Here is a 126,887-nt window from a genome sequence, read left to right as displayed (position 1 = left end):
GTATCCAAGTTGATGCAGCCAGATGGGACTGTGTTTCAGAATTTATACCCAGTGTTTATTCCAAGTACAAACAATGGTGATAAACTTTATGAATCTCATTAAAAGTATCGTATGCCATATATTCTGGTGCAGTGTGTCTCTTTTGGTTCTGTCCATATCGATTTCAGAGAGGACAGACATTCAATACAAGTTCAGCGTGATCAGCCGTTCAGTCGGTTCAGTGAGCTAATCACATGTTTCCTGTTTTGTAGCAAGAAAACTAAAATATTCCACTGACCCGTGTGTCTTCCTCCCTCCTAAAATAACTTGATAAGCTACTGTGTATGCACATGTATGTGCAAAGTTACAGGAAATGTTTGATTGGTGAACTTGGTCTATCATAATGCCAAGTTCAGCCATCTGTGTAATCCAAACCGGCATTCAATTAACAGGCTATTCCACCCAGTGTCCTCCTACCTCTCTGGACCACTTCCACTTCCCCGACGAGACAAAATGACCCTCGCTCCTGAAAAACAGTGGCCTTGAAAGCTCAAAAAGCCCACCAGTCAGGTCAGTAGGGTCAAAGTGCATCTTAAAAGTGACATTGGATTAGTTTTTTCATTCACTAGAAGACAAAAATGAACAGCTGGAAGCTATCAGAGGTCAATTAGCAGTTTACTGTTCCTCAAATGAGAGAAAACCGCAGTAGAAATAGATAAGGTCATGCCTCCATTTTATACATTGATGACTCTGCTTAAATTAGAAGCTGCAGGTTGCCTGAGGGTGGGTACAGAACTATACTTTCTCACACGTGGTGCACAAATGCAGCACTTCCAGTGTTTATAATTAGAACATCTACCCAGCAGCGTTTACATAACCAACGACTAACCTGCTGCAGAACATTATAGAGTTACTGTAATGGAAAACTCCATCCACTGATACCAACAACTGATGATATCTGCAAGTACAGAACACAGATTGTAACGAAATACAGAATCCAATGAGGTTAACAAAATGAAGTTTGTCATGCAGGCTTTCTGCTTAACATCTGAAGTCTGGAGCCAAATCTGAGATAACCCTGATGACATCACTATGACATCATTTTGGTTATTTTCTCAGACTTCTCAGGAAGCTCCCCCCAGAGCCACAGAAGAGATTATACAGCTGTTTTCTGCTGGTTCCCCTTTAAAAACACACCACTGAGCTTTGGAAAATCCAAATCAACAAAAATAAGACAGTTAATCAAGAAAGGAACTTTTTACAAAATACATGTTTGGGCTTGAAATCGTCTGGCAAATCTGAGCATGCTGGGATATCACACTGAGATAATTCTGCTGCATCATTAGTTCCCCTCACTAATGAGCTGGGACCTTCCCCAAATGATACCTGATATCTTTGTATTCCCTTCTGTTGTTCTTTCTCATAAAAGGCAAAGAGAAAGCAGCAGGAGCGATGCCAACACTGCTCGAACCGAAATGAAGATAAACAAAATGGGCTTGTAAAAAATGGGAATTTATTTCAGTTCTAAAGGGACATGTGTGGGAGGATGATTCCACAGGCTTTGGTAAGCCAAATATGTGGTCAAATATATCATTTTGGGAGTCACTGGCAATGTAGACGTGTAGATGTGACCACGTATTAGAGATGTAAGTCAAGAAGTACGCTAACTGAACGTATACTAGGGTTACTTTGCTGTGATGACCCTCTGGACAGGTTTCTCTTGCATGGGGGGTGGAGTCGGGTAATCAGGGAGATTCAGCTCACCTGGACTCACTGCCTCGTGACTCTATATAAGCTGGCTGCAGTCGCTCCCTTCATTTGGCTTCATTTGCTTTGCTTGAAGCTGCTTTTGTTTTTCAGTTTAGTGAAATAGACTCATGACTGCAGCTCATGTTGTCTCTTTGTCTCTTTGTCCAACCTTGAGTTCGGTCGTGACAACACCTTGACTGTGTTTTGTACTGTTTAACGTGTGGAAGTGGAAAGAGAAAGTAAAGCAGAACAAAACAAAAACAATCCACCTAAATTCATCTTTAAACTCTCAACATTTTCTCATGGCTTAAAATAGCAGATTGTTAAAATACTGATTTAGAGCCTGGTTGCATCACATTATCGGATCATTGATTGACAAAAATAACATAAAATAAAGTTTAAAGCAGAAACATCCCATGGTTGCATCACGTATGTATCTGATTGTATAATGTAAATTTTACTGTGGGATGCAGTTGTGTAGGTATTTCCTGTGTGTGGACTGCTATAAAGCTTTGTAATTCAAGAAATGTTTTAGTTTTAGTGCCCGTTCCTCTTTTTTCTCTTTTGTTAATGAGCTTATAATATCACATAAAATTGTCACTGGCTCTCTGTCTCCAGGATCAGATGATGGATTTTTTTATGGGCAATGTGATATTATCATTGGCTCATTACTAGCTGGGCTGAATAATTATCTTGTCAGGTAATTATTGATGTCTTAACCAGACCGTTAATTTTATACTATACGGTTGATTAAAGGGAATGTTCCGCGTATGTACGCGTTATCAGATTTAAAAGAGTCAGGTAAAAACACTAACGACACTCTTGAGTCGTTAAAGTAGATTTCTTCACTTAGCTCCCCTAAAATCAGGTCATAGGTTAAGGTCACCACCAATACCGCCTTAATTTGTGCTCATATCTGCTTTAGAGCAATTATCTTTTTCAGTGAAAACAATGTGGAGCTTTTCTGTTGTAAACAGTTAAGCCTGAAACAATGGAAACGGAAAGGTTGGGGTTATTACGAGGCTGGTGTCCTTACCTGTCCACATGTGATAAGACTGCTCCCGCTGCATGGTTGCAGTTGCTTTTATCGATACTAGTGCTTTTCCACCTGAGCCAAGCGTATTGTTTTTTTTGCAGTATCTCACCTGTTTTTGAACTTGCAGCAGTTACACTGTTTTTTCACAAATTGTAAATGTGCGTAAAAACAGGTGAACACGCGGCAGGGCATGCATCCTACATTCAGTCCCAGTCTGTGTATCTTCATCAGCGTTTAATGAAGCTTTTGATTGTTTGCTGCGCTCAGCAACAATTCCCACAGAGCAAGAGGTGAGAAAAGGAAAAATGTGCCACCTAATCGCTCGGTCGACCATTTGATCAAAATCACTGAGATAAAGGCAAAGCTGAATGCGTCACAGTGACAGCTTGTATTCTGCTTGATTGCTTCTTTGGGGCTTTTATGATGACAGTGTCTGTACTTTATTGAGGGGCATATAAGGACAGTGACTCTGCATATAACAAGGTCACAGGTGTTTGAGACATTTACAGTGATAAAACATGACTCAGGGGTTATGGTGGGAGTAGCAGAATGAAATAGAGAATGAGGTGGTTGATGGATCTCCAGGGAGGAATCACACACTCTGCAGCGATGCCAATGAAACGCTCCTGGATTCATGTATCAAGCAAACTGTAAATGAAGACATTTCAATGCCCCCTGTCACTTCTTTTATCTGATGTTCTCCCTCTTTCAGCATTTCTATCTCCAGTGATGGAACAATCTTCTGTGGTGTCTTGCAGTCATTTTCCAGTTTCTGTGTATCTTTTCATCTCATTCCCCTCTTATCTACCCAGAAACTACTGCAACATATCAACTTTTCCCATTTTTATCTCCCAATCTTTTCATTCTGCCACCCAACTCATATCTCTACCTTTTTCCCTCCTTCCTTTCAGTGATTTCTCTGCCCCTGCCTCCCCCATCATCTTTCATCTTCTCACTTTTTCCCTCTCTTTAACACAATCATGCTCTCTCTGATGGACGCCTCGCCCTGCGTTTGTCCTTAACCTGTGGAAATTTATGCGGCATGCATCGTCCTACTGCATTACCGGATGAAAATGTTGGTAATATTAGCCTCCTATCTATGCATGCCAATCGCCTCTGGGTGTTCCTTGCTTTATAATAACCCCCGCATTGATTCACAGACTGTGACACGTGTTGTGAATTAAAGGCAGCTCACAAGGAGGCCTCAAAGGCGCAGGTTTCTTCCAAATATTGGCCCATTTCTGCTGCTGAGGAGCAGTTTTTCAAAAAGAGTACAAATCTCCCACTTTTATGATGTATGGACTCAAAACTCAAGTTGTACTGTTTGAAATTATTACGACGTGCACTTTCCATTCACTTGAAAGATTCTAGTAACTGCATGAGTTTTAGTCTGTCTCGACTTTTGCTCAGCACTTTAATCGAGGCCTTGTCACTCTGTGAAGTCAACATGCTAATGTCCACATGCTAACAAGTTCACATTGACAATGCTAACATAACGATGGCCAGCAGGCATAACATTGACCATGTACAACATCTTATTTGAGTGATAGCCACAGAGTCATGTCACTAGCAAGGCTAGAAATCCTCTAATGCTAACATTTAGATAGATGATCTATTCTGTACATTGTGTGCTAGCCATTACTCAGGCTTTTATGCAACTTCTAGGACAGTATTGCTTATTCTGTGGCAAAACAACATCTGGATTTGCTGCGTCGTTAATCATATGTACCATAAGGCAGTGCAGCTCTTGAATGTGATGAATGAAATCCCTCAAAGTCTTCGTTGCCAGGGACTTTTCCCATTTAACATCTGCCAACGTCAACTTCAGCTTGCAGCATTTATGTATTGTTGACACTAAGTAGAATATATGAGACTCACCTTTTGTGTTGAACACAATAGATTTACAGAAACTTAAGTTATTATTTTAACATTTGTACAAAGAAATATTGAGAACTCACAGAATTTAACATTTTCAAAAACTGCACACATGATTTATTTTGAATATGGTACACAAGCCATTGCTCTGATTTTTTTGAGGAATTGTTTGGAAGTTGCTGCAGGCAATCATTACACAGTGACAGGGCCAGAGCTCATGCATACAAATGACTGTGCTGCTGAAGTTTATTTGTGGCTTTGCAGACTCAGCAAATTTCAAAGGTTTCCACACCAAGTTAAGGTGCTGTTACAAAGTGAAGAAAACAAGATGTCACAATGGATTTAATGGTGGCCTTTGCGCAACATTCCTCAAAAATGGAAAAACAAAAGTGTACATGCAGTACATGACGTGTCAAAATAGGACTGATTTTACAGTAAGTCAGGGTGATGGAATGTGTAATGAAACATGGCTTTGTTTGTCCTGTCCTATCTTTTAAATTTCACACTACATTTGTTGTATGAAAGCCTGAACTGCTCCGTATTAAGAAACCTGCAGGAGAATTAAGTCTGCAACAAAGAAGATCTTAAATTCACACCGTGTTTTGGAAAGCCAACAAACATTATTTTTTAGCATTTTTAGCATCATATTTACTTTCTGTTCTTTCCATTTTCTATACCCATTTCAACATAAACGATCAAACAAGTAAATACGACCAATCAAATTGTTACATAATCTTCAAAACTCTGGCAAACTTAACTTTTCTTTATAACACTCAATCTCTCTGTCATTCTGCGTCTGTCACCTACATAATCGCTCTCTATTATTCTTGTCTGTGGACACTCTGGAATCATAATTAGGCTGCATTGATCGGGGGACGCTGTAAACAGATTGATGAAAACCAGCTTTGACAACTACAATCCAGCCAGCTTTCATCATTTGGGTCCACATAGACAATGAACCTCACCAGAGATTATGCTGAATCTGTTCTTGATAGGAGCGGCTGGCTATGGGTGTAATTAAGCTTCTAATATCATTTAATATCTCACTTTTGAAACCCCATATCTATCAAATGTCCCCACCCACCAGCACGCCAATGGACATTGGATATGGTGCTGCCAAGGCCTTTGTGGGAATGTTCATTAGTCTTTCTAATTGGCTGTTGATAAAGTATCGGGAGCAGATATTAACGTTTGGCGGCTACCTGTCAGGAGAGACAACAGGGGTTCGTGCCTCATATCTAATCTCATTAATATTAATGAAGACATTGTTTCACTGTCATGAGAGTAATTAAAAAGCCAATATACATAACATCACTTTATCATCATGGGTGTAGCAAGTGCGCTTGTTTTTATATTAAGAACATGGCTTTATGGTGGCTGGATTAACCATACATAACCATAAAATATACTCAGTGAAATACTGTACAATAAGGGCTTTACCACCACATGTCTATTTAACAGTTGTTGCCCAGTTTCAGTTTCACTCAACTGACTTGAAATGAAATGAAGGGAGATTTAATGTGCCATTAATTGCCACTTGTGGCCAAGTTAAAGTAAGTCAAAGACTTGCTTGGATGTCCCTTAGATTTAGCAACTGGGACTATTTGTCACTAATTGCTTTAAAGCAGAGCTGGAGTTTATTGAAATAAAGTGAGGTATAACATGGCAGATAGTTCAGATAAAGTGGCTCTTTTCTCTCTGGATGACAGTCTTTGAATTTCCTTTCTCTCTGTCTGTGCGTGTTCGTCTGCATTATGTGATGGGACAAAGGTCCGTTGGGCAGATGTTTGTAGAACCTAGCAGAAAGACTTGCTGAGTGCATGCAGGCCAAATGGCCCTATGTCATGGGTCAGTCATATACAGCCTATCACTTGTACACATCTGCATATCACAAAAGAATTGATTGTATTCAAAGTTTGAAGAGAAATGAAAATTATTTTGCAGTCTGTCCTTCATTTCCTTCCAATCATTTTAGTGGTGACACTGACGATGAATATTGGGTCACTTTATGTGTCGATTGTTGAGTCTGACACTGGCATGACCGCATTTGTGGTCATACATTTCCAGGGTCTTTGCCAGCAGGCATCCCTCGTTTCATTTTCCAAAACTCCACAAGCGCCTTCACTGATCCGGCCCTTCTCAATTGGGAAACACCATGGTAACAGCGCTGGCAAGAGCCGACCTCGGCTATCGCAGCAAACACATATGCAGAATGCACAAACACACACTGCTGCTGCCGCTAGAGTTCCCCACCAGAGTTGGGCGATTGACATATCCCCCATGGCCTCGGGGCCCACTAGTGAGAGCTGAGCAGTAATCAAAGCAGACACACAGGTCGAAGTTTATTATCAAGCACTCGATACCAGCTGCAGGAACAGCCACAGGTCCTCCAAAAAGACAGCATACAGGAAAGAGCTGCAAAATCAGAAACGGCTTTTCAGGCAGCAGATACACTGTGGCTTCCCTCGGGCCTGGAGAGCCAGCTTGAAGCTTTTCACAGCTGACTCAAAGATGTTAATTCTTCCTTTGGATGTTAAGTTCCAGGACTTTTGTGGTGTCGAGAACTGAAGCTGATGACCTGACGAAGGGCTTGGAAAATCTCTTAGGTAGGACTGACCTCATTTCCCCTCCTCCTTTTTCTCTAATTTTAAACTGTCTGTCATCAAGGAAGTTATTAAATTGAATTGTTCAGTGACAGAATAGTTTGTCCACAACAAAGATACCAGAGTCAGATTTAGTTCAATGGACTTGCACAGGCCATTCAGATTCATTAACTGGATGAAACTCTTGGTTAATAGTTTTTGCTGTGATTGTCAAGAGAGACAGGCAAAATAAAAAGTGGCGTCTTAAAAGTCTCTACAGTCATAAACAGCACAATCTACTTTGATTCTAAATGGATGAAATCCTCAAAGGGAATCTTTGATGTGTTTTGTATTATTGGTAAGCTTTTGAAGCAGATAGCCGTCTTCACCTAGACAACAATTTCAAAGTATATTGAAGCTGATTGCTTTTTACACAGTGTCGAACATAACTCATTTTCCAGCAGGGGAGACGTTGTTTGATTGATAATGATCACTCACTCACGTCACTTTTTTAAACTATTCAGACTGAGTTTTTCCATTACATTGCACTTTTCTTGTGTTTTGAATGAGGATCATCTGTGTCCATTGCATGTCTGAAGTACATCTTTCCAATACGCCTTTTCATAAACATCAAAGGCCAGTATGCATAAATGATGCATCTTTTAAATCATGCAAAGGCGTTTTATCCTTAGAAATAGCTACTGAACATAAATGTACATTTGAATTCTTTGACAGTGAGCACATTGAATCAGACAGATAATGAAATACAGCAGGCTTTTCAAATCGCTGTAACATGTTGATGATTAAGTACGCAGGAGAATAAGCTCATCATGATCCTGCTGTTTCAAAGCTCCTCCGCGTGTGAAAATAAACAGTGAAATTTCCTTGAAATTTTCAGGGTTGAGCAGAGAACATCTTTGTTGATTGTATCTGCAAACAGTCTCCAGCGATGCCATGAAGGGATGTAGATCATTTCTGGGTCAATCAATATTTACTAATCATGAACAACTTCCTCCCAGTTGAATTTCTGACCATGTGATGTCATCTAGGGGTGAGATCAGGGATTATTCAACAGACAGAGAATGACTTAATATTTATTAATATGAATTTACCATTTAATTCAGCAGTTAAATTAACATTACAGCTACTATAGAGGCCTGTTTATTCTCAGAGTGAGCAGAGCCATGCAAGACATTGAACCCCTAATTAGCACAGTGGAATGTGGTAGTATGTGGTATTTTTGTCAAGGTTTTTCCTCATCTTTTCCCATCTTTTGGGTAACTGTGATGACTCACCATGAACTTCACTGTGGTGGACTGGAAAGAAAGGTGAGGTAGGGGGTGTGTCAGCAGTGATTAAGAAGCACACTGCAACGTTCTCAAGGACGATGCCACCTGCCTGCTCATATCAGCCAAAGGTGCCTTTTCTGTGCTATTTTTTGGCTTGACTTGGCACACCCACAAAGATGACCTTAAGTCCGATGAGTGTAATTATGCCTTCCTGATTTATTATAACTTTGACCTGTGAGAAATACACAGAACCTGCTCAGCAAAAACTCGATTTTAAAGGGCAGTCATACCAACTATCCTAGTGTCATACCTGCATTTGAAGAAGCAAAAATACTCCAAGTTAATCAATCAATTTATTAGTTAATCGACAGGATTTGCGGCTTTTCTCCATTTTGTATTATTTGATTTTTGGTTGAACAAAAGAAGACATTTGAACACATCAGCCTGGGCTACGGGAAGTTGTGATCAGCATTGTTTTTACTATTTTTGGACGTGTCTTACACTAAATAGCTAATCAATTAATCAGGAAAAAAAAAAACAGTAGATTAATCAATAATGAACATACATTATTATGTTATTAGTTGCAGCCTTTCTCTCAGTAGGGGTTGGGGAAAAACACTTATTTTATGATTACAACACTGTATTCAACACTTTCTTCATCATGAGCCATCCAGATATTATGCCTTGCTAGCATAATAGTTCTATAATAGTTTGGGAAATATCTGAATACAACAACCAAAGACGATGTTTGTGCTATTGTATTAGCTCTGGTAGCTATCAGCTGTGGTAACAGTTACCATTATGCTAACTAGCTAGGGTAGAGACACAATCACCAAGCAAGACCAACAATGAAAACATCAAGGCACATCACACTCTTCATGGGCAGAAATGTCAGTCTGTACAGTACAGTACAAACGTCAGTAGCTAGTCAATTGTTTGTGCAGGAAGGCTAGTTTCATATCCCCGCATTGATTTATGTGGTAGCTGTTAGCTTTTGTTTTGGGAGCTATGTACTGTAGTTGTTCAAGTTAATAAAATGCCCGTAAAAGATCATAAAAATACCTCATCGTCATTAAATTGTAATTTGAGATGTGTTCTCCTCCACTACAACACTGCCAAACACTACAAAAAAGCTTTCAGTATTCAGTTGTTATCACAGCTCTGCCAAAACTGTTGCATTCTCTCTCTATCTCCAGATTTTCTGCACATTCAGTGTCTACACATTGTCCTGAATCTGTCAAATCAAGAACCAAACTCAGTGTGTGAGACTCAGCCAGACACGAACAGAGACATCAATCCGTCACCATTACAGGCTGTGAGGACCAAGTGGCTTCCTGACCCCACTGGTCTGTAGTGATTCCACCATGGGGAAGACTGGGCAGAGTACAGTGGACTTAAACTCCCCAACAGAGGTGAAACAAGCAGTTCCCTTTGAGGAACTGGATCACGTGGTGCCCCCTGCAGGTGAAAAGAAGCAAACGGAGGAGCCACCAGACAGAGGAAGCTGGAAGGGAAAGTTTGATTTCCTGCTGTCGTGTGTCGGATACGCCATTGGCCTCGGAAACGTCTGGAGGTTCCCGTATCTGTGCGGCAAGAATGGTGGAGGTAATTGCTACCATGAGACAGCACCAAAAGTCATCAGCTGGGCACCTTCTCAAGTGATTTAGGCCCATATAGCATCAAGAAGGCTCAACAGCGTGTTCTAGCATCACACAACCCCCCTCTTTCCTTGTACCCACACAGTGAACAGGCTAGCATAGCAGGCTATATTCACTTTTGTCTACAGTATCACCAGCTAACACCATGCTAATCAGCTACATAACATCATGTAAAGTGAGCCTGCATGCTGCTATCGCTGGCAGCATGATGCTCAATCCACCAAGCAACAGCCAAATAATCTTCCTCAGCTACCTCACCTTAGCGAGCAACAAAATACACTTCAATCTACCATGTTACGTGAAGCTAACAATATGTCAGGCTAACTAGCATGCCTATTAAACCATCAAATGAACCAAACAACCTCTTCAATTAGCTAGCCTGCCAAGCCAAGTAGCATACTAGCAGTATAACCAAACAATCTTCTACAGCTTTCCCAACCTTGGCAGCAGTCACCTTCTTGCCTCTACAACCAGCTGTCTTCTGCCAACTGCTGTTGCTTTGCTCCATGATGGCTGTGTCATGCTTAGTCCAGATACCCCCAGGCCCATGCTGTACCTGGCCTACAATATCTCCATGTCTAAGTGCTGCCTGAGTCTGTAAAAGTGCCTCCCTTGGGTTTCGCTTCCTCCCTGCTGAGACTGTTGGCACTGTACTCATTATTGCTCTTGCTATCACTACACTCGTCATCTCCAGCCTTGCTTTGCACATTTAGATTCCTCTGTCAAATTGGTTACAGGGAGCTCCAACGTTCCTTTCTTATACAGGGTTACGCTACCCTAGTGGTGTGGGGCTCCCAGCATTTCTAATGTAAGAGCTAATCATTCACTCTACCAATGACCTAGATACACTATAAGGGGCTACAACAAAGATGGCTGCAGAAAAAAAACTGCAGGAACGACAATTTGAGTTTGCCTGTAAGGCCTGATGTCTCCATACTTCCATTATCTACTGTCTCAAACCTGGATCTGCCCCTTATCTCTAAGCATCATTCTCCCACCCTAAACTTTTAACTGGCCTCTGTTAGAAATGCTTCCTCATATATATAAAACTTCTAACTTGAAAGCGTGCCCTTTACAATTGACAAATTGCCTTCCCTCATTTTCAAAGTGGAGGCTTTAACATCCATTGGGTGGTCTATTGCTCCATTGGAGGGCATGGTTGAACCTTTTCCTATCTTTATTTGTATGCAGCTTTTCTAAGTCAGCCTGTGATTCCCTCCTAGTCCTTTTAGTGAGACACTGTACTCCCTCCAAACCTCAAAGTATAATAAATAGTGGACAGAGCCACTGTGACGTCACCCATTGGTTTGTTTTGAAACCTTGAGTTTTGCATTTTGGCTGTCACCATGCTGGTTTTTTGGAAGCAAAACTGACCATATTTGTATGAAAGGGTGGAGCTGGGGAGGATATGCATTGTTACGTCTCTGATTACATCTGACTCAGAAGTGGAGAACATGCGACTTACAAGGTAGCCACGCCAAGGTAGCGTCTATTTTACTCTAAATGAGACCGTAATTTACAAAATGAACGTCATGCTCTGTTGAAGAAGACATGACACTAGTGAATGAGACCATAAACTCGTTAGGAAAAATGTTTACTAAGGTAATAAATCAGGGTAGGGTAATTTTCTCATCAGACTTCATTTTGCAAGCTGTGGCCTCCTGCTGGCCATTAGAAAGAATGCAGGTCCAAGCCACTTCTGCATTGGCTTCACTTTTCCGTCCACTTAATATTCCATCTATCCTCCAAACTTATTCATAAATATCTGCCCTAACTTGTTCTGTTTGATATTTTTTCAGCACATCAATGGCCTCTTTCTCATTATCTACAGTTGCCGTTGCTCTCAGACGGCCTGCCAATCTCCTGAATTTACTCCCACTAAAGCTAACCTTTCACCAGTCTCACAAACCCCCTTTCAGCCCTTCCAGTGCACCAAACATATCTGAATTAGCAACTGCCCATATGCCCTTCTCACAAGCTTTATTAATCACTAAAACTAATATAGGAACATATTTCAAAAGTTATTTGACTTAGGTCGCCCCTTAAGAATATGTTTTATAATAATAAAGTCCTTAGCAACAAATCAACATCTACGGAAACTTTTTTTAATCAGTTGTAAAACGTTCTCTCTGGGCAAATGCATATTTTCTGGAAGATGTATGTCTCCTGGATCATTTCCATAAAATGTTAATAATAAAACACATCTTCAGGCAAGAGTCATGGTTTATCAAATTAAAGAAAGGGATATGCCATTCAGACCACAACGTTACTGCCATAATTAATTTAATCTAAAGTGAATGAAAAGAAACTTAATTTGTTCAAATCAAACATTTAGGTTTCACATGGGTTTCTAAACGATATTATGAGCTGTCAATCTCTGTGTTAAGCATCAGTGTGTTAAAATACATTTTGTGTATTACTCTGACATATTTTGTGGTATTGTAGATAAAACCTGTTGAAAACTTTCAGCAGTCTTTTAGTTTATGTGATTACTTCCAACGCTAAATTCCTTTTAATTACTATCTGAATAATCTTACCAAATGAAACCAAAGCTTATTTTGTTTATCTGCTTTCTGGTGATGTATCAGGGGCCTTTCTGATCCCGTACTTTATGACCCTGGTGTTTGCTGGGATCCCTCTCTTCTTCCTGGAGACATCTCTGGGACAGTTCACCTCAGTGGGAGGGCTGGGGGTGTGGAGGCTCATGCCTATGATGAAAGGTACTATATGGATGTATATCTGTTGTTATATCATTTGAATTCACTTGTAGAATTTGAGATGGAAGTCCTTAGCTTAAAATCTACCTTGACAGCTTGAGCTGTTGTTTTTCAGTGCATTTTTTTTTTTTTTACTCCACTTGACATCAGGACACGTACTTGTCCTTGCCATCACAGTTGTTGCAGATATTCAAATGCAGATGCATACAAAGCTACCAGAGAGATACAGAAACAATAGTTTGTAGACAACTTTTTTCATTTAAGATTCTTTTGCAGCCAGTGCTTGTTGGTGGTAATTATGCCACTGCCTCCAAGCTCTAAGAGCTCGAGTGAAGCACATTTTATCTTCTGCCAGCACAGACGGTAACACTGATAGCGAGTGTGCTGCTGTGCCAAATGATTCTCAAAGCCAAGGGCAAATAAACAACAAGGAATGGAAAAATAACAATAAGGATGATGAAGATTACAACTAACATACTGTGTAACATTTTTTTCTCTGTCTACCATCTGCTCTGGTGTTCTCTCTGCTGCCCCTTACATGTTAATTTACATTTTACTTGCATGTTTTTCTGACCTGTAGAGTAATTGTTCTGTAAAATGCTGATGTCTGTGCCTCTACCTTCCTCAGGTGTTGGTATAGCTGCAGTGGTCCTGTCTTTCTGGCTCAACATCTACTATATTATCATCATTGCATGGGCGCTCTACTACTTATTCAACTCCTTTGGTTCGGTATGTGATAGAATTAATAAGTTTGATGACGGATTAATTGTGTTGATCAGGCAGCCACACTAAGCGGTGCTTCTATGTTAGCAATGAGGCAAATGACGATGTGTGATGTGAAAATTATCATTTGTAATGATGAACCCACACTGAATTATCACCAAGCTCTGCAATTCCCCTTAAGTCTCAGGAGCGTTTTGTGTCTTTCAGCTTGTTGTTTTGGTTATCTGGTAGTTTCACTGTTTTAGTTCACTCTCACAGCTCTCATCAGTTCGGTTTCTGGCAGCGGCTGTGAAAAAGCTCTGAAAACTCACTCTATGCTGCTACTCAGCATTAAACAGCAACCTGAATTAGCAACTAGCTGGTGAATGTAGCATAGCATTTAGGTGAAGACTAAAACAGAGCTAGCAGAGACTACTTTATAGATATATCTATACAGAACAGCTTCTTCTTCTTCTTCTTCTTCTTCTTCTTCTTCTTCTTCTTCTTCTTCTTCTTCTTCTTCTCTCCAGGCAGAAAAAGCTGATCAGTAGTGAGTTTGTTAAGTTTGAGCACATTCTGAACAGTTTCCATCTCCCATTAAGCGCTAAACTCTTTTTCAAAAAAGGCAAAAACCACCTGAAGCAACTGTAGAAGCTATTTTGCAAAACTGAGGAAGTTTTTTTTGAATTTTTTAGTTTCCATCAACCCTTTCAAATGCCATACATCAAAATGCTCATAAAAATACGTTACTGGAAACATGTCTAGTTTCGTGTTTTCAGCTGGTTTCTGCTGGCCCCGAGTGGCCAAAAGATCAGCTATTACAGATTCTATTTACTAGTATTTTAAAAAGGGATGGTAGCCGGTGTAATCTAAATTCTGTTTTTATAGCTGATTACTGTCAGCCATGCCTTCCTCACCTCACATAAACCAAGAAAAGCTACTCAGGTCTTGTTTATCACCTCTGCAATGCCTTTCTTTCTTTGTCTCAGCCCTTCTCACTGTGCTTTTGAACATCTCTGCATGACTGCCTGGCTTGAAGAAGCCTGGAGGAAGAAATTTAAAGACATTGCAGGCACTGTGCTTGAGGCTCTCGTGGTGGGAATTTGGAGGACTTGAGAATCAGGGATGAAAATTAGATATTGTTCATTGCTGTGTTTTTGTGTGAAGGCTGAAAAGCATGGTTGGCTCATTAAAATTAGGTACTATGGAGAGTCAAGGATACACATGATGGGAGTTAATTTTTTCCATTTTCTTTATTAAAATGCTACATCTGGTTAATCCCCCATATTGTTTGGAGGCAGAATATAGAATGAAAACTGAGAAATATTTCATCATATTTTTGTGCTACTGACGCCAAGCACATGTTTTTGTGATGCAGGAGCTGCCTTGGCAGAGCTGCGATAACCCCTGGAACACAGAGAAATGTTTCTCCAACTACAGTCTGACAGACACCACCAACCTGACGAGCGCCGTCACCGAGTTCTGGGAGTAAGTCAGTGAGATATGTCCCTGTCCTACAGTATGTGAATGTGTGCCCGAGACGCTCTGTACAAGTATGTCTAAGTGCTGAAGCTATTCCTGGAAGCTGTTTGTGCTTATCTGTGTCTGTGTGTTTCCTGTAGGCGGAACATGCACCAGATGTCTAGTGGTCTGGAGGAGCCAGGAGAGCTACGCTGGCCCTTAGTGGGCACTCTGGCGCTGGCCTGGGTCCTCGTCTATTTCTCCATCTGGAAAGGAGTGGAGTGGACCGGGAAGGTCAGAGTCTGCTCAAGCTTCTCTTTGAGCTTAGAGTACTCTCTCTGGCTGCTTCTGCTACATCACACAGTCTGCTTTATCTGAGAAGCTTCCTCTCCCTTTTGCATATTTTAAGTTTTAATCACGCACACATGACGACGTGGGGCTGCTCAGGATCTACAACTGATGTTGTTGGCTGAGTCCTGTCTTCATTGATGGAGCCGATTACGGAGAAACATGCTTCCCAATTTCCCTAAAAATTTGCAGTTCATGCAGCCCAAAGGATGAACCCTAATGACATCGCCTGACATTTCCTCTGGCATCACCAGCTTTTTTGTTTTCTTGTAACTTGTGTACATGTTAGCATGTTGATGTTAGCATTTAGCTCAAAGCACCACAGTGCTTATGTAGTTGATCTAACTCTGCTCTTGGGTGTGGGGTGTGTTTATGTCTGAGGAATTTAATGTCATGTATTTGCTCTCAGCACGTAACAAAGAGGAAGTGAATCTAGCAGACGTGCAACAAATGCAGTTTGTAAAATAAATTGCTCCTGATGCTGTCAGCGATAATCTCTAATATTTCCTGAGAGATATCTAACCTTAACATAAAACCCAATATCAGCACCAGTTAAAGAACATGGGAAACGTGATAGCAGAAGTATTAACAGAGAGACTAACATAGCTGCAGACTCTAGTCCTGTTGTTTCTATGATCAGGAGATAGTAGAGGTTTATTGGACCATTAAACACAAGAACTGGCTTATTTTAGCATTTAAGTGTCCCCTCCTGTTTGGAAAAGTGATCTCAGGCTTTGACGAGTTACGTGCAATTGGTTACTGGATCATTTATGCTCCTTGATTGTCTGCGTGTTTATTATTCACAAAGCACACTGGCATGAGTCATAGCTCTGTTGGATATCATTCATCATTGCTCGGGCTATTGATCTGCCCCCGAATGTGCGAAACAAAGGATTTCATACATTGATCGTAAAAATTCGCACTGGCATAAATTATTGTCTGTTAGACTTTGGGAAGAGCTTCAAATCCTGTGGTGGTGACATTTAAGCCCATTGTCTACTAAAATGTTCTAAACTTTATTAGAATTTCACTGCTGCTCTGGTGTGAGTGCTAATTAGTCCTTTGTGTGGTATCGTTAATGCCCATTTTCCTACTTTGCTATTTGCTTATTAGAATTTATTTACACTAATGTTATACCGACAATTCCCCCATCATTTATTTGCATTGCTGAGCAAAAACACTGAAATACCTGATGGCTCTTTTTTTTCTAATTTTCTCCATGACTTATTGGTTTTATTTAAGCCCAAGTGCCCTCCTGATTAGAAGACTTTGATTGATTCTGATCCCTCAAACCTAACATATATATGAATGATTATTTTTTACTTGATAGAGATAGTAAGCTAGTATTTAGTCATTCCACTCTGCATATTGTATCCTTCTCTCCACATTTCAGGAACAGTTTCAAAAAGTTCTTATTTAATCCAAACTGCTGGATGATTGGGAGGTGATAGGAAAGGAGTTAGAAAAAGAAGGAAAAAGAATCACTCTGCAGACTGCCTGGGATTTTTAAATTACAGCAAGTCGAAGCGATGTATGCGAGCAGAAACACATTTACACATTCACGGCTAGGGATAATTGGATTTTAATGTGTGTGAGAAAAATGAATTCCCCCAAGGCCCTGGCCTTGACGGACATTACCAATTAAGCATAATCATTATGCTACAGAACTGCTCGCCATGTCCTGCGGCAAGAGAAGCCATGGAAATATTCTTGTAGCATTTTTCACTCTGTCTACTGTGGAAACAAGGGTTTGACTTTTATTTATTTAAGAAAAATGGCTTGTTTGTCATTGTGATTAACTTGAAAAAAGTCCCATCTTAACACAAACTTTCTTCCATTTTTAATTATACCTCAATCAAGTGTGTGTTTTCGGCTTAGACGGAACAGATATCCATGCTAATTTGAACCCTAAAAAGAAGTTATCCCCCCTCTCTTCCTCTCAGGTGGTGTATTTCTCAGCCACCTATCCCTACTTCATGTTGTTCATCCTGTTCTTTCGTGGGGTCACTCTGCCCGGAGCCATAGATGGGATCCTCTTCTACATCACTCCAGACTTTAATAAGCTTATCCGCTCTGAGGTTTGCACACATCCAATCACACAAAAACATGTTCATAGACAAACGGGTGAATTTGGGCACATACTGTACCTGCTGTCTTGACAGGTGTGGCTGGACGCAGCAACTCAAATCTTCTTCTCCTACGGACTCGGCCTGGGCTCGCTCATCGCGCTGGGCAGCTACAACACTTACCACAACGATGTGTACAAGTAGGGACACGCAGACAAAGCTTTGCACATCCTCTCTGATCGCTGAGGTTTTTTATAATTTAACGGTTCATTCCTTTCTCTTCAGAGACTCCATCATCGTGTGCTGCATCAACTCCTGCACCAGCATGTTTGCTGGCTTCGTCATTTTCTCCATCGTAGGATTCATGTCCTATATCACCAAGAAACCTGTGCAGGAATTAGCCGCATCAGGTGCAGTACTGTGCTGACAGCAGAGCATCTTAAAATGTCACATAATTATCCTCCAAATCCCAAACTACTGAGGTATAAAATATACTTTGAAGGAAGTATTCAGACCCCTTACTCATGTAAAAGTACTACTTCAATTCAATTCAAAAAGAAAAACAAGGTAACGAAGCAAATATGATGCTGTTTTTGTCCTGTTTCTAATGTTTTTCAGATATTTAAATATGACCATGCTCATGACTCTCAGTGAGCTTCAGTATAATGTGATAAGATGTCTCCTCTGTGTGGCGTTTAGGGCCAGGTCTGGCATTTTTAGCGTATCCTCAGGCCGTCACCCAGCTGCCCATGTCCTCTCTGTGGGCCATCCTCTTCTTCTCCATGCTCATGATGCTGGGCCTGGACAGTCAGGTACACACAGCACACACTTTACCTGTTGCTCAACAGATGGTCCATTCGTCTTAATTGACTAAGTGGGTATTCATTACTGTGAAACTCCACCAGAAGCCGCTGTATAAATGAAGGAAATTATTCATTAAGAATGATTTAGATCAGTGTGCTGTTCACGAAAATACCAAAAGCCTTCTGAGTAACACAGAGGAGTGTCTAGTATTGAGAGCTTAAGAGACAATAATGGCCAAAATGCAGTTGTGTTCTAAAAAATACTCACGTCCTCTTTCGTTGGAAGAGATTCTCAAAATAAAGAATGAATGCTTGTCATTGGTAATAATATGTGGATGCGAGATGCAAAAATTACCAAAACCCTTGTAGCAACTTATATACAGTAATATTTTGTAAATACTGCATAGAAGTATTTTGTACTGGCACTAAACTGCATACAATCACTAGGATACAATAAGGCTAGCATGTGATGCAGCGAGTGAATTTGTGAATGACTGATGAAGGTTGTTGGGGCTGCATTCAGCCTGAAATGAACACCTGAAGACACTACTCATTAATTTTTATTTACAGTCAGTATTACCTAAAACAATGCTTTAATTGAATTGGATTGCTCATGGCTAGCAGCACAAGGCTACATTAGTCGCTACTAGCATATCACACCTGAATACCTGACTGACCTGTCAGTGCACTGTGGCTAATGTAGGCACCAGGTGTGGACAGTCCTTTCTGACCCAGGTCTCTTAACAATGTCATGTATTAGTTCTGCACAGTGGAGGGCTTCATCACAGCTCTGATGGATGAATACCCCCTGCTGCTGAGGAAGAGGAAGAAGGTGTTCATCCTCATCGTCTGCCTCGTCTCCTTCGTCATCGGCTTCTCCAACATCACACAGGTATAGCTGTGTTCATCTCTGCATATTCAGTGCCCTCAGTCCATGCTGAGTCTGCGCTCTAAAAAATATTAGAGGATCTGTTAAGTTCAGGTTTGAATTGTGCTGCAGGATGTCTGCACATATAACTAAGACATAACAGCTGGTTGTCTTAAAGCCCAGTACCCAGACACAAGTGAATATTTGCACTTTTTTTCCAACACCAGGGAATAAAGCCCCCTCCTGCATTATACATAATGACAAAATGATCTCACAACAACCTGCGGTGTACATTCATCATGCATATTTTATTTGATAAAGACAGGGATGTGATATTCAGCCTCTAAAGCAGATACTGTATGTGTGACTGTGTGTGCTGAAATCTCCCAGGGTGGTCTGTACGTGTTCAAGCTGTTTGATTACTACTCCGCCAGCGGGATGTGCCTTCTCTTCCTTGTCTTCTTCGAAACCATTTCCATATCCTGGCTTTATGGTAGGAAATCTGTTTCATGCCGTCCATGCAATCACATGCAGCTGAAATAAGTTGAGACAACCTGGACAGAAAGGACTGTAATGAATCGAGCATGTCGATTTCTTATACACACTGTCGCTGTCCAACAGGAAATTACATTTATCTGCTCCACTTTCTGCGATTAGACTCTCTGTCCAATCAGCTTTGCCTCTCTTTCACCCCATAAGGATTTGTTCTCGTAGTCATTATCTCCATATTAACACACACACACTTCTTCTTTGTCCTCCTGTCTTTATGCCACAGGAGCTGAAAGGTTTTATAAGAACATTGAGGACATGATCGGCTATCGGCCCTGCGGCTGGTGGAAGCTCTGCTGGATGTTCTTCACTCCGCTGATCTGCCTGGTAGGCAGGGAATAGCTATCGATTTAAGCCCCATAATGTGCCCTTTTCTGAAGTCGAACTCTAACATGCGCTTCCTCCTCCCTCACTGAGATCTATGAACCCATCAAGCTGTAGCAAGTGCCGATAGGTAGAGAATTGATGACATTGCAGAATTGGTTTCCTCTGTGGTGATGTGCACTTCGGGCCCTCTGGGAAATCATGGCAATGTCTTTATCTTCACTACTGTAGTGATAAAGGAAGCTATACACTGTAAATGGGAAATTAAGGCTATTCTGCCAAAATGAATCAGCGCAGCTTACTCTCTGTGAGCACTGATTTGATGATTTGCAGGTTAAAAGACCTTTAGACATATAGATTAAACCGAGCTAAACTTGGCTGAAGAGTAAATGTTTCTTATCGGTTCATCATTTTGGTCTGGATTGAAATGTCTTGACAGCTATTAAAATGTCCAGTGTGGTTTTAATGGAAATACATGAAAGACTACTGATTGCTAACTAGCGAATGTTAGCTGTCAACATGCAAACACACTTGGGGGACATAGTAAACTTTATATCAGCTAAAATGTCTGCATGTTAGCATTGTTATCATAAGCATGTTAGCATGCTAGTTAGCATTCAGCTTGAAGCACCACTGTGTCTCAGCATCTTACTGTTAGCCGCTAGCTGCCATTAGCATGGCTGTTTAGACATCAATGTTACAGTAACTGTTGAGCTGAACTATATTTGAGTGTGAGACACATTTTGGTTCAGTTTTACATAACATAGACGTCTAAAAAACATAATTTTAACCAAGATGTCTTTCAAATCACCATATAAGTGCTTGCTGATCAGATTCTGGAGCCTGTTATTGGTTAACTGGCCAAAGGTTACATGGCTAAATGACATAATTGTATATTTTAGGGGGTGTTTACCTTCAGTGCCATTGAGATGACCCCTCTGACCTTGGGGAAGTACGTGTACCCGTTGTGGGGTCAAGTGATTGGCTGGTTCATGGCTTTGTCTTCCATGATACTGATCCCGGGCTACATCATCTACATGTTCTGTACCACCAAGGGCAGCATCAAACAGGTACAAACCTCATCCATGACTCAGTGTTGTCTCTGTTTTTAATGTGTATTCCCTGCAGTGTTAAATGGGAAGGATGTTGCTATGTGGAAATGGTGCAAGGAGGGAAACGGGCGATAGCTGAGAGATACAGTGCAGGAGGGCAGGAGTTATTTAGATTGCAGTCATTCAGCAGGGAAAAGAAAAAATGAGTTTGGCTGAAAGTCATTATCATGACCCTGGTTGTAGATAGGAAGGTACTGTGAGTTCAGTGAGAACAGCATGTTACAGTTATTTTGTTGTTAAAGGCATGTAAATTCCAGCAAAAAAGCACATTTTGTTTACTTTTCATGTTATTCATCTGTTCATTTTTCATGTAGCTTTCCTCGTCTGGACTCACCTTTAAGAATAACTGTTAAGCATTTAATACTACTCTGAGGCTGATGTAACTCTCTTTACATGACCAGCGTTGGCGGGAGATGACAACCGCCCGGGAGGATAAAAAGCCATCGGGGCATGAAGAATTTACACACACAGGGAGCGTGGGCGAAGCTCCTGTCTAGCCAGGATTGTTCAGGTCGAAATAATCTGACTGCCATTTTTCCCTGTCTGCCTCGACGTAATGCAGTCAACACTGAAATGTGACTATTGGACAGATGGAGTCTTGTACAGTACGTTACGACGATGCTCTCCTCCATCTTAAATTGTGCTGAAAAATCAGGCAAAAGGAGGAAGAAGATGAGGCTTTTAGAGGGCAAAAAAAATTCCTTTTGCAATAAAAAAAGTGACCACAAATTGAATGCTATAGATCAGCACTGAACCTGTGTACATATACCACATATATACCATTAATGTACGTCATCCTACTTGTACATTTTCTCTACTACTCAACAAAATCACTGTCTTTGTTTAAAAGCCACAAATGTCATGAATGTTGTTCTACAGAGACATTAAAATCTGGTAAAACTTGACTGTAAGCGTAAAACTATAACGCATCAAATATAAGAACCGACCAACCTACTGTGATATTTTTGTCCAGCGATCAATATGGAGGCTGTATAGTTTTATTTCTTGTCTTTGCTGATCTGGACCTACAACATGTTAATGTGGCGAAAGTTGTACAGACTATTGACTGTAGGCAGTTTCTCAATTAACACTTCTTTAAGACGTTTTAAATGATGTTGTATAATCTCAAATGTTCGCCTTCAGGGCAGCTTGTTTGACTAAAATATTAGAAAACTGTATATAGAACGTGTCACCATATTAAGTGTGCTGTGAGTTTTTTTTTAAAGAGTTGTTTCATACTGTGGATTATGACAACGATAAAACGCTCTGTTTTGTCAGTTTGGGGACTGTGTTAAATGGGATGTATGAAGGATTTGCATTGATTTTACTTCAGTTTTTAATGTCAATAAAAATAAGATAAGCTGTATCTAGTTACTCCTTTCTCCATCAGTGTCTTGCAGGATGTAGTGGCGTAGTGTTTGGTATCTCCCAAAAAATTTGAGTATTTCAGGGCACTTAATACAAATTTACATTAAAGTTATTCACCATTAAAGTGTTGCCTATGAGCATGCATACAAGTAGCATATTGGCTCTTCATTGTAAAGCACTTAATAATGCTTATTCTGGAGTTTAGGGTTATTAATGATTATGGCTAGGTTTGATATTATAGTAAATAGGAGGTTATTGAAGAAAAACTCTTAGGTAATGGACAAGTAGCTGTAGAATTTGCTCATGCAGAATAAGGTAATAATGAATGCTTTTTATGACTAAAAAAAAAGCCACTACGCATGATAGTAAGCAACGAGTTGACGGTGAATATATGCATCTTAATATAAAGTGTTATTCAAATCTGTGTTTGGTTTATGTGACACATTTAATTCCATGAGACCAGAAAATGCATTTTAATTACTGAAAGTACAATGCATAACTGAAATAGTGTGAAAAATGATGTGACATAATGCATCAGCGTCAGCACTGGGAAATGTGTCCTGTGCTACTTTGAGGTAAGTGATGAAATATTAAATGCATGGCAGCAGCTGTAAACAAAACACTGATATTATATCCATGTTAAAAGATACAAGGATTGTTCCACATTTAGCAAACATTGAGCAACACTGGAGTAATGTCTTAAGGGACCTGCAAAAGGAAACTCCCACATTCACTTACCTCTTAGCTCTGCTTGCTCTCCACCACCTCCTCAGGGAAATATCTGCTTCTTTAGCTGCAAACTGCTCCACCTGAATCACCAGCTAGTATATGTTGTATATGTATGTCTACTCCTTGGTGCTGGGCAGATATTATGTACAACTTGCTGCGTACTACAGTGTATAAATGTCGGAGCACACTTTTGATTTGTCAAACTCGCAATATTCAAAATCAGCGGTGTATTTCTAGCCTCCAAAGTTGTGACCTAAGTGATGAAATACCATGCAAAAAAACCCTTCCTGTATTATGGGATAATTCAGATTTTACTTTTGTTGTATACTACATGCTGTCATGATATTTCAGTGCGTACTGCTAGCGCGGTAGGTGGTTTCAAATAGATGCTGTGGCTATGTATGACAATGCTGTTTTTAGAGCATCATAAAATGTTAGCTTCATGCTGTAATGCACAGTAAATGTGTGCAAGATGGCATTTCAAAATGGAAAATATTTCCACAGCAACTCAAGACTCGATGGCAGCATTAAACTTTTGAACAATCAAGTCATTAAACACAAGAACCAAAGCAAACCACTGTTGTGAATAGACTTAAATCATCTTTAATAGCATGTTGATATATTGCAATGACAGGTAGAGAGGGACTCAAAGCCAACTGAGGGAGGTGATGGTTCATATCTGTCAACACTCAGTTTCCACCTGTCTTCCCCTAAATATGTCCACTTTTTTGTCATTTTTTTTTTTTAACTAGTATGAGCAAGCACAGTGTTAAAGAGCCAGACAAACGATCCACATCATTCATGAAGCAGTGCACTGGTATGGCAGAGCCCTTTTTTCAGCGTCTTTAAGAAAGTTAGCTACTGCTGCGCTTCCATATGCTGCACTCCCAAAATGCTACATTGGTTTTCCTTTCAAACCGAAACTCCTGATTTTCAGCGTGCCTCATATTCACGTTTATTGCACACACAGCACGTCTATCTCTCAAAATGATTAAACACATTGTAAAGTAGGAAAAAACTGCGCAAACATAAACAAAGGGTAGTGAAATACAGGGGTGGCAAAACAGAGGCCTCAAAGTTTCCACTGTAAATACAGTTTTCTGTCTAAGGAGATGTTTGCTGTCATAAACAATGATTTTTCTTTTTCTTCTCAGTTCCATGACTTTTACAGCATAACAACAACAAAAAAATCTTCTTTATCTCCCACTAGTGCGCTCACAGCGGACTCAGTCATGCACAAACAAATTCAAGACGTTTGGGAATCAGAGTCCAACAGGCCTCCAAACTGATGCCATGCATGAGAAAAATCACGTCATATCTGAATGTTGATTTACGCAAACACATGATCATCATCCTTCAAAGCAAAATCCATAAAAGAGAACGTTTCATGTTGTATGCTCAAATGTATGACCTTCAAAAGTTTGTTTATGGCCAGTAAAAATATTCAAATGATCACAACAGCTCTTCATTCGTTTCTGAAGCACTAACTCTTCTCATTTTGTTATGAAATGATAACAAAAGAGGTCGGATTTGTTTGTGGGAAAGTCAGGATGCTACCGTGAGCGACACACACACACACACACACACACACACACACACACACACACACACACACACACACACACACACACACACACACTCATCATCTCTGCCAGCCAGAGCGTTTTTTTTTTTTCCTTTTTTCTGCAGCCTCTGTCTTTCCGCTGGGTGAAATCGTGAGTGGAAAAGGACAAAAAGATGAGATAGAGACCTCCCTGCGGTGGCTCTGTGATTATAAATCAACAAATCAGACAGATGGGGGTCAGATGGGAGCAGAGTTAACCTAACATCCATTCCACAGTACCTGGTGGGGCTTATGTTTAAAAGATGGACACATTCAGGCTCGGGCAGTCGCTGACCTATTTCAGACTGAAGGACGCCTGACAGGGCAGTAGCATTTTGAAGGGGGCTAAAGGTAGCTTGCTTGTCCTTTCCGACACTGCTTGAATGTGGTATTTACAATCTCGGCTGGGGTGAAAGAGAAAGAGATCGGATAATGCATTCTTTTTGTCCCATTCTTATTTAAAGCAGGCTAGCCAGCAGCACAAATAATACCATTAATGCCAGCATTTGCGATATAAGCTGTGTGTGTGCCTCTGTAGTTTTTGCCTTTTTGAAAATGTCAGACTGAAAGGTTAGGAGGGAAGAGAAAACAGTCACAAGGAGCTGAAACCAAACCTGGGAGCTGTACCGACATAAAGAGACAGCGTCGGGACGTGTCGTGGGTGGACTCAGTCCTGCATTTATCCACCGATGGGAAACACACACACAAAGGTTGGAATATTTTACGCAAATGAAAATAAACACAGATCTTGACTTTTAACAGCTGTAGCAGGAGCATCCTCATCGAAATTCAGGGCGATTTCCTGAAAAAAGTGAAGAAGCGTCTCATAAACAACAGATGTGTTGCACATATATTACACGTGAATGCTGAATCGTTTTAGAAAAGTCCGAGAGCAGCTCAGACAATCTGTATGAAAAACCTTCCCTCCATCAGCAGATAAGAGTGGCAACGACTCCTGGGAAGCGTGAACCGTATTAAATATGAAGACAAACAACAATCAGCAGGACCACCCTGGGCTGACTTTTTGGTTTGGCCGCAATCCACGTGATTGGTTGCCTTTGTTTCCTGTCATCCTTCGCTGTAGAATGATCTATGGAGAGTGACAATTGAGTGAGAGTGTTTTCTGATGATAGAGAGCCACAACACAACAGAGGCGCGGATGACAAACACAGCTTATCGGAGGATGTTTTTTTTTTGTTTTTTTTAATCCAGGGGAGCGGAGAAGAAGAGAGGAGGCTCTCCATCACATAAATAAATCAGCAACAGCGGAAATATCAGTTTTGTTATTCTTTTTTTTGTGCTCCTTTAGGGAGAAGCGTGAAAGGACTACTATTTTGTTTTTTGTTGTTTTTTTTCTTTTCTTCTAGCCCTAGCGTTTAGTCAAGTGCAAAGAAGTCAGTGTTTAGTGGAAGCGTATGTATTTTGGCACACGTTTTCAGTTAAGTGTCAACTATGCACGCACGCGCACATACAGCACAGTAGGCATGAGGTTTGGGATGATAGAAGCGAACAGAAGCGGAAAGTCCTTGGAGTGTGTCCATCCATCACAATCCAAACAAACAAACAAACAAAAAAAGTTCGAGGGATTCGCATGTTTCTGTTGCTGTTGTTGTCGGTGGATAGTGGAACTACAAGGGATCCATCCAGAAACTGAATATCTGTGTTTTCTCTAGCAAGAGTTAAAACTGACAAAAAGTTATAGAAATTTGTTAAAACTACATAATATTTCAAAATACATGTGGAATCAAGTAAAACGTCATATATGCACTTTATTTCTCCGCATCTCTTTTAAAACCTTGATTTTTCTTTTAGTTTATTTTTTTCCTTAAATATATGCATATAAGTGAGATTTCATTTTTTCATTATAGCTCTTTCATCTGTATGTATATATGTACATTATGTACTTTTAAATAGAGAAAGGGTGGGGTTGGGGTTTGTGAGGAAGTGTGTGTGGAAGTGTGTGTTTGAGGGGAAGAATACTAATTCATTTATTTACACCATGCTCCGAGAGCCACTTGGGGTCCGGTGTAGACTGAGGCGGGGGTCGGGGGGTATATACTGGTGTGGGTGGTTGTAAGGCGGAGGCGGAGGAGGCAGCGGGGGCTGGTGGCCGTCATTGCCATGGGAGCCGTCCGGCGAGCGGACCGGGGTTGACATGGCCGACTGACTGAGCTGGTGGTGGCTGTGGTGGTGATGCTGGTAGTGGTGGTGTGTGGGCGTTTGGCTGAGGAAGGCCTCCATGCGTCCGTGGCCGCTGTTGTCGAGCATGATGACCTTGACGATCTGCTGACACTGGATGAGTGTCTCGGGCCGCAGATCAGCCATGCTGACAGCAGGCTGGTGGTGCTGCTGGAGGTGGAGGTGGTGGGCAGGGGTGCTTGCCGCTGACTGCAGCTGCGGGTGCTGAGGTGGAGGCGCCGGCCCCTGGGTTAGCCCCTGGGGCACCTGCTGGAAAAGCAGCTCCCCCCGATGGTTAAGAAGGGCCACGCTCTCGGGACTCCGAGCCGTGCTGCTGCTGAGCTGGTACGTCTGAAGCCTGTTGTGAATTGACACCTAGTTTAGAAAACAGCCAAGAGAACAGCATCAAATGTTATAAAACTGGTTCCTCCTCTACAATCCGTCAAGCCCTCTTTTTGTTTTTTTTTTGGGGGGGGGGGGGGGGGGGGGGGGGCAGTGGTGAACGCACAGCACACACACACACAGGGCATGCGTGGGGGCTTAGGTGTTGAGGGGTCAGTGGAGGTGTAAAATCGTGACTACTGCACACTCCCCTCCCTCCACCCCTGCAGGTGCTGGGAACAGTGTAGATCAGATGCTGGGGACACCAGTGTGTGGCTGGGAGCAGGTGGAGGACAGTGGCGGGGAAATGGGAATAAGAAATTTGGTGCGACACTAACAGGAGGGGCCCGGTGATTCCAAAGGGGACACTGAGGGCCCCTGTGTCTCCCTTCCAAACCACTGTGTGGCGCTATGGGGACAGCGGACACGAGGAGATTTGGGAGTAACCAGAACATAGACGGAGGTCATACGAAGAAGAGGGAGAGGTGGAAGAAGAGGAGGAGAGGAGGTGAGCAGACTGACAACCACAGACGTCCACAGGCAACACTCATCAGAATGCAAACCTCCACATGTCACAGTTTCTTCAGCTCTCTGTTTTCCTTCCCTCAAAGTTGATTGTCTGCTGCTCTTATTTTATCTTCCCTTTTATGAAGCTTATTTTAGGAAGCTCGTCACGTCTCGAGGTACCTTACACTGCGTTTCTCAGAAAGCTCAAAATATGGGGAGTATCGTCAAAAATTCATGGAATGAGCACAATCTGAAATGCATATTATGTGTAGTGGACAAACATCAAAGTGAAGACTGCGCATGTGCTCCTGTTACGTCCTTGTCGGGGACGCATTAGCATTTAGACTACACATGATACGTGGTCACGTGTCCCAGTGAGTGGTTTGAGTAATCGGTCGTTTACACAAGACGCATGTTAATGCCGTGTGTGAACAGGGCTGTAGACACTCGGGTTAAAAGTCACATGCATGTGATTTGGACTGGGCTGTAATCAGCTGACAGTACTCTGCTCTGACGAGGCCCCCCGCTTTGATTACTCGCCTCGCCTTGTGAAGCTGGTGGACACAGCGGGTGGATCGTTAGCTGGATTGGTTGCACCTGAAGAGAAGCTGGCGGGGCTTAAAAGGGCTACGACAGGCCTCTCTTTGCTCTCCTTTCTGTGATGATGGCTTTCTTTGTGCATGGTTTGCTTTTCATGTTAGAAAAAACAATCCACATTTCTTTTCAAGCACGTGTCCCCCATGTCAACGGTACTGCTGACTGACAATCCATTACTGTGAGTGTCTTCATGGGTGTAGTTTGAAAAAAACAGGATGTGGAAAGTGAAGGAGACATGTAAATTACACCCTTGACGGTCGTTAGCCACTTTGAAACTTCAGCACAGACAAACACGGTGTTCCTGCTCTGAGGGAGACGCTAAAATCTCAATGCTTTCCTTATCAAATTCTTGTTAAAAGCTTGCCATGAGATTCTGACATCCCCATATTCATGCCTCTAGTATAAGCAGGATACCCTGCCTGACCCTCCTGGTTTCCAAGATAAATGTGTTTCGACAGCTAACGGCTCCCCACCAGCCACTGACATTTACTGCAGGCTGCATGGTAGAGGGGAAGATGGCTGGTGAAGGTAGCTCACACAACCATGAACACTGACCTGATCATAGCTCTCTATTATCAGGACCTAAAGGCTATTAAGTGAGAGAGAGAGAGAGAGAGAGAGAGAGAGGGCTTGTATGCATAAAACAAGCAGATATTCCATTCCAAAATCGTTTTATTTTTATGCCTCTAAATGTCTCTTGAGCAGCAATGAATGCGTGTTTGCACTGTTGTAATTGTTGTCATTCTACAGCCGTTTATAGCTTTGAAATTGAAATGGCTATGAAGCCTTTCAGTGTGATGTATTTGTAATTACTTCTGCTCTAACTAGCACCTGAGTAAAGATTTACAGCCTAGCATAGCGTACCAGTGAGCTGTGTGAAATTAAACAGCCACTGAATGTCAAATTGACCCTGTGTATTTGGCTTTTCACTCCAGCCCTCGACTCCACAGCCACAGAAAGGACTAGGAAAGGTCATCAGATGCCTCTCGGATGGTAATTGCGAAGCCCCATGGGTACTGTCGTTCAGCTTGCTTCCTTGCTTGCACGAAATGTTCATGTTTCCCCCGGAGGTCTCGGAAGGGGTGAGGAGGTGACGGCTCCAGATCAAATGAGCGTTAAATTTATCCGCCTGCATGTTACTGTGTTAATTAAGGTCTCTGTGCTGAATGTGGGTACACACACACAGTATATGTATTTCACACATGTGCTCAGCTACTTTTAGCAATGTCTGCTTTCTGTTTTTTTCCTTTAAAGGCCCTAAAGGAGTCGTAATTTCTGCCTGAGCTTGTGAAACTAATTACAATCTATTCCTTACAGATCTGTACAGATAATATTTGAGCCTCTGAGTCTGATGCGTTTTCTGTGACTAGAACCTGACTGCTATGATTTCATTAATTTCCCCAAAACCATCTTTAATTTTCAAAGGAGTCCTTTTATCTAATATTTTGTTTGGTTGGGTTACCTCACATGCCTGCAGCACTTTACCCAGCAGCACACGTTCTCTCATTCGCTCTTCAACCACTCGTGCTTGACGCCTCTGGCCCTAAAGATAAGACTAGTCCTGAGGTTTCTCATCCTACAATTCTTTGATAATGACTGCGCTGACTTACCTGTTATTTGGGACATTGCCCTATCACTAAGTACTTACCTCTACTGCATTGTGTCCACTTCTGTCATCTATCTCCTGGTTTCCTGGACAGAAGAAAACATGAAGGGAAAAGGGACAAAAGTGGCAGCAAAATGTCTGTTAACAGTGATTTTATCCTTACTGCATAGGATATGAGTGATAATAGAGTTGCAAACTGCAAATGAGCCAAAATATATGGATGGAATAAAGCGTGTTTCTTATTGACATAATCTGCAAATGTTGGCTAGTCCACCCAACTAGCTTTCTACATGCAGTGCTAACGTTGCAGGCTACGGTCCTGGATGCTGTACTATCAGAGTAAGGTTATTCTCCAAGAAACCTAGCCAAACCTGTTATCCAAAACAGCTTTACATGTGCCAAACTTATCAGCTCAGCTAATTTTCTCATGTAAAAGTCAAAAATGTGAACAATAAAGCATAAATCAAACTTCTGTTTCTTGTCCAAGTATGTTTTCTACAGTAAGCTAATGCTAGGCATCCAAACAGAACAATGCCGCTCATTTTTTGCTACATGGATCATCAACTGGTGAAGATGCTGGCTATTTTTCGTGGGACAGTTTTGTGCAAACTCGAGTGAGTTAGCTTTACCTAGCGAGCTACAGCTGAAAAATCTGTTGGCTACAATCGTCATTTCATATCGTTGGCTTGAAATGAGAAGCCTGCTTAGAAGTCTGATGGTAAATTACCACCTTTATCACTGTAAACAGAAAGCTGGGCATTGCACATTCACAGAACAGGGCTGGTGAATTGCCTCATTTAGAGTATTTGCAATCACAGCACAAGTCTTTAGTGATCCATTTGCTTCATTTTAAAATGCTCGATGTAACACCTCCTTTTTAAAGTACAAAATATCTATTTCCAGTTCATAAAAACAACAGTGGCTGAACTGTATTTCAACAGTGGGTAAATTAACTCAACTGGGGACAGGGTCTCTGCAGTGGCTTCTGAAACAGTAACAGTGCACACACACACTCGCACACACACCTGATGGGGAGCCCTGTTTGCTGCGCAGCTCGAGCTGTGTGCCGTTGTTCTTTACTGAGTGAGTCTTGGCTCCCTGCTGCTTTTCCAGCTCCCCTGCAGAGAACAGAAGACTGAAATCATCATCATCATAATCACCACGACAGAAAGCAAAATAAGCAGATATACACGAGTCGAGGAAGGTGGTTTATTTCGACTTTATTTTATCAAATATGATATACACACATGCTCGTGTCGCATTACCCTCCCACTCTCTTCTCTAAACTCAAAACACGACTCTCCATCTCTCTAATTAAACTTCACACTTGATGGTAATTGCATGTCATTTCCAATCACGGTGACTAAATGTTGTTTTGTCTCCAACGCTGCGCTGCATTCTAATTCTGACACTGAACCGCAAAACTGCCAGGTGAGACCTCAGGGGTGCAGTACACAACGTCCTCCGACTCATGTTGGTGGGAGAAAAAATCTGACAAACTGAACAGGAAATGTCCTGTTTTATCATTTATCTGCTGGAAAAAAGCATCACATGAAGCTATAAATGAACAGTAGTAACATTTTATTTTAGCAGTTGCCGTTTGCAGAACAAATTGCCCTAAAAATTATTTCAATGTTTCCTGGAAATAACTATTTTGGTCCTAATTATAGGGAAAATAGAGATGTTTTCTAGTGTAAGCTACAGTACAGAGACAAGCAAGCAAACAATTCAACATATATACAGAATAAAGAATATATGAAGATTGAAATTTTAAATAATATGTGAATAATTGCTTGGTCTTAAATGGAGCAGCTCTATCAAGGAAATTCCTATTTTACCTATAATTACTGCCAGATTACATAGTTTTTCCAGTTTAATCTTTATGTGCTTGATCAGACGGCAGTACAGACATATTGACTGAAGGGAACAGTGAGTGTAGGGCTGAATTAAAATGATCAATTATGAATTTTCGCCATTATAAATTTCCAGATGTAGGAAAAGATAAAAAAGCTAATTCCTCCTTCCTATCTCAAGCAGGGAAAGCCCAACACAAGTGCTGCAGCCGCAGGCATGTTTACTAATGTTCCAACAATACAAAGCACTTAAAGGAGAAGAGATGATGTGTTTGTCTGTGCAAGTGCCAGCAATCATTCTTGCTCCAAGTTTTGTTCCTATATTATGTCTTAAGAAGCAGAGTGGGCTGTTTTTGTGTTTGTCTGTGTGCCTTGGTTTATGTATGTATTTTTGTGCACATAGCTGAGAAATAACTTCCTTCTGTCAACCTCTGCCTGTCTCCATATGTTGTTGCCGGCTCTCCTCGGGCTGCTGGCCCTCCCCCTTTGTGAAGGGTAATGCGGTTGCGTCAAATCCCAGCAGGGAGTCTCTCTTTGATGCCCACTGGCAGAAGCCAGGCTCTAGATACTCTGGTTTTCCATGTGTGTCTCAGCATGTGCATGTGCTATTGTCTGGAGAATTTCACGTGCACACAGGCCCAAGCAACTCAGATGCTCGGCTGCTTTTAGGAACACTGGCCTCTTTTCACCTCCAATTTACTGCCCTCCTGCAGTCTGTTTGAGCTGCAGTGCACCAAAGGAAACAAAATGCAAAAGTCTTTCTGCACCTACACAATTCTAATGCTGACTGCAAGCTGGCAAGTAGTACAAAACAAAGGAAGGTCTTTTGCCTCATGTGTACCATCTGAGGACCTATTGATTCCTGCAGAGTTTCTATGAATCCGCTGTAGTCTACCACTTCCCAAGATGTGAGGTTATTGATTTAGTCCACAATGTAATGGGATGTTGACCCTTCTTCTATGGCTGGGTGCACACAAACGTGATGGATGCAAGCCAACCCAAGTATACTGTACAATGCATGCAGCCACAAGACCTACGTCAAATAGAGCACTGACAGTTGGTTGTAATCTGCAACCATGCAGCTTGATGCCACTATATCCTACACACTGGAGTCAACATCTATCAACATCTACTTCTTTTGAAGTAATCACAGGAAATGCAACACGTATTGTTCATCAAAAAAACAGTCACTCCTGGCATTTTTTGACAGGGGATCATTTTGAAATATTGCAGGGAGCAACGGAACTAGAAGAAGCAGCCACAGTGAGCTGATGAAGAGCTGCAGGCGACAGGCTGCACATGTCCAACTTCAGCGAGGTAAACAACTCCCTTCAGTTTCCTTTCAGAGAAGTGTGCTGCTGTTTGCAGACTCGTGCTGTGTGCAGCATGGAGTCAGATCACAGTTGCTCACAGAATGATGGAAAAAGGCCAATTATTATCAGACTTCTTTTATTAATACACCAACAGTTTGTTCTGCTGCCCCTGTTGTATAAAATTGCTGTGACCACCGGTAACTACAGGTGTTCAAAACAATCAATTATTTGCAAATTATTTTGGCCGTCTTTAAGTCACATATAGGCATGATAATCCCTCTGTATCTGGGTGCTTCAAGTCCACACGTGCAGTCACAAAATCAGTTTGTAAATTATGAAAATCTTCTGCTTCATCAAAGAAGATTACAGTGTATGGAAAGTCCTTCATTGTGGTATCAAGGGAAAACCCATACAGGGACAGATACTCACACTCGATGCGTATCTGTTCCATCTCTGAGACCTCCGCAATTGATTCCTTCAGGTCTTCTAGAAACTTGAGCAGTTCCTCAGCACTCTGGGCACAGAAGTTAAGTACCTGCTTCTTGTCTGAGCCAAACGGTGAGAGGATGGTGATGCCATGAGGGTAGTCTGGGGAGCACAGGGGACATTGAGATGTTGAGTCAAAATGAAAAAAGAGGAACTGCAAGAACTGTTTGCAAGGTATTTGTGCTTGAGGTATAAAATGGCTCCAAATGCAGATTTGCAAAATCATTTTCTCCTTTTGCAGATATTTTTAAGAAAATGATCAACTTAGCCAGGCATTTCAAATATGCATTAAACATTTCCTGCAATGTGCACAGAAGGGGTTGGTATAATTACATCTTAAAAACTGCAAATATATGATTAATGTGAAACTATCAGTTTTAAAAATGTTCTCTGGGACCAGATGAGTCCAGGATGATGAATTTCTGCCATCATGAATAGAAAAAACAAAAAGAGAGTGCACTTAGCAATAAAAGAAGTTTAATATTAAATGCATTTCAATTACAGCCACATCTCCTCTACTCCTTGTTCTCCACAAATTGGGGGAAATTTTCCCTGTTTTCAGTCCGAAACATCATTTGTTATGCTGTTAGACTTACATTCATTTTCAAACAGGTGAAACTGCATGCCAAGCAGACCCATGGCTTTGCAGAAAGTGTAGGCTGCAGAACTCTTCTTCTTTGGACAAAGTTTCAAGATCTGAAGGCAACGAGAAAACGATGATAAATATGGTAAAAAACTTGAATGACAGGAGAGCCCATTAAATTGTTTTGTACAGTGTTCTGAGCGCTTCTGTTTGATTGTTGCTGAGATTTCCGTGTCACCTCAAAGAAAACTCGGAAAACTTTTTGATAATGTAAAAAACATTTAAAGAGCAGACGGAGACCATATTAACGTACACCACAACCTTCAAAGCGTTTCAGATTGTGTGCTAGTGCTCTAATTTGTATGAGAAGCAACACCACGGCATGCTGATATCAGGATGTATTAGAGATGTTATGCTTTTTCACTGAACGACCTTCCAGATGGAGAAAGATGAGGCGAATCTGTTTTTGCAGCGCTACTGTGGGCCATAATTTACCAGGCGAGCCGTATTAAACCAATACATCACATTGGCAATTTAAACACTTCTTGACGTGTTCAAGCTGCTAGAACAGGGGCCAAACTCAAAGAGAAGTCCCCATCACTTTCGCACTAAAATCTTTCAAAGACAGTTTCTTGCCATGCTTTCAAAGCTGTCAGGAGGAGACGTCTCACTGGAATATATCGCACCGCTCACTGTTAGTGCCAAATGAACACAAATCCACTGTGATGTTGGAGGATAACTTCTCTCGTCTCTTTCTTCAATATCGGCCCTTTAACCTCCTTTTCCTGCAGCTACCAATTACTTTTATGATTTAGCAGAAAAAGGAAGGGGGGGAAACAGCCACACTGCGTTTTCTTTTGCTGTGTTTTGTTGGAATGAGATCAAAATGTCATATAATTATGTAAGTAGTTAAACACTTTGGATGGATAACCCCTATGTGGCTCCTAATGAGCACATTAATTATGGCCACCATTAAACCTTTGATAATTCTCCAATCTACATGACTTTGGACCAAATGAACAACTCCTCTGTGCTGCAGCCCCGGTGAAACAAGACTATTTCTGGCCCCTAAAGCTGCTCTGTAGGGGACAAACCTTTGCTTATGAGTGCACCGCAACACTGTGTTTGCTGCTATCCATTATTAAAAGAAATGGACCGAGAGTCCTGAGTTATGAAACAACATAAAAGAAGAGAGGGGAGCTCACAGTCGAAGTAGGTGATGGTGCATTGCAGCTGTCACAACAAAATAAGCAGCTTTAAAGCTTTGACTGTGTGCTGCAAAAACAGACATTTCCGGGGTGTTTTAAAGGAAACTGTATACATGTAAACAACATATGACAAATATGCAATTTTGCATGAATCTTTCATTATGATCCCAGTTCTCTTTGAATGCTTACCACAATGAGATCATTGAAGAGGAAGACTTCTCTCTGGTGTGCTGCCTGTTTCTGGGCCTTGTTGACATCTGTCACCTCAAAAAGTCGACTGCAGCACACAAGTCGTCTGTGAGGGACAGAAAGAACCTGCAGAGAAACAAACATCCAGGTAAGAGGAGGGCTTCAGTCACTTAGATTAGCTTTGAAGGCATTGAAAAGACCAAATGAAGAGATGGACGCGACAAGGACAAACTGGGAGATTCTTAATACAAATGACTTTTGGCCAGACTTCTGCACACTATTCACTGGGGTTAAAAGCTGAGGCTGAAATATTAGAAGGGAAAGCCATTTAACACAGTATGTGGAGACAAATTAGTGTCCTGAAGACGGACCTAAGAGTCCGAAGAGATATTAAAACAGTAATTAGAGCAACAGATAAGACTGCTTGTTGTTTCAAGGTTATCCAAATATTAACTGTGCTCCCCCTGAGGAGTTTTGCCCCCATTAATAACAATGCAAACTCATGGTGTGGTTGATAATAGTGCAATTTTGTTTCTTTGGAAAGAGAAGAGAGGTAATTTAAAAGTGCAAAGCAGGGAGGATTTCCTCCTTCCAAATGCGCACTTTTTATTCATAGATTAATGACCTTATTGACAGATTCTTAACTGTACCAGCTTTTTTTTATTTTTTCTGCAAACAGCTGCCTGTTGTGGCCAAAAATCGTAAGCCTCTTTCACCCTGGACAAAAAACCCACTAAAAGCCACTAACATCTGGCCTTTGTCTGCGGCGGCATTACTTCCTGGAAGCAGCCATAGTCGAGTATTTATTGGCTCCAGCTCCAATTGGCCTTGATAGAAACCCAGGTGAACATGCTAATTTTCACCACTTTTCCAGTGCAATGATGAAGCACGTTAATATTCCAGTTGTCAGCACATAGATATAGCCTGATGTGACGTTGAACAAGACAGCAGTAAAAGACAGACAACTGGAAAAGGTAAAGGTGTCAGCCGCTGTTTCTTTTGGTGTGAAAGTGGTATAAGAGAGCGTGAGAGTGAACCAAAACAGCCAAGGTGATTGCTGTTTACTTATTAGCTCTGACATTAGACCAAATTGGATTAGCAGAGGTGATAACGCTACACATGGAGGTCTAAATTTTTTCCAAAATGCTGCAGCTGTGTCCCTCGAGGCCAGCCTTCTCCTCTTGGACTTAAGTGCTTTTCTCTGCTAAAGCAGATTACACTACAGAAATGGCTCATGCCTTCGGAGACTGATCTAATCATGTTCTCGGCCCTTCACACTCTTGTCTCCCTGGCTTGTCTCGTACGGCTTTCTGCGCACCGCGGTCCAAACAGCAGCGGGGTGACTGTCAGTCGATGTGGACTTCATCCGCCCTTCATGATAAAATAAAAATACTCACGGCCTGCATTTCCCAGTTTCTATTCCCTCTGCTCCCTGTGGACTGTTTGCAATGCAGTGAGTACACACAGAGCTTCTGTCTCTTGCTCTCTCATCTCTCATCACTGCAGGGTGTACAGACTCCCGCCCAGCTGGCCACAGCCAGCCTGTTTTCTCATTACACTAATGTCAGAAACATGTAAAGACATCATTAGCTTGAAATGCCTCTTGCTCGTTCAAAAAAGCAGAAAAAAAAAAAAATCTTTTCCCGACAGGATAATTAAGAAGCAGCGTGACAGGAGAAAGTTTAGTCATACAGTTTACAAATTAATTTTATGCCTAAAGACAAATGGATTCTCCAAATGTTACCCATATCAAATATCGAAGGACCTTTTGAGGAAGAAAAACAGTTTGATGTAACGCTGCTTCATCACGCTGCTCATATACATTCTCATGAGGGCTAATCCCCCTTAGAATAATGTATCAGGAGTTTTAAATCCACAGCACAAAGCCACTGACACCTGCTGTAAGAGTATTGATAAGGAAGAAACTTTATTAAAGTCTTTCTTTTTATGGCAGACAGCGCCCGCGGCACAGGAACAGTCACTTCCTGTCACAACAATCCATCATTGTTTTGGCTATGACAACACTCCTTCTGTCATCCTATGGCTACTCATCCATCACGGAGACACTTAAAGGCATGAGCCAAAGATGGCAGAGCTCCAATGTCACCCTGAATGTTAACAGGAGAGCACAGAGATTAAAACTGAAAACAAATTAAAAAGGAAATCTATTGTGAAATTAATTTGAAAGTTGGTTAATGTTGTTGATGTACAGGAAGTAGCATGAGACACGTTGATCAAGAAGACTCCACTAACACAATGCTAATGTGCTGGTATAATATTTACCACCTTTGCCATCTTAGTTTACCATATTAGGATGCTAGCATTTGCTTATCAAGTGTGGTTGATGGGAATGCCATTACCTTGACTTTCATTTTCTTTTCTACTTTCACAGCATCTTGTAAACAATTTACAATGTCTTTCCCTACTTTAAAGCCTGCAGCCATGCTGGCTGTGTGGCTGTGCTTAGGTGCAGCAGTTTTTTGAGCTAAAGGCTAAAGTGAACATGATAAAATGCTCGCAAAGACAATGCTAACATGCTGACTCTAAGCAGGTACAATGTTCACAATATTCACCAGCTTAGATTAGCCTATTAGCATGCTAGCATTTGTTAATTATTACTATAGAGTGCAGCTGAGGCTGATGGTAATGTGATATTTACTCCACAATCAGTTTCAATGAATCTGCAGGGACTTGAATTCAGTTTTGAAAGAATTTGTATTTACTTGTCGATGGATGTAATGTTTTTGCAGTGTTAAATTCAAGAGTGTATGGGGAGAAAAATCAACAACTTTCATCTATATGTCATGCATACAGGATTCAAAAAAGGCCTTGGTGCACTGATAAGATACAAACTGAATTCCTTGAACCTCTGAATCATTTTAAAAAGCCTTTCAGCGCAATGAGTGGGCACACACGGCACACTCCCACATGAATCAGTGTAATCAATTATGAAGCTATATACGTCCGCCTCTGTGTCTGCCTGAGACTCGTCTAAAACACATAAAGCATTCCTCAGAAATATTCACACAGTGAATTATAACAAAAACCACATTAGCATTTTCTTGAGCATTTTCATCTCTGAAGTTGACTCTTAACTACAGAATATTCAGTATTAGATTCGAACACTGCCTTGCTCATGTGCACTGACCAAGCCTTCACCTTACACAGTTAAAAAAGACTCTAATAATAGCAGTGGTTAATGACGTATCTAGCTGGAGTAATGACCTGAGGTAATGATCGAGCTGCTGATGAGACATTTAATGGCTAATAAATGTGCTCCGCCAACACTACTAAGGCTATGTGATAAGGCCTTGAATAATGAGTGAGTGACTTGGCATAGAGCTGCCAAAGAAGAGGAAAAACAGGGACAGTGGGAAGCATGAATGATTTGCACTACAGTGTCATGGAAAGTCAATCTGTATTTTAATATCCACAATGAAGAGCTGGTGAAGGTTCAGCAGGGTCTGTCCCATCACTCTTTTCAACCCATTACTTCTGGGTTTGTGTGTACTCTGATACACTTGCTTTGATTAATTTGAATTTCAGACCTTGAGAGTAAGGACATTTCTGGAAAGTGAGGATGTTTGAGCTCATCTCAAACATCTTACTCTTGTGCTCTTCTAAAACATATGAACTCCTCCTCACTCAGCTCCAAACAGCAGTTAGCAAGTAGCTCATGAACATAGTGGAGAATTTAGCAACCAAAGAGCCAGATATTTCAGGATTTGCTATGCTGTTGTAGTTAAGGGCTAGGGAATGCATTATGTCATTGATGATCCTCACAAGTATAGAACAAAAGTGTCTGTGTTCTTACCGTTTTCATGCCTACTATGGACTGCTCAACCTTGGAGACGTAGGTGACGTGGTCTTCGTTGGAGCGCAATTCTCTCTGTTGTATTCTTTCATAGATTCCCACCACCATGTCTCTGGGGATGTCTGCTCCGTCATCCACACCTAAGACAGGAATAGGACGATTAAATGCAAGTATACACACATAAGAGAGCGGTTGCTATGTTTGAACAAGGAGCAGCACAACACTCAACACCCCCCCCACCCACCCCAGACAGCCATACAGCACAACCAACAAAAACACACAGAAATAATTGGATAAAAAAAGTCACAGAATTAAACTGAATGAGACACCAAACAAGTAAATTAAGTAAAATGTTGCTTCCAGTCCACCATATATATGTGTGAGTTATCAGCAGCTATATTGTATTGTGTGTCTCCTAATTGGGGATACGAGAGGGGTCTCCCACATAGAACAGTCTTTACCCCTTTAAAGTAAGTTTTTCGGGTCTGCAGGTAAATAATCTCGGAAAGGTGACCAAACGTGGGGGGTCTTTGATCCAATCATGCAAAGACGTACTTCTGAGCAACTTCTCAAGAAATCTGAAGCATGATGCAGGGAGATGCAACCCCCTGGAGGGAAGGCCTAAGTGTAAAACACCATGGTACTTTTTCATTTCTATTCTAAAGGATGCTTGCTTTTAATTGACATGGAGTGACTGTATACACATGGCTGTATACATATTGACTGACACACATTTGTTTGTCTCGACATGCAAAGAGCGGGCAAAAAATCAACATTCAGAGCAAAAGAGAGCTCCTTCTCTCAGTCTACTTGTCTGTCCTTCTTTGACTTTCTGTCTTTCGCTGTCTCCATTAAGTAATGACAGAAGGCAATGTGAGAGGAGGTTAATTGGGAAGTGAAAGGTTAACAGCCCGCCTCAGTCCTCGAACATTTTCTGTCTGGAACACAGTGCAGTTCAAGGCCGTGGCATTTCGACGCAGGTAGAACTGCATGTCATTAGGCTGAAAGGTTGCCCTCGAGATGCTCCCTGTTAAATCCGCACAGCTGTACCACGCTGTGAGGTACATTGACTTTTCAATGGACTGGGGTGTGTTTGGAGAAAATGAAGCTACCGCAAGCGATGGCGTTGACAGTGAGGCACCCTGGGACACCGCTGAGACATCGCTGCACATCATAAAATCAGAGGGAGAGCAGGAGATGTCCAGGGGGAAGTGTGTGTAAAGTGTCAGATTAATAAGTTGCATCTTTTGCAGAATGTTTGGCGTTCTCCTCCTTACGCTCATAACCTCACTGCTTCGATTTAGCCATGCAAGCTAACTTAAGAGTAAAGGTAAAAAAGCATATACTTTTGTTTCAGTAATTAGCAAAAGCTAAAGTAAGATGTGAAATCTCAGCGCAAATCTGATATCACCCTCTCTAAAAGCAAAGCAGTGAGTGAGGCACAACAATTTCAATTTTCAGTGAGCAGAGATAGTGGATTAATTTATGGTGGATGCTGGTTTATATTATGTTGTGAAACAGCTTTGACACTGACAGTCTGTTTTAATTGAGATAATGAATGTTCCGTGCTTCTTCATTACTATTGGTTTCTGCTGCATAATTGCATTTCACCTCAGCCAATTATTTGAGTGAGCCATTCTTCTGTCAGTGAGTGTGAGAGACATGAGTGAGGAGAAAAGAATATAAACAAGCAAAGACGGATGAAGAAACAGACAAAACTGTATTCTTGCAGCCAAAGCAAGACAAGAGATTGGATAGAGAGAAAACCGTAAACTGAGCAGAAGACGAATAGAGAGGCCAAGAGAGAGTGGCATATTTTAATTTGCATAAGATGCAGAAATTGATTTTCCAACTTAATTTAATTGTGGGGAACAGTCTGGATGAATCTATTAAAGTTGTTCTGCATCGACCTCAGTGTTTCCTGATTGATTACGCAGAGGGAGAGCATAACTGCGACGCTCCCGTCTCTCCTGCAACGCTCGGCGAAGGAGCATCTGTCTGCATATGGGAGACAAGAATTACAGGTGCTCTCTGCCGGTGTCGCGGTGAATTGTGAACGCGTAAAGCACAGCGGACAGGGATAGAAATGTGACTTTATTTCATCACCTAAATTTATGCGGGGTGGTTTCATAACAGATCCAAGCTCTGCTGGACACTGTCTCGCTTTCACTGGTCGGCCAGTCTGTCTTTCCCTCCACCACTTTCATCTAGACTGTAATATCTCAACTATCACATGGACTGTTCGTGACATCTTGTGCAAACATTCACGAAACCCAGGAGGAAGCCTACTGACTTTGGTGAATCTGACTCAAGCAGAGAGGGGTTTTTATTGTTTAGTGTTTTTAGTGTTTTTGACAACAATTGGATCGATTGCTATGAGATGTGTTTCTGATACTCAAGTTCCCCAACGGACTAAAATGACTTTAGTGAGCCTCTGACTTTTCATCTAGAGCCATAATCGGGTCAAAATGTATAATGTGTTCAGTGCTTTCAGCAAAACTTGTAACGTTTCCATTAGCCTCAGATGTACTTTATGTTTAGATTGGAGAAAATATGAACTGGTCTCTGTGATGTGGCTCCAGCCATCGCCATCTTGGCAGTGCCTGACTCCTGATTTAAGCCTTAATATACAGATGTCCAGATGTTATGAAATTAACTATAGATACTGTAGCAGGCTTGAATGACAAACAAAGACAAAGAATGTTTATTTCCGTTGTAAAATTGCACATTTTAATATAGCCCTCAATGGAATTGACTTTTTAGAGCCAAGAGCTCAAGTGACCATTTGAGGAACTGCAGTTTTTGACAATTATGTGAAATAATTAATACTACTTTAACCTCCTTAATGTGTCCATACCTCTCGACGCAACCACGATGACACGTCACTTACCTCGAAGATTACGTATGAAGTCCTCCAACAGCATCTTGCGGTCGGGCTTGATGTTGGGACTGTACATGTCGGTGTTGAGCAGAATGATGGCGAAGGCCAGGATGAAGATGGTGTCTGGGTTGTGAAACTGCTGCACCACGTCGGGGTTACACATGCAGTAGCGCTGACTGTTGGTGTAAAGGAGGTAGAGAAAGAAATATGTAAAACTTCTGAGAAAAATATAGCAGGAAGTAAGACGTGACAGTGTATGAGGCGAAAGAATAGAGGTGTAAGGCAAAGAAGGTGGACAGGAGGAATAAAGGAGAAAGAGCTATAAAGAAAAAATCTATATGTATAAAGTACAGAGAGAGATGAATTATAAAAATGGGGTAGGTATAGGAAGGAATAACAAATGGGAGATGAGGCAAAACAGATAAAACATTATTTTTAAACACTAAATGCATTCTTCAACACACTACATGCTCATAAATGCCTTGAAGCAAGCTGAGCATGAGAGTGTCACGCCGAAATAAGAGTTATGGCTTTAATTTAGCTTGTGGCTTCATCTGAAGCTGTTAGCTGCCCCTTAAGCAACGATGAACCTCACAGCAGGCACTCTGCTGAAACCCAGTCTCTCTGTATAAACACATTTGTCCCAGCAGATTGGATGGTCACATGGATGGCGCATTACACGGAGAAATGATGGGTGTGTGGGTGCATGTGTCTGTGTTTGACTTTATCTGGAGTCTACTGAGCCCTGAGCCACGGTTAAACAAACTCCTACATTTATGGGTCTGGGTGCTGGATTTATGCAGGTTGCTATTGAGCCACAGAATGAAGTTTGAAATCTGAAATCCCTCACGGAGGCACTTTTCTGCAAAAGAACGCGACAGAGGCCAGGCTCAGTTTGATGGAGTTCCCAAAAAACAACCCTGAATATAAGAGATGGAGGATGGAAATGGCTCTGCGTAGCGTGGTTATGGAAACTATGACTCAAAAAGATTTGTAGACACCTGCTCTTGGATGGATGCATATGTGTGTGTGTGTTTGTGTGTGTGTGTGTGTGTTTAAGAAAGAAGTGCCCAGAGGAGAGGGATAAATTGTTTCTCTGTCTCAGTGAGGTGCATGGATACTTCCTGGTTATGGGATGAATAATACAACAGTACAACATCTACGGTGAATGAGTAATCAGAGATACCGAGTAAAAGGAGAATGAGAAGGTGTGTGTGTGTGTGTGTGTGTGTGTGTGTGTGTGTGTGTGTGTGTGTGTGTGTGTGTGTGCGTGTGTGTGTGTGTGTGTGTGTGTGTGCGCACACCCTGCAGGCTCTATGTTGGAGTGTACAGTGTAATTGTTACTTTAATCAGTCATCATTTCCACATTGGGGCTGTAGCACCGTTTTGCAGACCCACTGAGCCGCATGATTGGAAACTAATGTCTCTGTGGGACTCAGTAAAGACACACATATTGGTTTGCATACAGTAGGTTCATACCTGTCTCACTCACACACACACACACACACACACACACGCAGTTTTAATGTGCTTTCCAACACTGCTTAAGCCTTCCAAGATTAGCAAACGGGAAAACAAAGCTCTACAAGCAGCAGAGAATGATTGCCAGACCTTTATGTGGCCCAGATTTTGCCTCTTAGGCAAAGTATGAGCTGCTCTGCAGTCTTCCCCATAAGCTCCATACAACCCCAACAACTTCCACCAAGAATCTAGACAGTACTCAGGGCTCAAAAACACCCCAAACTGCTCTGCATTTTCAGCAAAAACTTGCTGATAATTCTCCTCAAAGGACGCGAACTGATCATCAAACATAATGCAGTAGAAGACAGTGCTCTTTATAATAGAGTTAGTTAAATCCAGATTTATTAAGGTTTTTGTTGACAATGGAAATGGTAGTTTGAATGTTTTGTTTTTGATATAACACAATAGTCATAAAAAGTAGCATCAGTGAGCCTGTATCAGGGAAATTATAGGTAATTATTGGCTTAGTGCATTATATTGCAGCAAGTTATGGAGCTTGTTTGTGGTATATTAACATCATGGGAAGCACGATAACCAATTTAACCACAACTTATTATTTGCTGGATGATATAAATCTATATAAATGCAGAAAATAACATTTATGTTACTTGTATGTACTTGTGTCTTTTTTCATTGGTGGAGAACCTCTGACTTCATTGTGTCCCCCCACTTAAGCAGCAGCGCTTTCATGTGTGTTTGTCGTCATACAGTATTTGCTCTAGCGTGATAATCACAGGGCTGCACGCAGACGCTTATTCACATCTCAGTGTCTGAAAACCGTGACTCGACAGCAACCAGTAATTATACCCTTGTCAGTAAATCCTAATGTACTGTAGCGCCACGCAGTGAAAAACCTCCATTTATGCTGCTTCCTGTCTAAGTGTGCTCTTACTCTGCACAGAAAGAAAAACAAAAATGAGAGGGTAAAATTTTTCACTGAAATCGATTTGGCAGTCTTGATATTTGGCCTTCACTGCTGTCTTCCAAACCAATTTTGCTTTTGTTACAGAATGCTAAACAAGGTGTAATCTAACACTCATTACGTACTCTGTGAGGATGGACTTTGGTGCAAGATTACACAAGTTGCATGATCTTTACCTTTAACAGCCACAATAGAAAATAAAGCAACTTTGTGTGATTGCAGGGTGAGTAAATAAGGGTGTCTGGATACCACACCGTAATGCAGACATGGAAATATGGATCTGCAGCATTGGGAGCTGGCTCATATTTGCTCATTCATTAGTACACTGACGCAGCAGATACTGAGGCGGCTGGCTGCTTTTCACTTTTCCCCTCGTTCTTTTTCACTGCTGCTTCAAATCCCTTCACTTACTTTGGAGATTTCTCTCTTTCTGTGTGTGTGTGTAAGAGAGAGAGTGTGTGTGTGTTTGGAGGCATATCAAAGCCCAGGAGCAGGGGAGGCAGGCACAGAGAGGCAGTGGCGGTTACGCAATGCTGGTTATTTATAAACCTTCCTCCCTCTCTCCTTTCTCCCCTTCCTTCCTTCCTTCTCCCAGTTCGTGTCTCCTCGCCCGCCTCATCCTCCCCCTCTCTCTTGCTCCTGATAACACGCAGAGCCAGCCTGATGTCCAGGCATTACCAGTGCCAACCTCTCTCCACACTGACTATGACAATGCCGCCGTTTTTCTCCTCATTGGGCACCTCGACAACTGTGACAGGTGGTTGTTACTCCAGAGGGGCGACGGCAAACAGTTAGCATTAACACACAGTGCCACAGCTGCACTGCAAATTGTGTCCCTGTTGCAAATTGAGGCCAGAAATTACACACTGCCTGGCTATTCACACGGGGGCTGCATTGTCAACATTTTATTGTAGTGGAGAAAAAAGGATAAAATAAAGTGCGTATGTGTGGCAGCGTGACTCGACTGCTGAGATCAAGAGTCATCCCTATTTATGTTCACATAGGTTGACAGAGCATGGTTTCTCCGGTGCTTTGCGGAAACAGAGTTTATGTGCGAATGTGCCTCTTTTTGTTTGCATGGATGTCGATTTTGCCTGATTGGATTTAGTCATACCAGCGTGTTTTCATGTTCCCTCTTTGTTGTCTTTGTCCACCGTGGCCAAAAAAAGAAAACCTCACAGAAGCTTGAGCTTGCATCTCATGAGAAATATGAATAAATAAAATATCACATCTGTACCTCTCAGCACGCCTTCAAAACTTGATGTCGGCACATTTCATGATCAAAACACCTATGAATTGCATCTTAAAGCGCTGCCAGACAAGTTTGGGCCAGAGGTAATTCTTCAGTGACAGTATTTCATTTCACTTTTTACACCCACTCGAATATCAACATGCCCAGAGTTATATTAAAGTAGAAAAGAAATGACACCAGACAAATGAGTGTTATTTTGCATAACCTACAAGATGATAAATATTCATATCCAACTCCTTCAAATCAACTGTTCTCTCTGCATAATCGGATTTCTGAATATTAATACATTTGCATTTTAATCTCTGGTTCTTGTATGTGTGTTCACTGGCGACTGACCACTGGCTCGTCAGGCTTTCTCTTCTCACACGGCACATATATCATTGGCAGATCTACCTCTCACAATTCCTAGTAATCTTTGAAACAATAGGTCCATTTTCAGATTTCAGACGGAGGATGCACGCTTCTCCTATATAGCATTAGCAGTAGCTGTAGCTAGCTGACTAACTAAGTTACCATTTGCTTCATGAGTACGTTGAAAATGCTGTCTGTGGACGACTTTTTAATATTTCCAGATTACTCTGTAAAATGGATTTAAAATGTGCACTTGATGGTTACGTGACATTTTGTTAAAAGGCGGAGGTGAATGCTGCACGTCTGTAGCGAAAAGTTAGCATCCTCACCAGTTAATGATCCATGTAGCAGACATGGAGATAAGGAAACAGCTCTGTGTTCTCGTATTGCAGTTTAGACCTACTGTAGTTACTCTGAGCATGAAAGTATAATAAGGAAAAATGTTTAATTTCACTCCAGCCTGTTTAGCTGCTTAGCTTACATGTTTGGACAAGTAAGACAAAGGATAGCTTCATGCTTTATTGTTCACTCTCAATGTTACCAGAGAAAAGGCTCCTGAATGAAACTAGCCAACGAATCCGGCAAACTTGACGTTATCTCCTGTGAGCTTGCTAGAGTGTAAACATCCTCAAATTGAACTGAGCAGAAAAAAGCCACCAATGACCAAACGTACAAACCAAGCAAACACAAGAAACCATCTCTTAACTGTTTAAATGAATGAATATCATTCATGCTATGGGCCCATCATGCACACCGTTTGAACATAGTGAAATCCAAAGCTTGATATACGTGGTTAGGGTTAAGGTAGAAAATTGAAAGGGGTTTAGCCAACGGTTCATTCAGGACAAGAAAAGCACACCCACAATTAGTGTTTGAAATTCAGTAAAAATGGAAACTAACTAACTAACTCCCTTTAAATACCAGCAAGAATACTGCGAGATAAACCCAGACTCTCACAGCAACTACTGCTTTTATAATTACCTGAAGGCCTCGATAAGACGTTCCACCTTCTGGGCTTCTCCCTGGACACGAATGTGGGCCTGAAACTTCCTCAGAGCTTCGTCCAACTCCATGCCCGAGAAGTCCATCTCATCCACCACACAACTGTTGAGCACAGTGGGGAAGGGATGAGATATGCAAAGAGTTACAGCAGTGGAAAGGAAGACAGAGGAGAAAAGAAAATATATACATTTCTAGCAATATATCAACATGATGGTAGTGGCTGCCCTTTCACTGATGGCATGGGTGGGTCTGTGGATGTACACCCAAGATAAAACAGGCAGACGCCCACTCATACGCTTCCTGGTCACAGCAGCACTCTGCTTACTGCAGGTATTAGCCACGTGCAGACACCAGGGATAAGACCGGGCCCAGCTACCTTCTCTGTGCCACAGCTGCCAAGCGACACACACAGCCGCGCACACGTACACGCATACAATCCCTCCGAGCAGAAAATCCTCCTATTACCTGACAACCCCAGCTTAATGACTTTAATTAAAAAAGCAAAATATCCTGTCCAACGAGTTCAGGAGGGATAAGTACAACGTGGGCGATTTGGAGGTGAAATGAGGTTTTGAAGTGAAAGGTGACTTTGGAAACAAGTTGGAAGGTTTTAAAGTTTTCCTCGCTTTGATATGAGAGGTTCTGTCAAGGCGCAAAGTGGAATGATGATCGAACTGTGAAATTAAAGTATTTCTTTTTAGCATTCGGATGGGCTTTCATGTGGTTTACTCCGAACCTACCCACATTAGTTCAAGATGAAGATCTTTGACAGCCTACTGACGGTCGTGGACAGCGTGTTCAAAAGAAAGATGACGCTGTTGATCTCAAAATCCTTAAAACATACAGTTTGTAGTCACGTCAAGACATCGCCTTCTGTTTCAGATCTTTTCTGTTTGCTGTATTACGGGAAACACTGGGGTACATGCACACACACGCGCACGCACACACACACTACGTGAAGATGGATTACTGTGAACAAAGCGAGTTAATGAGGTGAGTACTTGACTGTGACACATGCTGCTCCAGCACAAAAGAGTCAGATAGCTGAGTCTACAGTACTGCCTGACACTGCAGTACTACAACATAAAACCACAGAAAATCTGCTTGTGGTTTGAACCATGAACTGTACACTCTTTCATTTAGTACTAACACTTACACTATAACTACCACCACTAATACAGCAAGAACTATAGTACACCTAGCACTCCTGCTCTTATGAAACTACTATTATTACCACCATCAATACAAAGCTATGGCTACCTAGTCCTGTGTCAAATTCTATTACACTCATCACTGTTACTATTTCTATCACAAGTACTTTTCCTATATATTATTCCTACTACCAATACTTCACCATTCACCATTCGTACTACTACAGCTCTACTACTGCTACTACTACTTAACCTATGTCTGCTATTACTACTGCCACTACTACAGCTACTACTAATGTTTGTGCAATGCCATTTATTACTTTATTACTTCTTCAGCTACTACTGCCACCAGTCCAGTACAGCTATTACTACCTATTATACTACTAGTATAGCTGTAGTATAGTATTATGACTACTACAGCTACAACTAGTATTTGTACTATGTCTACAATTATTACTACTATTCTAGTCACTATTACCAAAACTAACACTTCTACCTGTGCTAATGTGTACTAGTACTGTAATAATCTGGTGACAGGAAGTAGTATAAAACAACTTGGACTGGATTAATGTCTACTTTTGTGGTTGTACATGCTCCTGCTACCTCTTCTACTGTAATTATAATCGTAAAAGTTCATTATAACTACCACCTCCATCTTTTACTATGGCAGGCACCATCGTCACTATTACTGTTTGAAGAAGCAGCACCCAATACTGCACTAATACCACATATACTAACACAAGCATCAATTATCTATTCGCTTACCCTGTGCAGCGTTGCGGGGGACTGGAGCTTATCCCAGTACAGCAGCAACCATTAACACAACGCAAGGAGTTAATAATCATAACATGACTGGCTGATAATAACTTCAAGGGTTCAACTGCATAATATTTTCCTCCTGTGATTGGACTCTTTTCAACACAGTGCTTATGAAGGTAAAGCTGATAGCACACAGTGACTCTGCCTTGATCCCCCTCTTGATCAACTCTCTTGACTGGCGAGCCTCTCTTATCGCCCTCGTCATGACTCACTTCTTCGCTCCACCACCCCTCTCTCCCTTCTTCCCCGGCTGTCACTCCTTGTTTATGTAACGTCAGACGAGATGCTCTCTAGCCTAAGTACATCAGCCTTCTCCTTCCCCTCCCATCTCTTTCCCATACACGCTCAATAAGAAGCATGTATGGGTGAACGCACATGCGCGTACTGTGTTGATCTGCATACAGTACCTGGCAGGGAAATAGACACATCTGTCTGCATAGCGAGGCTTAAACTGTATGTTTACACAAACACACACACATAATGCGAATCAAGAGAAACAGCAGGCCAGATGGAACCGTATTTTGAGCAGCCAATGAGTAGATGACAGGCTGAAAACAGACCTCATTTTTCCTGCTTAACAAGTACACTACATTATCAGTAAATGAGTCCTCGGGGTGCCACATTTCTTGGAACCCAAATCTATAACTACAATTTGGCTTAATTGACTTGAGGCGTTTTAACTACTGTTGGTTCCGCTTGAGGAAATATGAGGAGAATAAAGAGAATCAGCTTTATAGGGAGAGGACGTCAGGAACGCAGGTGACGACGCAAACAAAGCACAGATATATACACAGGCGTGTGCATGCACACCCTCCCGGTACACACACAGACAGAGGTCACACACTTTCACACACACACACGCACATTCTCAGTAAATCACCATGAGTGATTTTCACATTAGACTGCAATCCCTCACCCGCTCTCCTGTGACTACACTTTATCGAAAGTGCTCTCACACACACTTTGCACTCTCCTATCATGCTCCCCTTCAACATCACTTACTGTCAGAGTGCAGCTGTATGACTGCTCTGTGTGAAAATAGGGAAAAAATATACATCTACGGTATATAACTCAATGTCACCTGTGCTGAACATATCTTCACTGTGAACTGAAGTTTCAAGCCTTAAAAGCATAATCCTGTTAAAGTACAATGTATCTGGAACCATGATAGTGTCCATTTAAGAAAATATAGATATTAAATGAGGTCAACCCCGGGCGAACAACTTGCTAGAGTGCTGTGTCATGTATGTCTGACCTTGCTAAGACTAAAAGTGCGTTCTTGGTTTAATAACTTGGACAAAAGGGAGGATAAAAGGAAGATCGGCAGTACCTCCTCCGGATGATATGCAAATTTAGAGGTAATTGGCGAATGGGAGAATGTAATAGAATAAAAAAGACAATTACTGAGATAACGTAAGGAAGGTTCTGAAAGATGAAAATAAAAGAAAGAGGAAAAACGACCTCTGCGGTTTCAAAGCAAGTAATGCCAATTAAGTTAATGATCTGGAATTAAAGGGTGAAGTGAGTCACATGCACATGTGTGTGTTAAAGTGTTTTCACATGTATGTGATGAGCAATACAACAAAGAGCATCTGCGGTTGCTCTCTAAACCCACTGCGTTTTCACGTCCTTTCATTTTTATTCCGCTGTAAAGTACAGGCTGCACAGAACAACGCTGATCAGTGCTTATTTTGAAAACAGCTTTGAGTAGCTGTTACGAATACATTAGCATGGGTTGACATAACTGATGCGTGGTGTTTTTATTTTGAATTTTAAGTCATTCCCGGAAAATTTGTCTTTCATTCTTGAAATGAAAATTCACGCAGCTTCGTGATCCATCAACATGCTATGTATTGTTCTTAAGTTCTTGTGGTGGTCTTTGTCCGTGTACAAGACAAATATACCTTAAAGTTCTGCAGCGATGACTCAACATAAATAAAAAATATGGTATTAAGGGGGAACTCCATCTAGTTTACGCAGAAAAGTCAGTTGACTTAATATGAGGAATATTACTCACCGTGTGAAAACATTTGTATAATGTATGTTGTGGCTCTGGAGGAGCTTTTTTAAATGTGAATAAATATAATATTATCCGGGTTACGGGCTTAGTTTAGACAGTGGAAGAAAAATATGGTATATATTGGTTGCATTGTGGGAGTTGTACGATATATGCAGTTTAATTTTGTCACATTCTAGGGAATGAAAGCCAGGATACCACAGCACAATTAAAAGGCCAGATCTGGACCTCAGGGTGGCAGTTTGAGACCCTTTGTGTGAAAGTGATCATTATTTTTTTGGGCCTTTAACAGGGGCCAAATTTCCCTTTATTCTGCTGGGATGAGGTATGAAATCTCAAAAATAATATTTACATTTTCAAATGACAGCTAAATTGCTCCTTGTCTTGGCTTTAGTTTGATAAAAGAACCTGAAAAATAAAAAGGGGCAGGAAAGGTGATTACTTTATTTTTGTCTTTGTCTCGTTATCCAACTTCTATGATTCTGCTTTGGAAGTCAACCTAGATTTACGATTCGAAGAGTCAGATAAGGGCTTATTTGTTGGATCCTGACACTTCAATATCAGCTTGTTCCCAGTATGTTAATGCTGATGAAAAATACCATGAAATATCAATGTCTTGTGCTAAGACCCCTATCGAATCCAGTCCTGTAGCTGAACCCGACTCTTGATTTCCCAGCAAATGGAGGGATTACCATGGACAATCACCTTATTAGACCAGTAAATTATCTTAAAATGGTTTCAGGAAATAAAGTGTGCTACTCACTCTAGGACATCTCTGTTGAAGGGCTTCTTGCTGTTGCCGAGGAACTCTCCTATCATCTGCCGGCTCAGGCCTTTCCTCTGCAGCAGGAAGTGGGCCACGCCGATGGGCGTGTCTGGGATGAAGCCTCGAGAGATCAGGAACTGAAGGCCCTTGTCAGGGTTTCTGAGACGAACAGAAGAGAAGAGAGGAAAGGAATGAGTTAGTGAACGGAGATCTTGTCAGTGCAGAGATGCAGTTCCTTTAACATTGGTGGAAGTGGTGTGACTGTGACAGATGATTTGCTCTTTAACGTACTTAACCACACTTAGGAGCCGTAATGAGCCCATTTGTTCTGGTTAACAGTATCTAGGGGCAGGTGCGACACGCAAACCACACCAACACAAACTACAGCTACATCCTTTATATCTTTAATTTATTCATTGTAATAGTTGCTCAGAGACTATTAAAAATTAAAAATAGATATATAAAAATGATGCATCGCAGTAATGAGGTCTGAAAATCTAGGTTGGGTGCTTACTATACACACCAGTGTGGTGGGCTAAAGGTGATAAAACACACAGGGCAGAATCTCATATTCCTTCCTGTACTGAATTACAACATTCATTACCAACTCTGAAAATCCCCGCTCATACTGTATGTACAGACTATGAGGCGTCCTCAAGCAGACGTTGCTGGACAGGGCAACCTGGTCTCAGTCCCAGAGTGTCCCATACCAATACCGATGCTTTGTCACATCCCTCACCGTCTCATACAGATGCACAAGGTGTCCTTTAGTGTCTCCACGAGGCACACTGGGCTTCCAACTAACTCCAACGTAAACCCGTCTGCGGCAGTCTTAGACACTCAGAGCAACCGCTCTGAACATCCAACGCCTTCTCATCCCAGTGACGCACAAAGACTTCCTGAGAGAAAGACTTTCTGGCATGTGGTCAGTGTTGTGAAACGGCTGCAGTTTAGTAACATTAAGGCACCAAAACTACTTTAGGGAAAGATCGTTCATTTTTGGCTTCTCATGGGACACAAACCTCGGTCTCTCGGGTGAAAGTTTGACCCATCCATCCACCCCACCCTCCTCCGTTTGCTGACTTTCTTGCTCTTTATGTGAGGTCACATGGCTCCTTGCCCTGGATGGATTTACAGTGGAGTTAGCTGAAATCCCGGTGTGTCTCTTACAGACACCTTGTGGGAGGCGCAGAGGAGTGTGACAAAGCGATGGCATCTGAGACAGGGCTCGACAGGGACAGCGATAGATATGTCAGGTTTCTCCTAGCTGATTTTTAGTTTACCAACATTAATAAAAACCACTGGCTGCCTGAAAGATTGTATGTCAGTCTAAAACATTGTGATATGGTTTTGAAATTGGCAAATTTAGCACTCTGGGTTTAAGTACCACACTCTACAACTGGATACTGGACTTCCTCAAAAACAAACAGTTCAGATTGGCACCAATGCACCAATGGAGCTGAGGAGCAGGAGAACAGTTTTAGGTGGAGCAGGAGAGCAGTTTTAGGTTCCTGGGAATAAGCATGACAGAGAACCTGTCATGGTCATCTCACATGGTCTCCACCCTTGTTAAGAAAGCTCAGAAACAGCCAGACTTCTTCAAGAAACTTTTAAGGAAGACCAACTTCTCAGGCCATGTTCTTGTCAACTTTTACAGAGAAGTGACAGAAAGCAACCTGACTAGAAACACGGCACAGGACAGAAAAACTCTGCAGAGGGCGGACAGACCATCACTGATCTCCATCTCCTGAGCATCAGCGATATCTGCGAGGTGGACAGAGGACAATACCCACTCCGTCCACAGCCTGTTCGCTCCGCTGCTGTCTGGAAAGTAATTCAGAAATTCAGACGACAGGGCAGCTTAGTCTGCTAGTCTATTAGTCTACAATCCTGAGCTGTAGAATGACAGAAAGGGAGCCAGTTTGAAATCAAAGTAAGACAAAGTAGCTTTTGGATGAAGAAACTTTCTCTTAAAAGTTTAGCAGTTTAATTCATAAGCATTAAAACACAACTGGGGTTTTTCTGCTGCAGCCTTACTGGTTATTTTACAACCAGTAGCTCATGATGACTGATGTCATCTCTTCGTAAGTTGCAGGATTTTCCACCTGTGAATCAAGCTTTCACTTTCACTTTACGTAGCACTGGCACAAAGTGTGGAAGAAGGTCTGGCTATACGAGACTGGACTTTCACCATCTTAAGGCGCGCACATCTGCATTTGTAGAACCGCCAATAGGAACGCCCTCTCTCTGAAATGACCTGTGATTGGCCAAAGTCTCGTGTCACAGGATAGATTTTCTAAAGCCTGGAAAAGAGTGAAGAGGTGGTGCAGAAGTCTAGTTTTCTCTCAGACCACTTCAGTTATAATGTGAGATTTGTGCTCACTTGAGGTCTATGTGTGAGTGAACATATATTTGCCTGGATAATGAGGTATACTCCAATGCTCAGATCTACAGAAAACTGACGAAGCATCTCATTGGTTTACATAAATCCTTGTATTTGAAAATCACCTCCTTTCCTATGATCCTATCAGTAACATGCAGATAGTTTTCAGCTGACTACACGGCAGAAGTTACTTCTGTATGAACAAGGGAGTAATACTGGAACTATTTATAACCCTATTAGACACAGAGGATAGTTGCTCTAGGGAGGCTACCACATTATTGCCACAGCTCTCCCTCTCCAGTCTCTATACAGTGTTTAAACCACAGCTTTTACATAACAGAGCAGTGTGTGTGTGTGTGTGTGTGTACCACAGCTAATGGGTTTAGTAAGGCGAGGGCGGGACAGAGGGGAGGGGAGAGGGGAGGATAAAGGGCAGGATATAAGGAGGAGGCTGGAAGAAGCCCAGACGGAGCAGATGTTGGGGAATGGGAATGTGAGGACAGAGAGGGAGGATGATGAGTGCAGGCCAGACTGCCTGAAAGCATCTGCTGTGACAGCCTCAGCTCACTCTCAGCTTCGAGCTCACCCTCTCAGCTGAAGGTGATGTCTCGCCAAACGAGTTTGGCAGATATCACTCATTTAATGTTTGTCCAACAACAGATGGATCACACATGGTGATTATTATTCGCAGTCAGGAGTGGATGGTGGGATGAAGATAGGAAATGAAAGGGAGGAAATGATGCTGGAGATAGGAGATGGAGAGATTCAGAGGAGTGGTTTGGAGAGACCGTCCTGATCAGACAATCACAGGCATGGACTGTTTGTTCCAACGCCGAAAGCGACCCTTTTTACATTTTCCATGACGCGGACCTTTTGTGATTGTGCAGATGATGATTGTCCTTTCTCAAGAGCGAAGGTGGAAGTATTGTGATGTTATAATGCAGCAAAACTGACAGCGTTGGTGACTTTTAACACAGGAGACAGCCTCACACTGCAACCTTGCCTCCTTGAAATGATGCATATATACTGCAGAGTTATTTTGCCAGTGACATTTGGATTGGGATTGTTATTGTCACCTGGATTATGTTCATAAGCAACGTGTATTCGACTGAAGGAAGTGCTACGTGTCTTTACCTCAGGCTAGCAAAGTACAGCACTTTGAAACCAGAGACCTGGGTTTGTATCCCAAGTCCCGAGTGGTTTGGTTGAGGAAACAAAAGCACTTCAGTAAAGGTTAGAGAACGATTGTTGTCTCGGGTAAAATGTCAGTACAGTAAACACATCCTGCCTTGTGTTTCAGTGTTAACTTTATTAATTTTTAACGAGGACCACAAATTTTCCCTAACCTAACCTGCGAGCATAGCCGTAAAATCATGCGTTAGTTGCTGTGAGTGGACGTTGTGGGGAAAACAAATGAGACATCATCGTCAGTGAACATTTATGTGCAGTAGCAACATTATGCAAGATAGACAGTGCAGTACACAGTACCTTATTTGCAGGAGACAGGGTTGCTTACAGTCAATGTTGATTTGAAACCAACCTTTGTGGGTCATTTCAGAGGACACAGACAAATGGCCTCTTTTGTCATTTATGTATGAGGACTTGTAGGTGTAGCAGGTGATTCGCAGTTGACGACAGAAAAGTACAGAGTACAATAAAAAGAGAGACACACAAACACAGGGGACTGAAGGGAAGAGATGGCGGCAGACAGGACCCAGATGTCACGCTGAAATGACAAAGCCCACAAACGGCGACTTGCCCGGAAATCTTTCTCCTTCACACATACTTTTATTGCCTCCTTGTCACACACACATTGTTTTTTCATCTTGCACTCGCACCCTATCATAAATACACACCTCCCTCACCACCTTGATATCCACTTTTATTGGCCTTCTACTGTAGATCTATTTCAGATGTGCACAGTGGCCGTAGAGCTGTGTTTTACGGCCTTTACAAGTGCTTAACTGTCAGCACTGCATGTTGCCTATTTCTCCAGATGCGCACATTTCTGTTTCATTACTAACCAGTGATAGATTGATGGCCGGTTAGCGCCCCTGTGCATTTTTCTGAGTTTGAACACGATTGTGTGGTGTGACTATAAACGCTTCAAAGCCCCAAATCATCACCCTGATGTGGACTTGCTGTTGCAAAGCGCTGCTCTTGTCCATCAAGTACGCTTCTGCTGAAAAGGCAAGTATATTGTGAAACGGCTGCTGTTGCCATCCTTAGATTACCACTTTTTTGTTTTAAAGCGATGGTTTTCAACCTTTTTTTTTGTCAAATTTACACCCCAGAGCTCTGTCAAATTGACATGCCCTGGTCCATATGTGTTCATTTCAAATTTGAATTGGTTTTAACACAATTAATTATTTAACACTGGATATTCAGTTTGGGCATATTGCATTTGCATAATTGTGGCAGATGCTGGACATTTCTACCATTCATCCATCACTAGTAGGCAATTCTCTCATCTCTCTTTCTCTCTCTCTCTCTCGATAGATAGATAGATAGATAGATAGATAGATAGATAGATAGATAGATAGATAGATAGATAGATAGATAGATAGATAGATAGATAGATAGATAGATAGATAGATAGATAGATAGATCATATTGTAATCTTGTTTTTTCTAATCAGTTGAGCATCCCTACAATCTCTGTATGTACCACTTGTCAACTGCAGAAGAGAAACTGGAAATGCTTCCTCTGTTGGCCATCTGGAGTTCAGAGTTTGTAATTATGTGCGGGGTCATTTAGCACCGAGGACAGAATGTTAACATAAGCAAGGTTCGTGTATGCACAAATTGTGGGCTACGTACTCTGGGTTTTTCGGAGAGCTCTCTCCTCCTGGCGTCAGGTTATCCCTCTGGAGGAGTTGGTCCAACTCTGCCGATCTGCTATGCTAATTAGCCTTACTTGACATATGTATTCAGATCCTTCTCCCTCTCTCTCTCCCACCCTCTCCTCATCCTTACACCGTCGCCTTATACATCTCTTATGCCACCTTTTATTTAATTCATAAAGCTGTGATGGTGCTCCATTTTGACGCATGCTCGGAAGTCGCTGCGATTCCACCACGAGCTGCTCTGATGTCTAATCAATGCTTCGCTACGCTAGAATGTGTGAGGGAGACAAGCGAATCAAGGATATATCTACCCCAGGATAATAAAATGGAAAAGTCAAGCATACAAAAAGAGAAATCTGCTCAGGGATCTGTCATTAATGCCACATCCTCCCTTCTCTCGTTGCCCATTCCCTGCTGAAGGTTTGCTACCAGCTCCCTTGTGTGATGGCAGTGTCCTTGACACACTCTCCCCTTCCGTAATGGAGTCATTGTCATTCCATCCACACTCAAGGTGGAAACTTTATCAAGTGGTCTCTCTCTCAACCCCACACCCCTCCTCTTTGTGTCTCTTTCGATTGCTCTCTCTTGCTTTTGCACTCCATTTCCCTCTCTCACTGTTCTATCTTTTTATGCTTCCGCAGGCTGGTGCACACGTACACCCAAAACTTTTCCTCTCTTTAATTTACCCCCCACCCTCCCGCCTTTCCTATTTCTCCTGCTGAGGTGGAGCAGAGACCACTTGCTGCACGACAAACACACACCCATACACACTCACACATTACATTACTCAACTGCGGGCATATGTGTGAGCTTTTTTGTCCGCATGATCAAGCAATACCCAAGTTTTAGCCCAAAGCAAACAGCCCTGTTTAAGATGCAAAGGATACAACAGAGCAGGTATTAGAGGGAGGATATGAACTGGTGGAACTAATAAGCCTCAAGCTCGATTGCCCTCTCTCTCTATTTTTTCTTTTTTTTTTTTTGCTCTCCCTTCCTTCCCTTGTAGCCAATTTATTAAAAGTCAGCTTATCTTTCAAGGTGTTTGATCGGGGGAATGAGAAGAGGGGATTGCAAATAGAGAGAAAAGGCCATGAAACAATTTCATTTCATGAAACTATCTCTTAAGAGTCACAGAACCTCATAATCAAACTGGAAGCTGTCATTAAACAGTCAGTACAAATATGTACAGTCCTCACTTCCCTTCATAAGATATGTATAAAACAAAGCTGCTGAGTGTTTCACATACAATCTGAACAAACAGATAAATCCTGCTGCCACTCCAGCTGCCATTCAGACTGACACTATCAAAGTGGACATGTTTGAAAAACTCATAGTGCAGAGAATCACTGTAAATATACAGTGAATGTAAGCGATCTGTTTTTTGTTCAAACTGGCAGCGACTTTGGACCTAAACTTACTCAGTCTTTCATGAAAGTGGCACCATTATGTCCTCTGTACATATAAAGTAACACCAGGTACAAACACACAGTCTAAAGTAGAATAATGTTTGGAAAGTCCTTCAGATTAAATGACAGAATACACTGTTCGTATGACCTCTAGAATGTCATGGTCTCGGGTTTTGTTCAGGCACTTTAATTTATATTTACCCTTTTTTCCCTTTGCTTCCGCTGGCTCGGTGCGGAGAGGCGGGGCCGTCGGCTCGGGGGCGAGGCACACGAGACGCACCTGCAGCTCATCGGCAATTAGCCGGCTTCTTATGCTCCACTCACACTCATTCCTGTGCCAGACTATTCCTCAGTCCAGCCGTGGACACTCGTGTCTCTCGTTCTCGAGCTTTTCTCTAGCCTATCGTATCAGTAGTGTGTAATTTGAAGGTATCTGTGACATCCGCCAGTTTTTGCATAGGGCGTGTTTTCTGTTACAAGCTTTCGTAAGTCTTGTCTCTCCCTTTTGGAGTTTTTCTGTTTGTTTGTATACTTTGAGTTTTTCCCCTCGTGGTGATTTTTGGTTGTACTTTGTTTTCTAATAAATCCCTGATTTGTGACTCTGCATTTTTGGGTTCTGGCCTTGATTTAACACACGTAACATAGAACAACACAATAAAGTATTTTCTGATCTGACGCCACTATCGGTGCCTCCCAACATTAAAAATAAAACCTGCTTTATAACGACACAGAGCTATGCTTGTATTTTGGTTATGTTTAGCCACAGAGAGGGAAAGATTGCGATTCGGGCTAAAATGACTATGATGTCATGGTAACAACAATAAACAAGTTGTTACGATTATGGAGAGATAACCTGACTTCCGCCAAAATGGCCCCAGCAACTAACAGTCTTTGTGACTCTCTGAACATATAATCTATGATGATATACATGTTACTGTAAGTTACACGCCTACCATGTCAGCTGATCCTTTTGTGGTGCCCGAAAACATTTGCAGATCAGTGTCTGACCCTGAAGATGACATTTTCTGGCAGCAGTCAAGACAGCATGTTAACACCTACAGGAGTGTTACCCTTGTGCCTATAACTCACACACAGAATTTGCCATTTGACTGGGTATCGTAACAGACACCTTGTGAATGTCTATACTAAAATTTGATAAGTGCTGCCCACCATTTGGTTGGCTGAAATTAAGTATTAAAGGCTAACACTATGGGCACATTAAGAGGCAAAAATCAAGTTCCTGATATGCTGCTGACTTTGTGATAATGACACCTTTCATGGATGTAAATGCTCATAACATAATATTTTTCTCTGCGCTCTTCAGATTTCCTAAAAAGATGTGCTGATTTTATCCAAATAAAAATGTGCCTTTAATGCAATTTCTGTCATCCAACTCCATCCTTGCCTTTGAAAAATGAAACACCTATCATTCTCAAATTTACTTGACAACTCTCTTTTAGGCATGTCTTTATCTATTTATGTATTTACTACAGTACAATGCCCCTGGTGATTATGCCCTCTGCATCTTCCATCCGGCAACTGCACGGCTCGTTCCTGCTCCGCTTGTTTTCAGCGTCACGCTCCAGCATTGAGTCAAAGTTAATCGGCTTTATTGTGCGCCTTTATTGCGCTGCAGAGCTTGGCAGTGAGCAAAAAAGATAATGTGTGTTTATGAGCTCCAATCTTCTAAATTTGTATGAGATGGCTTAATTGGGGCAATATCTTAGCGAAATCTTGTAGTGGTTTAGCTCCCAAGGGAACACAGTGCATTCTGCATGACTGTGAGATATTTTGGACAGCAAGGAGAGCTTCTGCAGAGATGGTTGAGGTTACGGGGAGAAAAAAAAAACAAAAAACACCTGCTTGGATTGAAATGTTAACAAATTTTTCATTCCAGTTCCCAAGGTGCCAGTTCACACAGTGCTGAAGGAACTTTTAATTACATTCACAACTGGCAGCAGAATGACTAATGAGAATTTTAGGCTTTGTGGATCATTGCCATTATTTCTGAATCCACCCCTAATTGTACGCAGCTACTCCATCAGTGTCTGAGCTCAGCTTGTATGTGAGTCCAGTATACTTATGTGAACATGTGGGTTGTTTCGATCCTTTAGGGTACGCTCTGGGTAAAAAGCTAATAGAGCATATGGTAAGTATCCCTATTTAAAGATTCCTTCCAAGTGTGCTGTTGGCTGCTGAGCACAGTTTCAGGAGTCATGTGGTTACAAACATTTCAAAAAGGAGGATGCAAATAAAGTCAGGGCTGTTTTGAGGCGTAAACCAACATAAAATCAGCTCCCATGCTAGATTTTACTCTGCCTTTAAAGCTTGAAATGAACGTTAACATAAATGTATCACAGGCATCGCATCATATGTCAGGATTTTTTTCAGGGCTTCTCAGAATATGATCATTTAAATCATGATAACTAGCTGGAGGTCAAGCTTTCAAGTTTGTGTTACAAAAATGAGTTTGACAAACATCTAGTGGATTCAGTGTTTCTCTCACCAAACCAACACGACAGACTCAGTCTGGCACCATGCACCACTGTCACCATGGCAACGCCTTTTCTTCCTATCTCTCACTGCCATGTAACCACCTTGCACCTGTCTGGAGCACGTCTTGGGAAGGTCTTATCTGGTTTTGACTTTGTCACTCTTCACTAGGCAGCAGGGGGGGAACTGAATTCACAACAACTGAAAAGCTGCAAACACAAACAAGCTTTTCAAGACAGACATGTTTTTCTTCTGCTGACAATTTGTGAAGCCACAGAGGAAAACGCAGTGAGAGTTGGGTAGTGGTAGGAATATAGAAGTATATCAGGTTTTACACCTGGGTTCTTGGCATGAAAGAAGCACTTTAAGATTGGCATGTCATTCCTGGCATGCAAGATATATTTTATCACCAAGTTCTTATGAAAAAAGAAAATATATGGGTGCAACAGGATGCCCCTCACACTAAGCACGGCAAGCCAAGGTGCGGAGCTAGCTAGCTACAGCTGATCTGTCAGCAGCAGTTGACGCCCCTTCAGCTGACATAATAATGGTTGTCAGATAGAAAAGAGATTTTGTCTACCTCTGCCTGAAAGCAGGGATTTTTTGTTTAAAAGTAAAATAAAAAGAAGAAGAAAATTTGAGTGAAAAATTTGTCAGCTGCATAGGTGCAGAGCAAAAATGAAGCATGCGGCTCAGCCAACATTTCCACCATGTCCAAGTGTGTCTGTAACAGGTACCAACACCCTCTTAATTTCCTCTTAATCAGTCTTCACGCTCTATGTCTTTGTCCCTGTTTCGATTAGCCTTTCTGAGAAAAAACAAGGCACCTCTGTGATCAGATACAGTTTGGGAACTGAGCTTCATTCTGTTTAGTTCTTTTAGCACAACGAGGACCTGTGAGGAAAAGTGCTTTTCTTTGCTCTTCGAGTCCAGAGGGCCTCATCAAACTTCAGGTACACTTAGAGGACAGGTGGAGGTACAGACTGTTTCATAAATCTCTCATAAACCCTGATTTGCTGACAACACTAGGGCCTCGAATTCTTGGAGAGTAATGCGAAAATAACTATTTCCACATTATTCCCAAATGACATGAAACTCCCTGACTGGCTTTAACATCGTATTGTGTGTGTGTGTGTGTGTGTGTGTGTGTGTGTGTGTGTGTGTGTGTGTGTGTGTGTGTGTGTGTGTGTGTGTCTTTATAAATATTTTTGGAAGCGTACTGTACTTTGTGTTACTGAGGTACCGTTATATTTTTGGAAAGAAGGAAGAAAGGAGTAGCTCATTTCGCTCCTCTCTGTCTTCACTCTGTCCAGATCTCTTTGAGATCATTCATTTCACTTTGAGTTTCATTGCAGGTAATCATGGCAAAACAAAACACAAAACCTGATATGAAATTTAATTAGACTCACGTAAGCACAAAAGAATGAAAAAGCAGTGGGTACTCACACATTGAAGAGGTTGAGGCCAATGCGGTAGAGGCGTTTTCGCATAACATCAGTGGACAGCGTGGGCGATTTACAGCTCGCGGGGTTCTCACAGTGGTAGCGTGGTAGGCTGAGGATCATGGCCTGCAGTGCTTCCTTGGACGAGGCCTCAGATGTGGAGCGTGCCTCTGTCGACGTGCTGCTGCTGCTCATCTGCTCTGAGCTGTTGTCTGCTGTCTCTGAGCCACACCTCTTGACCTCCAGCGGCTCTACCACAGGCGAACTCCCCAGCAGTACGGCCTCCTGTGGTGGAGGAGCGTGAGGGGATTCTGTGGGCGGTGGTGCCACCATCACAACCTCCTCTGGGCTTTGAGGGGCAGCCATCTTATCCAGAGGGGTTAGGGGAGGTTGCTCGTATTCCCCCAGCTCTTCCTCACTGGGAGGAGGTGCAGGGAATTCAACATCCTGCTCGTCTCTGTCTATATCTGATTCTGGGGGTGGTGGGGGTTCCTGTGGGGGGGGTGGAAGTTCTTGTGGGGGTGGTGGAGGTTCTTGTGTGAGAGGCGGGGGACTGATAGGTTCAGCTGGGACCTCTGCAGCAGGAGGAGGGGGGTCTTGTGAGGGGACAGAAGGAATAGAGGCTGGAGTGGAGTTTGTTGTTGTGGAAGTCGTTGGGACGGTGGTGTACGCTCCTTCTTGTTGGACACAGCTGCCGAGGGTGACAGAAGTGGATGACTCCAAGACTGAGGATGAAACACGGAAGTTCTGGCTGTCGATCTGCACCGTCACATCCCGGAACGCCATCATCAGCTTGCTTGCGCTTCTCGACAGGTCGCTTGGGTCCACTGGGCCTTGAGGAATCGCTGACTCTCCCACACCACCTCCTTCTCCTCTACCTCCTACCCCCGTTGCTGCTGCTGCTGCTGCCGCTGCTGCACTGAAGGTGTCGGCACTGAACTGATAGGTGCCGCCTTCTTGCAGTGAACACATGGTCTTCAGGCTCCAGTTGCTGAGTGCATCGTCTATGGACTTTGCAAGTGACTGGACCTGTTCAGTGAATGAGTCCTCCAGGTCGGTCAGGGTGCTACCAACGGTGGCAGGCAGAGATGGTGAGCGCACCAATGGGATGCCTGCCAAGTTGCAGCCTTCAGCCAGGGCCCGTTCAGCAGAAAAACCTTCCGTGTTTTGCACACGGACCTTGCGCAGGGAGATGCGTCGAGGAAGGCGACTCTCAAGTAGCGAATTGCGGATCTTCTCAAAGTTCTTGCTGAGCTGGTACTGGCGGAAGGCGGTCTGTATCTTGCAGGCAGCACGGCGGGAGATGAGGTGGCCACCGTATTTGAGCTCTAACATTTCGATCTAACAAATAGAAAACAGAAGGATACAGAGGGAAAAATGAATTGCTGAGTTTTCTTTTGGAGTTTATATAAAAACAGATAACAATCTCTCAGATAATCTGCAATTGCTGGTAAAAAAAAAAAAAAATAACTCAATTATATGACAGTTATGACTAGATAATGATTAGAAATGGCAAAAGCTACACAGGGTTCACACAATGGTCAAAGAGGGTTCTTCACCTGTGACTCCCTTAATCCCCTGTATCACAGACACTTATTTGTGGAGAGGGAGCATGCAAGCCATGTCACTACCAGTGTTCAAACATTTTGAATGCTGTCCAGAGGTGAATGGAAGATGAATACAGTATATGAGTTAAATAGCAGTGCGGAAAACCAGCTGGCATGTGGGTGGGAAATGAATGAGCTGGACGTGAAAAGAGGAATGGGATAATTGTGGTGGGAAAAGAAAAATAACTGAAAATCCCAGGAGATGTGAGGGGCTGTAAAGCCCACTTTTTGGAGGGAGTAGGCAAAATTCAAATATTCAAGTACTCCAAATTCAAATAATAGTATCCTCAGATGGTTCAGTAATTCTATTTTGCAAGCTTGCTTTGCAATGTGTGTACTGAAACTACCTACGGTTTAGTCAAAGCCACAGTTTGAGAGAGAGAACACAGCAAAGGCTGACTCATGGCATTTGGACAAACTGTTCATTTCCTCAGCAAATACAACTCATAATCTCTGCGAATTCCATAGAGAGGTCCTCCACACAACTTTAAATTGTCTGAAACTGAACAAGTCATTAATCTTGCCTGTGAAAAATTGCTCAAATACTGTGGGAAATAGATAGAGATGTAATATAGCCATCCTCATCTGGCAGCCGCTCAAACACTAGATGAGACCTCTTTGAGTTTCCCAGAACAATCACGGTGTGGGTATCTTTGGAAGTGCCCAGAAAGAGCTCTTATCTTAAGTCACTCTGAAATCCTATTCATTCAGACTAAATGAATAGAATTCTGTTTCTGTTCTAACTTTATCAAGGGCACAAGTGTGGAGGGGGATTCAGCTTTGAAAGAATGGCAGTGTCACGTTCTGTCATTTTACAAATATGAATAAATGTACACATTCTACATACTGCATTGAAAGTGCGAGTTATAATAACAATGCATTTAATTCTAGGGAACAGAAAACCCTGCCGTTCACTCCCTCAGTGTTTTCTTTAGAAGTGGGCCTCTTGTATCACAGTAATGTGTACATGAGGATTAATTTAAAAACATCCCTCCTGTAAAGTCAAATGCAATTGAACCAATGGTTACTGTGGCCACGAAGGATCAAAATGTGACTTTCGGCCGCTAATCTCCTTTCGCTTTAGTCCTGGACAAAGTCACCCAACCACCTCGTACAGCCCTCTGATATGCTGTAATGCCCGAGGGTTTGCAATTTCTGATAAGTGGTTAGTTCAACAAGATGCAGCCTCTGCCGTTGTCACTGGAGGAATGGAATCACATACAAAGCTCTTTAGAAAAGTGGAATGACACCAAAAATCCATCTTATCTACTCCATTTACATTTCACTGCAGAGCCTCTGCGAGCAAAGTGAGACGTACTGAGAATATTAAGGTGGTTTCTGAATAGGATGCTGCTTTGGAGCTCTACTGTATCTGCTGATGGCGACTTCTCAGTCGCTGTCGACTCTTGCAGACTGGTCGAACTCAGCCTGAATATTCATCACTTTTTAATCTGGATCATTCTGTGACTGCGCTGTGTGCACTCTTAGAATGACAAGGTTACCTTATCGCCATGACTGCACTCCAAAATAGACCTTGTGAGGGTTTTTTTGAAGTCAGACGCAGCAGTAATATGATTGACCTCATTACTCAGAAAGGTGTCCCTCATCAAAACAAATTCTGCAAAGAGTTCCACTGCAGAGGTGCCCTTGAGTGTGAGAAAGGGCCGTCAGTGTGGCTGCGTTTGATTAGATGTGGCAGTCGAGCTTGTTTGTTTTGCCTTCTGCGTAAGCCGGGTCGGGGATGATGAATAAAGCATTTGGGTCACGTTGTTTTCTTTATCAGAGTGTGTATCTGATACACTTTGCCATTCAAATGGAATTACAGCCACCAGGACGAGTTGGGACATGATGACGGAGGAATGAGTCATGGAGAGGAGGAAGAACGCAAGAAAAGCAGACAGGATTTGATGCCAGATAGCGTAATTATCAATGTTTTCGTAACACAGAACAGCACTCCTGCCTTCATTAGCAGTTTCATTTTGACTAACCACCAGGGAGTGCAGAAAAACCACAGCAGGACCAGACAACCAGGCTCATTATATAGCTGACTTTAGCTACTCTGTCCATGACAAGCTATTCTGACATTACCTTTAAGACCTTCTGAAGTTTATGTGTTCTAAGGTGAGAGAGAACATGCATTGTACACATCCAACAAAGAAGGAAGAGCTCAGACACATTGCATTCTTCCTCACAGGTCAGTTTCAACTCCGTGGAATTTGTTAGTAGCTACGCGGAGACGGTGTGCACTTGTGGCTTGTAAGAGCCCAATGAAACTGTCCATAGCTATCAAGTTTTAAGGTTCTGCCTTTTAAATATTTAAGCCCTGAAGGAAACAGTTGCTACAAAGTTCCTGTATGCCAAAATCTTTTTTTTTTTTTTTTTTTTGGGGGGGGGGGGGGGGGGGGGGCACCTGGTGAATATTTCCTCCGTTTGCTCTGTTTTTAGTCTCTACCAACGCCTGAGGGAAATATCTGACTCTTTAGCTGCTAAATGCTCCACTGTGTTCACCAGCTAGTCACTGCGTCTGTCTGCTGTTTGGTGCTGAGCATGTAGCGTACAGTTTGAAAAGCTTTTTCACTGAAGACAGCTGCCTGCTGTGGCCAAAAGCGGCACTATGAGAGCAGTGAGAATGAACCAGAACAGTAAAGTTGTTGGGCAGACAGCCAAAAATTGAATTCAAGGTAACGCCCAGTGAGCTGTTTTAAACTCTAAGTCCCAAATCTGCTTTTCTTTATGTAGCGCTTTATACTGCATCTGATGGTGGTACAATTGCAATGAAGTTCACTCACTGTTCAGGAGTTAATTTCAGTCAGCCAACTCACATGGAATAACTGATTATTCAAATGAAGAACATGTACAGCATTAATGTTTGGCGTCTTGGCTCTGATGATCACTTCCCACGAAGAAACTTTGAGCTCAGCTCAGCAGGGAGTGGGGTGAGCGACGATACTTCCCCCACAAGGGGAAAGCTAAACACAGCACGCAGCAGCATAGCTTTCGGCTGACAGCTTAAATACACCACCATGATAAAAAGAGTGTATTGGATATGTGTTGGTGTGAGAGGAGTGTGTCATATGAGAGATTCGGCAGACTTGCATTGGGCTGCCTGAACTGGCTTGCAGGCTTTGCTTCATTTTAGCAATAATAGTAATATTTCAGGAATGATTATTGTGTTAATACCATGATATTTAATGCCACAATACTTGTAGCATGGACATTTGATACAGGCACATCCCTGGTTGGGACTCGACCACTGTAAAGAGAGCTGAGCATCTGTGATACATGTAAAAACAACGGGAAATAGCAAAAAGATGGATGAACAGAATGCTGAAGAAACAAGAAAAAAACAAGTCACTCGGGGTGAGGAGAGGGTAAGATATAGAAAGAGGCGCTGAGACAGATGACCGTGCCAAGAGTAGCACTGCTGAAAATCCCCCCCATTAGCCGACTGTCAGTTCTACCTCTGATCACTTCACTAAGCGCTGATGGAGAGAGATTATTCTGGAGACGCAGAGATAACGGTGATGGCACTGCTCTGTTCCACCAGGGTCTCTAAATCGATTCTGATGGGCAGATCAGTACCATGCTGACCTCATGTTCCCCTCTGAATGAGGGGGAGGCGAGGGGTAAGGTAGAAAACAAACCAGTGCAAAGTGGCAGTATACAGATCTACATTTAAGCAGAACTGGCAACACACTACTGACAGGATATGTAGTGTGTTGTATATATAGTAATATTTAAAGTCAAGAAACTAACAAGGAGCAAAAAGGGGGGTTAATATTATGATCACACTGGAATAGAAATATGAGCTCAGCCATTTCAAATATTTTTGAGTTGCAGGAGCAAAGGCTGATTTTGAGCATCAGATAGTGATGGTGGCTTGAAATATGGCACTTTCTCTGTCCTATATATGAAATATTAATACACAGAGGCTTTGGAAAAGCAGCGTGTTTCAGTTTGGAAATGTTTGTGCATCAAATGGAAATGTGTCTCTGAAAGAAAGGTCAACCAAAAGTGCAATATGCAGACTGTTTTCTTTTTTGTGACTTCGAGGGGCAGATATTGCTATTTAGAATCATGTTCTGTCATTATTATGTCCTTCCCCAAATATAACCTGTCATTACATGTCTGCCTTATCACCTTCTGCTGAGCAAAGGGTGAAGCTGTTGACACACACATTTTACTTGTGACATTTGCATCTGCAGTCTTGTAATTTAGAGAACCCAATACCCATTAAATTCTACCAAATTTAGGTTTAGGTTCCCAGAGTGCTGCACACTGGCTGCCCAGAAATTACATTTTATTCAAGACAGTAGTTTGTGGTGAAAAGCTTTTCTCTTCTTTGTTACTGAGTCAAATAGCAACATGTAGTTATTAAAATTATCATGTACTCTAGAGATGTGGTAAATACAGAACTGGATCCAACAGATGGACTTAGCTCTGTCTGAGAGTGACATAATCCCCCTACCAGCACCTCTAAAGCTCGCTGATTTGCACGTTATATCTCGATTCTGTATTTTCCAAAATTTCCTTTCAAAGAAAAATCAATGCCACAGGGGTATGGCAACGTTGCCGTGTTTTTGATTTTTTTAGATGAACTGGATTATTAGAAAATCTGAAGACCACGATTATTTTCTTCACTCATGAAACCTTGATGTTTTGGAAATACACGGTTTTTACAGGACAGAAACAATATGCTAGATATGCTTAACTTTAAAATGGTAAAATTGTGACATTAAATACAGCCCTATCTATTATTTTGTGAATTTAGCCATAAATCATTCACCATCAGAGTTCACGGCTCTCCCCTTAAATATGCAAGAAAAGACGGATGTGCATAAGTAAAACAGCAGATAATCAGATCTCCCGTGCTTCAGAAATAAGGGGCAAAATGCAAAAGCCATGATTATTAGCTTTCATGCTCATGCACCCTGTCTTACAGCACAGAAACATCTGCATGATTAATGAGATGATTATATAACAGCAAAACTGGGACACAACTAATGCTGACTGTATTACAAAAGGAGGATGACAATAAAAGACTGGATGTCATCAGAAGAGGGTGATCCGTTAAGCTGATTCATCCTTGACCAAAGTCAGTTACAGAAAAATGTTAGCGGTTACGAAAACCATAATGTGATGCAGACAAAAAAATGATAAAAAATTGGATTATATTGACTCCTGTCAGTCAAACAGAAAGCTGAGGGCTCATTAGAGTGGCAAAAAACTATGAGATGACACATTTTCACTGTTCTCAGCAGTGATTGAGCAAAGCCATCACATTAGCTAATTGTCTGATATTTCTTATATTTCACTTGCTCATTTAATTAGAGTGAATACGAACCACCAAATTTAACATTTTTATGGAGATGTATGGAGATGCCTTTTCATGGGCATCACAATTAGTCGACTCAAGCAGAGATTAGCAGCGATTACAGAGCAGGAGCAGTCTGCTCTCATTAACTATCACTACATCACCCTGTAAAACAAACAGCTTCGCAGTCAGCAAAGACTAAACCTGCATCACTTTTCCAAGATCTCTCCATTTGAGGAGCAACTTTTTAGTCAATTTGTCAGCGCTGTATAAACAGGGGAAAACGTGTTGTCCTCCTAAGGCTTTGGCTGAGAGAGTTCAAACAGACTCAGAGTAAATGAAAGATAGCAAACGAGTCTGAGGAACACTGAGTCCTTTAAAAACCATTTAAAAGGAATTCGAATTATTGCAAAATGATTTAAGCTGACGTTAAGACTAATCTGCATGACACTGGTGGTAGTGGGTTTGTGGACTGCAAATTTTTCAGTGTTTGAGCTGTGTTAGGGATATAAGCTACTTTTTCCTTCCCCATCATGGCCTGCTTCAGCTCAAACCAAGTGACAAATTAGTGTACTGGTGCAATAAAAATGGACTAAAGCTAATTCAGACAGAAAGGGAAGCTAATTTTTGCCTTGTGTTGTTTTTGGGAATGTAACCACAGGACCATGACATACAGAGCAAGAAAGTCAGCAGATAGAGGAAGTGGGGTAGACGGATGGGTCGAACAAACACAGTGTGACGTGCATGGACTCTTGTTAACAGCGTGCCCTGTTTTATTTTGTAGTAATCTCCTTATGCGTTTCTCTACTTCCTGTCTTTGCTCCATTTCCATTTGGGGCGTTGTTTGGGAATGACGTGTTGTTTTTTAACTACTGATGAACATTTAATATTATTTTGGAAACTCTGACATCCTAGAAATTCAGCATCTTAGAAGATAAATCAAAATTCATATTTCTAAATGCAAATTTACAGGGATAACTTTTTGATTTTCATAAGAGGTCAACGAGTATACTGACTCTAGCTGTTTCTTATTAATCTCAAGCATGTAAATTTGTAAATTTTGTACGTGTTGTTTATCTCAGTAAAGAAGACGGTGATGCACAAACTTGCTATTGGCATGTAAATTACATTTCATTTACCAGCTTTCTACTATAAGGTATGAAATAAAATTTAAACCAGTTTTGAAAAAAAAAAAGGAGTTCAAACGCTGAAGCTGCAATGAGTTAACGCTCAGATATTTTGTCATGAGATTCTTCCACAGCAATCAAGGTATCGCCCCGCAGATCCAATTACCCTGACATTGATCTGTAGATGCATCAAGCTCCTGCACCCCCAACTGTACAGACAGAAGATCAATCGAGCTGATCGCGTATCTCCAGCATTGTTGACAGGCAGATAGTGGAACAGGGAGACTTAAAGATGTGAGATTAAAAGAGTGAGAATGGAGGTGAGTGGGAGACACAGGTTAGGAGCTGAGGTTTAAAAAACCTTTAGTCTTGTACAGAGAAGCAACGGGGGAGGAAATGAAGTCAAATCAGAGTGAAAATGGAGCTGACAGAGAGTGAAATAATGCAACTATCTCACTCAAATACATTAGTTTCAGTGGCCAATTGCTTGGAAGATGGATTTTAGTAAACATCCGCCATAATGCATCAGTAGTTAATCTTGTAATTTTATATGTTTTCTTCCTGTTCACTGAATTTAAACAATTATTGACACAGAAGGACCCAATCCAAATGGCTCTGACAGTGTCACCTCTGAATAGATTCATCTTCACAGTCTATGGAGGGTGCCCTGAGGCTTAACACCGAGTGACTATGTTTACCAATTGCTATTGGTTATTGATTAAGGATGGTCAAGTATGCCACACCACAATTACAGTGACAGCAATTGAAGTGAAGATTTCGGGGAGGGAGGTCAACAATCTCTGTGCCTCATAAAACCAATTAATCCAAAAACTTTCACAAATAGCCAAAAAAAAAAAAAAATGCTTAAACTAATGAATATATGCATTGTGATTAGTCTTCAATGTCTTGTTTTGTCGAATCAACAGTCCATAATTCAAACATAATCAGTTTACAATGTTATAAAACAGAGAAAAGCTGCAAATCCATACTGTTGAGGAGCTGTAATTTGGAAAAGTTTGGCAAAAATCACTTAAACTGGTACTCCAACTAGTACAACACCTCCATGAAGTTGGGGGACTCGGATGAGACTAGCATAAAAAAATATGGGTCAAAATCAAAGCAGCAGACGTAAGATATCCTAACTTTTAGTCCCTCGTATGAGTCAAGTGCCAACAAACACTGGATCCTACATTTCCCATGATCCAACTTAACAACATCTTTTATACAACTCCTAAATGCTTACTCCTGTCAAACCCCACACTTCAAGTTTCTAATGCAAACTGGTAAAAAATTGTAGGTCTCAAGCCCAGGCCAAGATGACCCTGATGACATCATGATGACATCATTAGGGTTATGTCTTCCAACTTTGGGAAGCTTCCTTTCAGAAGCAAAAAAGGCAAAATTAAGTTACACGGGCTGTGTAAACAGTTGTATAGTGATGAGTAAACTGAACTGCATATGTAAAATTGGTGGACTGGCCCTTTAAACTGCAGCTGCAGAAAACTGATCAGAAGCCCCATAAATTAGACCCAAACGCTGCTGCCTTACCTGGACGAAGATCCATGGACTGAAGAATGTTGGTTAGATGGATGATAATGAATACAGATGGGAAATGTTGGATGGCTCTTGAAATGGAGATGATTATGTAATGATTTCCAAGCCCCTGATGAACAGCATGATAAAACACAAACATGAGAACATGGAAATGCATGTTTAAATACAGTCACAGTTCAGAGACATATCAGTTTTGACAAAATTGGTTTAACTGGCTGCAATAAGATGGGATCAGATAGCAGTCACATGATTTTTCTCCATGGAAATGGGGGGCTTTTCATCGTCCAGAGTATCGCATAAAGCAGCAGAGGAAAGACAAATTAAAAAGGTTTTCATTCATGCAGATACAAATGCAACATGTTTGCACATTGTCTTTATTTTATATCCTGATGTGTGTGTGTGCGTGTGCATCTTTGTCAAAACAATACAGTGTATAAAAGACCTGAATTTTAAACTGAATGTACACGCGTCACTCGACTTTCAGTAAATTACAACACAGCAGTGAAATATTTGGCCATATATTATAAAGTACTCTCAGAAAACATACTGTTACAATCCAGATTTGGTGAAAGACGAAACCATGTGAGGATGTTGATGAGATGATGACATGGCAATGACAATGATGGTTCATGATGATGAAGAAAAGGAAGCTCATCATTAGTTGATACAGTTTGGAAAGTCTGCCGACAGGAATCAATACGAGTGACAAACAAAAAGAAAAACGTCATCAAACGCCAGCTTTTCCAAACCAAAGGTCCGCCTCGTCAGACAAAAAGCTAAACATCACAAACATGTCAGACCACAAGACGTACAATACACACAAGCCAGAGTTACTGTACCTGCCGCCCTCCCACTCCCACTCACCCAAACAACACAACAACCCTCACCCCCTCCCCCGTCCCCAACACAACCCTACCTGCTTATTTTTGAGGTCAAGCGAGAGTTCATAGTCGGAGGTGGCGGAGTGCGAGCCGGCCCCGTTACGCTGCACCCTCAAGGGCGAGGCCGTGTGGTGCAGGCTGGCTCTCCTCCCTGCCCCACCTCCTTTCGCTCCTCCCCCTTCCTCCTCCTCCTCCTCTTCCTGTGCTGCCTCGGCCTCACGCCGCTCGGCCTGTGCCTCCTCTCCCTCTTGCTTTCTCTCTTTCTCCGTAATTTCTTCGGTCTTGTCCTTCTCTTGCTCCCCTCCTGTCTGCTCCTCTCTGCAAGGTGAAGGGACTTTAGGGGTGTCCAGTGTTGCTTCCTCGCTCTGAGTCTCAACTTGGGGCTGAGGCTCAGGCTCAGGCTCAGGCTCAGGCTCAGGCTCAGGCTCAGGCTCGGGCTCAGGCTCCAGCTCGGGCTCCAGCTCGGGCTCCAGCTCGGGCTCCGGCGCAGGCTGGGGTTTCGGTTCAGGTTCTGGCTGAGGTTTGGTTTCGGGGGGCTGAGTCTGTCGTTGGGGCTCCGACTGGGGCTGCGGCTGTGGTGGATGAGTCTGTGGCTGAGCCTCTTGCTGCTGTTGCTGGGGCTGTGGTTGTGACTCGACCTCACTCTGCAGTTCCCCCTCTCCTCCCTTCCCTTCCTCCCCCAAAGATGAGTCTGGAGAAAGGTCATCGCTGCAGAAAGGAGGAGAAAATGCAGAGTGAGGTTGCTGCTGCATCCGTGGTGAGCTCTGACCTCTTCTCCAGGCTGCCTGGGTTAGTGGTAAGAAGATGACCTTTTTTTTTTGCATGATCTCACTCAATCTGCTACCAACTGTGTGCAGGGCCAGCTTATCTGTCTACCTGGTCTGTTCTGTCTGCCTCTCCTGTCTGTCTAGACACTGACAGACAGTGAAACGGACTAAAAACGCACAGCATAGAACAGCTGACAAAACCACAGTGTGCAAGAGTGAAGACAAGATCAAAAGCGATTATTTATTTCAGAAATCTTCAGAGGAGGAAATGTGAAAAACAAGAACGTTGACACACATCCAACACACACACAGACATGGGGGATAGTCATGCAGCTAATACGAATGTCTCCACGCCTTTTAGACTATGTGTGCTTGTATGTGTGAATGCTTGCATGTAAGAGTGTTAGTGTGGGAGGGAGGTGGCTCTTTATGGTGTAATAACGAGAAGTGCAACGTGTAACACGGGGGTGAGATTCTGTGTTTGGTTTGATCTGTTTCTGTCAGAAAAACATGGGTTAGCATCTCCTTTCTTAGTCTCGTGTCTCAGTGTCTTTTCTTCCTTTTAAATGTGACGGCCTTGATTTTAATAATTTCTTTTTTGGTCTCTGGCTTTCTGTGATGAAGTCATACATGCACTGAATAAATAGTAGTAGCCCAGCAGTCGTCTGTCATGCTGGTGTTAGCAGTGACAGACTGGAGCAAATTATCTGAACATCTTTCAGCCACAAGCTACGTAAATAATAGACACCAAAACATGAAACCTCACACCTCGTGTCTTTTTGTTCCCATTTCTGTCAAATTAGCCTAATATGTCTATCAAAGGCAAACCCACAGTAAACTGAAAGCTGTTCTTGGTCCACTTGGAGCACATGCATGGTTTTGGTCTCTTTTGAAATGTAACGCTCTGAAGTTTTATCCCCAGCAGTCAATATTACTGTAAGTGCTACTGGCATTGAGTAATACAAGTTTGAACACACTGAAGTAAAAGGATTTTATTTCCTCTTGAATACATTTTTACATTATGATTTTTTTCCCCCTTATTAGCTGGAAAACCCAATGGGACCACAGCATGAAGCCTTACCCTAGTCCAAATACAAATGGATAATATTACCAAAGAAAAATGAATATTTTATATAAGAATTTCTAATGGTGTGTCGAGGCCTTCCACCAAAAAATTCAGCCAATCTATATTTAGGCCAAATGTAGTGCAATATCTCTATTGTACTGAAGTCTTTGATTTGGCTTTAAATGACCCACTGAAGTAGAATAAGCTCATTTTTGGAGCTTCACTGAAGCGCAGTCATCTCCTCATTCGGTTACAAAGCCTTTCCTACCAAAGTGGACTCATGGCTAGTGTCAGCTGTGGAGATGACAGGGAAGATTGTAGTTGGTTGAGTGAGGTGTCAATCGAAAGGTCAGAGTGCGCCAGCCATCTTGAGACCAACATATCATGTGTTCGTACAAACGTACTGGAGTTAAAGTGGAGAAAAAGTGAAGATCTGAAAGTCAGCCGCTAATTTTAAATGATGAAACTGCTTTCTGTGCATTATTAGTGTTTTGGATTACATATTTTACGAGATTGGAAATTTCATCGTGGCAATCGATTCAGCAGTTTTTCAGACATTTCACGAATAAAACATGAATTTAAAATGTTAGTAAATGCTGAGATATTCACTGTTTAAATCAGAATTTGACCTGGTGGCGGCGCTGTATAACATATCAGAGGGTCACCATATTTATTAGAATTCATCCCCAGAGCACTACGAATGTCTGTAAATGGAAATCCACAATCTACAGTCGTTAAGAAATTCCAGACTAAACAGAAGCATCAGACTGACGTCATCACGAGAGCTATGCTGCTAGCATGGTACAGCTATATGTGCAAATTAATCAACATCTGAATAGAACATTAATAACAATATCCAGAATAAATGCAAGTCTGCTTTGGTTCCTGCTTCAGCGTTGTCACAGTTGCTCTGTTTTGCTGATGCACACATTTTATAAGGGCAACGTGACGAGTATCAGACTTTCCTGACAGATCCTTTTGAATTGAAGCCAGATGTACACACTAGTTGACAGTGGTTGTAATAACAGCTCAGCATGTTATTACCCAGATTAAGACTTCTTTTTAATCGTATAGGATATGGTGATGAGACTGAAGTCAGTGAGCATAAAATCAGGACATTCAGGCTGCCATATGCAGAGTGCTGCAGGAGAAAATCAGCATGATTCTCCCCAGAGGAGGAGGAGGCTTCAATGAGATGACAAACTTCTAGTCTAAACAGTGGAAATCTGTGTATTTGCAGATTGCAGGGAAATGTAACCTCTACATACCCTCCTAATGTATCTGTGGACTACTGGCTAAACTTTGCTATCTTATATAAAAAGTGTATTCATAAAAGTGTGCATCTGTCCCTGTATCTGCTTATTTCCTGCTCTAGTCTGGAGTGTGTTCTGTGTGTATAAAGTCTTAAAGTCTGGAGCAAAAAAAAAAAAAAAAAAAGATTCAAACAGATATGTGCGCAGCAAAAAATACATCTGCTTCCTCCTCCTGCACAGGAGGCTCACCTCTCATTTTAAACACGCATGGCAGCACATAAGCTTGAGGAGAAAGTATCTTTAGCGTGGATATAGCTGGGTCCGCAGCTTCTAAAATAGAGCTTGTATGAGTGATGAATAATGAATAGAGAAATAAAGTCTGCTGCTTCGACGCTCGGCTGCAGGTGAGCTCTTTTTCTCGTGCGGAAAATAGACCTGCCTCTAAAAACAGAAGACTTCTCTTAGGAGGAGAGCGTAGCCTACCATCTCTGCTCACACTGTTTGGGCTCATTGTTGTGAATCTAAATGTAGTCTTTTCCTATTTGCATTTTGCAGCAGTTCTGCTGGGTGATAATCTGACGACCAACAGGCTTCATGCGGCTGGATTTAAGTCGAAATTCTGATAAGGGAACCAAGAAAAGTTACACACACTGTGGATAAAGTGCTCAAAAGGGATTATTTGTGAGGGGGCACCATAAATAAGTCACCATGTGTCTGTGGACAGTCACTGATAACATAATATATGCATGTGTGTATATTTATGTAAAGCATAAGGGTTATTGTAAACAACTTCAACGGCTCCAACCTCTACGTCTGTCACTCACACTCCCTCTCAGCATACCAAGCTCATTCCTTTCATCCATCCCTGTCATCCTCCTCTGTCCAACCATCTCTTCCTGACACGCCGTCCTCCACCAGGTAAGGAGATTGAGCAGTTCCAGGTGTCAACGAGACTGACGAGGCGGAGACAAGCCCTGGATGCTGCCTCTCTCTCTACCTCTCATCTTCCCATGCGTCAATATTGAAGACAGATGAGCGCCATGGCCTCCACGCATTCCCTCCAGAATATAATTACGGTGACCGCTGAAGTCTCCTGCTCATTCTGCCATGATTGCTAACAGGTTGGTACTGGAGGGTGACGAGAGTTTAGGTCTGACTGTTGGTGGTGTGTGTCGTCTGTTCAGTGTTTAACCTGAGCAGCAACTTACAAAATCAGACCTGCAAAGCAAGTGTCCACTAGTTTAACATTAAGAAATCAGGTGCAGCACAATATTGATTTCCAGCTGTGAAATTTAGCAGGATATCTAATCTGTGAATAAAAATGATTGAGGGCATAAAATAAATATACACTGAACAAAGAGTCTAGGTTTCATTCTGCTTTGGGCTGCACACAGTTTCCACATGTGCAGCCTTTGCAAATGCTCGAAACGTGTGAAACATGTCGTGTTTGTGCTAAATATGTGTGAATGTAGTGTGTTCTCGCATGCAGTTTTTATCTTTCTCTGTATGTGTGTGTAAGCACAGGCCCTTTGTTCAGCGGACCACCAGATATCTAAATTCATTAGTTTTAGTAAAAGTATCAGTACAACAATGTAAAAATACTCACAAAAAAATTCTGTAAAATGCACTTAAGTATCAAAAGTATTGTAGTATTAGGTACTTATTCTGCAAAAAAATTTACTACCTGTTTTAAAAACTGATGCATCAATGTATCAGCTGCATTTTACTGTAGCAGCTGGTCAATGTGGAGCTACTTTAAGCCTTACTTTGAGTGAATTAAGTCCTTCAAATTAACTGACAAATTTGTCATTTTTCCAGCACCTCTTGGGTGCCAGGCCATTATTCCAAAACCCCAATAGTCCAAAAAAAAATGTCCCATTTGGCTGAAATCCCATTTTTCTGACAGCCAGTTACCCCAAAAACAAAAATAAATAAAGTATATAAAATATAACTTTCATTTTTCCTGGATGTTTCTTTAATCATAGCTACTTCTGTGAAATGTTGGATAGTTTTACCTCTTTGGGGCCTCAAGCCGTTACTTAAATGAGATGTTTAGAGGGAAAATGTCTCTGTGGAGGAACTACTAACAAACAACTAGTAATCATAATCATCTGTTAAATATAGCAGAGTAAGAAGTACAATATTTCCCACTGAATCATAGCGCAGCAGAGGTATAAAGTACACCAGCCCTTCTCCACAACCACTTCCTCCAGCTGCTGCCAGTCATTCAAACACACAACATGATATTAAGAAATACTATCATGGTGACATAGACATCACCAGCATCAACACATTTTCTCTCAACCTTGTGTCAATCTAGTTTCCTCCCAAGTGGCTCACATGCAGCTGTGGTCCCTGTTTTCAGCCCCAACAAAAGGACATCGAGGAGATGCTGCATTCTCTCCATTCTTACCCATTACATCTGTGGCCGAGTGAGAGGGAGCTGAAGGGCAGCAGCAAAGACATCATTCAGCTCTTTTGCCATAAACCTACAAGTAGAATATCAGCTTTTAAAGGGACATTTTGAAGCCTAGGATATGGGTGTTCATTGGCTTTTTGTTCCAATTAAGAAATTATAAAACTCCACACTGAAGTACGAACATGTGGAGGTATGATGATGGCTATAAAGTTCACTGAACATGTACAATTCTTCTCCCATGTGAAAAATGTTGTTGTAGGAATAGTTTGACATTATGGAAAATAACATCTGGGGCCTCATCTCTGCCTCAGCCTGGAGGCTACATTAGCCACCACTAGCATCACATACACATGAATCATGAAACTGTCAGCAGTGGAGTTGCATTGTGGGTAATGGCTTGACTTTGTGAGTCTGACAATGTTGCAGGAGTGTAATGCTCTTGTAGCAGACATGAGAACTGTATTGATCTTCTTATCTAAGTCTCAACAAGAAGACAAAAATTCTAACTATTCCTTTAAATATGATAATATTTATCTCTTTTAAAACGTTAAGAATAACCAGAGGGATGTCTGTGCTTGAATTCTTTTGCACTGCTCTCAAATGTATTTAATAACCAGGGTGAGTGGTTCCTTTGGGACCGAGAGTAAAACACTGATAAAACTGAGTCCCAGTGCTGACTACAGCCACTGAGCATCTGTTGCACTGTCTGTAAGGGTGATGACATCCGACAGGAACACCACCATCTTTATGCAGGAGGTCCACTGATTACGTCTTCAGTGTGAACTCGCTCGCTGTGGGCTGCTTCGACTTTCATTAACCTTGATCGCAGGGATTTTGCTGCATCATCACCGTGGAGGTGCACAGCGGCAGAGATGAGATATCAGCCTGTGTGACGAGTGCGGTTCAAAGGGTCTATCCTCTGGTGGACTGCAGCCAAAGAATCGCTGAAGAGGGCATTATGTGAGGAAAACCACCTCAGCAGAAGTCATAGCAAATGAGATCCCAGAAGAAGCAGCTACCACATCTTGCTCGAGAAAGTAGTTGTTGTTCAATCCTAGACATGGATTTTCTGTTTTCCCATATGGAAGAATGGTTCATATTGAAATATTTGCAACCAGCAAGAACTTTCACTTTCTGTCCCATTTCCTGCCTCTCAAAATAATTCCTCTTTAAAACTGAGCAGTTATCAGCTGCCTTGTCACTTATGCTAAATTCCTCATCCGTTCCTGCTTCCTGTATATCTGTTTCTCGTACTGCTCATAGAGAATTAATCAGTTCATCAGGCAGAACACAAGGGCAGACTGTAGAGCAGAAGCTCCTGCATAAATAAGCATATTTCTCCCTTCCAATGCATGCAGAGGGTAATGTATGGGGTGAATTTGCTGAATATATCACCCGAGTGTATTTGAAATTCTTCAGTCTCTGCAAGCAGGACAAACATGACTCCAGAGCAGAGAATTCAAACCGTCAGACTTCTGAACGTTCACCACCTTATAATACTGCATTATTTCCCTTAAAAAGAAATAAATCCTTGATCTTGGACAAAAAAAAATCTGTATTTCAGCTAATTTGCTTCAATCTCAAACTGCAGGAAAAACACAACAACAAAACCCGACTTCCCTGACAGTGACACAAGTATAGTTTTGCACCATCATCATTTCTCTTCAAATCCTTTTCATTCCAGTCCATTTCAGAAGCTCTCATCCCAGATAAAAAACACAAGCTATTAAAATGCACATCAGCTTCAAATTAGCATAAAAAAAACTCTGTCTCTCTCTAATAGTGAGGTCAAGCTGAGTTGCTTTACTTCGATCTTAACAATCATAAAGAGTACATAACATAATCTCCTCCTTGAATTCAATGTAATCTATGACCTAGCCCCTCGTTAACCTGTCAGTGATGATGTATTTACAGTGGTTCCGGATGGGACGCTCCATTGACTTATTTTCTGTCACTTTTTAAATTATAATATGCTGGTGTGAGCGGCTGGGGCTTCAGTGGGAGACCCCGAGTGTGTGTGTGGGCAGTGGGGAGATTGTCAACTGGGAGATGTGGTTTGTATTGAATTAGGAATGAGGAGATGTGGGCAGAGTGCGATAAAAGTGCATGAGTGAAACCCTGACCACACTGAATAATGATGTGCAGAAGACCCATGATGTTAAAGGCTCAAGACAAGGGCATTTAGGGCATTTAGGCAGGGAGGGTCTAAGGAAAGACCCCAAAGGCTAAAAGTCAGGATATCATAAACCATGCTTTGTTTCGAAGGAAACATTACGATTTATATTAATATACTGAGGAAATGTTGTATCTAGTAACGTATCTATCAAGTCTCAGAAATGTTGATATTATCAGTGACAATGTGTTTCATTTGATTTCCAAAAAAATATCTGACCTTGCAATACAATTTTAAGGTTGTTAGGCACTGGAATCAATTGGTTAAGGTTATGGACAGATTGTAGTTGAATGCAGAAAGTCTCCAGTGACTTTAGATGTTTGGATGCAAACATCATAAAAACTTAAATTTAAGGTAATTTAAAACAAGACTAAGCGTCTACAGCCATGCTAGCGGCTCTGTGAGTCTGCACTTTGAATTTCAGCTCACGTCAGCACACTAACATGCTCATAGAGACAATACCGACATGCTTAGCAGATACAATGTTGGTCATGTTCACCATCTTAGTTTAGCTTGTTTTTAAAATGCATTTGCTAATTTGCTCTAAACACACCTGAGGCCAACGTGAATATCCTAAACCAAAAAGCCTGCAAGCAGTAGATGCAATAAAAATTTGACCAGATCATGATGCTAAATGAAAGTATGAAGTACACTTCATCCTGAGTGGGACATGAATTGTCTACCAATCATGGCAATCCATCCGATAGTTGACGGTGGCACTACAGGAAGACTCATGGGATCGGTAGTCATTAGGATTCACCCTCTGGGCACCATGAATGTCGCTACAAAATTAATTGGCGAGCCATCGAATAGTTGTTGAGATGTACGGTATGGTTCAAAAGGACAGAGCCTTTAATGAGAATAAAGGCCTATAATATCAATTAAGCAGTACAGTATCTCTCTGGCATCAAATACATCTTTCTGGGTCTCCCTTCATCAGCAGTTGAAAAGCCACATATCTTCAAGGTCAAACTGAGCACATCAGACATCCGCACACATCTGCAGAACCCTCGCTCCCAGAAGAGCCACCCTCTTGTTTCACAGCAGACAATAAAGTCCAGAATAGGACTGGAAAACCATTTCACATGCTTTCTGCACGTAGTGTAATCTCCAGAGAGCTGGCAGCACAATCTTGGCCATGTTGACTGAAGCTTCAGTGTAGAATGGTTGACAAATATAGCCATGACATGTTTAAATCATGAGATAGGCAGTGAATGACTCACATGATGGTACAACGGTATCTGGGCTTTTTTTCTTTCCCCACAGACAAGAAGTCAAAGCCTCTGCTCTTCCTTATGATTTACAGCATGCTAGGGGAAAGGTCATTTTGAAACAATCATAAAACTGATCATTTCTTCCAGAGCAATGATAAAATGTAATGAACCCTTCTCTGGATGAAAACTGGTAATAGAGTCATATTTTAATGCTTAAATAAACCTAAAACATGCATGGAGTTACTACATTACAGCACACATGGGTACTCTACGCCTTAGAAATTCACCTTGAGTAGACATGCAGTGATGCATGGTTGGTGCTTTCTGCTCGCCTCATGTGATCAATCTTAAAGTGATGGATTGGTTATGGAGATGCCAATCAATACTGCGCTGATGTGGGCGGGATGACATAGCTCATAAATAGCGGTATTTAGCAAGAAGGAGGCAAAGAGAAGAGATGAAACCCAGCGTAATATTTTTTTATATGTAATCCATACATTCTGAACACAACTGAAGGGGACTGAGATCAATGTCCACCAGCTCATGTATCTGAAAAGCAGAGAATCAGCCTTTGGCTCTTGTTAAAATCCCATGCAGGCATTCAGTTCTTTTATGGAGGGCCAGTGATTGGTATCACAGGGTGAGCAGGTTGAGGTGAGACGACAAAAAAAAGACACAGCCGACTCAAGATTCTTGCCTCATGCTGTAAAAGGGGAGGCTTTTATTTATGATGTTGAATCTTGAGGGTGTGCGAAGATAGTCGCCCAAAAAGATTTAGGAACAAACTGCTTTCACATACAGTATGCAAGTATATAGACACAGACCAGTATGACCACAGGCGTTCCCATGCAATGTCAACGAAACGTCTTTCCAGCAACAACATGGCACAGGGTATAAAAAACAGGTTAGGCTCGTGAAATATGCAAGACAGGATTTCAAATTGAATCTCTTCAAAAGCCGATGCCCCGGGATGTGGGTAAAATGGAGGGAGAGAGAGTATGAAGAGAAGGAGAGAGAGAGAGGCGGCAGCAGTGGGAACGGCACGGTAGATTCATGGTTGACAACTTGCAAATATATAGATATATATCCAACCAAGTCCTCATGCAGCAGGAATTCAAATGACAGACATTCAGTGTTACAGAATGTCATCTTTAAGCCTGGTTGTGTTTCATCCTTTTTAGGCTAAAAGCTATATTATATACTACACTGGCTTTTGGAGGAAACATTAATTGCTGCCTTGTTCAAAATTCATTCAACTTGTTTCCCCCCATTTGAGGAAGTCTGAGATCCTCAGAGGTGGGACAAACTTATTGTTTTGTTAGTCACAATGAGTCCAGCCCATGTCATGATGCACCAAATTCAATGCCATAGAAAAATCCTCAAAAGATAAAAAGTGTATAGGTGAAAAAGCACTGGCCCTGTTATATAATTTCAAAACAACTTCATAACATATATCACCAAAGATCACCAAAGTCATGAGGATATAAAGTATTGTCTGGTTCCATGAAGGTTTGTACAAAGTTCAGTCTGGACCAAACTGTCGTCAAGTGAAGCACGAAGTCGTCATGAATCCAGTCTGACTCGAGTCAAGCTCAGGTGACACTAGAGATTTTATGTCTTGCATCCCACACATAGTGGTTTTGGCTACTAACACGCCAACCTCATCCAAGTGCTTGAAGCTGCCTTCAGATGAGCATAAACCAGTTTGCACATTTGTCCAGTGTGAATCTTGTACAATACAGTTCACTAATACTCTGAAGTAACAAGACATTAATTTAACTAAAAAGAAATATTAAATTTGGTAAACACATGCAGTAGTGGTTCTTTGAATGACATCATTCCTACTTAGCAGCGTAAGGCCTGCTTTAGATTGTCTTTTCTTATGCTTTTTTCCCTGCTATTGGCATCTTGGTACACATATGATCACAATGCTATTTTTATACCTCATGGCAAAAGCAGCACAACAGAGAAGCAGAAAGAAAAGGGTGCGTTCAAGAACAACAATGCCCGAAGAAAGGATTCAGCTGCTGCTTCGCCTCGCTGTGAGTGGAACAAACAATTGAGCTGTCCCCCCACCCTGACGATTTCACAAGCTAATTGCCTATTATGTGGCCCGTTAGGGGGAAGAAACTATTTTTTCCTTATTTGGCTCACTTCCTTTTTCGTATCTTTGAAAATATCCTCAGGCAGCTTCACAACGCATGAGTCTCTAGTTTGAATTGGACTCCTTTAAGCAACATAGCTCAATACTTCAAGGATCACATGACAAAGGCTCTATGATGCTAAATCACAGGAGCTTGGACAACACTGGAGAGGGTTCAGACACATCTGATAAAGTTTTTGCCGTGACTTGCTGCAATGGCCATATTGGCGTGATCAAGTTATTGGCTCAAAAGGAGGAGATGTTAAATGTCATAAACAATGAGTGAACATTCACTCACATACACACAGAAAATCTGCTTTTTTATGGCAAATTTTATAAATGTTGTACATGCAGTTAGCCCATGCCACTGCTGTGTTCATCTATTGAGGGTAAATGGAAGAAATGACATCATAATTCAGATGGTACAGTGTTTGATGTATTGTAATTCATGCACAGTGGTTATGATCAAAGTGCAGGTTGTCACAGTTATGTTGGCTGTGTGCTCAGGGAGGTTGTAATAAAGACATGAAAATGAAACAAAAGACTTGAATAAGAGCTGCTGCCATAAAGTGAAAAGGTAAATCTAAATTATTTTAGGATTAAATTAGGGGAATATTGTAACTCTTTGCTGCTGCAGAATATACTTAAAAGGCCCGAAACTATATTTTTCAAATGATCTTCTTACTGTGACCGATGGAGTTCTACATGAGCATGAAATAATCTGCCAGAGTTGGAACACTGGTATTTAAGTATTAGGACTGGTGTAAGGTGGACACGTACTGCTGTGCGCCAATCAGAACAAAGCAATATTTGAATCATATTTTTCAGAGCATTTTCTTACCTCAGGGCTCAGGATAGCCCTTATAGTTGACCCTGGGATAACTCACCCCCTTTTCACACACACACATTGTTAACCCAAGGTTAACCTGAGCCCAGGGCTGCACGATTCATACTGCATTTCTAGCCCTGGGTTAAATGTCAGTAGGAACACGTGACGAATGTTTGCATTAACTACTCTTAGCCCTGTTTCACACTGGCACCTTTTAGCCCTCTGTTTATTCGATTTTCAGGGATAAACCAGCAAACCCTGCTTCAGAGCAGTGCCAGCAAGCCCTGGGCTAAAGTCGGGGTTAGCCCACTTTGGAGTGTGCCAGGATTACGCCAGTGTGAGTGCTTTCTTCGGCTGGTAATTCAGAAAAACTTACAACGTGAAATCAAGTCAGGTGTCTTTAAAGAATGAATATACAATGGCAACATGTTGCAGTATTTCCCCCCCAGATCACACAGATAGCTATGAGGAAGGAAGAGGATGAGAAGGAATAACACTGACTGAAGAGACTCTACCAATTCTTGAGGGAAATATCACTCAGGATTCATTAAAGGACGGCAAGCCGACCCAGTGGAGAAGGTCGTAGCTGTTGTTTGGTTACACAAGACAGTTTGTTTTCTTCTGATTAAATGTAATCTGAATGAAAATCTTGACGTGATATAAATGAAATGCATCATCGAGGGTGTCCTCTTCACATCTCCCACAGTCACAATTTCTGCCACAAGCAAGACCAAAATCCTTCCACAACAAGCAAAGATTGAACTTTTGACAAAAGTTTGAACTCTGAACTATTACAATTTCACTTCAGTGCTTTCTACTGAAGCGACTGTTTTATTAGTCATGCAGTTATTAAATGGGAGAAGACAAGCCACCCACCATGGTCTGGAATCTCCCGGGAGCTACTTAACGTCATGTGGGCGAACACGCACAGATATAACACTTTCGAATATAATGAAATTTCTCTTGGAATCAGCAAGTTTATTGGGATGAAGGTGTTTATGTAAGCCGTGTTTTTCTGATTAAGCTCTTTGTAATATGAGCGCACTTAAGAGCTCCACTCAAAAAAATCTATCTTTTGAGTATGAAACACACTGACAAAAGGGGTCTTTCATAACAAAAAAACTGGTGTTTACTTCAAGTGGCCGTTGCCAGAACAGCAATTGTCAATTCATTCATAGTTTAGAAACTGTAGATTTTGATTCCGCTACATACTGAAATAATGTGAATAACACACATAAGCTATATAAAGAGTTCAAAGGGTGGTCAAATCATTATTATTTTCTTTTTTAGCCTTTTAAGCACACAAACATACAGTGTACAGAATGAATTTAACTCTGAAACTCTCTTCTGACATGAGCTCCAAACATTAGCATGCCCCGCTAACTAGCTTATTACCAGTTACCTTGCATTATTTCCAAGCTAGTTATATTATTTAGTGGCATTACATGTTAGAAAAAAATTTGTTCAGATCTGATAAGTAACATTAATAAAATCATAAATCTACTGAGTTGTTTGTCCAAGTAGGCTATGTGTTTCTATATTTTTTTGTTTGTTTGATTTTGACCTGGCATGTAGCTTAGCCTCTTTTAGCATGCTTACATATGTGCAGCCATCTATGACATATTTAAGACCCTTTTACATGGTTCTCATTTTTAAAACAAATAAGCTGGAAACATTTAAACATCAGCTTGAGAGAGAGAGAACCACTGCATGGGTTTTTTAGCATTAGCTTACACTAGTTGAGCCAGAGCTGATAAAACAGTTGTCACTTCAGCTGACAAAATCCACGGTTGTTTGCTAGAAATGAGAGGCTTGCTTTTGTTTACTTCTGTGTGAAATCGAAGACCCATTGTGTCCAAAATTGCTGCGAATTTCGAGTGGTAAATCTGTCATCATTATCACTGTAAAATGTACCATACAAGAGCAGAAAGCTTGACAGGCATAGCCATTAGCTAACTTGAAATGGGCTTATGAATGGTCAATTCAGAGTATGCCAATTCAAATCAAGGAGAAAAAAGACTGGAAACATAGCTGCAGTGGAAAAGGCTACTGTCAACAGATGAACAGTGAGCAAAGAGGAAGAAGAGTAAAGCTGCTCATCATGAGCTGGAAAAGGTGGCTGGAAAGACAGGTGGACAAGGAGATGAATTGTGTACATTACATGGCCCGGCTGACAGAAAAGAAATACCCATAGACAAATGGCTGAGGGAGTTGTCAGACTATCCAGGGAAATCAGAGGCAGCTGCATGGAGATAAATCCAGACTTTCATTACATCCAGGAGGAGAGAGGGAATGAGTGGCCCAATTTATGTTGGGAGCTGGAAGTTGCTTAAGAATATCTATGAAGTGATTTTTCAGAGTGGGAAAAGTGAGAGGATGAAGCCCTCTGAGGAGCAGAGGAGACAGACTAAAAAGGAACAGAAAGACATGTCATGCAAAATGAAAATTAAATGGAAATAAAAACTGCTTTGTGTGGCGGTGGCTGAAATGTTAACACCAAACAAGAGGCTGCGAATGAGAAATTTCCCTAGTGTTGAGAAATGCCTTCGCTGTATGGTGGAGAAAGATGACTTTTGAGAGGATTATAAACACAGTACTGAAACTGATTGTCTACGAGATTACATCCAAAGCAAACAGACAAGTGGGGGGAGTGGAAATACACCAATTTCTAGAACGATTTAGACAAAAATAACACAAGTGCAGGCTGAGATATTAAAATGGAAGATCAAGTGTGGAGATGTTCTGTAGAATATTGACAGATTCTCAAACATTTGAAGAGACAACCAGTGAAAAAACACTGTAAATGTAAGACACAAACAAATAACAGATGTAGAATTTGTCAAAAAGCTAATTATACTAATGGTGATCCCATTAACTTTTTCAGAAAAACTGGATGGATTGAGAAATTGTCAGCGAGAACAGCTGCTAGGGATTAGGGCAAAATGCCAACAGGAGAAAGGAGAATAAAGAATGGGATGTGTTAAACCTGCATTAAATCTTTTTTGGCTTCTCAGTGAGGCACAACAAGCTGTAAACACAACACTGGCATCGTGTCATGTGAATCTGATATGGCAAGTGATGAAGCTACCTTCATGTAAGTCTAATATGTCTGCTCTCCTTTTACCTCCGCTTTGGTCTCCACCAGCTCCCGAGGGAAACATCTGGCTCTTTTGCTTTTAAGTGCCCCACCATGTTCACCAGCTAAATGCTAACTTTGCCTGTGCACAGGCGGATTAATCGGAGCTGTAAATGAAGCTGATGAGAGCAGTGAGTGTGAATTAAATCAGTAAGTTGTGGCCAGTAAAACCAATGAGCAATGAACTGAAAAAGCCAATCACGTTGGCTTTTGCCCAATACCACCAACCAATATACAAACCCATGTACACGTTGTTGCGGGACGCCAGTACATGAATATCATAGGAATATTATAGGAATACTACAGGCAGCAGTGTGTCTCTATGATCCTCTCGCTCTTCTGCTCTTTGCTACTTGTCACTTTGATTCTGAAGGTGACACTACTTTGTAGAGTATATAGGTTATGGTGTGGTATAGATTGGAGTATGTATAGTATATAGTTTAGAGAATATTATAGATCCAAGATTAAACTGACAGAGGGGCGGAACTGGCAGGAAAAGGCACAATTACAAAGCCGTCTGCAACTTCAGCAGCAGCATGGATTTATCAATGCACAGCACAGTTAGGCTACTGATATTTCAGAGCCATGGCTGCAGTCATAGATTCTAACTTACACAAACCTTAATCAGATAAAGGATCGATGAGTCTGACAGCCTTGACTAACAACTAAACAACCCCTCTCTGCTACCAGGGGATGGGGGGTGGGGGGGTGGCAGGTTAAGAAAGGCGATGGCATCCCTCCTCATCCCACTTCAAATTGCCTGCTGGCTTTATTTATGGATACTGAAAACAGAAAGAGAGTTTCTGAAGTTAGTGATCTAAAGTAAATTGCAATCCTTCATGAAACGAATGATATTCACAGTAAAACCTGATCTACTTTATACTGCACTCTGCAGTATTGTGATGTGACGTTAAAATAGTGCCAATATAACCAAAATGGAAAACATCAATCCACTTCCTTACACTGCAATTCACCTTCAGCAACCTTAAAAGCCCGCTGATGATCACTCACACACACGTCTCTGTCAGTAAAGAGACTATACATAACACTGTCAGGGTGAAAGCTATCCTGTACATACAGAATGATCTGTTTGATCCATGTTTGAAGAGGAGATAACAGGACAAGACAGCACATTTGGCATCTGATAAAACACAGTGTAAGCTCTTCAGTGTATTACACCCGAGTGGGTCTTGATGCTCGTAAACACACACACATTCGTACACACACTCGGCACAGCACAGACACTTCATGCAGCCAAACACAGCAGGGGCTCAGGGCTTGTCAAACAATAACACAACAATAACCCAACTCTTTTTTTTTAAATCCAGCTGCAATACATTAGTTTGAAAGTCATGCTGAGTGTCGGGAACAAATGGAAAATCCGTATGTGTGCACACATTCTGCAGATTGAATATCGTGAATTTATCCTTTCATTCTGCTGCGCTATAAGACTACTTCCTGTTGTTGGCACATCCTTTTCAAGAGGCAACCTCCCTCAAAAACTGCAGTTCCTCAAATGGCCTCTTGAAGCTGGCTCCAAATGCAAGTCAGTCCCCATAGACCCCCATATTAAAATGCCCAAATTTACAGCAGCACTAGCCGACAGTTCGGCGGAGTCAGGTACTGCAGAGATGGCGATTGCCACTGAGCTTCACAATGACAATGACTACGTCCATGTTTCATGTAGTCTGTGGTCATTTGGAACAGTTTGGAGAAACAACTGATGCTGTCGATTTTTCTGGAGAAGACAGTCTCCTGATTATGTGCGCAGACTTACAGTGTGAAGTCATTTATTTTCCTCCTTACAGGGTGTATTTGTCACCAGCGCTACACAAGAAAAAGTCGAGCGAGGAGGTTGTTTATCGTAACGACGGAGCGGAGGCGCGAGCGGCATGGTCTGGCATCAAGCAGCACTATTCACTCTTTGGCACATTCTCCATTATCTGTCACCGTTTCCAGACACACACACATGCACACACGTACACACCCATACACTCGAAATCAGTCTCTCCTCATCGGTGAAATTGCTTTCAAGGGAAGGGTGTAAAAAAAAAAGTTTCACTCCGTTCATTCCATGGCAAAACTAAAGTTAAGTCAGGAGGTGGCCAGCGTTGTTTTTCCATTGACTCTCCACCAGAAAGCGGAGAGATGCTATCCCATCACTGCGCCGATAAGAGCGGGACAAAATTCAATTACATCTCAGTGAAATGTGAAAGGTTTTTCTTCCAGAGTGAGAGCCCGTCCATGCCTGTGTGGACCCTCACGTTTAATCTTTTCTCTGACATTGGTCCTCGCTGGAGGTGATGTGGGCTGTGAGAGAGCGACCAGACCGGCTGGCAAAGTCAAAGCAGGGCTATCTGAAAATGGGCTTAGTGGGCTCCTGTAGAAGCTGACTAATGGTGCGTTTTATGGTTACCAAATGGAGTGAAGGAGCGGACTCAAAAAGAGAAGGACACCTGGTCTGCAACACTGGCGCAATAACAAGTCTGACTCCACCAACAATGTCTTTTACATTAAAAGGTCAAAACTAAGCTGTGCGAGGAGAGGCTACATTAACTTTGAATGATCGTGAGTCACAGGTGCTATTCTCAGCTTCCTTTTCTTTCTTTGTGTTCGAGGCTTCTGAAGGCATCTTCATCTTGAAGGTTCCTTCGTGTTCAAAGAAAAGTGGAAAATGTTTTTTCGGGGGCCTGGCACCGCTGGTCTTTTTTAACAAGTAACTCATTTTGACCACCCGTCACCTCTTCAAAAGAAGGCTCGAGCTGACAGGGAATGACACAGCCTGACATGCACACTGCAAAGATGACTCACCACTAAAAAAAAAAAAAAAAAAGCCTCACAGTTGAAGTCATGGTAACGGCTGCACAGCGAGCTCAAAAGCATGACAGAGCAAAAAAGGACGCTCTGTGTCTACTTTCATCAGCATTCAACCATCTGAAGGTGGGTCATTCATTTCAGCGTAACAAGGAAACACCAAAAGCTAATTTTTAGTAGATTTATCGTCCTCATATAACTCCGTCTTATCATAAATATATGCTCCGCACATAATTGAAAGGAAGTTTTTTTTACCAGATGGAGACAAGTCTCTGCATCATTAAATCTCCCTGTCTTTGCTCATTCTCTAATCTAAACCTCCACGACGCTCCTTCCTTTCTTCCTCCTCGTCATCCCCGTCTCTCATTACAGTGAGCGAGGCGACAGCAGAGGCAGGTCGCCCTGTCAGCAGTTTTTCACATCCTCCTCCACCTCCTCTCAACTCATTTCCTTGTTGATCTACCGTCACAAGGCTGTCGGCGAGCTGTCAGGACAAGGACTCTACCCGAGATGTACGCTGAACCTGACAGTGTCACCCACGCCTGGGACACCTAATGTCCCCTCACAGGGAACAGGAGGGAACAACCTGTACCCGTTAGATCACTACGTGGTTCAGAGCGTGCGTTGGGTACGGCAGGTATGCAGCAACACATCTTCCCTTTTTTTTTAACTTTCCGCGACTTTGAATCTCTCTCTCGTGCTCCTGCAGTTACTTATTTACAACTTGCTTGTGGCGTGGATTAAGTTAAACACACACGGATGATCTCTATTTACCTTCACAGGATCTGGCACCAGCAGCAAACCCAGATGTACAATATGGCACCCAGCTGTGTGTAAAGGCAATAAACAATCTTGGTTGTGTTTGTGTGAGATTTAGCCATCAAAGATTTGACAAAGCCAGCTGGAAAACTGTTATGAACTGTCTATATCTAGATAATGTCATAGTAATTTATAAAACGCAGTGCAACATTATCAATAGGTATGTAGCTGACACTTTGAATAACAATTGCCGCCTTTTAATTTCTTTTTCCCAAGCTATTTATTCCAACTACTGACCGCCCAAAACTATAAAGCTGATAAACTTAAATTACTGATATGAGATGAATAAAAGTTTAACTGGATGAATGTGACTCTTGAAACTGACGTGAAGCAATCAGCTAGACAGAGGAAGATTTGCTGGGACCACTAAAGCACTGCACTTGCAATTGTGTGTTCATAAGGGAAGTCTGACAACAGCCAGTTAGCTTAGCTTAGCACAAAGATTGCTAGCTCCAACTAGCCTACATATTTAGCGTACAGACAAGGGACAGGGATCAACGCTTTTTTTGTAACAAAAGAATAAGTGTGTTTTCCAAAAGTATTCCTTTGACCTTCTCCTCCTTCCACAAGATGAAATGTGTCAGGATGCGTCTAATTCATCAAGAACATTTTACTTTCGCTTCATGGTAATTAATCAGAGCAGCACATCTGAATGTCAGGAGGAAAAGTAAGGGTGTCACATATTCAACTACAGTAATATACAACTACAGATGTGTTCCAGCTTCCTCAAGAAAGTCATAAAAAATCTTGTAAGGCATCACTAAACATGGCAAATAACATCAGCAGCTAATGCTACAGCCAACTGGCCCCGAACTCCTTCTGTTAATTGAAGCCATGTGCTGTTTTATTTACAGGGATGTGCTCTCACACATTATTATTCAGAAGGATGACACTGACCCACGAATGAGGTTAAAAAAAACACCCACTCAGCTTAGTGAAAAATCCTCCCCCCATAGGGACTAGCTTAAAAGCTAGCTGAGAGGTTATCTGGTGTATCACTGCCTGTTTAACATCGCTTGTGTGGGAACAGACATCGTTTTCTGGCGTGATTCTGATTCAGCATTTGAAATCAAATGCAGAAAATGACGATGGGGGCGAGAACACTTACCACATTAAAGTGATTCACACGTGATAAAGATGTGAATAATTTGTATTTAAAAGGTCGGACAGAGCCTCACATTTCCAAGCTCTTAGTACCTCCTCTGTTATCTGCTGCGCGCTGCAGAATGAAGCAGATTGTTAATTCTTCCCTCCATTTGAACCCACAGGAGGTTTACAGCTCACACTCTGCCCTCTCTACTACCTCTGAAGCTGATGAGTAGTGCAGCTGAGGGCTCCAGATGCCTGCTTTTGGGGCATTTGGCTTGATTTTTATCCCACAATGAGGCATGCTGTAACACGCTGGCACTGGCTGACATGATATGGACTGCGTGGGTGAAAGTGATGGTCACTGGGCTCAAAATTTAAATCTGCAGTCGTTGACTTCTTTACAGTTTAATAAGAAGAGTAAAGATGACTAGGTGGAGGGACAGAGGATGAAAACGTGGGCTGACAGCCAAAAGCAGAAAGGTCAGGACAAAATGTGCAGCCAGCATGCAGACAGACAGATGTCTCTGACTGCCAAGACTTCTGGCCTTCATTAGCACCCCCTGCTGTCCAGAAGAGACTTATTTTATCCATTTGCGGAGCCGCTGGCAATTTAGATAAGAGGCGCAGCTAAACACAAAGAACAGAAACACAAACAGACACTCAGCCCTGGACATTATGCTGCTCTTTCTTGGCTCACACTCTCTCTTGCATACACAAACACTCACCTACACACAGGGGACATTTTATCGCAGCGCAGTCAGGCAGGAGTTGAACTATTGACTGGCCTGCAGAATGGGACTATGGGTATTCTGGGACTCCTGAGATGATGGAGACTAATAAGATGGCAGACCATTAAAGATGCACGGAGAGAGGAACAAAAGAATGGAAAGGGAGAGCATTAATACTACCTTGGCACAAACTGTGTGTGCGTGTCCTAGCAGGTGTGTGTGTGTGAGAGAGAATGAGTGAAAAGAGAAGGATGCCACTGTGTGTCAATGAGCCTATGCATCATGCAGCTCCGCCACTGGACTCAAAATCTCCATTATCTGAAAGCATAGCTGGTTGTAGCTGTAACATTCATCTGAGACTTTAAGAAATCGACAGATCCGTCTTCCGGCTGAGAACAAAGAGGGGCCATAATCAGAATCAGACTTCATCTCGTAATGATCGCCTTATTTTTCTCTGAAAAATGGAAAACATTACCGAAAAATGTATATTTATTGTTACATTTCTTGCAGTGATTCTGCTAACACAGACTGGATATTACTACAAAATAAGTCTTCCTGCGGCATATTTCAGTGGATGCTATGGCAGTAGCTGTGCCCCCGGGGACAAGCGATTTGGTTCCAAGAAATGACTGAAACCATTGTTTAACATGATGCAATACGGGATAAAAATGATCATAAATCCCAAATAGAGTCAGAAAAACTGCACACATTAGGCATTTCGTGTATTTTTTCTCTGCTTGCCTCTGCAGAAAATCAAAATCATTGTGCTGTATTTATGATTTTATGATCACTTCCAGCAGTATATTTCAGTGGATTTTATGGCAGGAGCTGCGCCTCCAGGGGGACGTGAGTCAGTTAAATGACCAAAACGACTGTTATATATATATATATATATATATACACAGAATAATAAAAAAAAAAACTGCATACATTAGACATTTCCTTTAATGTCTCATTTCCTGCCTCTGTCATTGTCCTTTACTTGGTTTTAATTAAGGATATAGAGGATATACTGTAGTAGCAATATTACCAACTTGCACTATTAGTAACTCTAATAGTGCAAGTTGGTAATATTGCTACTATATGATCAAAACTGAAGGCATACAGGCTGAGATATCCTCACATTGGCCCCTCAATTGGTTTTTTAATAAAAAAAACAATGGATCCTTCTTTTCCCATGATGCAACTCACACAGTTTTTTCCAGTCAACCCTCCCTGCTGGATAAAAATCCAAGTCTTTTAAAACACGCCAGCATGACTGTACCACAGACGTCTGGTCATAAATCTATAATCTTGTAGTCTTGACATGACAAAGCCCCTCCAGAGTCGCAGGAGACATTAAACACACAGGCTGAGGAGCACTCGTCATGATTAACACACCGACTTTGACATGTAAAATTGGTGGAGAGCCCCTTTAAAAATATAAATAATCTAAATCACTAGTGGCTTTCATTCTGCCTTTAAAAGCAGTTTGTCTGTGTCAAAGAAGATCTAAGAACCAGGCCCTGACATTTACACAGAGGCTGAAACTTAAAAGACTGCTGATACTGAGACACACACACACAGAAACATTTGAACGTCCACACACACACACACAGACGCTGCAGCAAAGTCATCAAAATGTTGTGCTTTTATTAAATCTCCTCTGTAATAAAACCCTCCGCTTGCTTCACAATGCTGAGATAAGCTGCAGAACCAAGAGAGAAGAGGAGGAGAAGCTCTCAGATCTGAACATTTGACGCTCGCCACTGTACCGCAGACGTGCAGGAGTGCGGCACAGCAGCGTGTGAAGTGCACAGCATTGGGGTCTTCTGCATGTATAGCATGACTAGTCTGATCAAGATCTACATGCATTAAAAGGAACAAAAGAGCGAATGATGTTTGTGATGATGCACGAGCAGATTTGGTATCACTGTTCTGTGGTAAGTGTCTTGCATAAAGCAGGCCTTAGGGTGAAAATAAATTAGTCGCAGCATCACTTTAATTAGAAATTACTCCAAGCACTCACACTCTTTAAAAGCTCCTTTCATTCATTCACAATGCTGCTGAGTGCTGATTTCAATTTTCAAGTGATTTTAGGCTACTAAAATCCCAGAGGATGTGTTTAAAGAGGAAGAAGTGAGAACAAAAACCTACTGCTGAATGGACGGACCCCCGAGGAGAATGACACTGAGTGCTCCTCTGATTGGCTCAGACAAATCCTTTGAGCCAATGGGAAGATGACAACAGAAAGACAGGGAAATTAAACACACTGGTGGCTTTGCGATTAGTACAATAATGGAGGAAAACGACAAATTTATTCAAGTGCACATACACTCAGACACGCCTAACTCCTAACAGACAGCGTCTGGATGTTATGTCGTATCTTCCCGCTGCGCCCTCTGTTCCCATGACAACAGTACAGCAAGCCGACAAGGTCACTTTCTCCAGCTGAGGCAGCATGATAGCAAGACCGCGGCATGCAACGCAGGGAGACAGAGGCGGAGGACAAATATTAAATCATGGGGTGAAGAGGTGATAAAAATTTGGCGAACCGTGATTGAGGGACAGCACATGTGAGGAATTTAATTTGCGGATGCACAGGTGAGACTAATGCTGGGTGTCTGCTGTTGTGAAAACAAAAAGCAGACATGACCTTGCGCTTTAACAAGTTCGGGCCTTGTACAGCGTGAATGTGTGTGTGCGTGGGTGTATTACTCATGTTGTGGGGACATAAATCAGTTCACACAGTCACACTCTGGGGACTCACCTTCCTTATGGGGCACAAGTCCCGATTAGACCTGGCTTAAGGTTGAAGTAAGCTTAGGTGTAGGTTAAAGTCAGGATTAGGGTTTGGGTAAGGCTTCAGGAAATGTGTTTTAGTCGGTGTAATGTCCTCTGAAGTGATGAAAACACTGCTGTGTCTGTGGCCGCTGCACATCTCAAAGGCAAGTCCTGAACGACGGAAAGAAAAGCTTCGGGCACACTTTCCCAACATGCCCCTGAACGTCCTCCAGCGGGACGGATCAATCATTCTATCACTTCCTCCATCTGTCTCAATGCATCATGGTCCCTGTAGTTCTGCCCAGCAACAAGTGCCCCTATTTGTCTCCGCTGCTATCCAAAGTGACAAAGCATTTCCAGCTGTGTCCTTATTCATCCCACGTCACCTTTCCATTTGGCAGACAGCATGACTCCACTAATTAGTGCAGTTTATTATTAATTCCAATGATTAATTAGAGAAAAAGGTGTCTTGGCGAGACGACGCAGCTGTCTACTCGTGCCACGACCAGAGGTGAATTCATTTCCTGCAGAACACCATCACTCTGCCTGCCGTGCTCTCTCAAGGTGTCAGCTTCATCTTAACCACTCGTGGCATTTATCGACATTTTATTCGGGTTCGTGATCAAGGACATTTTTGAGTTGCAGTTAAAAATGATGACACAAGCCTCCTAAATCTGGTCTGGCAATGATCCAAATGTGTTGTCTTTCTTTTTATATTTCTCTAAAGTCATATGCCTCACCAGATGCAGAGCATAAGCCTTCTTTTCCTCTACTTCAGCATTCTTTATAGCCTATCATAAAAGATAAGGCTGTAAACTTTAATTACACAGGGGGTTCAAAAGTGGAGATCACCTCTAATTTACTCTGATTAAACGAGCATAAATTTACCTACAAATTTCACTTTTAACTTTTGAATGGTTTTACTGCCCAGCAACAAACCGTTGCCCCCCAAAATAAACTTTAATCATGTGTTCATTAGGATAGAACTTCTTCTCTGGCAAAAAAGGAGACACAGGAGTCACATGAACTTGATAGCTAATTTCCTCCCTGACAAGGTAAATCATGATGGCAGATTGCGTTAGCTAATTAGCATAGCATCCCTCATTAAAGCATTGGTGTGTACATGCGCGTGCAAGTCATCTGTCAGGAGCGCAGCAGGAGGACTAATTTAAAGGGGTTTTTTTGATGGTGAGCAGGATATCAGTCTTTGTGTGCGCACTGTGAGCTGGTGGGGGAAAGCAGTCGGTTTGGCAGCTGAGTCGCCGACAGGCTCGAGGATCATGCCAAAAATATGTGTTGTCACCTGCCAAAGGCTGACTGGTCAGTTTATATTTAACTCTGTGAGCAAAAGAGTGTTTACTATCCCATCAGCGCCATCATTTGTGTCCAGGATGACTCAGCCAGAAAGAAAATGTGATTTACTTGAGCTTGAAGTACTTTGGAAGCATGTAAACAGTATATTTTGTCAGACTTTCTGCCTAAAAAAGTTCAGGTGAGCTAAGTTAAATTTAAACTGCAAGTGTGAAGACTCAGCACTGTTGTTTTTATGCAAATTGTGGCATTGCAGTACATATTGGCACTCACCAGGGACATAAAAGCCTTAAAGACATTGCTCTGCAAGACATTATTCTGTGTGTCTGGAATGCTATTCCAAAAATATTCTTCTATTTATAAGTCTGCTGTTGTTGCTTTCATATTTTTCACTTTATTTATTTGCTTCTACATGTGAAGCAGCTCATGGAACTAGTTTATAACTCACTCACAGTTTCATTTAAATTTTGCAGGACGCAACTTATCAGAGAGGCTGGTCAGAAAAGTTGGACACTTGACACAACAGGAAATTAGATTATTCACAAATTACAATTGCAACAGCAGTTTAGAACCCCATTTAATGCGTTTGTCACTCATTACCTGCAGGTGGCACAAGAGCTAAAATTGCTGAAGCTATTCCTCTCCCTGCCTGTAGATGGGGCAAACTTGCAGGTCTAATCTGCTGCTGCTACTCTTGCTTACGGGCCTGGTAACACCAGAGCACCAGGGTTTAGCAAAATTGACCCAGCGTTTTTGCAAAATACTTCTTCGTGGTGGAGTGACTGTACTCACAGTCTAGTTGGTAATCATTCTGTTCGGTAAAAAAATTACTGCAAAGGGAAAATAACGTTACACAAGCTGATAAGTTTGCTAACGGTCAGTTAGTTAAATATGAATGAAGGTAAATGGCTGACTGTTTGTGTCTTGAACTGCAGATCTGGACCATCAGGGCTGTGGCTCTGATGTGGACAGAGTAAGCAATGGAGCTCCAAGCTTGTTTATATCTTGCAAAAATGTTATCTCACAGTTATCTTGACATTTTGTTGGAAAAATAGAGAAAACTACTACGGAGGAAAAGTATCTCTTATGCTGATTTATATTTACCAGCTGCACCCTCTCTGTCTGCATCTCCTCTTTTGCAGCTGGAGTGGATTTAATGAGAGAAATCAATAAACTAAAATGGCTTCATTTTTATCTGAAAAAGTTAGCATCACTAATGTTTATATTTTCAGCCCATAAAGCAGTAATGTGCCCTTTGTCTGGGGCATTTCTGCAGTATTGTGCTCTATTAGAGCCAGATAACACACAGATGACCTTTTAAGTTAAGTGACACCTCTAACAAACCCTAGCCAAGGATTTATTGGCTGCTTTGCTGGACAAGATAGCTGAGAAAGCAGCTGCACTCTTACTGATCTGCTGGTAGGAGCTTCACTTTGCACTGTCCATACTGTTTACTTGTACTGTGCACTAGAGCAGCAGCGATTAGTGGAGCAGTCGAAAGAAAATGAACTGCTGATGAATCATTCCTGCCATTTTTCAAGCAAATGTGTCAAACTTTCACTGGTTCAAGCTTCTCAAATGTAAGGTTTTGCTGTTTTTCTTTGTCACTGATGATAATAAATGAAGAGTTGGACAAAAGAGGCAATTATTAAAAACTTCAAAGATAAATTTGTGTATTGGAAGTGATATGAAGAACAAGCAGATCCTGTTTGTTTCAAGGCTTTCCTCGTGCTGCAGTTGAAATCAAGCTTTGAACATGCTCAGTTTGCCACTTGGAAACTCAGGCAGAGATTGCATAAATAGGTGAGAGTGTGTATGTGAATCTTACAGACTTACGTACTCCAATTCATCCATTGCACTCCAGTTAACCTTAAAGGCTGGATTTTGTTCTGAGAGAGGACACTTGCATACACACAAAAACACACGGCAGCAATTTCAGAAATAATAATTCTACCTGCGGCTTGTCCACCAGGCATCTTCCTGAGTGTCATTATTTATGGTTCTTCTGCTGTGCCATTCTCCATGCTAGAATATTCTAATAACGCTTTCCTTCCATTTATTAGGTTTCGGGGGCCTGTGTGTTGACCACAGCAGTTCTCAGTTCTGCTGCAAGGCAGAAAGTTAAACTTAAGGTCCCCTATGGAACTGTTAAAGTAACAGCAAAACTCCTGAGTGCAATTTTTAGCGCAGAGCAGCAGAAGACGGCTCACTCTCGCCTACTAAATGAAAGGCTGTGGAGATCCCGCATCAGCCCCTTCCATGAGTGATTATGGATCTGACTTGGTGACCCTGAATACAAATCCCCTATAGTCTCTAAACCCTCTGGTGCCTCCTTAAAGCTTGGCAAGAGTGACCAGACTGTCAGGGTGAGTTTCCAGCCTCCGTGGGGTCCTCATTATATGTGACAGTGAAATCCTCACGTCTCCTTTCAGCTCACAACTTTCTACTTTCTCCTCATTTGAATGATCCCACATCCACCGTAATCACCTGCTTGTTTTCCGCTTCCTAACTGATCACATAAAGCTCCCCTGCAGACAGATACAAACCAAGAGTAAGAACGGCCTCAAATTCGTACAATCAGTTCTCGTTGAAGCTCACGCCGGTGCCCTTTTCTGAGCTGACCCCTCTGACACGGAGGCTTGAATTACTCTCAGCAGAAGGAGCAGTGCAAATGAAATATCAATGATTGCACTTTGTCTGTCAGGTTCAGCGTGTGAAATAAGGCTTCATTACATCCTGGAGTGGAGGCCGTGCACAAAGAGGCAATGAGCTGTCCTTTTTATATGTTAATCAGACCTTGTTTGATGGCAAGTGGAGCCCCTAATAATATAAGACCACAGAATTCATGTCACATTTATTTCTATAAGAGGCTTTTGTTGATTTTTGCAAGGTTTAAGTTATTTTCTTGCAGCAGTTTGCTGTAAAAGCTTACTCAAATACGATCATGCAGACATGATGCACATGTTTTTTGATTCAGTGTGACTTGAACTTTCCGAGGGTATCATAATCTCTGATCTCCACTGCGAATAAATGGCCATAAATTAATTTGGAAATCATAGGGAAAAGACGCTCCATACAGCTCCACAACTTGCCTTGCCAAGATGCCTGGGCATCCATGGGTGCACTGCAAACACGAAGGGATAATTCCTCACTCGGCATACTTTTAATGTTGCCAATTTGCCAAAAAAAAAAAAAAACAGACTCAAGTTGTAGCCCACACTGTAACTAACTGAATCCATAGCAATACTTAGTGCATGATTATAAGATAGGAGCCACATAATCCGTTATTATTAGCATCTTGTTGCATTATTGATGTATATTTTCGACATAACAAAGGCTCAGATTGTCCCACCAACATGGTATTCATATTCCTGGAGCACTGACACTCTCCTCAGATGCTGGATTTGTCCTTTGAGAAGAACAATATACAGCCTGCCTGCGACTCCTCTAAAAGCCTGTAAATAAAGAGAGGGTTCAGTAATGGTGGTGCGACTCACTCATCTCTTTTGGCCGGTCCCTACTGATTTGGTGTTGTGCACAGTGTTGTGTGCTTTCCTGGAGTATGTGAATTATCTGTCCTACGCCGTGTGTACCGTGGTGACACACTGGCACACACACACGTACATTAACACACACACACAGATAGACGGGGAGCTATGTTCTGATCACTGCCAAGCCAAAGCATGCAACATGATAAGAACTTTTTTTTTTCACATGAACACAGATGCATTACATGTGTCAACAAGAAGGCTCACCAGTTTCCAGCATGGGAAAGACCCTACAGTACACACATCAATGCATTATGGTAGTTTTACATTGCATAAATTACACTTTTGTCACATGGTAATATTCATACATGACTCTTTCAAACTTAACGTGACCACAGTGGAGAGACAAGCCCGAATGAAGTGAACATGAGTGATGATGGATGCAATGAGGTGTGGGTGCCATGTGGAGTTATGTCGCTGTGATGTGATGTGGTGATGCCACGTGAGTAAATGATCAACAAATCACTGACAACAATGCGGAAATACAGAAATCAACAACAACAGAATACAGCTTTCAAAAAGAGATAAGACGCAACAAGAACAGAAAAGAAAGACAAAACCACAAGCTGCTTTCTGTCTCGGCCCCAGAGAGTCCTCCTTTGAAGTGGTTTGCTTCAGAGATTGGTGCAGGGGGGGAGTTGAGGAGTTGGAGGAGTTGACAAGTTAGCAAAGACCTTCTGTTGTGCACTTTGTTTGTACCTTTAGCTAATGGTCCCTAAGCCCGAAGCAATCACAAAACACAACAGCACCAAACGGCTTCTATCAAGCAAAGTTCAAGCTGCTGAACTCCGATCGATTCTTGTCTCTTTTTCTTTCTTTTTTTGTCTACCTTTCCAATTTCCCCTCCAGCTTTGATCTTTATGAAAGTCACTCCTGTTCAATTTTAACTGCTGCCTCTGGAATCTCCACACGTATTTAATGGAGGCTTGAGGTGTGTTTTGGGATACTGTAAGACTGTGAGACTTAACTCAGTCACCATTTATCTGATAAACAGCTTTATGAAGCTGCTTTTTTTGCTTTTCTTTCAAGTGGCAAATCCATAACATGAGTTCACTGATCTCCTGCATTTCTCTGTCCTTCGGTCCATCCATGTGGCTGATTTAATACACACCAGGCCTCTGAGGTGTTTAAAGTGTGATTTTGATCTGTGCTTGTTGGCCTGCCACTTATTATATCCAGCACTGCGGGGGCTATGGTTTGCCATCAGCACACGTTTGTTTATCTGCTACTTTCTGCCAAGCTCAGACAATGCAGCAAAGCAGTCCTGTACAATGTGCAGCCCACAACAAACAAACCATTTTGGGGTGGATGGCTTAATTGCTACTGATGAGCCTTGGCCAGATGAATGCCATAATTTTCATTGAAGCTCTGGTGGTTGAGTGCACTTGGGTGAATAAAAGCAGCATGCAAACAACATTTTGTGTTGTCATTTCTGCTTGAAGGGGGCGAGATAATAATCATCACAGGCCTTTATTATTGCTTTTTGTCATTCTATATTTTGTAGACTGCCTATTCAACAGTAAATATCAATTATCATACTCCTCCAAAGCCGTCATACAAAGGTACAGTTATTCCGGCAGCCAATTATTAGTTGTTCTATTTTTCATATTTCCCAGGATAGCGGGTACAAATTATCACATCAGACTAACATTAGAGCTTTTAAATTGGCTGACTTGAAAAACTAAATAAAAGAGTTGGAATTCAAACAGAAGTGTCTGTGCACAGATGAATTTCCAACTGGCGGCATCAGCTCTATCATATGCCACTGAAAGATAACAGCATTATCATCCTGCTTTGCTTGCTAAACTCAATGTAATATTTTTCCAATTATTCAAAGCTTCACCCAGGACTTGACCATTGTCCAGGAAATGGGATCTTGGTGTGATTGATTTGGATATTACTACTGTGTTCCAGTGGATTCATCTCAATAGTCTGGCAAACAAAGCGCTAACACTCTGTGGAAACAACAAGTCTCGTCTAGTGTGTCTCAGAGTCACTCAGAAAACAATCTCAGAGCCTCAAAGAGACCCAAACCCAAGCTGATGTGACAGAAGTCTCCCTCTTATTGCCTCATTGTTAACACGAAGGGGAAGAAATTCAGATTGCCCTCCGGAAGAAACTGAAGCATTTACAACCACTTCAACTTAGGGAACGCTGCTGGGGTAGTTGTGTTGCCTAAAGTAGCTACTGCAGCACCGCTACTAACAGGATGCATGGTAAGTGGCTGCAATTAAAATTTACAGAAAATAAAAATCAAATTTGTCAAAGTAAATAAAGCAGTAAAAGAAATATTTGTGCAGATGTTACAAGGATGCAGTCGTCTTACCTGGGGACACAGGCAGTAGAGGTCTCCCCCTCGGGGGCCTCAGGGGCGGGGCAGCAGAACTGGTGAAGCACTGTTTGATTGCTGTGCGAATATCAGAAACAGAATAATAGAATCAATAGAAGATAAAAAGGGTTTCATTATGTACTTCATGTAAAAGGTGGTCTTTCTTTTGGTTATTATTTTTTCTATCCCTTAGAATTGTACATTTGCTTAACCTCTCCCCCAGGCCATGATTGTCCAATCATAGCTTAGCAACTGTAATGTAACATGCAAACATTAGCATGTGCAGCTAATTAGCTTACTGCAGTGGTAACCCAGTATTACTTCCAAGGTCAGTGTGATTTCACACTAGGTTTTATTATTACAGGTTATGTTTAAAAAAAAGCCCTGATCATTATAGCACATCCATGAGTAATTGCCCGCTGTGTGGAAGTCATTACTGTACAATTAGAACTGGATACAGCGTTGGAGGCGGGTCTCCATTCATGCCTCTGAACGCTGCTCTGTGGAGCATGAAGCCAAAAAAAGCTACTTCCTGCTGTAAAGAAATTTCCCAGATGAATGCATGCTGTACGTTGTCTATGGGCTGCAGTGGCCATGCAGAATGTGCACCAGAGACTTCCACCGGCTGAGCCAGCTAACTTCCAGTTTAGCCCTCTGCTCACTTGAGCAGGATAAAAATGATTTAATGCTGCACCTTGTCTAGACTTTGCAAAGGCTATTAGACCAAACTGACTCATAAAAGGTGAACCAGAAAAAGCCTTTTCAGCCAACAAATGAAGTCAAGGACTAACTGTTTTAACAATTACTAAGAACTTAGAGATTTCCTCACCTGGCCATCAGTTGTCCTCAGTGTATTTATTATTCTAGCTCATCACCTGACCAATCTCCGACCTGCACACCTGCTTCCCCTCCATCATTAGCCCCAGTACATACTCCACAGTCAGCATTCACCCTCTTGCCAAATTGTCTACTATGCTTCCCAGCTGTAGCATTTCTAGCCTTTCCCATGTTTCGCCTGCCTGCCCGTTTGACCCGTTGTCTGCTTTTTACTCCCTCTTGCCTCAGGCCTTCTGGTTTTGTCAGCATTTTTGTGTGATCTCCCAGACAAAACTTCTTTTTTGATTATTGACCAAGGAAAGCCTGTTTCCCCCGACCACAAACACAGCCTGCTTGTTTTCAGTGCATGTTTTTAAAGCGACCGTCTCCAGCCCTCACACCCCCTCACTCCACCCAGACACAATGCTGCCACAGAGTATATTTATAGGGAGATTACCCTAGCATAAAATCACTGACCCAGTGTCTGTTTGGTTGGCACAAGACAATGGCTGCTCGCATTTAAGCCACTGACGCTTTGTCACCTGGTTTATAGCAGTGCCGCTAACACAGGACCATGGTACAACCAGATGTCCATTATATTCTCAGGTAGTCTTTGTTCATTTACAAGAAAACTCTGCAGGTCACCTTTATCCAGATCATATCAACGTGAAGTGCAATGTGTTTGTAGTCTTAAAAGTGCAGTTTGAACACGGTCTCATGTTCTGGGCTTTGGAAAAGAAACTTAATAAAGGCTGCAGATGAAGTGAAAGGCCACATTCAACATGCTTTGCTCAGCTTTTGATATGCTTTGGTATGCTTTGTCTGCGCTGAGCTGATCTGAAAATGATTTGAAGAGAGAGATACAGACGGAGAGCGTGAGAGTTTGAGTGTTTGATCACCATGGAGATAGAGAGAAAGAGATGAGGTTTCACTGTTTCAGCACCACGGACAGAGACGCAGGAGAGTTCAGAAAAAAGACGCCTGCCAAACAAAATATGGACTGCAACTAATCATTATCTTCATTCAGGATTAATCTGCCTGTTATTTTCTGGGGTCACTGATTAACTGTGTATGAAATGTTGAAAAATAGAAAAAAAATGCTTCCCAAAACTCATGATGACAGTGACAGTGAAAAGAGGTAAATCTGGAAAGACTGCAAAACTAACATGTCCAAAACATTCTGACATTTTGGCAGAAGAAAAGCTAATTACAACTTACTGGATAGTGAAAGTCTATCTGTAATGCTTCAAAGCATTTTTTAAGATATTCCCCTATTTTACTGGCATGTACTCCAGATATACAGTCACGAGTGAAGATTGATACTGAAATATAGCGAGGAAAGAGCAGGAATATCAAATTTTAATGTGCATGTGAGAAAGCCATGAGTGCATTTGCTTTCCTCCCTCCATCAGTGTGTCCTCTTCTTCAACCTGAATGCTCACATTCTTGACTTTCATCCATCTCATTCTTCAGTATCGTCCCTTCCCCCCACTCCACTCCTCTCCTTTGCTCCCCTTTCCACTGATTTTCCATCACTCTCTGCGAGTCCCCATCCCCCCATTCCGGGTCCTGCAGGCACGGTGTGTTATGCCAGAGAGGAATTTGCTCAATTACTCTTGCTGTCAGAAGATGTAGCCAGTAAAAAGAGCAGCCGCTTTCCATATGCCGTGTCCTATCCCTGGACACGGGACACGGAGAAGGACAGAGAGCAGACAGGTGGGACATAAAGATGAGAAAGCAAGGCTAATATTCCCAGCAGCAACCACACCTCCATCCCTTATCACCCCGCTGTCGCCTTTTTATCTTCTGCCCTGTAGTCAATCTCCCTGGCCTCATCTCTTTCTGTTCCCCTTCCTGTCTGTCCCCTGGGGGAGGACAGAGAAAACAAGTAGACCTGCATGTCTTCTTGTATACCTCCTTCAAGAGCGTGACTGCTGGTTCACCTCAAGAGCACTTCAATCTGTTCAGCCTAACCACCCTGTTCTCCGTGCTGTGAAGTGCAATAGTTTATCACACAACACGCAAGGTCCTTTGAAAAAACTGAAGTTAGAATTTTTAGGTACGGCAGAAACAGAGAAAGACCTTAAAAAAGGAGGTTGGGTGGTATTTGACAGCAACAATAGCAGACAGTACAGGGAGGGTATGACAGCAAATTAATTCCCATTGTTAATGTCTCCTCTAATTGTGTTCGCCTTAACGACCGCGACACCGCTGTGGCCATTTTTAATAGGTCGAGAACACAGGCGGTCTCTGAGGGGACACAGATTAGTGCAAGCGTTGGAAGCAGCAGAGCCACTTGTTCACACAGATAAAGGGTGTATATTCTACAGGACAAGGTGGAAAAACATCAGGGTAATAGAAGTGAATCAACGGTGTTGAATTAGTGCTGTTGTAATAAAGGCCGTGAGTCACATCCACTGTGTCTGCATGAGTAAAAGCAGTAATTCTTCAGGACATGACAGAAAATGATCTTATTATAAACATGCCAACTTTATAATGGGATATATTTGGGGAATTTTGGGGCTAGAATGGAATTTTCATAGTCACACAACCAATGGTGTTAGCATCTTTGAATAGTTCAACATTGCCAAGAGTTGTATGCTAAATATGGAGCTAGAGCTAGCAGATTAGCTTAGCATAAAGTCAGGAAACAGCTCTGTCCCAAAATTCATCTCTGAAAATCATTTATTAGTTGCTTCCTGGTAACCTCATGGTGATGACAAGACAGTTTCCAGTTTTCCAGTCTTTGTGCTAAGCTAGGCTAACAGGCTGCTACCTTCTGCTTCATCTATAGCGCACAGATATGTGAGTGGTATCGTTCTTCTCATCTAACTCTCAGCAAGTGAGTGAATAGGCTGATTTTGAGTGCTGATCGATACACAGCATGTATGAATAAAGACAACATGATCTCAAAACCTGCTGAGTCGTCTTTTTCTTGACGACAGCGTGGCGCTCATTTGAATTTAATCAATGGGTATTATTGGCGAGGGCGGGAAGCGTGTAGAGGGGTTAGTTGATGATGAGGCACAATGCACAGAAACAGGGAGCACTGACATGTAGCTACGCTGAGCCAAACTGTGTCATAAATAAAATAATACGGTTACATCTGAATCATTGATTTCACACCGTATTTGAGAAAATCACCTCACGGATGAACCCCTTTTATCTTTTAAAGCACCTTCCTTTTGATTCATCTTCACCATCCTTTGATCTCTGACTCCTCACAATTTTCTCTCCATTACTTTTGCCATCACTCTCCTCAGTTTTACTATCACCTCCATCTTTCCACTCAAAAACAGCTTGCAAGCATTTTACAACAACTTTGGTTTACGAGGGCACCTTTTAAAAGGCACCGCTGTGCTGCAGAGATAGCACACACGACTGAAAGTGCATAAAAGTCAGCTCTCATCTGCTCATGCTAGAAACAAGCTGATCTGAGAAGACTGGGAGCAATAGTTCCTTAATTAATCTCTGCATTTCGTTCCACGCTCACACTCATTGTGACAACAGACATTCCCATGTTCAGGATTACACATTTCTTCCAAATCGACACGAATTCTGCTCGGCACATTAGAAACTTTGCAATACAATCCCTCTCCTCATTTTCAAACACACCTCCCCCGAACGCCGCGCGCTGTTTGATCAACGCGGGAGCCGAAGATTAAACTGAACTCACATGACTCGGTTTCTGATCTTCCACACCACTGACTCAGCTTCCCTCGTGGTCTTAACCCGCTAACACCACCTATAAAAAATCTATAAGCTTTTATAAGCTCTTCCACACACTGGGTCTGTTTGAGGGAGAGTGTAATCTGCACACCATGGTTTCATTGTATTTTGTTTTAACTTCTCGTGTCTAATGTGTTTGTCGATGCACTCCTCCTTGTGTTGAATTCGGCTTTGCTGTGCCAATAGCTCTCCGGCTGATTCAACTCGGCTCAAGGCAGAAAAAGATCTGTGCACGCAGAAGTGATGCATTTTGAAGCTTGGGATGGAGGGGGGGAATCAAAGCTCGCAATAATTGATGGATTAGTTGTCACAGACCATTTCCTTGGCAGTCAGGGGAAAAAATAGCTGTGAATGTGTTCGCTCATTGAAATAACGTAATATGCAGTATTAGGCTGCCCATGAAGGCCAAACATGGTAAACACAAAGACAATTGACCTTGGAGGAGGCAAACATATGAACAACAGTGGTACGTCTGAGGCACGACTGCTTGCTTAAAAAGGGATTTCTGGGTTTGTTGCCATCATTTCTTTTCCTTGTTTTTTTTTGATGCAACACTTTGGAATAAATGAATTTCAGAGTCAAGGTCAAAGTCAAATCAAAAGCAGAATTTGGAAAGAGAAAGAAAAACATGCATATATAGCGATAGTAAGGCAAGTTGAAAATAATCCCTCACTCACAAGCACATGAATGTACAGTTACTCTTCCACTATACTGAGCAACAGAGGCTGAATGTGCTACAGAGGTCATAATCCAACACCCAGTTGGACCTCCAGTTGCAGGTAGCTAATAATATATAGCTTCTGATGGGCCAGCATGGTTTTAAGATTAGGGTCATGTCACTTCCTGATAGTGCTTCAGCTGTGTTTTTCCATTTTTATTTGGATGGAGATTCTTTTAAAACAGTGCTTGCGTAGGCAGGATCGTTTTTCCAGAGCAAAGGGGGAAAGACGCTGTTTCAAAAACATGCGTATATGTGTGGACGAGCCATAAATCCTCAGCGAAACAACCTTCTATTTAAATTGGGTTTAAACCAAGCTGCTCTGTCAGTCATGCATGCTTACTGTATTTCACATTTAGAAAAAGGTAATAAAAAAGCGTGCTCTGCATCAGCAAAAAGATCATCACAATCCTTGAGATTAAATTTACATTGGCTAATATATGCATTCCACAAGTCAACTCATCTCATGGCGGTATTGCTAGAAGCACTTCTATCATGTAAAATAAAAAGACACTCAGAATGTTTTTGCAATACTTCACTTCCATTTGGCAAATTGGCAGTCGCTGTAAGTGGCAGTTTATCACTATGTTTTACAGGCTGAAAGTGTGCAAGGCTTTCGCAGAGAGAAAAAAATTAACACACACACCCAGAGCTTTGTGGTGGAGTGTCAGGTTAAAGTGATGTATTAAACATGATTGTGCAGAGGATTATAAGCAGACATATATCCTTGAACTAAATCAGACTTCTCTTGTGTGAGCTGCACCACACACACACACACACACACACACACACACACACACACACACACACACACACACACAGATACACACCTCAAAATTCAGTCCTGAAAGCCTGCCATATTGACTCCTTTACACACACGCACAGTGAATTAAAAAAAGCTTCCTTGAAAGATTTACGTCAGCGCGGACCATCCCAAGCGGCTTAGCTCGCCTTCTGCAAGCAAAACCCAGAGAAGAGGAGATGGACGAGAGAGCAAGCCCACTTTTCCCAAGAGGAGGGCAAACAAAGGAGGACGAAGAAAACATTGTGTCCTTGAATTCTATCCCTTAAAAACTCCAGTGCCAGGAAAGCAGCAACATCTGAGCCTTATTCACACCTCTGCCTCATTGTGGCTTATGAGGTTCCACTGCGGCACTTAAAAGTAAATACGAAATGATTTCATTTATGCTGCATCATGTCTGTCTGAGCACCTCTTGAGATCACAAGTCAAGATCGCACAGTTGTAAGAGAACAGACAGAAGAGAAGCAAATGTGCTGGGTGTTAACTTTCACATGAACATCGGACCTGCTTGAGGATTTTATTTGAATGTTTACCAGGCTGTTTAAGAGCAGCACGTCATTGGTTTCAGCAGCTGCAGAAGAAAAACTACACACGATCGAAAAAATCAAACGTAAACGTCAAGTTTTGATGTCATCCCCTAAAAATCAAAGGAGGAGTTCTTACTAGATTCTCAACATTTTACGTACGTCTTCAACTCAACTCCCCACTGCTGGTCCCCCTTCTATAAAACTTAAAAGGGAAGCCTTTGACGAAGGAGTAAAACAAGCAGAGAAGGAGAGAGCTGAGCCCGGGGGGGAGCAGGAGCGAACTACTTCCTGGTGCTCGCTTGTCAAGAAAGAGCTCCGTCAGCTGAAGGGGTTCAAATTGACAGTGAGCGGGATTTATTTCTACCGGACAAGTTTGTGTTAGAAATGAAAATATAGTGTTCTTTACCAAACCGCTGCAGTATTTTGACAGATATCTGAAATTTTAGTCGGTATGGTACAGCCATTTCAGAGAGACAGCCGTGAAAGGTGTGTTGTCTTTAGCCACCAAAAAACAGGACAGCTAGCAGCTAGCTTGCAAACATTGTTAGCTTAGCTGCTTCGGCTAAAATGATTCTCACACTGATTTAAAACATAACTAATCTGCAAGTATTTGTTGGGTTATTAAATATAACAAATTAGCTTAATTGTTGTTAATTTCCTAATTAGTTATCCTCTTCTTTTTGCAACATTGCATGACATCTCAGGGTAAACTAATGTTAGAAAGACATTTTTACAAGATGGAAACATTTGCCAATATCAAAACAAAAAATCACAGAAGGTTCGACTCCCACCTGCGGCCCATTTGCTGCGTATCGTCCCCTCTCTCTCTGCCTTCTTTCCTGTCATACCTTCAGCTATCACGATCATAAAGGTTAAAAAGCCCTCAAAAAACAATTAAAAAAAAACACAAAAGGACGAATTTCAACTTGTAGCGGGAAAAAAAATCAAAAACTTGTCGTCGCTCATTTTTCCATGAAAGCAGAAGTTTTTCCTAATGTTTTCATCTGATCTCCAGCTGGTGCCTCCATTACCGAACAGTTTTAGCAGCTCATATCGAGCATCACGCTACACTGTGTTGCTGCAGGGCCATCTGCTGAAGACTTGGCAGTGGGTCAAATTTCACAGATATTTTCCATGCTTCATGCTGCTGCTTGACAGCTATCAAGCTGACGTGGTTGTCATATATGAACTAGGGCTTGGGCTGATTAGGAAAATCCCATCAAGTAGATCAGCACCAGCACCCATACATTTTGCGCTGAATTTTATTTTTATTTATACACCGAGGGAGGCACAAAACTTCAGTGTTTGTGAATTATGGGTTTGGATTTCTGCACCAGGGAGGAAAACTGTGCAGGACAAGAAGGAGGAAGTGATGTAGGCAGATGATGGAGGAGATGTGACGAAAAAGATCACGTCATCCACGTGCAGCAACTTCTTTCCTTGAGTTCCCACATGTATGACTCATTCATGTCCTGCTCATCTCATTCACTTCTTTTAGGATGAAACCTCCGATGACATCACTGGCAGAGTCATCAGCTCCTCCCTCTGGCAATGCGTACCTTATGATGTAATCCTGGCATCAAGGGGTTGACAGAAAGGCGCTGATGATATAACCACAGTGCAGGGGGAGGGCAAGATGCTTTTATGGTCATCTGAATGTGAAGACAGTCTACTATGTGGAAAACCCAAATTCTAATTAAATGTCGTGAGGTAAAGCACCAACGAGGCACTCATACACACAGAATTTAATGCACGGCCACCCACACAAATGCAGGTTAGTCATTTGTACTCGTGGCCTTCAGGATAAGATTCAATTCTCCACTCAACCAAGCATTTAATGCATCGTAACAAACCCACCTCTATAATAGTACACAACAAAAACTGCAGGCAATCAAACATAAACAAGGACAATTCAATTCATTTATATGAAAGGTAAGTCAAGGAAATTGGATGTGGGAATGTGTAAAAAATGACAATGAATAATTAAGTATGGGTGTAAATTATTAGCCAAGGAGACATGTCCCCTGTTTTTTCACATGCACAGTACAATAAATTATGGCTGGCCTTGGTTGAGGCTTTGTGTGATGTGTTGAAAAGACTAGGAAAGTCGATTGGACATGCTGTGCCTGTTCCGATCAGCTCTCCAATGCCTCGCAGCCTTAGGTGGATAGCTTTGAACATTACTCTGGGTCGTAAAGTTAACCATACCTGACGTTTCCCACGGCAAGTCTGTGCCTGTGCATCTGTGTGTTTGCACACAAAGCAACAGTGGACATGGAGATTAGACTGGATAGAGAGCGATGGTCAACAAATGAACTCCAGTAATACTCGTACTAATACATAACATACCATTAAATTTTTCCTTATGAGAGGCAATAGTGGCTTGTAAATAATATACAAATGCACATTAGAATTCTTAACCGCAATCTTGCATGAAATAAACACTGCTGTTGCAACATGAACGAGGGTTGAACAATCAGTCATTTTTATATTGAATTTTAAAGAGTGCAATTTTCAAATTGCACAAGCTATTATAACCTACATAATTAACAGTGTGTGACCAAGCTGTAGCGAGTACAATTTTATACCAGCGACTGTTCATTTCACCAATGTGTTACTGCCACCAGTAAATTTACTCAACTGTTTAATGAACGTTGACAAAAAAAACAGATTCTCATGTTTACTCTGTCTCTGTGCAGTTTTGGACAAAGATGGAAGACGGAGGAAAAACCAGTTTGTGTCCTTTTTGACGAAAAAATTGAGGAACAAGATTAAGAGTGTCTTTCTGCTGTTCATAAAAGACCAGTGTTGTCTTTTTGTACATAAAACTAGCAGGTATCCTGGCAGTTGTCAAATGTAAATGACTTTGCTGATGGACAGAGATGTCTGAGTCGGCCGGTTAAACTTTCAAGCATATGATGTCATCCTTAAACTTTTCAGATTAGGAGCTCTGAATTGAGACCTCTGGGATTTGGGGCTATGAAGTCATCTTTTTATGTCAGTTTGTGAAGCTGAAGCTAGCTCAGACAGCTAGGGTTCAGATATGGGGCTGTTGATGCCTCCAAATGGAACTTGTGAACTCACGGTTACGATGTAAGTTGGACATTGTTGCTGGCGTCTGGAAGCCACCAAGGATAGCAGTTTAGAAAGTCAGCGAGTGGGTAACGTAATGCAGGAAATGCAAAGAGATCATAACACATGAAAAAGAGGCCATTGGGAATATCAGCATTTTCCTCTGACATATTATAAAGTTGCAGAGAAAAACTCTAAATTACAACATATATCTTTAGCATCCATCGAAAGATGAACCTGCTTTTACAAAATTTCCACCTCTAAGATTGTGAATACCACAAGATGGGTGCATTCATATGGGCCCTTCTTATCAACACGGTAAACACGACCCCATCACTTTTGGACATCATGATTGTATTTTAATATTATTAATCTCAAGCAAGCCACTATCTCCAAAAAAAAAACAAGCTAAAGTTGTCATTTTTTAATAGAAGAACATAAGTTTGCTTAAAAGACTTTTAGGTTCAGTCAGCAACAAATAACTGCATTATTTCATCTGTTTTTAGAAGCAAAATAACTTTCTACTGTCATAACCACAGGTATAGGCTTGTAGTTTAATTTACGGAAAATAATCAAATTTTCAATCACAAAATTATGCAGAAAATCACTACTAGATCAAAATGTTCAGCTCTAATGCAAGTCCATAATTTAACCACTCAACAAACCCTCATTGGACACACATACCCGCACACACACAGATGCACACTAGCACACATGGTGCAAAACAATTTGGATTGTCTGCTGAGGGATTTTCAGCACTAAGCTCTCAGGAGGTGAAATCTCTGTGACAGATGGGTGGACATTTTTCCACAACTGCACATGGTTCCTTCTTTCAAACATCCCTTTTCCCAGAGCTACACAGGTCATTAGCTCACTAACCAATGAGCGTCGCGCCACGGCATTATCTGCCCTTGAGGAATCCCACCGTCTCAGAAGGACAAATACTGGAGTAACACACTTTTAAATGATGCATCATTTTCAAGACATCTGTAAGTGTTAGTCTACGGTCCACACATTTGCTTTATTACAACACCTCATATGTAAGCAGCCGCTGACTGCCAGCTAATAAGACCTTTTGTGCCGAAAGATAAAATGGTTGTAATGCATTACAGGGCCATGAAAAGAGTGTGATAAGATGGGTGTATTATCAAGTGTTACACTTATCACATCTACACGTTACCACTTTTTTCTCACTTCCACATTGACTGTGCTATTAAACTGTATCTGGTAAGTGGCCAGCTGCTTAAAATATACTGTAACTGTTGGCTCTTTTATGTAAAAAGCAAGAGATTTGCTTTGATAACACATTTAAGTATGTCTTTTAACATAATAACGCTTATATTCTATTATTTTCACATTAATGATAATAAAACTGTAAGGATCTGCAGAGACTTTTGATTATTTAATCAAATTATCTGCTTATATTATGCAATCAGATTGAGTGACGCCAGATGACAACACTGATGAGTTTCCCATTTGCAGCCATAACTCTGAAATATGCAGATTGCATACTGATGTCCCACGCTGTCTCCTGATTGCTCATTAGGCATACTGTTCACTTGCATGAAGAAGAATTGAAATGCATCAATCAGATGTGTGAATAATTTACCTCCAACCATGAAGGATGCAACTCACTATGCAGCCAGCGTAACATGACTAACAGCAAAAACATATTCAAATCGTATGCAGAGCTATAATATGGGAGTGCACTATTTACATATGAAAGATGATGTCATCCGAGACATCTGGATGAGTCAAGGATGAAGATGACACGTCTGTCTTTCAGTAAGTCGGCATCTTGTCCGAGTGACTGTCAGTTGGGAGCCATGTTGAAAGAAAAACTCATGGTTGGGCCAAACGTTGTCATTTTGATTGATTGGATCATAGAGGCAGAGGACACTGGAAAGAATCTGTCTGCATTTTAGCCAAGTTGTGAGGAAAGTGGGACAACATTTGGACTCTTCAGTCCTGTGAAGCCTCTCAGTATTAAATTATTCTGCCCCTGTCCTGTTCTTTAATCTGTCTAATTATTTAGCCTGTCTGTCATTCTCTTTTGTAGCTACAGTATCATTTCACCATGTTCTTCATAATCATCTTCCCCTCTAGTTTTGAACAAAATATCTGGAAACCTGAAAGGTGCATAAAGACTGCCAAAATATACCATCAATCAAAAGCTGCAGGCTGGAACTGACATGCATAAAGAAAGAGATCCAAAGAAACCAATTTCTTTAGTCTTTGTATTTTTGAAAGAACACTGAACGAATGAAAACGAGTGTTTGCAGGGGTTTCATATGGATGTAGGTCTGGGATCTGTTTAAAATTTAATAAAATCAAGAAATTCTGACTTTTGATCCAATTCTGTGTGTGCAGTCCTGAATTGTTTCTCTGTGCTTCCGACCACGTTTCTGAGAAATACACATTCAGGTAATCGTAACTTTATTTGCAAAGATACAGAGTGGAGCAAACTTATTTATTTCTAACCTGTACTCAGTATAATCAATTTAGCAGTGGTAACGTGTTGACTAAATTGGATCAAACCAACACCTCAGACCAACAGAGATGTCCAGGAAGCCAAAGCCTAAGCAAGTTGCATCCCTGATTACCATACACCCACCACATAAAATGAAAAAGACCGAAAATGATATATATATCATTTCCCCTTACAACAGCTGTTCTCTCTTCCCTTTAACACCCAAATGCAATCTTTAACAGGCAAACACAAATCCACACTGCTGGATTACAGACAACTGGGACTGTCTTTGCTCAAGTTGTGCATGAAAACAGCTAATATTCTACCAGGGAGTCAGGAATCACCCAGCAGCTATGTCCTCTGAGAAATGAAGCAATTTAAAAGCACTACGCATCAAATGTGATATTCATGATTTGCATTCCAGCAGCAGCCGAGCCAAGCCACCCTGTCATAACCGAGCAGACGTGATTCCCATTCAGACCGAGGGGAGGGGAAGCAAAGTAAAGAGGAGAGAGGAGGGTCCAACTCTCGATGGTGGCAGGAAGGGAAATGTAGAAAGGAGGACAGGGCCAGAGAAGTATGGTGTGGACCAGTACGCCATTTGAACACCTTGCATAGGTGATTTGGTAAAAGATGAGATGCAAACTCTGTACATAAAGGTCATTTTGATTATTTGAACAAATAACTGATACTGTCCATTTATGGTGAGGACAGTGTCGTCCAGTGAGCCACACAGCTGTGTCAGCTTTTAGAAGTCACACTGTTAGCACAGGTTAATTTGTTTCACCTTGTGTTGGTTGTGCATTGCTCCCACAAAGCTTAAAGCTTAAGTATATTATTTGGAAAAAATGCCCCTGATATACTGAGATAAAAGATATTTTGGCTTGAAGATAAGGATGTGGCACCTGGAGATGAAGGCTAGAGTGGCTCCAAGGGGTTAGCATAGTTGTGGGAGCCTGGCAAAGCTTCAGGCTCATTGATCTGAGAGCATCAGAACAAGGAGACACTGCAGCATCCAGCAGGCAGTCAGCAGGGATATTCTGGAATAGATGTATGTGTGAGAGTGTGCTGAACTCCCCAACTCTAAGTGCTATCTGTTCATCCCAGTTTCTTCCTGCAAGATGGCATACATTGTGCTCTAGCAGGCACAAGGCCAGAAGAAGGGGAGCGAGGGCATGGTGGGCGTCACGGCCAGCACGGAAAATATAATGCCAGGTGGCCTGTGGCCTGTTAGGGTTTGTGTGCATTAGTGAGTGTTTTGCGTGTAAGAGCCTAATATATCTGCAGGATTGTGTGGGAGGCAGGGAAGCAGCAGAGAAGCACCTAGAGCATTATGAGAACCCTGGGATTTCCACCTCAGGCAACAGGATTGCTACCTTTCAGACACGCACACGCCTCTAAACACACCACCTTGCTCTCCCTCTTCTTGAACACAGGGTCCAACCTTCACACTCTCTCACTTTAACACACACGGCATCCCCCGGGTGTATGCTGAGAACCAAAGGACAGGGTGGACTGAACACAACAGCCCAGCCAGGAGATGGAGATGGGTTAAGTGGTGGAGAGCCTGATGGTAAGAGGATGGGACTGAATACTGATCCAGACTGCAGAGGTGGCCACTGTAGCATAAGCTGCTGATTACAGGAAAGGGGAACGGAGAGGTGGAGAGGAGAGAAGAGGAAATGTAAAAATACAGTGACTCTGAAGGGGAGAAGAGACGAGGACAGTCAAGGAGGGGGAAGGAGTAATGAGTTACGGTGGACCAAGGTATCATTTGTAGGCAACAAGGAGGGAACAAGGAGTCAAAGATGGGGAGAAAATGAGGATGTGAACAATGGAAGCTGAGAGTGGGAGGTGCAGTTGACAGGGAGAGGAGGAAGAAAGAAGAGTAGACAGGATTGCTGAAGGCTTCCCTCACATCACACGGGCCCCTTAAGAATCCTTCTCAGACTGAGTAACACAATTGCAACACTTCAGATTTCTCCGTCTGAGAAGTTTGAGCTCATACCAGAGCAGGAGTCTGCTAGGGACGGAAACAACTTTTTAAACCACATTCGCTGTTCGAAAGCTGAAGGCTGCCTTGATTTGCATTCTTCAAATTATGCCACTGGAAGAGATGCGGAATGCATGATGTGAGTGAGCGAGCATTTAATTTTTCATTTCAAGCTTTGCAAATGGATTCTCTGCTTCCTTTCAATCAAGTAAAACCATAGATGAGCTGGGGAAATGGTGGTGAAGTTGGAAATCCAGTACATCCCAGTATTAAGGGATTATTTGGTTACTTGCTTGCTCCCTTGTTTCCTTACTTTACTAATTAACACAAGGACCTATTCGTGTTATTATTCCTAGCCCCATGATACCTTGCATGAGTTTAGGACCCTGCATTCGGTTATTCCTTTCACTGAACCAAGCTCCTGTGAAAATTTGCAGTTTGTGACAGGTATCTTCCCTTTTTTAAGAGACTTTGGGGAAATAAATGACGTGGGAACACAGCCAGTCAAACCTTGAACAGGATAATGTGATTAGACCTCTGCCTTTCACTATGAAGGGATGGGACGACGACCTGAAGAAGCGGCTTTGGATAATGAACAGCAGCACTTTCTTGATTCTGTTGCAACCGACAGTGAAGCGACAACGAATCTGAAGAGCTCTGAAGCTTATCGCTACTTCCATAGAAATAAAGTCGGGCATATTTTATTAAAAGAGGTTGAGCACAACCTTGTGCTTGTTCCTGCTATTTGAGGCTACTTCTGCTGGTTGTCCTCCTTAGGAGAGGGCACAGGTATGATGACATTTCTCGTTTAAAGAAAAAAAGCATGAGATTTTGTGAAATATAGCTTTCTTGCTGAGTTAGATGAGAATATTGATACCACTCTTAAGCCTGTGCACTAAATGTGAAGGTACGGCTAGCAGCCAGGCTAGCTTAACTTACAAACCTAAAACAGGGAAAAGGCTAGCCTGGCTTAGTGCACAGGTAACAAAATTCACTTACTTACACCTCAAAAGCTCACTAGTTAACCTGAAAAACATGTTTCTTTAATACATACAAAACTGTCAAACCTATCCTTTAAAGCGTGACAAACTTTGATCCCACATCAGGTATTACACCTGTAGCATACCACTCACTCTCACAGAGGCGCCATGTAACATGAGGCATGGAATAACGTGGCTAAATATACAGACACATAAAAACTCAACCCTTATTAGTAAGTTTGTGACATGTCCCTGTCATCCACCCGTTAATAGAAATGTATCACTTCTCCGGGGGCACTGACAGCACAGTGATAAACCATCTTGTCTGACCAGGATCAATGCTGAGTGGAAATTACAATGCGCCATCACATCTCCTTCTTTCATGTATCATTGCTTTTACATTAAGGATAAGATAGTGTACAGTACGCGCTCTCTCACGAGTTGTCTTCCTCTCTCATTCTGCAGAACTGTCAGGGGGCACGGTTGGTAAATCACGAATGAACCTACTTATTGAATCCCCCTCTGGCTTTTATTTTGTACAACTCATATCTTTGCGGGTTTGTCTGTTTGCCCATGTCTGGGTGAATCCATGTGAAAGCAGTTTTTTTTCTAGTATCCATGCTAATGTATACTATTCCTGACCTGTGCTCTTTAGGAATTATGTCTTAATGGCACCATAAATCAATCTGGATTAACAGAAACAATGCAAATGCAGCGGGGTGGAACAGATGGGGCTCAGTGCAGTGCGTTGTGTGTAGTGTGCATGTGTGTGCAGCTCTGGCAACGGCAATTCATGTGACCTTGATAGTCGCAAGCAAAGAACAGTCAGCACTCGGGACAGTTCTGAATACAGTGTGAATAAAAAGAAGATTTCATGTTTTGTTGTTTTACAAAATTGAATTGAATCAAAGGGGATTTATTGTGCTTTTGATCAACACTGATCGACATCGCTGTGAGGATGTTGCTCTGAAGCAGGTCCTGGAAAGCTTGTGAGGGTAAATGAATGCAGAAAAATACAAGGAGATCCTGGACAAAAACCTGATGCAGTCTGCAGGAAAGCTGCAGTTTCTTGGAAGACTTGTTTTCCAGCAAGACATGACATCGAGCATAAAGTCAAAGCTGAACACGAATGGCTTCAAAACATCAGTGTTGACGTCACAGAGAGTCCAGATCTCAATCCAACCCAGAATATATGGCTGGACTTGCAGTTTCGCAAAAAAGAATGGAAGAAAATTGCAGCATGAAGTGGGCGACAGACTGAATATCAAAATTTTAATCGTATTAATCTGTATGACACCAGAAAGAGACACTGACTCACAACATATCTGCATGGAAGTAGATTTAAACTCCAGGCTTGTTAGTACTGGAACTCTGAGGAGGCTGTAGGACTGTGATTTATAGCCGCTAATGTCTTTGCTCTTACCCCCCCTCCCCCAGTTATGTTCCTCTGAGCGTAACATCTTTCAGCTTGTGTCTTAATGAGGAACAAGCTGTGAAGCTATAGTCTGAACAATCGAGCCTTGATCGTAGGTGTTTATTTTTTTAACGCCGTGAAAGTGCTGCCATTTGTCTCAAAGTCAGGGGCGTGCCTTTAGGAGTTGGTGCTCTGCTCGCTTTTTAACGTGTGTTTACAATGTGACAACGCTCCCCTGGCACCTGTGAAATCTCTACCTCAGCAAAGCCTAAAAAACAGACGCTTTTTAAAGAACACTCAGCTCATTGCACATTCAAAGTGTGGAAACACAAGGGGGCACAGAACAGAGAGCTGTAACCTCACCGGAAAGAGCAGCAACCCTGCAAGGGATATGACCAAAACACTGAGTGCATCATTTAACCAACTTCTGTTCTCTTACAACTCACCCAAACATACTTTATCTCCAGAGTTTAGTAGTGACAGTCTACCTTGGTGCAGAACCACCACTGTTAAAATGCCAGCCTGGGCCCCCGAAATCAATAACCATTACGCATGTGATTGATTTTAAAGGGCAACAACCGAGTGCATAATGTGAAGATACAGGAGGAGCTTAAATTACCTGTCAGAAAATTAAGTCTCAGCTTGTCAAGAGATGTGAAGTTAATCAAAGGCTAATCATGTGCAATCCAGCACAGAGCTCATATAGTGTGATATGATTTGCTTTTACGGATTACTTCACTTTGTACTGTACTGCATATTTTTCCGTTTCTTCAGTAGCTTTTCTGGAAAATGTTCAGCTGCCAGTCTTTACTCATGTGTTAACAGGCTATGGCATCACATCTGATGGCCCTTGAGACAGTCACATTGTTTTCTGGCCAAACACATTTGCTATATTTAGATAGGAAAATTTGCCAGAGTACACTGCGAAAATATCCATCTTATTAGGGTCACTGAATGCAAGTCTTTCATGTGTGTTTTATGAGACGGGGGATTAAGCTACTGACAGTGAAGTAGTGTCTCCTGTTTGACACACTGTGCAGTTTCTAGCATTTCAATAAAAAGTCACGTTGGAAAAGGGGAAAAAACACAGTGGAATCGAGAAGAAAGGCAAAGCTCGTTTGCATTAAGAGCCTCTTTAAAAAAAATAAAATAAAAATTGTTGGTTTTATCTGGAAAATCAAATTCGAACAGTCCGCATAATTTACTGTAAATCTCATTAAAATGAAGATTGTTTTGTTGCATTGCACACAGCATGAAAGCTACTTACTCCGCTTTCCTGGCCAATCCAACTGAGCGGCAGAGAGCGGTGGGAGTCTGCGGAACCAGGGACTTGCAGCAGGGGCTCCGCTTGTCCTCCTCGGCGGAGTCCGGGCTGGCTTGGCTCGCTTTAGGTGACTGCGGGGAGGTGGGAACGAGCTGCAGCTGCTGAGGGTGGTGGGAAGACGGCGCAGGAGGGGTCGGGTGCTGCTGAGGCTGGGCCGATAGACCGGGAATCTGCTGCTGTTGCTGCTGTTGCGGCGGCGGCGGCTGCTGCTGCGCCTGCTGGCCGAGATGAGCCGCAGCTTTGTTGCTCCCCGGGTGCTGATGGAGGTGGGTCGGTGCCTGAGGGCTGGCGCTGCGGTGAGTCGGGTGGTGGTGGTGGTGGTGATGTTGAGCGGGCTGCTGGACGTAGTGGTGAGGGTCCCGCAACTGTCTGTTCTCTCCTATCAGGTCCTCCACCTTTCGCTCGAGTTCGTCGATGCGTTGGCGCTGCGTCTGGATCAGACTTTGCTGGTTCTGGACGATGGTGGTGAGCTCCTTCAGGTAAAGAACGGCTTTCATTGGATTATCCAGCAGGCTCTCCATTACTGACTGAAGCTGTGGCCGTGTGCCCGGCTGTGTTGACTTCTCCTTCAGCTGATTCTGGCGCTGCAAACCGTCGATGAGGCCTCTGAACAGTGCGTAACCGGGATGCTGTGGCGGCCGTCTGACGCCTCTACGCTCTGCTGGGGTTGTATAGTCTCTCTCTCTCTCTCTCTCTCTCTCTCTCTCTCTCTCTCTCGACACTCTGTGAGGATACCAGAAATGGTGCTGATGCAAGCGGAGGATCAGCATCAGTGTGCGGAGGCGGAGCCGTAGTGGACCGGTGATGTCAACACGCAGGGGAAGGAGTGAGGCTGCTCTGCACGTTTCACATGTAAATTCACACTTTTTGCATCTCATAGCCCAACATACGCTTTGACCAGTGTCTTTGCCTGCTAGATAAGCTCCAGTTTACTGACTAATACCTAGAAGAATGAATCCCTCAAGACTTTTATTTGCCTCTGAAGGTATCCTCACTCTACCCACGCACGCACGCTCCACTGTACATCCTGGTCACTCGTCTGTCTTTTCAGATGTCAGGTAAGAACGTAAACTAATTAATCCTACAGAGCTAATCCAATCTGGGGATGCATTCTGACCAGTCTGACGTATGGTGGCCCTCAACCACTTAATGCACAGCAATTTAAGAAACCACATGCAAATAGATGAAACTCAAACACATTAAGAGGACATCTTCACCAATTTCACACGTGCAGCATTTAGAAAAAAAAAAAAAAAAAGCTGCCAAGTGAGAAAGCAACCAAATTTCTCTTTTAACATTCTGGTTGCGTGATTCAGATATTATTTGAGATATCTGCAGTTAATCTGGTGCTAGCCTTTTGCTGATTACCAGCTTATTGATTCAAACTCTGAATCAGGCAATCAGAATGTTTCAGCTAAACATTAAAGTATTCGGTTCCGCTGCGTGTATTTGGTTGTGTTTTCACTCTTTGCAGCTTTTTTCTCAGTTCTGTACATGTTTTCAAATGGATTTAGATTTTTTCCTCATATGCTTGTATCTTTCATGTGTCTTCTTAAGTCGCAGCGCACTGAGCTCTTGTCTACAACGCTGCAACAACTGCCATTTGTCAGTGACTACCTCTCCATTTCACATTCACTTCAAACATTATTTTATCACAGAAGAGGATATAGACTCTTTCGATTTGGCTTTTCCCAAAATCTGGGGAAAATTGCTTCTGGTGCTTTAGATGTGACTTCAGCATGTGAATTATAGGAGCTATAGCTCATGAAGACAGAGAATTGCTCATGGTGCTCTTTTTGTCTTTGTGTGTTTGATGGTAACTGCTTTTTGTTTTTTGTTGTTGTTGTTGTTGTTGTGGGTTTTTTTTGGGATGTTGCCCTGAAGGGTTGGAAAAGAATGGCGTGGTGGAGGATAATCACTAACGTCTAATGCTGCTCACTTAGCAGCACAGTGTGAAGATGATTTGATCAAAAGCGGATCTGTTTTTACAGACTTGGTGCGGATTCTCTTCAGCATATTTACATTCACCACTTTCTTTCGCAATGCAAACAAATCATAATGTTTTTTCGGGAAAAAAAAATATTCTCTGCTCCTGCTCCGGTGAGATATCAGTATGGATTTTTGCAAACTGTATCAAGCAAAGGAGGCTGCCTTTTAGTCTGTACTTTGGTGTCTCTGACTTTACCAAAAGAGAAATAAAAAGCAAGTCAACCAGCCAGATAGCATGCAAGCAGAGCAAGGAAAGGAAATGGGTTTTAGGTTTGCAGAGATGATCCCTCCTGATACACACTAAAGTGATACCTCACCGGGTGCTTGTTGCTGTAGTGTGATGCTTCTCAGATTTGCACTTTCATTCAGTTGCATTGCAAATGCACAGGGGTTTATACTCCTCATTAGTCTATTGGCAAATGAATTGTGCTCTTATGTTTAACAGGCCCTTGTGTTTGACAGAATGCTTTACACTGACAAGATGATCTCAAAGGAAAACTTTTGTTAAAATCTTAATTGTTTATTCATGATTGGTCTTTTTTAAATCCAAAGGGTGTCCACATTCAGCGCAAGTAAATGATTGTTAATTAGCATCAATGTCTAATGAAGCAGAGGACAGTGTGCTAAATCAATCCAGAGCAAGAGTGACATTAATGATATGCTGTGACTAATGCTGTTTTGTTTTTTTTTAAAATAAGAGCAGAGGCAAAGCTGCAAAGGATTTGTACATTTATTTTCCCCTGACAATGTTGAAAGTTTCATGAAACTTTTTTAAACAGCTCAGAGGAAATAAAAATATCATAAGACCTTGAGACAGTGACATATTAGGACCACAGTGGTGAGCCATTGTGGGTGCAGCCAGGTCCCTCCTTCCATATGGCTGCTTTACAAGCTGCATGAAGTGAAAAATGGCTTGCGCACCCGACCAGCGACACATGGTTGGACGGAGACAAAAATGAGTTTGCAGTGGGATTGCAAAAATGGAAATGGTGGCGGCAATGACTTTGGTACTGGGGCGACGTCTGCAAGGTCCAGCCTTGCTTATTATTGACTCTCTGCTTGAAAAGGTATGACCCACCTTTAACACCAATTACCTTCTGGGGGAGTCGGAGGCCTAAGAGGGTCATGCGTCCTTGATCTGAAACAACAAGGACGGGGCACGAAGTGTGATGCGAATAATCAAGTTTTTCCTTCAGTTACCGTGCATCTGCAAATGAGGAATCATTAAGGATGTTTTAGTAAGAATCTGTACTTTGGCACAGCCTTGCCTTGAGTTAAATGCTAATGTCAGCCTGCTAACATGCTCTCCACAACAATAAATAATGCAGATGCTAAGCAGGTGAAATATTAACCATGTTCACCATTGTTGGTATGCTAAGTGGCACTAAACACCAAGTACAGCTATGGCTGATGGCAATGTCATGTAGTAAATATGACTGCATTTGTCCATCAAGGAACGATCTTCTGCTTTGATATAGATATTATATTCTGCACCAAAGTGGTGGCAGACTGGTATTGCCATCCCTACAGCCATGCCACTAAAACGGCTAAAAAAGCATACACACCCAAGTTAAAAACATTGAATTTCACTACATTTAAAACCTGTTGCATCTCACAGAGATCACTGACAATCACATTCCTCACTCCTGAAAGAGAGAAGTTTGACAGTTGGTTGGCAGCGCTAAAGTTTTGTCCCATTTTTGGCTCCTCCTCCAGAACTTTTAATTTCAAACTGTGTTATATCAATATAGGCTTACTCCCCAGGGTGCTGTTGCATCTCGGGTTTGTTGCTAAGCTGAAAGCAGACTAGCTGTATTCTCTCTCATTATTCAGCAGTATTTGGTGCAGAGTCTAACACTTACAGACTGACTGAGCTGTTGTGAACCCAAAGCAGCATTTGAAGAGATAGAAAGTTGCCTTAGACTCCTGCTTTTGTTTCGAATAGCCACAGATCTCAGCACCTGCATTTATATATGAGAAGTTTCCATTTGAAGTGATAGCTTTCATTCATTCTATCACTCCAGCATTTAAAGTGATTTCTCTCTTTTCTCCAATCTTCAGACTAAGCAATAAAAGTAAACTGCTCTGTTCTTTAGCTCTTTTGGGGGGCAGCACTTCTCATTAATACTGATAAATGGCTTGTTGCATGCACCCGACTTGACTGAGAATATGAGAGATTTTACGGCCTAAAATGACTCGTTGGTTATGGATGTTTTATGTGTCATCGCTATTCCTTTGAAATGAAAAGTTTTAGAAAAAAAACACGATGGAAAAGGAAAGATTCATCAAAATGAAGCTGTCATTGTCGTCTTTTGCTCATGAGCGATGCCGGAGAAGTTGGGCAAGGTCACGTGGTAAAAAACTGCCAGAGAGGGGAAAGTCAAACCCTGATGCAAAGGAGAAAGGAATTAAACATTTTTCCAAGGACTTTGGAGCATTAATGACATTAAGAGGTGCGATAAGAGCAGACGACACGATAAAGCAATTAATGTCAGGTAGAGATTAATTACTTGCAATGCTACTCTTCATTAGTGACACTCTGCAGCAGTGCCAGTTGAGGTGAGCAAGTTGGCAAGTCACTGATACCTTGAGCATGTGGTAAGAACAGCACTTTAAATGATTCAGCCAAGTGGCAACTAGGACTGTTAATATAACATTGAAAGGGAAAAATGTGTGTTCTAAAGGTCATCTTTTATTATAAACAAGACTCTGTGAGGTTGTACCTTATGCTTACAATGTCAACGCTAATATGCATGCATTATGTTTACCATGTTCGGCAGCTTACATCAGTTCAGCACATTAGCATGCCAACATTAGCTGCTTAACACTAAACACAAAGTACAGCAGAGGCTGAGGATCACCAAAGCTATTTTATTTCATCCTGAGGGGGACATGAACGTCAAATTTCATGGCAATCCATCCAATAATTGCTCAAATATTTTACTCTGAATCAAAAATGTCAAGCTTCTAGTGGTTCTACATGAAAAGTCTGTTCAGTGAAGTTACATCAAAGGTGCAGTCAAAGGTACAGAGCACATCATTGGGGAATCTGGGTGTCTGTACCAAAATTTGTGCCATCCATCAAGAGTCAGCTTTTATTTGCTGGTGGCGTTCGATGAAATGTCAGACCAAAGGTTTTACAGCGCATCCTGAGTAGAAAATTAATATTGGTACCAAATTTCATGACAACCCATCCGATGATTGTAGAGACATTTGACTGAAAACTAAAATCCTTGTGTTTTCAAGATATTTCAGTCTGGACCAGACCAACTAACCAATGCTGGCAAAAACGTGATCAAGAGGGGCTTCAAGATCTCTTATTTCAATTTGAATATGTAATCCAACAACACTGAATGTAGAAAATACTGCAATCAGTTTTTGAGGT

General features: G+C 41.9%; 2 protein-coding genes across 6 annotated transcripts; one reads left to right on the top strand and one right to left on the bottom strand.

The window, feature by feature from the left end:
* Positions 1–6,979: 6,979 nt before the first annotated feature.
* Positions 6,980–22,482, top strand: slc6a1l (solute carrier family 6 member 1, like). Its single transcript, XM_070992214.1, has 15 exons — positions 6,980–7,245; positions 9,707–10,115; positions 12,757–12,888; positions 13,514–13,614; positions 14,966–15,075; positions 15,210–15,342; positions 17,340–17,474; positions 17,559–17,662; positions 17,748–17,872; positions 18,162–18,274; positions 19,026–19,157; positions 19,524–19,626; positions 19,909–20,009; positions 20,909–21,076; positions 21,520–22,482. Exons 2-15 carry the CDS (start codon positions 9,875–9,877, stop codon positions 21,613–21,615), a joined length of 1,794 nt encoding a protein of 597 aa, XP_070848315.1. The 5' UTR covers positions 6,980–7,245; positions 9,707–9,874; the 3' UTR covers positions 21,616–22,482.
* A 1,321-nt stretch (positions 22,483–23,803) lies between these two features.
* Positions 23,804–122,281, bottom strand: iqsec3a (IQ motif and Sec7 domain ArfGEF 3a). 5 transcript variants are annotated; one of them, XM_070992209.1, is made up of 14 exons: positions 121,457–122,281; positions 103,666–103,746; positions 73,303–73,975; positions 62,789–64,125; positions 52,213–52,374; positions 47,442–47,564; positions 42,424–42,590; positions 39,534–39,673; positions 35,720–35,845; positions 34,336–34,435; positions 33,683–33,841; positions 31,113–31,205; positions 30,130–30,173; positions 23,804–27,371 (listed from the first exon to the last, which is right to left on the bottom strand). In XM_070992209.1, the coding sequence occupies exons 1-14, from the start codon at positions 122,032–122,034 to the stop codon at positions 26,811–26,813; spliced, it is 4,344 nt and encodes a 1,447-aa protein (XP_070848310.1). In that variant the 5' UTR covers positions 122,035–122,281; the 3' UTR covers positions 23,804–26,810. The 5 variants fall into 5 exon arrangements, with proteins under 5 accessions (XP_070848310.1, XP_070848311.1, XP_070848314.1 ...); XM_070992210.1 differs by having other exon boundaries at positions 23,804–27,354; XM_070992213.1 differs by lacking the exon at positions 73,303–73,975 and having other exon boundaries at positions 23,804–27,354; positions 121,457–122,160.
* Between the last annotated feature and the right edge of the window lie 4,606 nt (positions 122,282–126,887).

The sequence above is a fragment of the Chaetodon trifascialis genome, chromosome 22, assembly GCF_039877785.1.
Source record: "Chaetodon trifascialis isolate fChaTrf1 chromosome 22, fChaTrf1.hap1, whole genome shotgun sequence".
NCBI lineage: Eukaryota > Metazoa > Chordata > Actinopteri > Chaetodontiformes > Chaetodontidae > Chaetodon > Chaetodon trifascialis.
This window is presented reverse-complemented; position numbering and strand designations above follow the sequence as displayed.

What these genes read in the sequence shown, in the direction of transcription:
- slc6a1l (XM_070992214.1), top strand. Translation starts at nt 9,875, where the DNA reads ATGGGGAAGACTGGGCAGAGTACAGTGGACTTAAACTCCCCAACAGAG. An exon ending in GTGCGGCAAGAATGGTGGAG is followed by an intron (nt 10,116 to 12,756) that starts GTAATTGCTACC and finishes GTGATGTATCAG; the next exon opens with GGGCCTTTCTGATCCCGTAC. An exon ending in GCTCATGCCTATGATGAAAG is followed by an intron (nt 12,889 to 13,513) that starts GTACTATATGGA and finishes TACCTTCCTCAG; the next exon opens with GTGTTGGTATAGCTGCAGTG.
- iqsec3a (XM_070992209.1), bottom strand. Translation starts at nt 122,034, where the DNA reads ATGGAGAGCCTGCTGGATAATCCAATGAAAGCCGTTCTTTACCTGAAG. An exon ending in CGTCTTATCGAGGCCTTCAG is followed by an intron (nt 42,591 to 47,441) that starts GTAATTATAAAA and finishes TTACACCAACAG; the next exon opens with TCAGCGCTACTGCATGTGTA. An exon ending in TCACCTGTTTGAAAATGAAT is followed by an intron (nt 33,842 to 34,335) that starts GTAAGTCTAACA and finishes TGTGCTCCCCAG; the next exon opens with ACTACCCTCATGGCATCACC.